The sequence below is a fragment of the Talpa europaea genome (assembly GCF_964194135.1).
Source record: "Talpa europaea genome assembly, chromosome: 9".
NCBI classification, from domain to species: domain Eukaryota; kingdom Metazoa; phylum Chordata; class Mammalia; order Eulipotyphla; family Talpidae; genus Talpa; species Talpa europaea.
This window is the reverse complement of record NC_140076.1, coordinates 33,047,648-33,155,183: the sequence shown is the minus strand read 5'-3', so window position 1 is coordinate 33,155,183 and position 107,536 is coordinate 33,047,648. Positions and strand designations below refer to the sequence as shown.

The window sequence follows — 107,536 nt, the reverse complement described above, 5'->3', positions numbered from 1 at the left end:
TCCAGGCACGAGTACCTTTCCCATCACACTCCCACCCTAGGGTCCTGGGCCGTGGCTAACAGGGCCGTCAGCCAAAACTTTGCTGGGCCCCTTCCCGGAAAAGTTTCCCGCCCTCCCAACTCCCTTTACCTCCCACGTTGGCCCTGGGCCTGCAGCCTGGTAAGCCTTGAAGGACAGAAAATTGAATTGGGAGTAGGGTGCACGGGGATCCAGTGTAGGGAGACAAGGAGAGTGAGGAGTGGACCCTCCCAGCATCATATTGCTCTCAGGAACTGAAAACGTTTCCAAGTAAACGAGCATTAACTACTAGCAGCTGAAGCAACACTGTTTGGTGCCAGGAGCTTCGGTGGTGGAAGGAAGTGGGGCTGGGCTTAGGTGGTACTTGGCATCTCCACTACCTCACAGGGCTCTTCCCTGTACCTACTCTGGCCTGTGAGCAGAGCAGCCACAGTTATCTCACCAGGATGCCCTCCTGCTGGAGAGGGGAAAAGATAAAGGAAACAAACTTGGGACCCCTTACTCAACCTAATTTGCCAGGGTCTAGAATGAATGGATGGCATATATGAAGTCTCCAGATCTTTCCCTGGCTTCTGCTGCATCCTGCTTGCAGCATTTCCATTACTTTCTTTACAACCCTGCAAGAGAATTGCTGTTGCCCGTATTCACAGGTAAGGAGACATCCTTCGAAAGAAGTGGCATTGAGTAAAATGGCCAGCTTTATCCTTTTCCATTGTCCAAGCTCTTCCCATGATTGAAATAGGCAGGTAACTTGAGCAGTTAAGTGCAAACCCTGGATTTGAACCCAGGACTGTTTATTTCCATTACATCAGTAACTCAAGAACTTAATGAGAATGGGAAGGGGAAATATTTTGCCTTCTTTGGCCTCAGATTCCAGTTCCCTCTGAGCTCAAACTTTGAGAGTTGGTATGATTCACAGGATTGGCCAGCAGCCATAAACAGAGAAGCATCTCATGTCTTCTCAGCATTGAGCCTAGATGCAAGGAGAGCTAGAAGAACAAGATAATTGCCAGCATGAATATCTCTGAACCAAAGAAACTCTCCTAGAACAATGAGAACTAGTACATACCGAGTGCCCACGAACTGCCAGGCACCATGTTAAATCCTTATCTTAAATCATTTCAATCCTGTGGGAAATACTCTCTGCTACCTGTGATTGCTGGTACCAACCACAGGACACACCACCTCCTGCTCCTTGCCCCCAACCTCAGAGAAATAGCTCTTTTGGGGAATGCCGGTGCCCACACATGTTCTGTGGCTGTCCAGGGCTGCAGACACAAGCTGCAATCACTTGACTGAAGTGTAATGTGGAGGAATCATTTTGAATGTCACTGGTGGCAAATGGAATCATCATGCTCTAGAAGCAAATCCTCTAACTTGCTAACTTTCAGAAAGGCTGTAAAGACAGAGCTGAGTTTGCAATGCAGTTTCCTGACTCTACTTGTGCTATTTGGCTCCTGCATGCTGCCCTTCAATTTCAGCTCCGGTTTAATGTTACTATAATGCATGCTGTCAAGTACAAGCTTCACACCTAGATCTAGGTTCAAGCCCCAGCTGGGTTCAAATGGAGATTAAAAATAGTAGCTACACTTCACAGAATGTCTGAATGTTACAATGCAAGGATAGGACTCTACACAGCATCTCACACATGGTAAATTCTTGACAAATGGCAGCTGTTGTTATTCTAGTATTATAAAATCATCACCAAGATGGAACAAAAGATCCAGGGAAACTTATTTAATAAAAAGGACAAGTAGCAGGAATTAAACCTCTGCACTGCCCCAGGTAAGTGTTTTCTAATTCAAAATAATAAGAAACAAGAGGGAAGGAGTAAACATAGACAGCCAGAGAGAACTAGGAGTGAAGGACAAGAAGACTATTGAAAGGTTTTGATGATGAAAACGGGGGATAAGGATAAGATAAGGAACAAGATAAAAGGAATTAAGTTGTTATACTTTATCAGAGAAGAAAGTAATTCTTTTTCTTGGAGTTGAGGCTCAAGACCTTTCCTTATTAACAACAACAGAAAAATTTTGATTTAAAAATTAGGACAGGGGCCTCCCCGGTGGCGCAGCGGTTGAGCACTGGGTTGCAAAGCTGCCCGCGGCCTCTGCGTCGCCGGTTCAATCCCTGGCTGCTCCCCAGCCACCGGAGGAGGGTCCCACATGGCGCGCAGACCTTTCCTGCCGCCCGCTGCTCCCCTCAGCAGTGTACTTCGGCCCTTCTGCCTGCTCTGCTCCCCGCTCTGGCTCCGGTGAATTCTCTCACCCTCCTGCGCTTCTGACTGTACCCAGTACATGTGTAAACAAAACAAACAAACAAATAAATAAATAAAAACATGCCTCTATTAAAAAAAAAATTAAAATAAAATAAAAATAAAATAAAAATTAGGACAGGGCCTCCCCGTGGCGCAGTGGTTGAGCGCTGGGTTGTGAAGCTGCCAGCAGCCTCTGCAGCACCGGTTCAACCCCTGGCTGCTCCCCGGCCACCGGAGGAGGGTCCCACATGGCGCGCAGACCTCTCCTGCCGCCCGCTGCTCCCCTCAGCAGTGTGCTTCAGTCCTTCTGCCTGCTCTGCTCCCCGCTCTGACTCTGGTGAATTCTCTCACCCTCCCGCGCTTCTGACTGTCCCCAGTGCATGTATAAATAAATAAATAAATCATTAAAAAAAATTTTGAAAAAAATAAATAAATAAAAATTAGGACAAACACAAAAAAAGACCTTATTAAGTAGTAGGATCCCAAGTACTGAGTTATGACAGCAGCTTGATATTCTAATAAAAGACAAGGTTTATCAAAGAACAAGCAAGGTATGAATGAAAAACCACAGGCTAACTCAATTACAAAAGTTTCCTGGGTTCCTACAACATCTCATACAAACTCTTTATTGTTGGACTTTTCTTGCTGTATATTTTTCATCTCTTTCACCCATTGGACTGTGAACCTTTCAGGTCAAAAACTTTATCTCATGTTCTGTAAGGTCCCTTTTAGCTCTTAAAAAAATCATTTTAGTAGTCAGGTTCATGATAAACCCCCAAATATGAACATGCCCTTATTCATTATATAGAAAAAGGAACTCTGCAGATGTAATTAAGGTTATGGATCTTAAAATAAGGAGATTATCCTGGATAATCCAGGTGAGCCTAACCAAAACTCTTATAAACAGAGAACTTTCTCTGGCTGGTAGTAGAAGAGATGAGGCAGGAAGAAATCAGATTTGAAACCTGAAGACTTGACTAGCTTGAAATATGAAGGGAAACCAGGCATCCTCTAGAAACTCAGGAAACCCTCTAGCTGCTGCAAGATTATAAGGACTTCCATGGCAGCATGGAACTGAATCTACCAATATCCCAAATGAACCTGACAGCAGATTCTGCCCTCAGAACCTCTAGCTAAGAAAGAGGCCAAGGCAGGAACACCTGACTCCAGCCTCTTGAGACCTGGAGTAGAGAAACCAGCAGAACCCATTCAGACTTGTGAGCTACAGAACTATGAGATGTTAAATCTGTGTCCTGTTAAGCCATTAACTTTGCAGTAATGAGTTAAGGCAACAATAGAAAATGAATATGAACATTAATGACTAAAACAGATACTTGGAACAAGAGCATTATCCCACACATTATTTCACTTAATCTGCACAATAAGCATGTTAGTATTACTGCTCCCTTATTTTAAGAAACTGATGATCACCAAGCATAAGTAACTTGCTTAACTGGTCAGCTAACCAGTACTTGAGCCAGAATCCAAACTCAGGTTTCCAGATGCCAACCTGTGAATATCTCGTACACTGCAGCTACCACGCTATGACTTGAGACTTCTACTTTCTTAAGCTAAATAAAAGATGGACCAAAAAAATAAAAGCTGCTTTCAAACTATGAAAATGTAAAAGCATTGAATATTCTATTTCTTCCAAAGGTAGCTAGTAAGTCATAGAACAAGTCAGAGTATAAACCAGTATAACAAAAAAAAAAAAAAGGTATCAAATGTGATCTGGTAAGTGGCAACAGGAGAAAGTCGCAAGAGTAGTTATCAATGAAATATTTTCTCCCACTCAGATGCTCTTTTAGCCACTTTTTTTTTTTTTAATAGAGGCATGTTTCTCTCTTTTATTTATTTATTTATTATATCTGCTTGTTTGCTTTGTTCATACATGCACTGGGCACAGTCAGAAGCGCGGGAGGGTGAGAGAATTCACCAGAGCCAGAGCGGGGAGCAGAGCAGGCAGAAGGACTGAAGTACACTGCTGAGGGGAGCAGCGGGCGGCAGGAGAGGTCTGCGCGCCATGCGGGACCCTCCTCCAGTGGCCAGGGAGCAGCCGGGGATCGAACCAGCGCCGCAGAGGCCGCGGGCAGCTTCGCAACCCAGCGCTCAACCGCTGCGCCACCGGGGAGGCCCACTTTTAGCCACTTTTAAGGCACATCATCATAATGAAATGCCCTGTTTTGCCAGCAAAGGTTAGGAATATCTGTGTGATTAGAGCTTTCAGTCTATGCATGACCAGAAAATTCAACTGATTTTCTATCTGAAATTTCTACTTTCTGTATTTCTTTCATTATTTCTAATAACTAAGCAAAAATAACTCCTCTCCCTCTTTGTTCTTTCCATTTCAAATATTTTGAATGGTTATCACACCCTGCCTGAAGTATCTTCCACCCTGCCTAAATCAGCCTTTCTCTTACACTGCTGTGTTTTCAGGTCTGAATTCCTTTTCCATATATTTCTGTTCTAGTGAAGTATCTAATCTGAATGTTCTGTACACAGAAGGTGCCATATTCCAAAAGGTGAATTATATACCTTTTACTATGATACATAATATACATAACTTGCAAAAAAAAAAAAAAACCCTGTAAATTTCTGTTTGGTAGTTGGTTAGGAAACTGTAGCACTTAGCGCCTCTCTGGCTGCAATGTAAATAAACAGTAGACTACAACAAATTTCTCCCAATTTTACTTAAAAGCTTATGGTCACAAATTCAGGAACTAAAGGTCATGTGCTCTGTACATTCTGCTGAAAACAGTGCTATGAATATTTACAATTTAAATGACAATAGACTAGATAGACTAATGGACATCTCTTTTTACAGTAAGTTTTGGATGTGAAAAAATTTTTTAAAACATTTCTCCAAGAAGTTTGGCTAAAATGCCATACCAGATTAAACTTCCTGCCAAATAGAATCAGACGCCACATTTCTTAAGGGCCAGAAATCTGGCCCAACAGTCTCTGTTCTTACCAAGAACTAAAGAGCTGTTTGTTTGCAGCAGTCTCCAGATAGATATTAATACTGAAACTTTCCAGTAGATTTTGTAACTCTATTGAGAAAAACTCTTAAAATTTGGCCAGAGAAGGCTGTGGGTCCTGACAGCAAATAAATCCTTCAGGGCCCTCGTTAGATGTTTAGTACTATACCTAAAACTCCTAATTCATATCAGTTGGTCTTTAAACAAACTCAATGCCACAGAGGAATTTACCCAGAGGTACAATCTGGAGGATTATTTTACCTAGACAAGTATAGCAGCAAGACTAATGATTTTAGTGAACGCAGAACCTACTAGGCTTCTTTGTTTTTAAAAAACGTATAATGAAGCCACAAGTAAACTGACTTCTTACTTCAGGCTGCTTCAGTATTAAGTTGAATAAGTTCAATATTAAGTTGAAAGACTATTCTGAGAAGCTGCAAATACTTTCAAAGAAAAAACAGTTAAGTTAAACTAAAGGAGAATTTTTAATATATTCTCTTTCATCATCAGGCAACGGAAGGTCACTGTAATAGACTGTATTTCTGTGATGAGGTTCCTATCATCAGAAATGCCCCTGTGAATATAAAATATTCAGCTTATTCATTCACTTAATGATAATAAGCCAAGATTTTGTGTTAGGGGTATCAAAATGGATTCATGAGACACAATTCCTGCCTTTAAGGAGCTGTTTGGTGAGAAATCACTACAAAGGACAATAGGCTTTATCTTGACAGCTTCCTGAAAGCTAAGGCAGCTTGTAAAGGATGAAAAGGAACTTGCCAAGTGGATGAGATGGACGGGTGGGGAAGCAGAGGAGCAGCAAGAAAGTGGTAAGGGTGGGCACAAATAACAGCATGTACAAGATGACCTTATTTAGATCTAAGAGTATTAGCTCATGTACTTGTTCCATATGAATCCCTTGAAAATTGAACATATCACAACCAAATGGAATTTTCTGTCATTATTCATAGTGTCTTATGAAACCAACTCCAATCTAGCTTTTATTCCTACTAATCTACTGCAACTGGTTTTGTAGTGATCACAGTGACTTTCATTTTGCCAAATTTAATCCAGCAGACACTTTTCAGACATCATCCTACTCGACCTCACGGTACCATAGGACACAGTTGACAATTTTCAATTTTTAGCTGTACTTTCACTTCAGGAAATTTCCCTCCCTCTCAAGTCCCTCTTTCTTATCCTCTTTGTCAGGTTCTCTTCCTCTACCTGATCTCCAAGAGGCTAAAGTTTCTCAAACCCCCCTTTCTCCTGTTCCATAAGGATATGATCCGTTCCTTTAGCTTTAAATACCACACAGACCTATTAACCTCTGTCTTCCAAACCATGCTTCCATAGAAATTAAACTACTATGGGCCTCCCTGGTGGTGTACACGGTTGATCGCAGCGCAGCGAAGCTGTCCACAGCCTCTGCAGCGCGGGTTCGATCCTGGCTAGCCAGTGAGAATCCCACATGGTGAAGCAGACCTTTCCTATCTTGCCCGCTGCTCCCCTCATCAGTGTATTTCATCAGTCTGCCTGTTGTGTTCCCTGCTCTGTTTCTGGTGAATCCTCTCACCCTCCCGTGCATCTGGCTTGTACCCTGGTTCTTGTATGAATAAATAAATCTGTGTGAGTATGTGTTTTATTTTTTAATTTTTATTTTTATATTCCCCATACAATTGCACCCCCCCCTTATTTTGACCCCATTCCCCCCTTTTTCTGTCCCCCCCCCCCCCACCGCATAGTGTGTCTCTGGTTTATAGTTGTTTGTTGATTTTGATTTTTCATTTCTTATAGTTATTCTTTTTCCTGGTCCCTTGTTTAGGTTTTCTAGATTCTTGCTATGAGTGAGACCATCCAGTATTTTTCTTTTTCTTTCTGGCTTTAAATAAATGAATCTTTAAAAAAAAAAAAAAGAAAGAAAGAAAGAAATTAAACTACTACATTTCATCACTAAGTATTTTTATATTTTATATATAAATACACCTATCTATGAATACATTTCTTTTCTGTTTTTGTTTTTTTAGGCTCACCCTAAAGACTATTTCAAATATTTCTTGCTATCCGTAAGAAGTGATGGCAGAATGATGCAATAAACCCAAACTACAGATAAATAAGGTAGCATATGTTGGGATTTTTTTTTTTTTCTTGAAGCCTTTTTCTTGTCAGAGTAAGAAGCCACTATGATTAGGAAGTAGGTTTGTGTTCTGAGTTTATTTTATAGAACTTGAGATCAACTTATACTGCCATAATCTACCATTTTGTCCAATCACCAAATCTGCTCGTTATAAACCATGCAAAGCTAAATGCTTAAGTGGATCTGATCCATAGCCTTGATTTGATTACCAAAGGCTCCAAACATCTAAACAAACAACCTGGTTTTAACTCTGAAGTAATCTCTTAGTTCAGGCTGAAGCAACATGTTAACATCAGAAAAGTAGGACCTGGATAATTCTTAAACAGTTCTTTTGGATTCTGAGTGGACTCACAGAATTATTACAGCAGAAGGGACCTAAGAGATCATGTCCTTAAGCCCCCATTTCTTAACAGAGACAGCTTTTTATTTGCCCAGGAGAAGCAAGACTCCTGGATCCTATTCAACTGCTCCTTCTGCTGAAACACACTGCCTCCCCAGTCAAGATTTAGTGATTAGGGCCTCCCCGGTGGCGCAGCAGCTGAGCGCTGGTCTGCAAAGCTGCCTGCAGCCTATGCAGCGCCGGTTTGATCCCCGGCGGCCAGCGAGGGTCCCACATGGCATGCAGACCTCTCCTGCTGCGCCCACTGCTCCCCTCAGCAGTGCATTTCGTCAGTCTGCCTGTTCTGCTCTCCGCTCTGGCTCTGGTGAATTCTCTTACCCTCCGGTGCTTCTGACTGTACCCAGTGCTTGTATAAATAAATAAATAAATCTTTAAAAAAAAAAAGATTTAATGATTATGTCAAAGTAACCAGCAGGTAACAGAGGTTGTAAATCCCTTGGTGTTTCCCTTATTTTCCATCATTTAGAAACCCCTGAATAAGAAATACATCCACAATAAAAACAAAGGAGATCAGGAAGAGCTATTTTAATTTTCAATTAAATATTCTTCCAAAAGTAATATTTTACCCAATCTTACTGAATTATAAGAAATATCATTAGTATTAGAAAAACTAAGAAAGAAAAATTAAATGTGGATAGGTAAACTTACATAAAAAGAAAATTATACAAAGGATCAAGAGCTTTACGCATTTAATTAAATTACTATGAAATTGTAATTTGAAAACTGTGCATCTCAATGCAACTTTATTTGTTCAATTGTTTTTAACAAGTTTTTTTTTTTTTTTTAATGACTCTAATACACTGGCTTTTTCCAGAAGGAAACCAATTTAAAAAATATTTTTATTTTAAAAATAGCCCTGGTATAGCTATAAACTCCCCCCTCCTCCTCCAGTGCTAATCGTATTTATTTTAATTTGGGAATAAAATACCATTTCTGATGGCATGAAATGCAAAAATTTTAAGTTTTTTTTTTTTTTAATTCCAGTACAGAACTTTTATAACTATTAATGGAAAATAGATTAAGGTCATTAAGTGTACAACACTAAATTCCTAGCCAGTTACTGGTATTCTGTTTCTTTCTCTAGTTCTCCCAAGGAAAACTTAAACTCAATCTTCAGCAGAATAATCCTTAAACATACTTTATAAGCAAAATGAGAGCTTTTGTTTATATAGTTTTTGGATTTGCTGTTCCTAATTTTATCTGAAACTCAATTTTACCCCAAGCCATAATTATCATATTAACTTTGTAATGCACAGTTGTATGCAATTCAGCAAAAGCAGTAGTATACCATCAGGCTCTATTCACCCAGTTTAGGAAAAACAGAATCTGGCACACCCATTTAAAAACAAATCTCATGCTATTACCAGTGTATACTTTCAGTCTAAGCTATGACAATGAAATATGTGGATATATAGATATCTATATATTTCATCTTGATTTTCAAAAGTAAGCAAAGGGAGTTCTTCACAGCTTAGCTTTGCCCGGCTGAAGCTGAAGATTCTGTAACTTCATAGCCAGACCCATGTTGCCAGTGATTTTCAATTTGCCTTGAAAAAAGGCCTGTGAATAAAAAGAAAGTTTATTACTTGGTGTTTTTTGTTTTGAGATTGTTGATATTTCTACACTATTCAGCATATTTATTTATCCAGGTCACTTAAACCTTCTTCTAAATATGCAACTTGACTTTCTGGGTTAGACTCAAAACCAACCAGATTCCTCAAAAGGACCTGCAAATGCCATGCTTTATATACAATAATCCAAAGGCACATTTTCCCAACTGTCTTCTCTTAGAAATTGAGTCTCCTTCACCTCAAAGATGGTACATTTTCTGTCTATCTATCTATCCAATCTATCTGCTTATTTAAATTGAGGTAACATTGGTTTACATCACTCCTTAGATATATGTCACCACACCATACCTACCATCAAAGCACCAGTCCTTTACCATAGACCACTGGGCACCTTCTACCCTGTTCGCACCATAAAGGTAGAACATTTTCTAAATATTAGGTAAAGTGGTTTCATACTAGATTGATTTTGCTTAAAAACATTACATGCAGGTAGAGAATGTAAACTGCTATTTTCAGTAGCCTGCTAGGAAAAAAAGCACAGGCATAACATACCTAGAAACTCTTGGAATCCAATATAATGTAAATGAAATGTCACCAATGTCCTACCTACAGGGAAGCCAGGCAGCCTGCTAAGACTGAGGTGCTTGTGTTCATCTCTGGCTCAGCAAGGGATATCAAACCAATCTGAAGTGCTAAGCCATGGTTTATTCCATTTAACAACTGCCTGAGATTAGACCACATGATGTTTGCTAAATTTATCATTAACAAAATCCTGGGAAAACTTAAGAGCAATAGCAAAATTGGGAATATAGCATGATTTCCCTGCTATGATCCCAGTCTTTTAACTCAATTCATAAAATAAGGGAAGACTCAGCAAAAAAGTAGTCATCGCTTTCTAAGCAAGTATATTAAAAAGTTAGCAGTTCTTTGCACCTCACCCATGGGAATGCAGAGAGGTCTGCTTTTCCTACACCTTCTGGTAAGGGTGACTAATTCCTTTTTCTTTTCTCCCGCCTCTGTCTGGACAAACTAAATATTTCCTCTCTATATGGCACACAGCCACCATCTGTCTGATGACTTAAAAGGTCAGGTGTCTCAGAACACAATATATTTAACATATGTCCTTTAAAAATATGGACAAGTAGTACCTAGAAGAGAAACCACCTTTTCCTTTTAAATTGAAAGAGAAAATGACTTTTTATTTAGTAGTTATTATGAGGAAAATACGAATCTTTAAGCATTAGAAAATCCAAACATAAGGTTCATTTTAATCTGGTTCCTAGGTGTTCTTCATGTGAGCTGAAGAGCACATTGCTTTGTTTCAATTGTAGCCAAACACCGAAATTATAATTTCCACTGCACTTAATGGTTTCCAGCCAAATTCTCCACCAAGCATAAGGGAAGGTCATTAGCACATTAATAGAAAGGTGTGTCATTTTTATCTTTAATTCCTTTGGTGCTAACAGGTGTTCAAGAAAAAGAAGCTGACACTTTGCTCCCCAAAATGGTAAACAGATAAACTGGGAGAACAAGGGCAGATGATAAATGAAGTGACCACCCTGCCAAAGGAAGTGCATGGAATGCTCAGTGGAATGAGGAGCAGTGGGTGGGAAGGAGGAGGGCAGCCAGCTCCTATACTGGTGGCCTCTGTTCCATCCAGATTTTTGGAGTGGGCTCAATGGGTGTAAATGTCAGTGCCAATGGTGTGTATTCAGCTGAAACATCATAGATGCTTGTCTCTCACTCATCAACATGTCAACTGAAATATGCCCGGTTGCTTAGAAAAAGTATTTAAAAAGAAGTAAAAGTGGGATTCAGATTGAGTTGTTTTATCCAATTACCAGGGAACCACAGGAACAAAACTAAAACAAATCAAGCTGAGGCAACAAAATAATAAGGTTACAGTGGAAAAAAGCATCTTAAGTTCTTTTTTTTAAAAATGTATTTATTTATGCATATAAGAACTGGGGTGTAAGCCAGAGGTGTGTGGCAGGAGGAGTGAGAGGATTCACCAGAGACAGAGTGAGGAACAGGACAGATCCACTGAAATACACTGCTGAAGGGAGCAGCTGGCGAGACAGGAGAGGTCTGCTGCGCCATGTGGGTAGCTCCCTGGCCAGCTGGGGATCAAACTCATGCCGCAGCGGCTGGCAATAGCTAGATAGTGTTGTCCTGAACCCCTGTGCCACCAGGGAGACCCTTAATTTCTTTTTTATTATCTCTGGCTAATGGAAAGCTCACTATATCAAGTCTGTTCAACACTGTGTGACTGAAGAATATAAAGATCCTTGACAATTCAAGTAGCAGGAAAACCTATACAAGGCATAAATACATTTTAAACAAACAAAATTGAATCCAAGAATTGTGAAAACCTAAATCCATGAGGCATCATGCTAAGTTTTGGAGACATGTGGTTTGTTCCTTTGAGATACTCACAATCTAAAGATGAAGAGAGAGGCACATTATCACTATTAATATAATCTGACTAGTGCTAAGCTAGCAGTCTTAAGTGGCCCAGAAGAGGGACTGGTTGCAGCTCCCCAACAATTGGAAGAAGGTCGTTGGAGATAACATCTGTGCTAATTTTGAAAGATAAGGTGTTTGTCAAAGAAGGACAGTCCAGGCAAAAAGAGCATGCACAGGGCCTTCCTGGTGGCGCAGGGGGTGAAGTCTCAGCACTATCAAGCTATCACCAGCCACTGCAGCAGGAGTTCGATCCCCAGCTAGGGAGCTGACCCGCATGGCACAGCAGACCTCTCCTGTCTCGCCCACTACTCCCCTCAGCAGTGTATTTCAGTAGATCTGCCTGTTCTGCTCCCCACTTTGTCTCTGTTGAATCCTCTCACTCCCTGCACCTCTGGCCTACACCCCAGTTCTTGTATGCATAAATAAAATAAATCTTCAAAAAAAAGGAGCCTGGGCCTCCCCAGTGGCGCAGCGGTTGAGCACTGGGCTGCGAAGCTGCGAGCGGCCTCTACAGCACCAGTTCAATCCCTGGCCACGGGGGGGGGGGGGGGGGGGGGGGGGAGGGTCCCACATGGCGCGCAGACCTCTCCTGCCGCCTGCAGCTCCCCTCAGCAGTGTACTTCGGTCCTTCTGCCTGCTCTGCTCCCCGCTCTGGCTCTGGTAAATTCTCTCACCCTCCTGCGCTTCTGACTGTACCCAGTGCTTGTATAAATAAATAAATAAATAAATAAATAAATAAATGAATCTTAAAAAAAAAAAAAAAAAAAGGAGCCTGGATAAACACAGAAAATGTAAAAGGGCATGCCTTGGTTTACCATGCTCCCTCCACATAGACTATTCCTGCTTTCCATTTGAGCACTGCTGCCTTAGGGTCACCATTAGGATTCAGATCAAGTGTCACTCTCTCTGTGAGGCTTTCTCTGAGCCCAGGTAGACAGAGCTGCTCCTTCCTCCACCCTCCCCTGACCAAAAGTGAGGCATGACACCTGGGATCCTTGGCTGCACTTAACTCTTTTGAAGACCTGTCTCAAACCAAATTGTGGATGCCCTCAACATGGGAACTATTTTCTGATTTTTCTGGGCATTTTCAGCACAAATAACTGTGTCTGGCACTCTGCAAACATTTGTGAAGCAAATGTTAAATGAACATATTGGGGGCCACCAGGTTTTGTGGATTTGACTTCTTTGCACTTTATGTAATGAGGCTTAGGCAGGAGGTGAAGGAGAAAATATAAGTTCCATCATACTTACTGACTGAGGATTCATTTTACCAGTCATCAAAGCCAGTAAGTCCGAGTCAGCCATTGTGACTGTGCAGTCAGCCTTCTTATCTGAAACAGAAATATATAGGAAAAGAAGAAAAGAGAATAGTTCAGTTTCATGTAGACATTTTAGTCCAGAGTCAGGGATTGCAATAGAATCACATCTAACACTCGAGCAGTCTGGGCAAATGGGTATTTCTCTGGCAGGCTGGTAAAGTGTGGCATAGATAACAAGCAACCATGTTAATAAGAGTACAGATTATGGGGCCCCCCCGTGGCGCAGTGGGTTGAACGCAGTGCTATGAAGCTGTCCACAGCCTCTGCAGCGGGTTTGATTCCTGGCTGGCCAGGGAGAGTCCCACATGGCGTGGCGGACCTCTCCTGTCATGCCTGCTGCTCCCCTCAGCAGTGCTTTCGGTCTGTCTGCCTATTCTGCTCCCTACTCTGTTCTCTCCCCACTCTACCCCCCATGCCTCTGGCCTATACTCCAGCTATTGTATAAATACAATAAATCTTAAAAAAAAAAAAAGGTACAGATTAACTTAATATTGGTATATTTGTGTAATGGGATACAATGCAGTTATTGGATATTGGGGATCTACATTTATTGACCTGATAAAAAGTTCACGTTATACATACTGTTCTGTTATATACTGTGAGCATGATCCCATTTTTGCTTACAAATGGATATTCAATCACATATGTATAGGCTAAACATCTATAAGCTTACACATCAACATATTAATGATAGTTATTGTGGTGCACAGACTCTAAAGGGACCCCCCACCCCAGGACCTCTGCCTCCTTGTGTTCATTTGTGCCTCTGTATAACGCCCTTCCCTTGAGTGTGGGCAGGCCCAGTGATTTGCTTTTAGCCAACAGAATGTGGCAAAAGTGATGGGATGACATGTAATTTTATTACATCATGTCATGCTAGCAGGCTGTGATAAGCTAGTTGCTATGTCATGAACTGCATATGGCAAGGACCACATGGCAAGATACCAATCTTTAGTTGCTGAGGGCACAATAGCCAGTAATAAACTAAATCTACCATCCTCATAGCTGCAAGGAAATGAATTCTGCCAGAAATCTTAGCAAGCTTGTACACATCCCCTTCCCCAGTCAAGACTGTAGATAAGAATCCAGCTTTCGCCAATACCCCTCTGTAGTTTATGCATCCCTATGTAGAGGACCCAGCTAAGCTGTCAGCAGTCATCCACAGAAACAGGTAATAAATGTGTGCATTGTTTTAAGCCACAAAATTTGTGGTAATGTGAAATGAATACAGTTATCTAGATCAGGAATTAAGAAACATTTTCTGTATAGGATCAGTGAATATTTTAGGTTTGCAACCACTGTTCTCAACCCTGTCCCTACAGCACAAAAGCAGCCATAGATAAAAAACAAAGGAGTGTAGCTATGTTCCAATAATACCATTTTCAAAATAGGCAGTGAACAGAGAGGGAAGAGAGGTTTGTGATACATTTATCTGACAAAGACCTTATATCTAGGATATTAAAAAAAAATTGTCACTCAATTTGAAAAGGTTAGGTAATCAAATACAAAAATGGGCAAAAAAACATAAAAAGACACTGTACAAAAGAGTATGCTGGAACCTTGATCTTGAACTTTCAGCCCCCAAAACTGTGAGAAATAAATTTCTGTTGTTTATAAGCTACCCAATATGTGATATTTTGTTATAGCAGCCAAACAGATTAAAATAGCCAAAGAGACTAAAATCTATTGGGTTGTCAGAAAAATCATTACACATTTTTTCTGTTTTTCATGACTTTTTGACAACCCAATGTTAAAGCATACCATGCCCATTTTATTAAATAACTAAAACAACACTGGAAATTAAATATTTATACTATATATTGTTATAATTCAGGGATAATCCTTAAAATACCGAGATTCAGTGGTTAGTCCCCCTTTGCTTCTAATAAAATTTTCTCTTACCACTGGAAAAATCATTTGGAAGCCCTGAAAATGAAGGAATTCAGTCAAGAAAATCCAGTTCTCTTGTAGATATATAACATCAAAGAAAGGTAGAGATAAAGCTAGCAAACTGAGACAGGTAGAGTCGATTCATAGTCAGACTTGATCCTAATGTTCCAAGAAAGGATTTCTGTCATTGAAAATAACTTTTGGAAGTAAAGTCTGCTGCTACTGATGTAATGTCACCATTTACTGAGCTCTTACTAGACTAGCTCTTACTAGCACTTCACATATATTGACTCATTTGATCTTTACAACAACCCTAGCAGGGTCAAAGAGGTCAAACAACTTGCCCAGGATCACACAGCTAGTAAGTGGCTGAGATAAGTCTGAAAAGACTTCTGCTGCCAAAGCCCATACTTTCAGCTCTTAAGTTCTATGGGTTCTCATGCTATAGGAAGGATCCAAACATTTAATGGTTCAGTTTTAACTGGGGTGTCACTAATTCATCAACTTCTGAAGAATCCCTGATGCTTTCTCAGTTTCCCAAGTTCTTCTGATGAGTCTTAAGCCTAATGTGTGCAAGCAAAACTAATGTTTATTACACAGATTATGCAGGAAGCAATGATTTATTGAGTACTTACTATGCTAGCTGCTTTACATATACATGCCTTAGATAGAAATTATTCTCACCATTTTTGAGATAAGATCACTGCACTCAAAAAATATAGACTCGTGGGCCTCCCCGGTGGCGCAGTGGCTGAGCACTGGGTTGCGAAGCTGCCCGCAGCCTCTGCAGTGCTGGTTCGATCCCCGGCTGCTCCCCGGCCACCGGAGGAGGGTCCCGAATGGCGCGCAGACCTCTCCTGCCGTGCCCGCTGCTCCCCTCAGCAGTGTACTTCGGCCCTTCTGCCTGCTCTGCTCCCCGCTCTGGCTCTGGTGAATTCTCTCACCCTCCCGCTCTTCTGACTGTACCCAGTGCTTGTATAAATAAATAAAAATAAATCTTAAAAAAAAAAATATATAGACTCGTATAGTAAGTGACAGAGCTGAGGTGTGAACCCAGACTGGCTGTGTCCAAAGGTTATGTCTTTCTACTGTACCTTGCGGGGTGGTAAACTTTGAAGCTTTCTATAGCATGTTCCCCACACAAAGGAGGGCTGAGAACTCAAGTAAGTGCTGAGATGGCAAAAATAAAGTAATGAAAGACAAATATGTCATGTTAGATTAATCAAAGTTGCCTTACTGGAGATATGCTATGTGAGCCGTTTCAAGGAAGGGAGGGGCAGAATCCATGGAAAAGGTACTAAAAGAGACGTAGGCAGGAAGAGATTATGGAAAAGGCATAAAATCTAAAATCTTTAACATAACTATCTGCATGATCATTACCAAATTTTTAGAATATAAGCAAATGAACTACACTTAAGTAAGTCTTACTTTACTAAAAGTAAGTAAAGTATTCAACACTTTATACACATGCCAAAAGAACCAGCAATTCTTTTTAGGATGCCATTTCATATTGGCACAGGTTATTATTGCTTTAATAGAGCTGGTCTCTAACAAATGGTTATTTGTTGGCTGATATAAAAGGAACTGACAATTTCCCATGGTGGCTTTTACTGAATAGGTCCATATTTCACCACTCCAGGCTGCCAACAAGTATCACTTTCATCAGAAATTACCCTTGCTGCAGGGTAAAATCCCATCAGGTCTAGGAAGGGGCACCTAATGTGAGGAGCGAGGTCTGTCAAGAGTCTATATACAGGGAACAAGGTTTTTCTGAAATTATGTAATAGTTTTCCACAAACATTTTATCTTTCAAGACAAACACCATAACAAAATAAGAGGAAAAAAATTTAATCACCTTATCATTTGCCTGGGCATATCAGAATATAATCTTGAAGTAGCTATTAACCTTAGTCACTGAAAAAATTGGCACTATTTCCCAAAATTTCTTTTTACTTCTAAAAGCTAGTCTAGATGAGGCATTCAATTTTTCTTTCCATATCACCTTAGAGTGACAGTTCCTAAAATGGAAACATGTTATTTTTCTGGCCACTCATTTTTTTGGGGGAAAATAACACAAATATATATAGTTCAGGAACACACAGCTTCCAGGTGCCATCAACTTCACCCCAAACACCCTTAGCAATGACCCTATAACAATTTCCATTTTCTCTCACTGCCGACACCCAGACTATCCTTTCTGCTCACTTAGATGGGAACATCTGTCCTCCAAATTGCTCTTTCTTGCCTCCGATTTCTTTGCTAAAGCACAACTGACATTCATTTTTCTCCTTAAAAAATGCTTTAATGGATTATATCTCAAATTACTTTCAAAGTCCTAGTATGGCATTCAGCCCTCCAAAAACTATTTCCCATCCATCATATTCTAATATGATTGCATTAGGTTTTTTCCAACAAGAGAATCACAGCATGCAATATAGTTACCACTTGCTGAATGCTTACTAATCATTTGTTTATTCTGCTGTGTTTTTAAGTTATTTATTTTTTTAAGATTTATTTATTTATTTACACAAGCACTGGGTACAGTCAGAAGCGCGGGAGGGTGAGAGAATTCACCAGAGCCAGAGTGGGGAGCAGAGCAGGCAGAAGGACCGAAGTACACTGCAGAGGGGAGCAGTGAGCGGCAGGAGAGCTCTACGCGCCATGCGGGACCCTCCTCGGTGGCCGGGGAGCAGCCGGGGATTTTGCAGAGGCTGCTGGCGGCACTGGGGAGGCCCTAAGTTATTTATTTTATTGAAGGTACTATACTAGCCTTCAATGGGAATGCAGCAGTGAAGCTAACAGGCAAAATACTCTGGTTTCATGCAGTTTATAAGTGTCTATTTGCAATGAGCAAATAAGTAAATTATTATATATGTTGGATGACAATAAGTACAATAAAGAAAAACAAGGCAGAAAGGACAATAAGGAATGGTAATGGGGGTTTGATTTTAAAAGTGTGTTTAGAGAAGGACTCACTGAAAAGGTGACATTTGGGCAAAGAACCAAAGGGAATGAGGGAATAAGCCATGAAAATATCTGAGGGAAGATAATTCCAGGCAGAAAAAACAGTAGAAAGCCCCTGAACTGAGAACACCCCATCACCAAGCAATAATAAAAAGGTCAGTACAACTGGCGCAAGTGAGAGAGAGTGCCAAAAGAACACTGGGGCCAGATCATGTGGAGCCAGTAAAAACTCTGATTTTTACTGAGTGCTCTGAAAGCCTTTGGATAGTTCTGAGCAGAGGAGGGTCACAATGTGACTTAAGTTTTAAAATGATCACTCTGGTTGGTAGAAAAGAACGTACAGGGAGCATGAAAAGAAACAGGGAGACCAGGCCAAAATCTCATGGTGGCCTAGACCAAGGAAATGGAGGAGGACCAGATTTGCTGAGAATGTAAGAAAAAGAGAAACCAATGAGGAACTGGTATGGTACAAAGGCAATTTACTGAGATGGGGAGACTGAGAAGAGTACTATCAGGAATTCAGTTTTATACAATATGTTATTTTAGGATACCTATTAAATATACAAGAAAACTTGTGAATTAAGCAGCTGCTTATATGGAGTTATGTGGTTGGGTCCACACTGAAGATATAAATCTAGGAGTCATCAGTGTAGAGACACTTTTAAAAGCATGAGATTAGATGAGAATCCCAAAGAGTGATGCAAATTAAATTGAACCCTGGAGTACTCCAACATCTAGAGACTTGGAGATGAGAAGAAAATGTGAAACATGGCCAAGAAGGAGCAGCCAGGAGGTCAGAGGAAAGCCTGGAAGTGTAATGTTATCAAGAGAACTGGGTAGTCACTGCTGACCTTGACAAAAATAGAGTTGGGATAGTGAAGAGGACAAAAGCTGTCTGGAGTGGGTACAAGAAAGACTGGTGTGAAAGAGGGAGGAGATAGTGAGTACAGACAGGTCTTTGAAAGCCACATAAACATACAATGAACCGGGGTACTTTACAGATTAAAAGGGAATTTTTCACCCTCACACTAACCCTATGAAACAGGTACCTTTTCTTATTCCCATTCACAGGTGAGAAACTGAGGTTGAGAGAGTTTAAATAATTTGTTCAATGTGAGAATCTCTGAGTGGCAAGGCCAAGACAAAATCAAGTTTGTCTAACTCCCAAAGCGAAAGATTGGTAACTGTGATGGAGGCTCCCAATCTTTGGGCGGTAGCAGCAGTGACCTGTTCCTGTTGACAAGGATTCACCATTCTTTAACAAAGTCCAATACCTCTGAAGCTAGTCCTTTTGGGGAGCTCCAAAGCAGACACCTGCTTTCCTTTGTGAACCTGACAGTGCTCCTATGAAGTCACTATGGCACTGACCTGAGTTAGGAAGCACCGATCCTTTGCCGTTCTTCACATCCACCACCCAAGAGGCTTCTTTACCCCCAGGGCCATCTTTCACTTTGAAGGCAAAAATACCACCAATTTTCTTCACAAACTCTTCCCCTTCCTGGAAAGAAAAATAACACCGGGAATTATATTAAGTTCATTTCTCTGGCTTTTTCCCCAAATTGAATGTTTAAATAGATACATGACATGAGCAGCTGGGCCAGCAGGCAGTCCTCAAGCTCCCTCAGGATCTTTTACCCAGAAAAGTCTGAAAAGCAACAACTCCTTCATCTGCCAAATCTTTGTTGAAAAATGGCTTTCTGGACACCACTGGAAAGGGAGGGTGGGGGGTGATAGGGCATCATTTTCTACCAAAATAGCCATAATTTGTCTCAATAAGTTCTGAGTCACTCTGGCCTCTATAAACGTAGAAAATCCCACTACTTCCCATCTTTTTTGGCAGGTAAATTCCTTTACTTTTATTGTTGGTTTCCCACAATCAGAACATAAGTGGTTCTGAGATCATAAGTCTTGATCAACTCATTTTCTGGATAAGTATAAATAAGTAATACACTCTCTACCACTTACTTTTGAATCCTGGGGAATGAAAAGGACTAATGCAGGAAAAAGTAGCCTCAGATCCGTATCTCTGTAGGTTGGTTTCCTTTCTTCCTCCTCCTTCTCCCTTTTATTCTCATTCTGATTCATCTTTTATTACTGAAATGTTTATTGACTGAAACAGTGACTAGCACCATAGGAGTTGGAGGGATAAATGATGACAATGTACTATGAGCACTATGATAATATCCCAAGAGAGGGGTACAACAGAAGCATCGAAGAGCAACTACAACAGCTAGAGGGTAAATAATAAAAGGATGACAACAATGTCAACATACTATTGTAATTTTATTGCAATTATTTTTTTTAAGAGAAGAAACATTTCACTGCTGAAAAATAGAAAATATCAATAAGCATTACGAATAAAATATAAATCATTTTTAATTCCATCATGCAGGAAAAAGTAATATTTTAGTATAAATCCCCTCAAGCCTTTCTTCCAACATCTACATTTTAAAGTTTTTAAAAAAAAATTTTTTTTTAAAGATTTATTTATTTATTTATTCAAGCACTGGGTACAGTCAGAAGCGTGGGAGGGTGAGAGAATTCACCAGAGCCAGAGGGGGGAGCAGAGCAGGCAGAAGGACCGAAGTACACTGCTGAGGGGAGCAGCGGGCAGCAGGAGAGGTCTGCGCGCCATGTGGGACCCTCCTCCGGTGTCTGGGGAGCAGCCGGGGATCGAACCGGCACTGCATAGGTTGCAGGCAGCTCAACCGCTGCGCCACCAGGGAGGCCCTTAAAAATTTTTTTAAAAAGATTTATTTATGCATACAAGAGCTGGGGTACAGGCCCAGATGCAGGGGGTGGGGTAAGAGGATTCACCAGAGACAGAGTGGGGAACATAACACACAGACTGAAATACACTGCTGAGGGGAGCAGCGGGCGAGACAGGAGAGGTCTGCTTCACCATGTGGGTTGCTCCCTGGCTGGCTGGGGATCAAACTCATGCTGCAGAGGCTGTGGATTGCTTCATAGTGCAGTGCTTAACCCCTTGCGCCACCAGGGAGGCCCTCTACATTTTTTAAATGAGATCATATTGTACAGAGTGTTTTGTAATCCACTTTTCTGATTAATATAACTATCCTCATTACTGTATCATTAAACATTATTCTACCTAATTTTCAATTTTCAATTGCTAAGTGTACTATATTTTATTTAACCAATCACTGTTGCTTGATATTTAAGTTAGTTCTAACTTCTGGTTCTTATAACAATACTATGAATAATACTCTTAAATTTAAATATGTTTACATGGCCTCCTTTATTTAAGGTTAAATTCCTAGAATTAAAGTTTGCTAATTAAGAATCCTGAATCTGAAATCAGCCTAGATTTGAATTCCTGCCTTGCCACATACACATAAAACCTCAAGCAAGTTACTAAACCTCTCTGAATCTCAGTTTTCTAACCTGTAAAATGGAAAAAGCAGTCACCCTCATACAGTTGCTTGAGAATTAAATTATGCAAATACCCACAAAGCACAGAATAACTGCTGGATAAATCTTAACATTTATTTTGTTGTTATTTTACCATATGATCTTTCTGCTACTAATGTGCCAAAACTATAGCTTTAGGGCCTACCTGGTGGCACAAGGGATTAAGCTGCACTACTGTGAAGCTATCTAAAACTATAGCTTTACGCATTTGGGTTGTTCAGGTTTTACCTATTGTAAATAGTGCTGCAATAAACATAGGTGTACAGGTGTTCTTTTGAATCAATGTTTTTGTGTCCTTTGGGTAGATCCCTAGTAGTGGAATTGCCAGGTCATATGGTATCTCCATTTTTAGCAGGTTGAGGAATCTCTACACAGCTTTCCATAGTGGTTGGACCAGTTTGCACTCCCACCAGCAATGCAGGACAGTTCCTTTTTCACCACATCCTCGCCAACATTTGTTGTTGCTTGTTTTTTTAATATGATGCCATTTTTACTGGTGTAAGGTGGTATCTCAATGTGGTTTTAATTTGCATTTCCCATAGATGACTGGATCAAGAAGATGTGGCACATATACACAATGGAATATTATTCAGCAATCAGAAAATATAAACTCATGCCATTTGCAGCAACATGGATGGAACTAGAAGGAATTATGCTCAGTGAAATAAGCCAGAAGGAAAAAAAAATATCGATGGTTTCACTTATAGCAGGAATATAGGGAAACCCAGTAAGACATCAGTGTAAAAAAATAACAACAGTACAAAACACAACAAAGCAAAAACCAGACAATTATAAATCAGAGACATACTGCAGGGGAGAAGGAGGGAGAGGGATCAGAGGGAGGGAAGGAGGGAGGAGTACAGGGGACTGAGATGATGGTGCACAGGTGCATTGGTGAAGGAAACTCTATGGGGACTACACCTGAGGGGGTGTGGGAAAGAAAATATTGTTTAAAAATGAACAATGAGGGCCTCCCTGGTGGCGTAGCAGTTGAGCGCTGGGTTGCGAAGCTGCCCGCGGCCTCTGCAGCACTGGTTCGATCCCTGGCTGCTCCCCGGCTGCTCCCCAGCCACCGGAGGAGGGTCCCACATGGCGCACAGACCTCTCCTGCCGCCCGCTGCTCCCCTCAGCAGTGTACTTCGGTCCTTCTGCCTGCTCTGCTCCCCGCTCTGGCTCTGGTGAATTCTCTCACCCTCCCGCGCTTCTGACTGTATCCCGGTTCTTGTGTAGATAAATAAATCTCTAAAAAATAAATAAATATTTAAAAAAAATAAAATAAAAAAAAATGAACAATGATATAAAAAATTTAAAAAATTAATATTAAAAAATAAATTAAAAAAACACTATAGCTTTATAATATACTTTTAGTTGTTGGTATAGTAAAATCCCATTATAATTCCTCTCTTCCAAATATTCTTGGCTATTCTTGGATTTCTTTTGGACACTTTTTCGTTTAGGGGTAGGTGTACATTATAATCATTTAGTTAGTTTCCCACTCCAAAATGCTGTTGAATTTAGATGGGGTCATTCCTGCCTTCCCAATTCCCTCCCCGTGCTAGGCCCTGGCAACCGGTAATCTATGTTCTGTCTTAAAGGATTTGCTTACTCTGGACATTTCATATAAAGAGGAATTAGACAATAGATGGTCTTTTGTGGTTGGCTTCTTTCCCTTAGCATAATGTTTTAAAAATTCATCCATATTGAAGCATGTGTCAGTAATTCACTCCTTTTTATAGCCAATAATATTCCATTGTATGGATATAGCATATTTTGCTCAATCATTTATCAGGGGATGGCTGTTTCCAATTTTTAGCTATTATGAATGCTATGGACATTTGTGTACAAGTTTTTGTATGGACACAGGCTCTAGTTTCTCTGAGGTATCTATTTAGAAGTGAAATTTGGGGGCCTCCCTAGTGGCGCAAGGGGTTAAGCACCGCACTACAAAGCAATCTGCACCTTCTGCAGCACGATTTTGATCCCCAGCCAGGGAGCAACCCACATGGCAAGGCAGACCTCTCCTGACTCACCCGCTGCTCCCCTCAGCAGTGTATTTCAGTCAGTCTGCCTGTTCTGTACCCCACTCAGTCTCTGGTGAATCCTCTCACCCCACCCCCTGCATCTCTGGCCTGTACCCCAGCTCTTGTATGCATAAATAAATAAACCTTAAAAAAAATAGAAGTGAAATTTTGGAGTATAAGGTGATATTAACTTTTTGAGAAACTGCTACACTGTTTTCTAAAGTGGATGTATCATATTAAAATCCTACCAATAACGACTGAAGATGTCACCTTCTCCACATCTTCATTAACAATTTTGACCATCTTTATTTTGGTCATCATAGTGGGTTAATCTTTTCCTTATGTGTAGGAAGCAAACCTGAATCTACCTGTAATCAGCCATGGATCTTAAGATGACAAAAGAATATTCTAATAATACTTAATGCTAGGCCTACTTATGTCAACAGTTATTTCTTACATGTCAGTGTCTTAGAATCAATTACCAATATTTTCTAATAATACCAAGAAACCAGAATGACTGTTGGGATTTGAAAGTGAAAGAAAAATTCTCTTATTTTGCCCTCCCTTGAAATAACTCACTCAAATTATCTTAAAGTTAACTTTGGATAAAATTATTAACATGAGCTTCCCTGGCAGCACAGGGGTTAAGTCTCAGCACTATCACACTATGTCCATTGTGGCCTGAATTCAATCCCCAGCCAGGGAGCTAACCCACAGGGCGCTGCAGACCTCTACTGTTTGGCCCGCTGCTCCCCTCAGCAGTGAATTTCAGTAGATCCACCTGTTCTGTTGCCCACTCTCACCCCCCACACCTCTGGCCTAAACCCTAGTTCTTATATATGCATAAATAAATAAAAATAAGCCTTTTTTTAAAAAGACAATACTGAGCACTTTGAATTCTATGACGATATATATGTGGCCAAGTTCTTTTAGCCTCCATGTCTTTGCTGACACCTTATCCTGGGACACTCACCACCTATTCTCCTTTCCCATACCTACCTCATCAACTCAAGTCTCAGCTTGCATGCTAAATCTCTGGAGAGGCTTTCCTATTTCCATTGGACTTTTTTTTTATATATATACAATAGCTGGGGTACAGGCCAGAGGCATAGGAGGATGAGAGGATTCACCAGAGACAGAGTGGGGAACAGAACAGAGTGGCCTGTCCTGGTAGACAGGGCGAAAGCACTGCTAAGGGGAGCTTCGGCTGAGACAGGAGAGGTCTGCCCCGCTATGTGGGACTCTCCCTGGCCGGCCGGGAATTGAATCTGTGCTGCAGAGGCTGCGGACAGCTTCACAGTGCTGTGCTCAACCCGCAGTGCCACCGGGAAGGACGCCATTGGACATTTTAACAGGCCTCTGCACTGCACATGTACCATGTTTCTTGCTAAAGCTGTCATTTTTTTTCTGGAAACATTTTTTCACGTCTCTCTTCCCATTATGTTCCCTGAGGGGCTGGAACAAATGGCCAGTAAGCAGTATATCAAGAACACAATCACAGACTGATCTAACTCTAAGTTCAATGTTCTTTCCATTTGACAATATCATACTGCAAAGTAGGTTGCATCAGCACTTCCAAACTTTAGCCTATGAAAGCAGGGAAGTTTCTGTCACCACAAAATGAATTTTTTTAAAAGTTCAAAGTATTCTCCACATTTCTTGAAATTTTTTAGGCCTCAATGTACTGTAGAGGCAATCTAGAAAGATGGATCAATAATACTGGCATGCTGGGCCACCCAAGAACCAGCAGCCCATGATTGCCTACTACTTCCTTGAACATCCATGCCTCTGTTTGCAGTGCCTCAAGAATAGATCGCTAGCAGTTGCCACAAAGTTAGAGCAGGAAAACACCAACATTTATCCTACTTGCATACTTGGAAAGAAATTCCCTCTACCTCAAGACAGAAATAAGATTAATATTGCAGTGCTGTTACTTTTGACAACTAAAGCTCTTACAAATCACATCCTTCAATAAAACATTTTTAATTGAAGTGAGAGAAGATAAGGAATAGAGGAGTTACAAAAGGAAAGAAAATACACAATAGTTGTGAAACTGGAGATCATTAATACTAAGAAATGTTCTAAGTGCCTCCTTCAGTAAAGAAGTACTTCTGTCTGAGTAGGCAAAAGGTCACGGAGTAGGTTCTGCTGTAAACTTAATAGGAACAAAAAATTAAGACAGATTCAAAGAAAGGCAATGGGGTATTGCTAACAAAAACAAAAGCAGAAATAAAATCTCTTGCCAGGCTTCCTTTGCTAATGCAGAAAATGCATGAATTGACAAAAGGTTCCAAGACTTTCACTTTCTAGTCCTACAAACATTTAGGAAATTGACAATCGTGGGAAGGCAAAAAGAAACAAGGGACAAGGTCCATGGGAGTGAGGTTATGGAGGGAGGAGAAAAGAATTAAAACGGGACCAAGAAGCATACATTTGCAAAGTTAAAGAAGACTGAAATTAAAAACAGTACTGCTTGGGGGACTTCACTGTTGGCACAGGTGGTTGAGCGCAGCGCTGTGCAGCTGTCTGCAGCCTCTGCAGCGCCGGTTCAATCCCAGCTGGCCAGCGAGGGTCCTACATGGGTGGCAGACCTCTCTTGTCTCACCCGCTGCTTCCCTCAGCAGTGTATTTCATCAGTCTGCCTGTTCTGTTCCCTGCTCTGTGTCTGGTAAATCCTCTCGCCATCCTGCGCATCTGGCCTGTACCCCAGTTCTCATATAAATAAATAAATTGATTAAAAAAAAAACAGTACTGCTTGCTTCATCTCATTAATGAAGTATTCAATGATTGATATATAGTCATACCTCACATTGGGGATACTCTGTGTTTGGTTTATTTATAATTGACAGAACAAAACTGAAAACAATGCAGCAATTCAGTAACAATTATCCTATGGGTTGCTCTGCAGGCAAATATTGATGGCATGAAAAAATAAATAAAACCTGAGTCCTTATAGAGTCTAAGTTCATTTTAGTGGACACTTTGTCCAATTGTCAAAGACATTTTTTAAACTAGGCAATATAGTACTGGAAAAAGGGTGAACAACAGTGGCTTTCATGAATTGTTAAGTTTGCAAATTAGTACCCTCTTTTTGGTAGACAGTTTGGCAATATGTATCAAAATGTAAAATGCACATATCCAATGATTCAACAATTTCCCTTTTAAACTATTTACTGTAAGATAAGCATGGCAAAATATACTTATAGATAAGTGCAAAAGGAAACTTATTACACCATTGTTTTACTTGCGAAATTTAAATATAACCTGAGGTTCACCATAAGAGAGTAGTTAAAGAGATTGTGATACATACATACAAATGAACGTGTATTTATATGGTCACTCAAAATGATGGTAAGGGTTTACATTTATCAGCAAGGAACATACTGTCAAGAGAAAACAGATTACAAGACAAAAGGCAGTCCCATGCTGGTGCACCCCCACAAGAGGTCAACAGGACAGCTCTGCAGATCTTAGGCCAGAGTGTGCCCATCCATAACTGACGGCACCCGCCCTCTCTACCTCAAGAAGGTGGCTGACCATTATGAAAGTCCTAGAAATGCACTGTCCTTTGACAAAACATATCAGTCACATTGGTTGTCTTCCCACCCACAATAAAGGAGTTATAAGATATGTACAATGTTTGCCTTTCATGTTGAAGCTCTAACATGAAAACACAAGGCTTAAGTGTTCTGAATCTTTTTCTTATTTCAGCCCACTTTGATCACTTTAATAGATATATAATTGGGGACTCCCTGGTGGCCTAAGGGCTAAGTCTCAGAGCTATCACTGCAAATGCCTGAGTTCAATCCCTGGCCAGGGGGCTAACACACATGGCACAGCAGACCTCTCCTGTCTCACCTGCTGCTCCCCTCAGCAGTGTATTTCAGTAGATCCACCTGTTCAGTAGATCCACTCTGTCTCTGGTGAATCTTCTTACCCCACTCCCCTGGCTTACACCCCAACTCTTGTACGCACAAATAAAATAAATCTTAAAAAAAAAAAGATATATAATTGGAATTGTGTGACTAGCTGTGACGGTGCCTTGCTGGCCTCAAAATTAAAATCAATGATGAAATCCCAAGATAACTTTAAGTTTGAAACAATGAATACCTAAGTCTACCTGAAGAGCTTTATTATGATTATTATCCATCAAGAATTATTGTACATAAGAGATTTGCACTTAAAGTATAGCTTTTTAAAACCCACATGTACTGAATGATCCTAGTTTCATCAAACTGCTATGTTCTATACACAGAGAGATGTATCACAACATCACTGTTAACAATTCAGTGAACTTCTAAGGAGTGGAATTTCAAGAGATTGAAAAATTCTTTTGAGGTTTCTACATAGTATGTTTTCTTAATTGGGCATCATGTGTACAATAAGAAAAAACATTAAAAACTACTTTGAAAAAAATCAAGCATAAAAGATTTCTTTTTAAAAATAGTTGTGATAATGGGTGCGTTTAAAGGCTTATCTTAAAAATTCTTCTGAATGATTTTAAGTAAATCACCTTAATTCAAAAGGAAATTACACTCCCAAAATTTAGAATACCTTTGCATATAACCTTCTCCATAATTATTATCTCCCTGACAAAGACAGGGCTGAGAAAAGAACAAGAGGGTTAAAGCCTTTCTCTGATGTTATAATTTTAACGGTATCTTACTACGGTTCTTTAAATAACTCAAATCTAGAGATTTATACATCTCTGAAAGGCAGTCTTACCAGATTTACAAAAAAGGTGTAAGAGAAACTCAGAAATTGAAAATATACTCAGTACTTAGTAAATTAATATAAATCTTCAACTGTACTACTTCATGATAATACCTAAAACTACATCCAAGGCTATAGTTTCCTCTAGCCCATGGGTCTTCCTGGTAACTTTTTATATAAATCTTATTTACCTCTTCAAGCTTCTTCTCAATCTCCTTAAAAATAAGATTTGCCTTAAATCCATCAACTGCGGAGCTGGTTGGAACAGCCTCAATTTGACGAGTTCTATATGAATGGAGGAAAATAATAAATTTCAATCAATGAAGCTACACAGATACTAGGTCTTTCAACATTACTTTAAAAAAAAAAAGAGATTTATTTATTTATGCATACAAGAGTTGGGGTACAGGCCAGAGATGCAGGGAGTGGGGTGAGAGGATTCACCAGAGACAGAGTAGGGCACAGAACAGGCAGACTGACTGAAATACACTGCTGAGGGGAGCAATGGTAGAGACAGGAGAGGTCTGCTGCACCATGTGGGTTGCTCCCTGGCCAGCCGGGGATCGAACACGTGCTGCAGAGGCTATGGATTGCTTCACAGTACTGTGCTTGCGCCACCAGGGAGGCCCTATATGGTAATTTTCAAAAACACTAAGAAGAGATGCCAAGAGTCTTATCCAAAGGAAGCCTTTATTAAACCCATAGAACAATTAAGTTTTTCTTCCTTTTTTTCCCCACCAAATAATAAATGCTACCTAAGTGCTAGGCAACTCTCTTGAAAATATGGTAAACCAAAGAACTTAGCCTTTATGAAGCTTATTTATGTTAGTGGAGAAGAGAGACAATGTCAAGCAAAAGTTAAAGAAGAAAGAAATAATATAGTTACTATTAAAAAAATAAATCAGATAAAAAAGATAAAGTAGATTTATTTGTGTCAGGTATTCTATTTTAGATAGCCTGAGCAAACAGGCTCACCTTGAAGGAGTTACAGAGAAAGAGAGTACAGGAAAACATCCTGTGGAACCCCACTATCAGAGATCTTGGAGGGAAAAAGTATAAGTCAGTGATGCAAGAGGAAAACCTGAAGGGCATGAGAGAGGAGAAAGAACCCAGGAGAGAAGAGTAAACTAGATCACACCTGCCAAAGGTCAATGACCTCTGGATTTGGTAACATGGAAAAGTACAGATGACTTTGATAAAAGCAATTTTAAGGAAGTGGTAGAAGGCAGGTGGCAGATTATAGTGAATTAAAGTGAATAAGAGAGGAAAACAGAGACGGTGGCTCTTTTGAGACATTACTTTTAGAAAAGAGTGAAATGAAATGGTTTCTTGGGCAGTGGGGTATTAAGGAGTGTTGTTTTTGTTTTAAGACTAACATATGAAACATGTTTGATGACAGCAATGAGACAGCAGAAAGGAGATAGAAGTCTTGAGAAGGTGACAGGAAGAGCTCTAGTGGCTTGTGGCTTCTATTTTTTCAACAAAGTGTAAGGCAAAGTAATCAGCTCAGAATTGAGGGTGGGTGGGGAAAATCTAAGTAACAGAAAAGTGAGCCCATTAGAGGAATTATATTAATATAACAAAGAATAGAAGGTAAGCTTCTGCCATGCTGACACATGTCGCATTCTCAGGGCAAAGAATACTATGCCATGCTTCAATGCCTTTGTCACTGCTGCTCTCTGTGTCTAGAACACCTTTGTTTCAGCAAACTCCATTTACCCTCACAGATCTAGTCAGGGAACTCCTTTTCTGTGATGCCCTTATTAATAAATGTTGGCTTCTCAAGAGCATACACCTTATCTTTTTTAAAAAATCTTTTTATTCTCTGTTTCCAGCACATAATATTCAGTAGTGACTAAATGGAATTGAAATTGCACAGATTCTCCTTACCCAAATCCTAAACTCTTCCTGTTCCACTCACAGTAGAATTATCTATAACATGCCATCTTCTCAGACAAAGTCTGAATTAGTGGCCTGAAATTAAGTGGCCACGACTAGACCCCCACATATCAATTTCCTTTTATTAATGGTCCAACTTTGCAGCTTTTATTCATTGTGCCCTTCTCTGAGTTTGCCACTTCCTATTGACAAAATGATAGCTGATACAGGCAGTCCCCTATAAGAGACCATATTTTGAAATACTAACAGAAATATGAATTTTGATCTTTTCCCCACCTAGCAATATGTAGTGCAATACTCTCATGATGACAGGCAGCAACATTAAGCTGAAGAGTCCAGTCAGTCCAAGATGTGAAAATAAACAACTGATACTCTACAGTGGACTATGTTGCTAATGTTTTCAACTTAAGATATAGTTTCAAATTAGGATGGGTTAATCAGGATGCAGCACTATCATAAGTCACGGAAGATCTATACTTTATGGGGTGGAGTCCAGACAAATGTTCCCATAGGTCAGAGATAGCTCTTCACCTTGCTTGCTTTGTAAAACTCATCGATCTAATGATTACCCAATTTTTCATCCAGATTAGAAAAATAGTTAACATGTAAAGTTTTTGTCAATATTTTCTAAAGTCCCTCATTCCTTACAATTTATTTGATGTGTCCTACTCTAGGGGCACTGACTCTAACAATTTAAACTTGGAAAAGAGATTACTCACATTACCAAAGAATGTTTCTTTTGACTTCTTTATATACAAAGTTCTTTTAGTACAAACCAAATTCTGATTTTTTTTCAATTTAGTTTATACACAAGTTTCCCATAATAAAACTAGTATATAAACTGTTGGAAGGGACTTTGAAGATTAACCAGTAGTATCTTCTATTATGTGTCTGAATTCCCTCTACACTTCTTGAAAGTTTTCATTCTAAAGTTTAGAATACAGGCATTGCTTTAACAGCGATCAGATTGTGGTCAGGTCTGAAGAGGGAATATGACTACCCCCACCTGAGAAGCCCCTGTATTGATTCCTCAGGGCCAAGATGGTGACATTTTGTCTAATGCTTAATGAGATATTTGTTCCTTCCAAGGATGCTGATAACATCAGCACCTGCTAAACGCCTGAGGTGGTTTTATATTGCAATAGTTTTATGATTGACCAACCCTACACTCCCTAGCCCCCAGGTACCCAAGGATGAAGAAACTCTCCCTACTCCTGCATGTTCCCATATTCCTTTCTTTCTTATATAATCTTTCTTGCAATTAAGAGGGCAGCCTTTTCTGAGGATTGACTCTGCTGTCTTCTTGACAAGTTGCCACTAGCTAATAAAACAGTTCCTTTGTGGAAACAATCTTAAGGTTCAGAATCTGGCTTTCTCAGCTCAAGGAATATGACCCGGTTTGGTCAATAACAAGACTAGAAGCACTGAGTAACAAACTACACAAGGGTTTTGGACTTAGACAGATGAGTCAAGTTAGAATCTTAATCAAAACCACTTAAGACTTTTTTTTTTAAAGATTTATTTATTTATTATTTATACAAGCACTGGGTACAGTCAGAAGCGCGGGAGGGTGAGAGAATTCACCAGAGCCAGAGCAGGGAGCAGAGCAGGCAGAAGGGCCGAAGCACACTGCTGAGGGGAGCAGCGGGCGGCAGGAGAGGTCTGCGTGCCATGCGGGACCCTCCTCCGGTGGCTGGGGAGCAGCCGGGGATCGAACCGGCGCTGCAGAGGCTGCAGGCAGCTTCACAACCCAGCGCTCAACCGCTGCACCACCGGGGAGGCCCAAGACTTTTTAGATAAACTGTTTTAACTCTAATCATCAATCTCCTCAGGATTAAGCAAAGAAGTGCAAGTAAAGTACCTAGTGTGTTACAGGACCTCAAAAAATGATTGTTAAAGAACTATTACAATGCAAAAATAAAGAGAACTAACCCATTAAAAAATAGCCAAGGGCCTCCCCAGTGGCGCAGTGGTTGAGCGCTGGGTTGTGAACGAAGCTGCCCGCAGTTCAATCCCTGGCCGCCAGGCGAGGGTCCCACATGGTGCACAGACCTCTCCTGCCGCCCGCTGCTCCCCTCTGCAGCGTACTTCAATCCTTCTGCCTATTCTGCTCCCTGCTCTAGCTCTGGTGAATTCTCTTACCCCCTCCCGCACTTCTGACTGTACCCATCGCTTGTATAAAGAAATAAATCTTAAAAAAAAAAATAGCCAAAAGTTCTAGGTATTTCTCCAAGAAAGATATACAAATGGCCAATAAACACATGAAACAATGCTTTATATCATTAGCCATTGAAGGAATGCAAATCAAAACCACAATGAGGTATCACTTCACAACCACTAGAAATAGCTAAAATTAAAAAGACAATAACAAGTGTTGACAAAGATACAGATAAATTAGAATCCACATGATTGAATATTATTTAGCCATGAAAAGGAACGAATGGCTATATTCATTCCTACAAATGGATGAACCTTGAAAACATTATGCTAAAAGAAAGCAGCAATCACAAAAGACCTCATGCAATATGGAATGTCCAGAAAAGATAAATCTATAGAGATAGAAAGTAGATTACAGGTTGCCAAAGACTGAAAGGAGGAGGGATTGGGGAGTGATTGCTAGTGAGTATGTGTTTCTTTTAAGAGGTGATGAAAATGTTCTAAGGTTGATTGTGATGGTGATAGCACAACTCTATGACATACTAAAAACCACTGAATGTACAATTAAAATGGGTGAACTGGGGATCAAAACAGGGGAAGAAAGAACACAAAGGAATATGGTAATGGATTGCAGATTATATGGTGACAGAACTTTGGGGACTACAATGATGTAGTATGTATTTTAATGATGTATTTTAAATAATAAATAAAAATAAGTCAGACAATCAAAAAATGGATGAATTGTGTGGCATGTGAATTATGTTTCAATAAAGCTATTAAAAATATTTTTTCAGGGTATCCCTGGTGCCTAGGGGTTAAGTCTTAGCACTATCACCATGACAGCCCACTGCAGTGGCCTAAATTCAATCCCTGGCCAGGGAGCTAATCCACATATGGTACAGCAGACCTCTCCTGTCTCTCCCGCTGCTCCCCTTTGCAGTGTATTTCAGTAAATCTGCCTGCTCTGCTCCCCACTCTGTCTCTGGTGAATCCTCTCACCACCCCTACCTTTGGCCTACACCCCAGTTCTTCAAAAAAATTAAATAAAATCTTTTTAAAAATAATCTTTTGAAGTTTAGGAAAAATACAGACAACTCCGCTTTAATCAAATCTTTATCTCTACATGTAATATTTTACCAGTACTCAGTTCCAACCGAGAAATAGTTGGACAGGGCAAAAAGTAAGGTTAATTTATAACCAGCAATTCCCCTTAACCTCAGAACAGGTACATGGTCCCATCATAGACAGAAATCCAGTCAAAGAGCTGAGCATTGAAAGTCAAAAAACCTCACAGGGATATGGTAGAAAACATGACCAGATCCCTTCCTTAGCCAACTTGTGGGCTTCAATGGGTTGGGTATGTTCCCCACTGTATACTAAAGGTTAAAGTTCCTTTTTTCCCAAACCCTTAGGTGATTATTAATCATTTAATAAATAAAACTTTTTTCCAACCACTTACCCAAAGATACAGGAAAGAAGAAAAATGCACAGGGAAATCAGAAACCAACAATGTACTGAGCAACTGTGATGTATGCTAGCTATGTTTCGCTTATTAGTCTTCTAATCCCTGAAGTGGATATTTTCACTCTTTTCTAACTGAGGAAAAGGTAAAGTTAACCTGTTGAAAGCAGGCAATGTGATGGAAAGTTGATGAAGTGCTCTTTTCATCGATTAACAATGTCTTTGTGATAATTCCAATCTATAAAAAAGGGATGCAGCACACAGGTGACATATAAGTAGCTTTACAATTTCATTCTAATCATTAGTTAGAAATGTTAGTCAGTACATTAGTCTAGAGGCAGATATAAATCACATAAGATTTTTGTACGTATTCCTTAAATATCTCCCTTAAATAAAATTAAATATTGTGTGTGTATGTATGTGTGTGTGCATCTCCACTGAGAATGCCTAGGAGTAATAACAGTGAGCATCCAGCTAGCAGCACATTTCGTTTCTAAATACCATTCTCCAGTAACAGCAGGTTGATCTACCTAGAGTGAAATATAGTCATATGATTTTTTGCTAATATATTCTATAGGATACCTTCCAAACGCCTAAGCATAGCATCTGAAGCATTTCCAAACTATGATCCAATCTACTGTCAGCTGCTTCGCCTGTTATCTACACACTACTGATCTATCCCTCTACCCAAACATTTGCAAGACAACATATCCTCTACTCCCAAACACAGCTACTCGCCAAGGCTCCTTATGTTTTCAAATCTCATTACCCGTGTACAGGCCTGGCATACCCTTCCTTTACCCTTCTATTGGGCAATCTTGGTCATCCAAGTTCAAATCTATTTCTTCACAATAATTTCTTTTTCTGGATTGCTACACATTTTGAAAAACTGTTTATCTGCTTTCCTCACATACTCAGAGGGTCATATTTAGAGGCCTAAGCATACAGCAGTTAGTCAATCAAAGCTGGCTAAAGGAGAAAAATAGCAGTAAGGACATTAGATCAGGGTCTCCCTGGTGGCACAAGAGGTTGTCTCAGTTCTATCAAGCTATCACCAGCCACTGAGGCATGGGTTCCATCCCTAACCAGGGAGTTAACCCACATGGTGAAGAAGACCTCTCTGGCTCACCCACTGCTCCCCTCAGCAGTGTATTTCAGTCAATCTGCCTGTTCTGTTCCCTACTCTGTCTCTGTCTCTGTCTCCTCTCAATCCCTCGCCCTCCCACACCTCTGGCCTACACCCAGCTCTTGTATGCATAAATAAATAAAATCAATCAATCAATCTTTTAAGAAAATAAATAAAAATAAGGACATCAGATCATGTGCAGTAGATACTTAAAATTACTTTGATTAAAACAAAACTACAGGGCCTCCCTGGTGGTGTGAGGGGTTAAGCACTGCACTATAAAGCAATCTGCAGCCTCTGCAGCACAAGTTGAATCCCCGGCTGGCCAGGGAGCAACCCACATGGCGAAGCAGACCTCTTCTGTCTCACCTGCTGCTCCCCTCAGCAGTGTATTTCAGTCAGTCTGCCTGTTTTGTTCCCCACTCTGTATCTGGTGAATCTTCTCACCGCCCCCACCCCCTGCCATCTCTGGCCTACCCCAGCTCTTGTATGCATAAATAATCTTAAAAATAAAAATAAAACCAAATGACAATCTTATTTTCAAATTACAATTTGTACCACAGTTATTTTCCCAACTGTGGCCTTTGTAGTGAGATATATTCTATCACTAAAAGGATCAATAACATCTTTCATATTTTCAGCCTACTTCTTTTATCAGTCATAAATATGTCACCTAAACTTTTTCATACTCCATATTCCCCGAAATACCAACACTGGTTAATGTGAATAATTTTATCTCACATTTCATCTCCTGAAAATAAAAGAACTATGATAACTCCATGTTTAAAGTAGAATTTCTTGCTGAAAAATCATAATCTTCTATTCTCAGCAAATTACAAAGCTATACTAATGTGCTCACTATGGCAATCCTTTATAGCTTGGCTTTTCCTCCAAATAAAACTGGATGTTATTTCAGAGAACATTATAGAAACAGTCAGATTGAGGAGGAAACTTAAAATTCACTATTTTTTAATTTGAGTTGATTTAATAAACATTTGTTCACTATGAGAGATATCCTCACAGGGGTGGGAGGAATAAGTCTTAAGTTTCAAGGATTTTATACAAAAAAGGGAATAAAAACAAGCTAAATACACTACAGCTAAACCAATTTAGAGAGGGACCCAAGAAGTACAGAGTTGTGGATATCTAAAAGGAAGAAATGGTTCCTGAGACTGGGCCTTAAAAGAAAGAATTTTTATAATAGAAATTATATTCCAAGAAGTGAAAGAAGACAGAGACTCAAGAGCTTGTAAAATATATCATGGATTCTGTAAATGTGTCTCATTATCTTTGTGGAACCAAAAGTATGAAAAAAATTAATAATTACTAAGAAGTTCAAGAGAAAAAAGAGTGCCAATTAGTGTTGAGAGCTACTACAGCAGGGTTAAAGAGAGTAAGGATGAGAAATAAAGACAAGGATATTTCATAATCTGAGCATTGGTGGCCTTATCTGACCTCAATGAAGTCAGAAAATAGACTAAGATACTTCAGTATGGAAAAACAAAAGTGGTTCGATATAAAAGACTCACTGTGAAAGAGAACAATTAAGGCAAGAAGAAAAACAGATCTTCAGAACAGGGAAAACCTAAACATGTTTGCTGACAGTGGGAATGGATCCAATGGAAAGGCAAAGATGGAAAGATTTTTCAAAAAAAGGAATGTGAAAGGATAATATCTGGAACAAAGCTATGAAAAGAAGTGATTAGAAATAATAGCATGCAAAGAGGAAAGAAAGCTGGGTCTAGAAAGAGGGACTATTATTCCTCTGGGAAAGCAGAGCATTTCTCTGAGAAAAGAGAAAGGAAGTTGAGGTATTCTGTAAGGTTTAGGAAAGAAAGTGCTCAGAGATTTGAGAGGCACACAGACACTTATTTGATAGAAAGGCAGAAAATCAACAAGGGAAATAAAAAGGATTGAAGCAGCAGTGACAGCTTAGCTGGTTTCAGAAACATAAATTTACAGAAATCCATTCTGCGGATTCGGTGACTTTTTCCAAACAAACTCAGAAGCCTGGGAGGCTATGAGAAGAAAGTAAACCGTGGGAAAGGAAAGCAAAAAGTGACTTGCCTAAATTAAAATTACTCAGTTTGGCAGGGGTTGAGACCAGTACCCAGCCAGCTTGGGTTTTTAATTCACCATTCTCTTTTGACCATGCTGCCTCCCTTTTGAACAAAATTTTCCTAAGGCTGGTTAAATTTAAAAGCTAATGGTGAGTTTAAAAGTGTTAAAGTCATGCCATTAAAACAACTGTAATGAGATACTTATTCTTTGAATAATAAGACAATAAAATTAGGGCTTTTTTTCTGCCATCATTAGTTGTAAAAAGTCAGAACCATTCGCTGCCAGAAAAAAATAGGATGCCCCTTACCTGGCGGCTTCAGGAAAACCCATCTTGTACAGCGTGACAACTACAGCTCCTCCAAGGCCTATATTATGCTGAAGAGCAACCTTTGCACCAGGAACCTGCCTTTTTCCGGCTTCCCCTCTCAGCTGCCAGCAGAGTTCAGCACACTGAGCCAGACCTAACAAATCAAACACAGAGCAGCCAGATACATTGGTTTATAAAGTGGCCGCATCAGCTTTCACAAGACAGCAAAAGGCTAACTTTTAATTGTGATTTTTAATAAAAACACTTAATTAAGCCCACATATTAAAACCTAAATAATAAATTTTCTTAAATGCACTGATGGTTTTTGCACGTATTTTCCCCCTAAATAATCTCAGTATTTAGACATTATCCAGGCCTAAGAAATTCTCTGCACTCTTTAAAAAATTTATCCAAGCTGTCATTTTCTGACCATGTTGAAAGAGAAAACACTGAATATACTGTTCTGTGGTCTGCATTATAAAAATAATTACTAATTTTATCATATATAATGTATCAAAAGAGAAATGTAGGATTTGGGAATTCATAAAAATTCCCCAAAAAGGAGGAATTTTCCCATTATTTTTCCCAAATAGATCCCAAGAAAGATCAACTGTATTTCAGAGTTATTCACAGGTATTCACAAAAATAATCTCTAGAATCACAAAAATAACATTTTGTCCCCTGGTAATAAAATCAAAGTTTTTTAGAGCTGGATAAGAACTTAAGGATGCAAATACTGTTCTCAGTTCTCCAGAACTCCCATCCCTCCTGACCAGTTCATCCAGTTCCTCAGAACCAGTTCCAAACTGATAATCAGTGCCTGAGATGTGGGATAAGAACAGGAAGGAAAGAGGATGACAGAACTCTCCAGGTTCTATCTAAAAGAAGGCCAGGGGGCCTCCCCGGTGGCGCAGCGGTTGAGCGCTGGGTTGCGAAGCTGCCCGCGGCCTCTGCGGCTCCGGCGCCGGTTCGATCCCCGGCTGCTCCCCGGCCACCAGAGGAGGATCCCACATGGTGCGCAGACCTCTCCTGCAGTGCCCGCTGCTCCCCTCAGCAGTGTACTTCAGTCCTTCTGCCTGCTCTGCTCCCCCCGCTGCTCCCCTCAGCAGTGTACTTCAGTCCTTCTGCCTGCTCTGCTCCCCGCTCTGGCTCTGGTGAATTCTCTCACCCTCCCACGCTTCTGACTGTACCCAGTGCATGTATAAACAAAACAAACAAACAAAATAAATAAATAAATAAATAAACAAAAGAAGGCCAGATGAGGATTTACAGAATTCAAACAAAAAGGCAGATGACTTTATAATGGGGTAGTCTAACAAAAATGGGCTGAAGAGAGTATTAGGCCCATCAGAGATTTCAGAGGACATCTCTGGGTCAAACCCAGAAAAACTGATACCAGAGGAATGACAAAGACCAGGGAGGAGGTCCTGCGAAAAGTTTCGTAATTTTCCCCTCTGGGGAAATGAAAAAGTCCATAGGATCTGAAGAGCCCTATTTATTTTGGCAAACAAACTACTCTAGTGTTGGGTGTGACAATGAGAAAGGCTATGAAATGGTGCACAGTTTCACAAAGTCCTGTGTTTTTCTAATATTAAGGAGGAAGGACAAACTGAATGATTCTACTAATCCAAACTTTGAGGCAATTGATTTACTAGATATTGGTATCTGCCATAACAAAAAGCTCAAATGTTTAACAAACTTGTAAGACACCAAAAAAAATGTATTTGAACTGGTCTTACATATACATGGGTGGAAAATATTGATAGTTTTCTTCCCAGAAGCATAATTAACACATAGTTTACAAATAACTGAGAAAAAATTCAACCTCACCTTGATCAAATCAAACAGAACGATACAATTTTTAACCAATCAAACGAACAAGGATGTTTAAAAATGGGACTAATCAACGCTGGGGAAACTACAGCAAGAGAGCCATCTCCATTCAATATTGGCAAAAGTTCTAACCAATACAACCTTTTTGGAAAGCAATGTGTAAAATTAGTAAGAGGCCTTGGAAGTCATTCTATGGAAATAAGCATAGACAACTTAATACACACAGCTATCAGTTCAGGACATTGTTATAATAGGGAAAGCCTACATAATCCAGATGTAAAATAAATAGTTATGAAAACTATGAGCTATCCATGTAACAAGTATTATGTTCCTATTTTAAAATAATTTTTAAAAGTTTTACAGAAGATGTTTAAAAAGAGGTTTGTTGTAAAGCATTATAGGAAAGACTTATGATATAATCATAGTAAAAAATGCAAGGAGCCAGTGAGATGTTCATCGACCCATCCACCCAAAAAATATTTATTGAATTCCTATTATACACCAGACACTGCATAAAGGCTCAGAAGATCCAGCAAGAAATAAGAGAGGCATGATCTTTTTGCTCAGGAATAGTCTGAGATATAGAGATGTGGGTATTTACAACACAGTCTGATAATGTCATCAGAGGCATTACCACAAACATATAGAAGAGGATACCTAGCATAGTTTGCCAGGCCAAGGAATCATTCCCATATGAACAAAGAACTATCTAAATTGAATCCTACAAATAGAGAGCTAGTCAGACAAAAAGGAGGAAAAAATGCTTCAAGGAGATGAGCATATATGCAGAGAAGGAACATGGGGTGCTATGTTAAATCAGCCAAAGCAGATTTCAGAGCAAAGACTTGCCAGGAAAAGGTCATAAATGATAATGGGGAAAATAAAGAACTGTATTAACAGATGATATGAATTGCCTATACAAAATTTTTATTTACTTTTTATATCCTAAAAGGAGAGGTTTATTTTTAGAAAGGAAAGGAGAAGATGTTTGCATATAGTTTTATATGGTTTTTCTAAGTGGAAAATTTATTTTTTTTTAATTTTCTTTTAAAGATTTATTTATTTATGCATGCAAGAACTGGGGTGTAAGCCAAAGGTGCGTGGGGTGAGAGGATTCACCAGATAGAGTGGGGAGCAGAACAGGCAGATGTACTGAAATACACTGCTGAGGTAAGCAGGGGGCGAGACAGGCGAGGTCTGCTTCCCTGTGTGGGTTGCTCCCTGACCAGGGGATCAAACTCATACTGCAGTGGCTATCAATAGCTTGACAGCAATGTCTTTAACCCCTGTTCCACCAGGGAGGCCCAATTAGAAAATTTAAAAGGAATTCATGTTTTTAAACTGACAATGAACAAAAGAATATCCTGTTCGAATGCTTAAATCTTGTTCTTTTATTATGAATATTGTTATGGCAGCTTGAAGCTTTTTTTTTTTTTTCCACCCCAGATCTGAGCAAGTTAATAAGAAACCAACATTTTGGAACATAAACTTTAAAGCTAATTCTCCAATACTGATTTCCCACTAAGGTAGCAATATCTTACAATTAAACTAAAACCATTTACAGAAAAGAACCTTACATCCTCATCACCCCATTTTAATTCAGCATGTTTTGGAAGCATTGATTTGACCATTTTCTGATTCTTTCAGAATTTCTATTGCAGTCTGTTATCCAAGAAACTAGGGTAAAAATATTTAAACTACTCAGAACTGTCATTCTGATACATTTTCCAGGAGTCGGAATTCTTTCTTGGGATACAATTAATGGCCAAATGTCAGACTTAAAGTATATTCAAATGTTTGTATGCAGCAAGTAAACATTTACTTTTCAATAATTCCTCATCCTTAGTCAGAACACCAATCAAGTCATTAAGATTTATAAGTTTTTCCCTCAACATACTACACCACCACTACTAAATACTATCCCTCAAAGACTGATGGCTAGGGGAAATTTTTACCAATACCATGGACTCTCTTTGAAGTATTTAAAAAGTATTTAAAAAGTACATAAATTCCATCTTTGGGGAGGTTTTAAGTCAGCTTTATAATTTCCAGGGAAAAGAACTAGATGACTTGCCAAGATTGGCAAAATTGTTACGTAAGATTTTTTAAATTATTTCTTCTAAATCCAGTGTCAACAAGGTCACAGAAAAAGTAACACTCTCATATTCCATTGTTGAGAATAAACATTAGCAAAACATTAGCAAAATCTTTTTTGAAGAAAATTTTACCAATTTTTATGTATGTACCACTCTTTGACATGGTGCGTCCACTCTTTGGAATTTATCCTATGGGTATACTTGCAAAAATATGCAAAGACTCGAGGAAGCTTACTGGAGCATTGTTTACAATACCAAACTTAATACATTTTATATGTCTCCCAATAAGTAAGAAACTAGGGAAATGTCTTGCAATGCGAATATTAAAACATGAGATACTAAAAAGAATTACAAATTACTTGCAAGCGATAATATGAAAACACATTCAAGATGTAAGTAAAAAATGCAGTCTGTTTTTTCTCCTACCTGTAATTTTTGAAATCACATTTTAATGATTTGTCATTCATTCATTTACACTCATTTGGGGAGTACAACTTCACCCCTCAACATGTGCACATGCTTCACTTGCCCTCTACCGAAGCTCCACTGCCAATATACTATTTATGTGACTTTTTTATTCTATTTTTTCTGAATGTGATACACACATAAGAACATATACAGAGAGAGAAAGATTCTATAAACACACATTTACATATGTATTTGTACAATATAACAATTTTTTGAAAAATACAAAGGTATTCAAAGGGATTGACTGTGAGGAATAGAACTAAGAATAAGGATAAAGAGAAGGACTTCTTAAATGTTAAAATTTGCCATCCAGCTATAATATTAAAAAGCTTATCTTTTTCTTTAAAGATTTATTTATTTATGCATACAAGAACTGGGGTATAAGCAAGAGGTGTCGGGGGTGGGTGGATTCACCAGAGACAGAGTGGGGAGCAGAACAGGCAGATGTACTGAAATACACTGCTGAGGGGAGCAGCGGGCAAGTCAGGAGAGCTCTGCTGAGCTATGTGGGTAGCTCCCTGGCTGGCTGGGGATTGAACTCGTGCTATAGTGGCTGCAGATAGCTTCATAGGTTGCGTCTTAACCCCTTGCACCTCCAAGGAGGTCCTAAAAAGCATATCTTTGGAAAACTATTTGGCAGTGTCTTATAAAGTTAAACATGCGGAGCCTCCCTGGTAGCTCAAGTGGTTAAGTCTCAGCACTATGAAGCTATCCGCAGCCATTGCCAGGGAGCTAACCCACATTGCCCAGCAGACATCTCCTGTCTCACCTGTTGCTCTCCTCAGCAGTGTATTTCAGTCTATCCACCTATTCTGCTCCCCACTCTGTCTCTGGTGAATCCTCTCACACACACACCCCCCTCTGGCCTACACCCCAGCTCTTGTATGCATAAATAAATCTTTAAAAAAATAAATTAAATTAAACATGCATCTGCCCTATGATCCAGCAATTCTACTCTGAGTTATTTAACTCAAGAAAATGAAAAAAGTATGTCTATAAACAGACTTGTACAAAAAGTTAATAGCAGCCTTATCTGTAACAGCCCCAAAGAAAAAGAACTCAAATGTCTATCAACAGAAGGATGAATAAACAAAGTGGTATATATAAACAATAGGATACTACTTAGCGATAAAAAAGAATGAATTATTGATATGGGAATAATCTGGAAGAAACTTACATTCTACTGAGTTAAAGAAGCCATACACAAAGGAGTACATATATATACTATGTGGTTCCATTTCTATGAAGTTCTAGAATCAGCAAAACTAGTCTAATGTGGTTGATTAGCCTGGTTGTAGGGGGAGGAGTTAGAAAATGGGAGAAAGGGAAGCCATAATCTATGATTATGGAAATGTCCTGTATCTTGTTTTAACTGGTAGCTACATGATGTACACAACAATCAAAACCAATCATTTAAAATTTATAATTCAATGCTTTTTATATGTACAGATATGTTTAACCATCACTATAATCAATTCAGAAAGTACTCATTACAACAAAAAGAAATCCAGCATACTCTTCAGCTATTCCTCTCCTATCTCCTTCAGTCCTATGCAAATACTAATATACTTGCTGTCTCTATAAATTTGCCTATTTTGGACATTCCATATGAATGAGATCATGTAACATGTGATCTTTTCTGACTACCTTCTTTAACATAGCAAAATATTTTCAAGGTTTAAGGTTTATGTTGTAGCATGGGCCAGCACTTCATTTCTTTTATGGTGGAAAATATTCCATTATATGAATATAGCGCATTTTGTTTATCCAGTCATCAGGAGATGGCAGACATCTAGGCTATTTCCACCTTTTGGTTATTATAAATAATGCGGCTAATATAAACAATTGGGATTTTGTGAGAACTGTACATTTTATTTATATGCCAATTTTAAGAAAAAAATAGGGATATGAAAAATCATACTATTACTATAAAGCATGATTTCTGAGTCTTTTAGTGGAAAGCAGAACAAAAGTATCTCAGAATGGCAAACAAATCAATTAAAATAAAAATATGCTCTTTCAAGGAGGAATAAAGTGTCATTAAAAAACAATTAAGTGAAAGCTCACATTCATCTCCTGGTGAAACAGAAGTTTCCTATATGAGAGTGAGCAAGCAGTCTGAAAGGAGAAATTAAATCACCATCTCAAATACTAACTGTAATTCTTTAATGCTTCAATGACCATACCACACAAATATTTATTATCACCCCAACTTCTCTATGTCCCATTAGCAATAACAACATTCAAGTATGACCTAATTCTTTTGAGGGATAAAGGAAACAGTTTAGTCTATTTACCAAAGACAGAAATATAGTTTAAAAGTAATGTCTGTGTGGCACTGGGCACAATATTTACACAGGGACACTGTTGCCTTGGGACCAATCATACTAAAAGGAAAATTATTTTCTTTATAAATTAAGACCGTTCTTTTCCTAAAATGGTTATAAATTGTTTCTCACACTATGATATAAACAAGGACTTTATTATTACCACCAGTTAACTGGCTACATTAATGGTTTCCTTTGTAGAAATGGTAGGAGGAAAATACTAACATTTATTGTGTTCCTACTTTGTTTTGAGGATTCTGCTATATACTTTACATATACATATTTCCTTATTGAACCCACAAAACAACCACATAAGGAAGATTTTATTCCCATTTTACGGTGTTCTAGTTTGTCAGGAATATGTCAGCTCTTTTCAAACACCATTATGAACATCTCATTCCCATTTTTTCCTTTAACTTTTTTTTTAAAGATTTATTTATTTATGCATACAAGAGCTGGGGTGCAGGATCTCCCTGGTGCGCAGGTGGTTGAGCACAGCGTTGTGAAGCTGTCAGCAGCCTCTGCAGTGCCGGTTCGATCTCCACCAGCCGCGGAGGTACCCACATGGCGCAGCAGACCTCTCCTGTCTCTCCTGCTGCTCCCCGCAGCAGTGTATTTTGGCCAATTTGCCTGTTCTGTTCCCCGCTCTGTTTCTGGTGCATCCTCTCACCCTCTCCCACATCTGGCCTGTACTCTGGTTCTTGTATAAATAAATCTTAAAAAAAAAAAACAAAAAACAAGAGCTGGGGTGTAGGCCAGAGGTGCAGGGTGTAGAGTGAGAGGATTCACCAGAGACAGAATGGGGAGCAGAACAGGCAGACTGACTGACTGAAATACACTGCTGAGGGGAGCAATGTGGGTGAGACAGGAGAGGTCTGCTGTGCCATATGGGTTGCCTCCCTGGCCAGGAATTGAACTCATGCTGCAACAGCTGCGGATTGCTTCATTGTGCTGATGCTTAACCCCTTGCACCATAAAGGAAGTCCTTTTCCTTTAACTTTTTTAGTTGATTTGTTCTTTGCCCAATTGTTATTGGCAACTCACGCAGCTATGTTGTTAAAATAGTTGTTGCTGATTGTTCTCAACAAATGACTCTGGGGACAAACTTTCCACGAGTAAGTTCTCAGTTACACAAAGACAAGACTTTCATACTAGGGAACTGTCAGATAGGTCAAAAAAAAGCATACCTCAGAGATATTGTGGGTTTGGTTTCAGACCACCACAATAAAGTAAACATCACAATAAAGTGAATCATAAATTTTCTGATTTCTCAATACATTTAAAAGTTATGTTTACACTATAATTCTGATCTTTTGTAATACCAATGTATATAAATTTATTTAAAAATATTTCATTACTGAAAAGTGCTAACTATCCTCTGAGCCTTCAGCAAATTGCAATCTCTTCACTAGTATATTAATTTGTAAAAAAAAAAAAACCAAACACATATGCAAAGCACAACAAAGAAAAGTACAATGAAACAAGGTATGCTTGCAATGACACTTCTCTTGATTATGACTGTTTCAACTCTTTTCTACTCCTCCAATGCTAGCTAGACTGCTTATTTTCACCATGTTTAGCAGACTGTTGGTTTTCAAAGCTACCATGGAACTGGGGAAAAGGCAGTGGTATTAGAGCAAGTCAAAATGCCACAAAGCTTACTGTTCTTACGGAAATTTAGCTGTTTGTTTGTTTTTAATAAATATTCCCCCCAGATAGTTGTAAGCCTTTGGTTAATTTTCAAAGTTCTGAAAAAAATTTTCCGGCACTCTTGGTATTTTTATAAAGAGTATTTTCAGATGTTGTTATTTTGCCACTCCCAATGAAGTCATTCTAATTCCCCTCATTTTTAGGTTTCTTTATTAGATTATTTAGAGCATTTTAGTAGTAGTATTTTGTGGGGATTATAATATATTTAGAAATACATGTATTATAACACACAAATAAGAAAAGGAGATGAATGAATGGAAAAATACACTGTTGCAAAAATATCTCACATTATATGTGAAGTGGTATAGCATTATTTGAAGGTAGAATGTGATAAACTAAAGATGCATGTGGCAAATCTTAGAGCAACTACCAGAGAATGAGAAAAAGAAAAATTCAAGAAGAGAAAAAGTAAAATGCTAAACAATACCCAATTAACAAAATGATAGCATGGAAAAGAGAGAAAAAAAAAGTAAAAAATAAGACAAAACAAATTGCAAGGTTTCACATTATAATGCAACTATCTATGTACATATTTGTCTCTCTTACTCTCATGTAATCTACTTTTCTGTGTTAGATCATAAGCTTACTAAATTTGAGTGATAAAGTAAAATAAATAAAGTTAATTGCTATAATGAAAAAATTATTAATGATAATATTTGTATTTTGGAATTTAAGAATTTATAAAATTTTAATCAATAAGACAATTAGGAAAGAATAAAACTTACCTATCTTTATAAAAATAAATCACAGAATTTTAGTATTAAGTTACTTAAGAAATTCTTTGTACAATTTCATTTTAAAATTAAGGAAACTAAGTGTCAGAGTGATTAATTAACTTCTAGTTCAGTTCTACCAAGATAAAATGCCAAAAACATACAACTATGTGCTGAATTCAAATGATTCTTTTTTTTTAAATGTTTCTTTCTTTTTTTTTTGCATAGATGAACTAGGGTGTAGTAGGCCAGAGGTGTAGGGATAAGAGGATTCACCAAAGAGAATGGGGAGCAGAACAGGCAGATGCACTAAAATACACTGCTAAAGGGACTATCAGGACAGGAGAGGTGTGCTGCACCTGGCCAGGATAGAACTCAGGCCATAGTGGTGACAAAGCTGAGACTTAATCCCTAGGCCACCAGGGAGGCCCTCAAATGATTCTTGTCTAACAGGTCTAACAAGTTCTACATTTGAAAACATGTTGCTAATTAAGCAGTACACCTGTTTGAAAATAACCAAACGTTTAGAAATACATTGTTGGATTTAATTATTAAATTCTCATCAACTAATCAAAATTGAAGTGTACTGTACTTAAGGAAAATAAAATATACCATGGCTAAACATTTTTTTATTTTAATATATTTTATTTTATATAATTCTTAAATCATTTTTCATTTTTGCACAATGTATGCATTTTCATTTTGGTTATATTCCCCATATAATTCTCACCCCCCCTTATCTGACCCACCTAAACATTCATTTTATATTTTTTTTTTAGCATGGGGAAATTTTTTTTTTAATTTTTTTATTTTAACATTTATCAATTTTTTTACTTTTTTTAGACAATATTTGCTTCCCCCCACCCCCTCAGATTGAGTCCCCATTGAATCTCCTTCCCCAAGGCACTCATGCACCATCACCACAGTCCCCTGTGCTCCTCCCTCCCTCCCTCTCACCCCTCTCCCTCTTCCTCCCCTGCAGGATGTCTCTGGTTTACAATTGTCTGTTTTTGCTTTCTTGTGGTTTGTACTGTAATTATTATTTTTTCACACTGATGTCCTATTTGGTTCCCCTCTATTCCTGTTATAAGTGAAACCATCCGAAATTTTTCTTTTCTTTCTGGCTTATTTCACTGAGCATTATTCCTTCTAGCTCCATCCACGTTGCTATGAATGGCATGAGTTTATCTTTTTTGATTGCTGAATAATATTCCATTGTGTATGTATACCACATCTTCTTGATCCAGTCATGTATTTTTGGGCATTTGGGTTGTTTCCAGGTTTTGCCTATTATAAATAGTGCTGCAATAAACATAGGGGTACAGGTGCTCTTTTGAATCATGGTTTTTGTGTCCTTTGGGTAGATCCCTAGTAGTGGAATTGCTGGATCATATGGTAGCTCCATTTTTAGTAGATTGAGGACCCTCCAGATAGCTTTCCACAGTGGTTGGATCAGTTTGCACTCCCACCAGCAATGTAGGAGAGTTCCTTTTTCACTGCATCCTCACCAGTATTTGTTGTTGCTTGTTTCTTTGATATGTGCCATTCTTACTGGTGTAAGGTGGTATCTCAGTGTGGTTTTGATTTGCATTTCCCTGATGATAAGGGATGTTGAACATTTTTTCATATGCCTGTTGGCCATTTGCATTTCCTCTTTGGAGAAATGTCTTTTGAGTTCTTCTGCCCATTTCTTTGACTGGATTGTTAATTTTGTTTTTGTTGAGCCCTGTGAGTTCTTTGTATCTTTGTGATCAGTCCCTTATCAGTTGAATGGAGTGCAAAGTTTTTTTCCCAATCAGTGGGGTGTCTCTCTGTTTTGGTTAATGTCTCTTTGGCTGTACAGAAGCTTTTCAGTTTGATGTAACCCCAGGTGTTTATCTTTGTCTTCGCTATCACTGCTTTGGGTGATGAGTCTTTAAAGATGTTTTTGAGATGTATGTCTTGCAATGTTTTACCTATATTTTCTTCTATATATTTTATGGTTTCAGGTCTTATGTCCAGTTCTTTTATCCATTTTGAGTTTATTTTTGTGCATGGTGAGATGTAGTGGTCTAGTTTCATTTTTTTGCATGTGGAGGTCCAGTTTTCCCTGCACCATTTATTGAACAAACTGCCCGTGTTCCATAGCATATTCTTTGCTCCTTTGTCAAAGATTAGTTGTTCATATAATTGTGGCTTTACTTCTGGCTCTCTATTCAGTTCCATTGGTCTGTGTGCCTGTTTTGGTTCCAGTACCAAACTGTTTTAATTATTATGGCTTTGTAGTATAGCTTGAAGTTTGGAAGTGTGATACCTCCTTTCTCCTTTGTTTTCATCAGTAGGGCTTTGGCAATTCGTGGTTTTTTGTGGTTCCATATGAATTTCATCAGTATTTGTTCTATTTCTTTGAAGAATGTCATTGGAATTTTTATTGGAATAGCATTGAATCTGTATATTGCTTTTGGGAGGATGGCCATTTTAATAATGTTGATTCTTCCAATCCATGAGGAGGGGATATCTTTCCATTTCTTTGTGTCTTCTTCAATTTCTTTTAACAGTGTTTTATAACTTTTTTTGTATAGGTCTTTCACCTCTTTTGTTAGGTTTATTCCCAAGTATTTGAATTTTTTGGTTTCAATTATAAAAGGGATGGTTTTCTTGATTTCTTCTTCTTCCGACTGACTGTGTATAGGAAGGCTACTGATTTTTGTGTGTGGATTTTGTATCCTGCTCCTTTACTGAACTGGTTGATTTTTTTTAAAATATTTATTTATTTGTGCACACAAGAGCTGGGGTACAGGCTAAAGATGTGGGGGGTGAGAGGATTCACCAGAGACAGAGTGGGAAGCAGAACAGGCAGACTGACTGAAATACACTGCTGGGGGGAGCAGCCGGGCGAGACAGGAGAGGTCTGCCTCGCCATGTGGGTTTCTCCCTGGCAGAGACTGCGGATTGCTTCATACTGTGGTGCTTAACCCCTTGCGCCACCAGGGAGGCTCATGGTTGATTATATTGAGTAGTTTTTTTTTGTGGAGTTTTTAGGGTTCTCTATGTATATTATCATATCACCTGCAAATAGTGATAGTTTTACTTCTTCTTTCCCTATCTGTACTCCTTGTATGTCTTTCTCTTGTCTTATTGCCCTGGCTAGGACCTCCAGTATTATATTGAAGAGCAGTGGTGAGAGAGGACATACTTATCTTGTTCCTGATCTTAAAGGAAAGGCCTCCAGCTTTTTGCCATTGAGAATAATGTTGGCAGTGGGTTTGTTGTATATGTCTTTTATCATGTTAAGGTATGTTCTTCTATCCCAAGAATTTCAAGGGCCTTCATCATAAATGGATATTGGACTTTGTCGAATGCTTTCTCAGCATCTATTGATATGATCATATGGTTTTTATTTTTCTTTTTGTTGATGTGTTGGATTACACTTACTGATTTTCGTATGCTGAACCATTCTTGTGCCCTTGGGATGAATCCCACTTGATCGTGGTGTACTATCCCTTTGATGCATTGTTGGATTCTATTGGCAAGGATTTTGTTGAGGATTTTTGCATCAGTGTTCATTAGGGAGATTGGCCTGTAATTTTCTTTTTTTGTGCTGTCTTTGTTTGGTTTTGGTATTAGAGTAATGTTGGCTTTGTAGAACATATTTGGTAGTATTCCTTCTTTTTCAATTTTTTGAAAGAGTTTGTGTAACATAGGCACTAATTCACTGCTGAATATTTGGTAGAATTCATTTGTGAAGCCATCTGGGCCTGGGCTTTTGTTTATGGGGAGTGCTTCGATTATTGCCTCAATTTCGCTGCTTGTAATTGGTCTGTTTAGTTGCTCTATTCCTTCTTTGTCCAGCTTTGGATGATTATATCATTCTAGGAATTTGTCCATCTCTTCTAGGTTGCTGAATTTGTTTGCATATAAGTGTTCATAGTAATCTCCGATTATCCTTTTGATTTCTACTGAGTCTGTAGTGATTTCTTCTCTTTCATTTGTAAACCTATTTATATGTGTTTTCTCCCATTTTTTCTTTGTGAGCCTGGCTAGAGGTTTGTCTATTTTGTTTATTTTTTCAAAGAACCAACTTTTGGTTTCATTGATCTTTTGGATTGTTTTTTTTAATTTCCAATTTGTTTATTTCTGCTTCGATTTTTATTATTTCCTTTCTTCTACTGCATTTAGGGGTTTTTTTGGTTGTTTTTTCTAGCTCTTTGAGATGTGAGATTAGGTTGTTTCTTTGAGTTCTTTCTTGTTTGTTGATGTGAGCCTGTATTGCTATATATTTTCCTCTTATTACTGCTTTTGCTGCATCCCATACATTCTGGAAAGTGGTGTCCTCCTTGTCGTTCAACTCAAAGTGTTTTTTAATTTCTTCTTTGATCCTCTCATTAGTCCAGTGGTCTTCCAGTACTGTGGATTTCAAGCTCCATAAAGTGGGAGGGTTCCTTGTTTTCTTTTCAAGATTTATTTCTAGCTTGATGACTTTATGATTGGAGAAGATAGTTGGAATGATTTTGATGTTCATGTATCTGTTGATGTTTGTCTTGTGGCCCAGTATGTGATCGATTCTGGAAAATGATCCATGTGCACTTGAGAAAAATGTGTACTCAGATTTTTTGGGGTGCAGTGTCCTATAGATGTCTGTTAAGCCCATGAGTTCTATGTCTTTATTTAGGGCTCTAGTGTCTTTATTTTTTGTCTCATTGATCTGTCCATTGGTGAGAATGGGGTATTGAAGTCTCCCACTATATATGTATTTTCTTTAATGTCTGCTTTCAGAGCTGATAATAATTGTCTAATATATTTTGGTGCCCCTTCATTTGGTGAGTATATGTTGATAAGTGTTATATCTTCCTGATATATTGCCCCCTTGATCATAATGTAGCGTCCGTCTATGTTTCTTTTTACCTTTTTTAATTTGAAGTCTATTTCATCTGATATAAGCATGGCTGTCCCTGCCTTCTTTTTTGGTCCATTTGCTTGTAGGATTGTTTTCCAACCTTTTACTTTCAATCTGTTTATCTTTTGTGGTTAAATGTGTTTCCTGAGACAGCAGAAGGTGGCATTTTGTTTTTTAATCCAGCCTGCTACTGTGTCTTTTTATTGATGAGTTTAATCCATTTACATTTAGAGTTAATAGATATATTGGCATCTGTGTTTGTCATTTTGTTTGTCTTTTTTGTGATTTTATTCCTTGCTTTATTCTGTTCTTCTTGTTCATTCCTCTGTTGGTTTTGGCTTTAGGACTTCTTGTAGAATTTTTTGGAGTGGGGGTTTAGTTGCAATGAATTTCTGGAGTTTCTGTTTGTCTGAGAAGGTCCATATTTTTTCTTCATAGAGGAAGGAGAACTTTGCAGGGTAAAGTATTCCTGGTTGCATTTGCTGTCCTGAAGTTTGCTGAATTATGTTACTTACTCCATTCTCTTCTTGACCATAATGTTTCTTCGGAGAAGTCTGAAGTTAACCTGTTTGGTTTTCCCTTCTAAGTTATCTGTTTCTTCCCCCTTGCCAGTTTCATTATATTTTCCTTGTCTTGGACTCTTGCAAGCTTTACTATTAGGTGTCTTGCTGTAGTTTTCTTTTCATTGTGGTAATTGGGAGTTCTTCTCGCTTCTTGTATGTCTATATTCATCTCCTATTTCATGCTTGGGAAGTTTTCTTCAATTATGTCCTTGAATAATTTCTCAGTTCCTTTGTCTTTCTCCTCACCTTCTGGAATGCCTATAACTCTTACATTTCCTCTCTTCATGGAGTCTGATAATTGTCTAAGAGTCTCCTCATACTGCTTCATTTGCACTTCTCTCTCCTTTTCTCTTTTGGCTCTTTATATTTCTGTATCTTTGATAGTACTGATCTGTTCTTCCATTTCATCGATTCTGTTTTCATTGCTTTTCCCAGAGCTCTTTATCTCCTCTAGTAATCTCTAGCATTTCTTTTCTTTCCTTTCTTAAGGTCTCAATTTCATTTTTCAGTTCAGTGATTATTTGTCTCAAATCATTTTTTTCCTTTTTTCTTTCTGCTTTTTAATCATGATGATCATTAATTCTCTATCTGATAGGCTGAGAAGTTCTTCCATGTCATTGTTGAGGTCTGGTGACCGTACTTCTTTTTGTGGTGTGTTCTCCTGTGGGCTTGCTTGGTTATTTATATTTTTTCTTCTCCCTGTTGTTTGCTTTCTAATTAGTTCTAGGCATTGGGACATTGTGCCACAGGTGTTGGCAGGCATCTCTTTGGAGTGCTCCTTAGGGGTGCCGGAAACTGTTTACCAGACTGAGACCAGCACTGGTAGACCAAAACTCCACCAGGGTGTTGATGATGTGTTGCTGGGTGCTGTCCCTTACAGTTAGTTTCCTCTCTCTGTATTTACTCAGTTCCAACAGGGAATCAGCTAGTTGGTGATTTTGTTATGGTCAGGAGGTGGCGCCAGAGATCCGAACTTGCTGACCCATGCTTTTTCTCAGTGGTTCTCTGAGAAACAGAGGGCAGGTGCGGGGGAGCACCTCCACGCCCAACTCCCCCCAACCCCGTGGGTCCAGGGAAACAGAGTGGGAGTGGCATGGAGAGCCTCAATGGCATCAGGTGCTGTGTCTGCCCTGTACCCCACCATCGTGGGGATCCCATGCCCTGAATTTCGTGCCCCGGGTCTCAGTTCCGAAGCCCTTAGATCCAGGATGCAGGCTGTCCAGCTAAACATTTAAAGCACCGTCTACCAAGTACAGAGAATACAATATTTCATTCAAATCAATGACTAAAAATAAAAGACAAATCAATGTCTAATCATTCACACTTATGGCAAAAATTATAACAAAATCCATATGTAGTCTTACCTGTAGCTCCCAGTGGGTGTCCCTTTGAAATCAATCCACCACTAGGATTTATGACCCACTTTCCTCCGTAAGTATTGTCTCCTCTATCAACCAGTTTTCCACCTTGTCCTTTAGAAGGAAAAATAATATCCTCAATTATTAAAAGTAACAAACTGGGACAAATTATATTGGCTTTTTAAAACTTCCACTATAGCCAAGAATTTCTTGGAATAAACATTTTTTAACAGCTCAAATAAAGATCAAATTGATATAAGCACTTCCAAAATTTAGGTACACATATTGAGTATTAAAGGCTTATATTTTCAGAACATTTCCTGCCTGGAGCAGTTTCTACTGGTTCCTAAGAACTCTCTGGGTGAAGAAATTACATTTTACACAAAATAAGAAGATGATACTTAGTCAAAGACCTGAAGGGAATGAGGAAGCAAATCATATGGATATATGGAACAAAGATGCTGGGCTAGGAACAACCCTAGAGTATCTGAAGAAGGAGGGCAATATAATCACAGAAATGTAAAAGAGTCGGAGGAACAGAGGTCAAAGAGATGGGAGTAAGGAGTAAAGAGGACAGATCACAGTGAGATGAGCAGAGGAATGACACTGATTGCTATATTCTTTATCATTAAAGCTATAGCATAGAGAATAGACTGAAAGGAGACGAGGCAGAAGCTGGGAGACCAGTTATGAGACTACTACAATAATGTAAATGAGAACTGATGGTGCTCTGGACAAGGATAGTGGTAATAAACAGTGGTAATATAAAATCTATCTTGGGTATATTTTGAAGGTACACAGTCAATACGATGCAGAGATGGATCAATGAGGATTGTGAGAGAAAGAAAGGGGAAAAAAAACAGAATGATTCTACATGTTCCAGTGTGAACAAGTGAAAGATGGGGAAGACTAAAGGAGGAGGAAGTTTGGGAAATATCAGGAGTTTAATTTGGATTTAGGTTTGCGAAACTATGGAGATAAAATTATATCAGTGAAATTTACAAAGTTTATCTGCATCTTAACTAAGATAATACCTTCTGGACAGAGTCCCAGTGCTTCATAAGTAATGAGTTCATTGGAAGAAAAGCAATCATGAAGTTCTATTACATCAATATCAGTTGGTTTTAGGCCAGATTTCATATAGCACCTCCTGGCAGCTTCTTTACTCATATCAAATCCAACCTAAAGCCAAAACCATAAATAAATTAAGGGCATCAAAACTGCGACTTTTGGGGCCTCCCTGGTGGCACAAGAGGTTAAGATGCAGTAATGTGAAGCTATCATGCAGCTAGATGCAGAGTGGGTTCGGTCCCCAGCCAGGGAGGTGACCCACATGGTGCAGCAGACCTCTCCTGACTCGCCCACTGCTCCCCTCAGCAGTGTATTTCCATCAATCAGCCTGTTCTGTTCCCCACTCTGTCTCTGGTGAATCCTCTCACCCCTGTCCTGCACCTCTGGCCTGTACCCCAGTTCTTGTATGCATAAATAAATAAATCTTAAAAAAAAACTGTGACTTTTATTTAAGGATTGTAAGAGATTAATATGTATAACAAAATAGCTGAGAATTGACCGCAGATATTGACATCTCAGTTAATTCTATATTACAAAAAGCCCAAATGAAAGAATACACAGATTTATCAACTGATTATTAGATTCAGATAGTTTAAAAAATGAGGGGATGTATATGTGTGTATATATGTATATATATATAATCACCTTTTATTTATTTTTTTATTTTTTTAGTTTTAAACTTAATATTTTATTATAAGCTGTAAGGGATAGATAAACTGAAGACTACCTGTAATTCTTGATGTTATATCCATTTTGAATATTAATGGTTAGGAAGATTGAACTAATATTGATAAGACATCTATTTTTTTTTAAATAATAAATTTTATTTTTATATTCCCCCATACAATTGCAAACGCCCCATTCTAACCCCAATCCCTCCCCTCCCGCCCCTCACCCCCCAAAAAGTGTCTCTGGTTCATAGTTTTTTGTTGATTTTGATTTTCACTTTCTTATATTCATTTTCTTGGTCCCTTATTTAAGTTTTCTAGATTCCTGCTATGAGTGAGACCATCCGGTATTTTTCTTTTTCTTTTTGGCTTATTTAGCTGAGCATGATCCCTTCCAACGCCATCCATTTGCTGCAAATTGCATGTGTTTATCTTTTTTGAATGCTGAGTAATATTCCATGGTGTATATGTACCACATCTTCTTGATCCAGTCATCTATTTTTGGGCATTTGGGCTGTTTCCAAAGCTTAGCTATTGTAAATAGTGCTGCTATAAACATAGGGGTGCAGGTGTTCTTTGGAATTGATGTTTCTGTGTCCTTTGGGTAAATACCTAGGAGTGGAATTGCTGGATCATATGGAAGCTCTATGTTTAGTAGGTCCAGAAATCTCCACACAGCTCTCCATAGTGGTTGGACCAGTTTGCACTCCCACCAACAGTGCAGAAGAGTTCCTTTTTCTCCACACCCTCGCCAACATTTGTTGTTGCTAGTTTTTTTAATATGTGCCATTCTCACTGGTGTGAGATGGTATCTCATGGTAGTTTTTTGATTTGCATTTCCCTGATTACAAGTGATGTTGAACATTTTTTCATATGTCTGTTGGCCATTTGCATTTCCTCTTCAGAGAAGTTTCTTTTTAGCTCTTCTGCCCATTTTTTGACTGGATTATTTTCTTTGTTGTTGCTGAGTCTCATCAGCTCTTTGCAGATTTTTGTGATCAGTCCTTTATCATTAGTGTTGGGTGCAAAAATGTTCTCCCAGTTGGTGGGGTTTCTCTTTGTTTTTGTTATTGTCTCTTTTGCTGTGCAGAAGCTCTTTAATTTGATGTAGACCCAGCTGTTTATCTTTGCCTTCACTATCACTGCTTTGGGTGATGTGTCTGTAAAGATGTCTTTGATGTGCAAATCCCGTAGTGTTTCGCCTATATTTCCTTCTATGTATTTTATGGTTTCAGGTCTTATGTCTAGTTCTTTAATCCATTTTGAGTTGATTTTTGTGTATGGTGTGAGGTAGTGGTCAAGCTTCATTCTTTTGCATGTAGCGACCCAGTTTTCCCAGCACCATTTATTGAACAAACTTTCTTTGCTCCAATGCATAGTCTTTGCTCCTTTGTCAAACATTAGTTGACCATAAATCTGTGGGTTTATTTCTGGATTTTCTATTCGATTCCATTGGTCTGTATGTCTGTTCTTGTTCCAATACCATGCAGTTTTGATGATTATGGCTTTGTAGTATAGTTTGAAGTCTGGGAGTGTGATGCCTCCATTTCCTTCTTTTTTTTTCAGTAGAGCTTTGGCTATTCGGGGTTTTTGGTGATTCCATATGAATTTCATCAATAATTGTTCTATTTCTTTGAAGAATGACATTGAAATTTTGATTGAAATAGCATTGAATCTGTATATTGCTTTTGGTAGGATGGCCATTTTAATAATGTTTATTCTTCAATCCATGAGCAGGGGATGTCTTTCCATTTCTTTGTGTCTTCTTCTATTTCTTTTAACAGTGTTTTATAGTTTTCTTTGTATAGGTCCTTTACCTCTTTTGTTAGATTTATTCCCAAATATTTGATTTTTTTTGTTTCGATAATAAAAGGGATGGTTTTTTTGATTTCTTCTTCTTCAGATTTATTGTTTGTGTATAGGAAGGCTACTGACTTTTGCGTGTTGATTTTGTATCCTGCCACTTTACTGAATTGATTGATGAGTTGAATTAGTTTTTCTGTGGAGATTTTGGGGTTCTCTATGTATATTATCATATCATCTGCAAATAATAATAGTTTGACTTCTTCTTTTCCTATTTGGATTCCTTGGATGTCTTTCTCTTGTCTTATTGCTCTGGCTAGGACTTCCAGTATTATATTGAAAAGCAGTGGTGAGAGTGGACATCCTTGTCTTGTTCCAGATCTTAATGGAATTGCTTTCAGCTTTTCACCATTGAGAATGATACTGGCTGTTGGCTTGTCATAGATGGCCTTTATGATGTTGAGGTATGTTCCTTGTATCCCAAGAATTTCAAGGGCTTTTATCATGAATGGGTGTTGCACTTTGTCGAAAGCTTTCTCAGCATCTATTGATATCATCATATGGTTTTTATATTTCTTTTTGTTGATGTGTTGGATAACGTTGATTGATTTTCGGATGTTGAACCATCCTTGTGTCCCTGGAATGAATCCTACTTGGTCGTGGTGAATTATCTTATGGATACATTGTTGTATTCTGATAGCTAAAATTTTATTGAGGATTTTTGCATCAGTGTTCATTAGGGAGATTGGCCCGTAGTTTTCCTTTTTTGTGTTGTCCTTATTCGGTTTTGGCATTAGTGTAATATTGGCTTCATAGAACGTGTTTGGTATTGTCCCTTCCTTCTCAATTTTTTGGAAGAGTTTGTGAAGGATAGGCACTAATTCGTCTCTGAATGTTTGGTAGAATTCATTTGTAAATCCATCAGGTCCTGGGCTTTTGTTTTTGGGGAGGTTTTTGATTACCATTTCAATTTCGCTAATTGTAATTGGTCTGTATAGGTGTTCTATTTCTTCTTTATCTAGCTTTGGGTGATTGTAGAGTTGTAAGAATTTGTCCATCTCCTCTAGATTGTTGAACTTGTTTCCATATAACTGTTCATAGTAGTTACTGATTATTCTTTTTTTTTTTTTTAAATAGAGGCATGTTTTTATTTATTTATTTATTTGTTTGTTTGTTTGTTTTGTTTACACATGCACTGGGTACAGTCAGAAGCGCAGGAGGGTGAGAGAATTCACCGGAGCCAGAGCGGGGAGCAGAGCAGGCAGAAGGACCGAAGTACACTGCTGAGGGGAGCAGCGGGCGGCAGGAGAGGTCTGCGCGCCATGTGGGACCCTCCTCCTGTGGCTGGGGAGCAGCCGGGGATCGAACCGGCGCCACAGAGGCGCGGGCAGCTTCGCAACCCAGCGCTCAACCGCTGCGCCACCGGGGAGGCCCTGATTATTCTTTTGATTTCTGCTGTGTCCGTTGTGATTTCTCCTCTTTCATTTATGATCCTGTGTATTTGTGCTTTCTCCCTTTTTTCCTTTGTGAGCCTGGCTAGGGGTTTGTCTATTTTATTTATTTTTTCAAAGAACCAGCTCTTGGTTTCATTGATCTTTTGGATTGTTTTTTTAGTTTCAATTTCATTTATTTCTGCTTTGGTTTTATTATTTCTTTTCTTCTACTGGTTTTGGGGTTTTTTTGTTGTTCTTTTTCTAGATCTTTGAGCTTCGAGATTAGGTTGTTTCTTTGAGTTCTTTCTTGTTTCTTGATGTGAGCTTCTATTGCTATATATTTTCCTCTTATTACTGCTTTTGCTGCATCCCATACATTTAGGATATTGGTGTCCTCCTTGTCATTCAATTCAAAGAATTTTTTAATTTCTTCTTTGATCTCCTCGTTAGTCCAGTGGTCTTCCAGTAGTGTGGTTTTTAATCTCCATGAGGTAGGATAGTTCCTTGCCTTCTTTTTATGGTTTATTTCTAGTTTGATGCCTTCGTGGTCAGAAAAGATGGTTGGTATGATTTCAATCTTGGTGTATCTGTTGATGTTTGTCTTGTGTCCCAGTATGTGATCGATCCTGGAGAATGATCCGTGTGCGCTTGAGAAAAATGTGTACTCCATTTTTTTTGGGTTTAGTGTTCTATAGATGTCTGTTAAGCCCAAATGCTCTAGGTCCTTATTTAGAGCTTTAGTGTCTTTACTTATTTTTTGTCTTGTTGATCTATCCATTGTTGATAGTGGTGTGTTGAAGTCTCCCACTACGTATGTGTTTTCTCTGATGTCTGTTTTCAAAGATGACAATAGTTGTCTGATATATTTTGGTGCTCCTTCGTTTGGTGAATATATGTTAATGAGTGATATTTCTTCTTGAAGTATTGTCCCCTTGATCATAATGTAGTGACCGTTGGGGTCTCTTTATCTTTTTGAGTTTGAAACCTGTTTTATCTGATATAAGTATAGCTGTTCCTGCTTTCTTTTTTGGTCCGTTTGCTTGTAGGATTGTTTTCCATCCTTTAATTTTGAGTCTATTTTTATCTTTTGTAGCTAAATGTGTTTCCTGGAGACAGCAAAAGGTTGGGTTTTGTTTCTTAATCCAGGCTGCAACTCTCTGTCTTTTTATTGAAGAGTTTAGTCCATTTACATTTAGAGTTAATATTGATATGTTAGCATCTGTATTTGCCATTGTGTTTGTCTTTTCTTTGATTTTATTTATTTATTCTTTTAATAACTTTTTTTTTTTTTTGGTCTTCTTTCGTTGTTATTCGTCCCTCTGAGGTTCTGGCTTTAGGATTCCTTGTAGTATTTTTGGAGTGGGGGTTTAGTCGTAATGAAATTCCGGAGTTTCTCTTTGTCTGGGAAGGTCCTTATTCTTTCTTCATGGAGGAAAGAGAGCTTTGCGGGATAGAGTATTCTTGGTTGGCATCTGTTTTCTTAGAGTCTGTTAACTATGTCCCTCCACTCTCTCCTTGCCCGTAGTGTTTCTTCAGAGAAGTCTGATGTCAGCCTGATTGGTTTTCCTTTGAATGTTATCTGTTTCTTCCCTCTTGTCAGCTTCATTATTTTTTCCTTGTCCTGGATTGTTGGGAGCTTTACTATTATGTGTCTTGCTGTGTTATTCCTTTCGTCGTGGAAGTTTGGTGTTCTTCTTGCTTCTTGTATATCAATTTTCAGCTCCTTCTTCGCATTTGGGAAGTTCTCTTCAATTATCTCCTGGAATATTTTCTCTGTTCCTACATCTCTCTCCTCTCCTTCTGGGATTCCTATAACTCTTATATTTCCTTTCCTCATGGAGTCAGATAGTTCCCTAAGTCTTTCTTTGTTCTTTTTCCTTCGTACTTCTCTTTCCTTTTCTGTTTTGGTTCTTTTTATTTCTGTGTCTTCAAGAGTATTTATTCGTTCTTCCATTTCATCTATTCTGCTTTCATTGCTTTTCCCAGAATTCTTTAGTTCCTCCATTAATTCTTTGATCTCCTGCATTTCTTTTACTTCCCTCTTTAGGGACTCAATTTCATTCTTCTGACCATTGTTTTCCCTCTTTAGGGACTCAATTTCCTTCTTCTGATCATTGTTTTCCTTTATGACTTCTATCACTTTTTTAATCATGGCAATTTTAAATTCTCTTTCTGGAAGGCTCAGAAGTTCTTCCAAGTTGCTGTCGTTGCAATCTGGGGAGTGGTTTTCTTTTTGTGGTGTGCTTCTTTCCTGAGGAGTTGTTAGGTTGCGTGTGGTTCTTCTGCTCCCTACTGTCTGTTTTCTAATTTGTCGTATGCATTGGGACACTGTGTTGCTCGGACTGGCTGGCATCTTGGGTGAACTTCTCCGCTCCCCTCTGGCTCCTCCAGGAGCCATCTCTGGCTTCTGGAGGAGCTTTCCGCTGGTTTTAGGCAGTTTTTACTGAAGAAATGTCCCTGTTCTAAAATGGCGAAGCGGGATGCAGTCCCTGCGCCTCCGGTTTCAGGCACACTCTTCTGCGCACCCAGTCTGCCCCGGACGTGGGTGCCTGCTCCCTCTGTGGGCTCAGACTGCTGGTCGGAAGGGGCCTGGCGTGGGCTAACTTCCCAGCTGGCCACTGGGTCCTCCAGAAGCCTTCTGCCCTTTTCAAGCAGTCTTAAGAAATTTCCTGTTCTATGGGGTGTTAGTGACTTTTTTTTTCTGGTCGCTAGGTGGCGCCAGAGATCTCTCCTATTGTCCTTGGGGGGCTGTTTTTCGCCTCCCCCCACCCCGTGGGACAGGGAACAGAGTGGGAATGGTAGGGTAAACCTCAACAGCTTTGGGGTGCTGTGTCTGCCTTGTGCCCCACCGTCGTGGAGAACCCACGCCCCGAATTTCGTGCCCCGGGTCTCAGTTCAAAGCCCTCAGTTCCAGGAGGCGGGCTGTAGCCCAGTTCAGTGGCGCGGGAATGGCGCCTTTTGCACCCAGCTCCCGTGCCTGGGCGCCTGGTTCCTGCTCACTCAGTGAGGGACTTTCAGTGCCTGGCGCCTGGTTCCTGCTCACTCAGTGAGGGACTTTCACCTCAGTGAGGAGGGCCTCCGCGCATCTCCCCGCAAGCCTAGGTCGCATGCGCGGGGACCTGGGCAGCCGCGATCCCGGTCTGCATTTGCTTTTCAAGCACGCCGAGCGCGCCGCTTTTCCGCGCAAGCTTACCGGCAGCCCGGGCTGTGTGCGGGTCTCCCGGGGTCTTTGTTCTTCTCTAATGGCGCCCGGAGCTGTTCGCTCACCTCCGCGGCGAATCCTGCAGGGTTCTCCACAGCTCCCGTTCACAGGGTGTGGTGGCTGCAATAGTTCCTTTCCACTCCCAGTCCCGCTTGCTGCGTAGTTTGTTCTTGTTGGCCGTTTTGGTTTGTTGTTTTCCTCCTCTCTGCCGGTCAGAGAGTGCCGACTCTGTGGGCGGGGGAGGGGAGCAGGGTTCTGCGCTTTCTTCCCTTCTGGTCCTCTTTTATGGCCACTTTCTTCTTCGGGTAGTTTGCTGGAGTCGTCCGTTTATCTTCCGTGTCCCAGTTCTCACTGGGACCTGCCGCTTTTCCTCCCTATTAACTTTTTTTAATGGGAGATCTTACTCGCAGCGTCTCCTCGCCGCCATGTTGCTCCGCCCCCACCTTTTAGATTATATAGGATTTTAAACCGTTTTTCTTTTTTTTTTTTTAGATTTTATTTATTTATTTATGCATAGAAGAACTGGGGTGATGGGCCTCCCTGGTGGCATAGGGGTTAAAGTCTCAGTGCTATCAAGCTATTGCCAGCCACTGCAGCATGAGTTTGATCCCCAGCCAGGGAGCTAGCCCACATGGCACAGCAGACCATTCCTATCTTGCCTGCTGCTCCCCTCAGCAGTGTATTTCAGTAGATCTGCTTGTTCTGCTCCCCACTTTGTCTCTGGGGAATCCTCTCACCCTCCACACCTCTGGTCTATACCCAGTGTTGTTTTTTTTTTTTTTAAAGATTTATTTATTTATTTATACAAGCACTGGGTACAGTCAGAAGCGCAGGAGGGTGAGAGAATTCACCAGAGCCACAGTGGGGAACAGAACAGGCAGACTGACGAAATACACTGCTGAGGGGAGTAGCGGGCACGGCAGGAGAGGTCTGTTGCGCCATGTGAGACCCTCTCCGGTGGCCGGGGATCAAACCGGCGCTGCAGAGGCTGCAGGCAGCTTCGCAGCCCAGCACTCAACCGTTGTGCCACCAGGGGAGGCCCTATGCCCAGTTCTTGTATGCGTAAAAAAAAAAAAAAATTAAAAAAAAGAACTGGGGTGTAGGCCAGAGGTGTGTGGCGGATGAGAGGATTCACCAGAGACAGAATGTGGGGCAGAGAAGGAGGATTTTTACTGAGATACACTGCTAAGGGGAGTAGCGGCAAGACAGGAAAGGTCTGATGCATCCTGTGGGTTAAGTTCCCTAGCCAGGAATCAAAGTCAGGACGTGGGCCATTGTGGTGATAGCACTGAGACTTAACCCCTAGTCCACCAGGGAGGTCCAAACCATTTTTCCAAAATTCACATTCTTAATACCTCTTTGGTCTTAATAATAACAAACAAGCTCAACTTTTCTCGAAGTTGAACAAAATTATAGTATAATGGAAAATGTACTATAATTCAAAAACTTGAGAATAAGCTCCATCTCTGCTATATCCTAGCTTTCTATAGGGATATTTTCAAATTCAAAGCATTGTTGTAAAACAATTTTGCAAACTATAATTTTTCATATGATTTTTTATGTATCCTTGTATATGTACACATGCATACATATTTTTATAGATGTAATAGTCAACTAACTCTAGGTCTGCATTTTCATCTTTTTTATTTTCTCTATTTTGTCTCAATCTTCAATCAGGATTTTCTTTTTAAGTACAAGAAAGTTCCCTGAAAACATCTTTGTAACTCTGTAAAATTATAGTTCTTGGCATATTTAGTTAACTCAAAGTAAAAATAAATAGCACATCTAGTTAGTTAAAAGTTATATGCCCAACACTATCATAAGTAGCACATGTTCTCATCAGGTATTTTCCCTTAAAGTGAGTTATAAAATTAAATTTTCTAGACCAATTTTTTCAAGTAAATTATTTTCAGATCTGAAGACAACATGATGTCACTTTGAAATTTTAAACAGAAGTTCCACAATTTGTTAACAGAACAGGCTCTCAGGACATACCATTTTAATAATGCTGTTTCCTTTAAATGAACTTGGAAAATCAGTCACCATCTCTTGTGCCACAATTTCCACAGCTTTGGATTGTAAATCATTGTTCCGTACAAATGCTTCACTAGCCAAAACTGCTGCTGCAGCACCATCTGAAGTGGGGCTAAGAGGAGGTAAAAATCATTATTTACACCTGGTCCACATCAATCCTAGGATTCAGAGCAAGAATTTTTTCTGGAAAAAAGACTACGCACACTTGCTATTCATTGGATTATCCTCTATGGGCTATCTATAGTTAAATATTACAGACGTTTCCTATTTGGGCACTGAACTTCTATCAAGAACTTAAATGCTGTCAGTCACTGCTTGATTTCTAAGTAAAAATCTCTCCCAAAAAAGTTCTTATTGCAGGGGCCTCCCTGGTGGCGCAGCGGGTAGAGCGCAGAGCTGTGAAGCTGTCCGCAGCCTCTGCAGTGCAGGTTCAACTCTCGGCCGGCCAGGGAGATTTCCACATGGCACGGCAGACCTCTCCTGTCTTGCCTGCTGCTCCCCTCAGCAGTGTACTTCGGTCCGTCTGCTTGTTCTGCTCCCCGCTCTGTCTCTGGTGAATTCTCTCACCCTCCTGCACCTCTGACCTGTACCCCAGTTCTTGTAGAAATACATAAATCTTTAAAAAAAAAATTCTTATTGCAAAGAATCCCAGATTTGCCTCTGCAGATACATAAGTCATCTTCTGGTGACTTCTGAAGAGTCCACAAGGTTATTCCTACTATAGGTCTAATTAGGTCCAACTCTGCTATTGATAGGGAGCTAGGAAGGAAGGGAAGGACACCATACCTAGTATAGGAATCTGCACAAACACACACAGCGCAGCTGTGCACAAATACTGTATGATTAATGATCTGTCCTCTTTGAATTAAAACTTTTTTTTTGAACTGAGATTCCTTTGCCGATGATGGCAAGCAGAGAAAACCAGGATGTAACTGGGTCAAGATAACCAAGGAGGGAACAACTAACTCTGAGGGCTAAACATGATGAACACCAGGGACACCAACCATGATGGGTTGTTGTGATGGGCCATTCACATATGGTGAAGAATCTTTGTTTAGTTCACTAGAAAGAAGGTCAGCTTGAGATAAGATGTCAGAATGTCTTTCTTTTTTGAGAGTAACATATCCACCATTCTCTCAGACTGCTGCCATTATGACAATAAAGCACACCTTATAGATTCAATTTCTGTCTCTGCTCATTGAGTTTTGGCAGCAACAAACAGACCAACCCTAGGATTTCCAGCTATACTCTCTCCCAAATAACTCAATCTTGGAATCTTTTGGAAACTAGGAAAGGATAGAATAGAGGACACTACAAAGTTCATGATTTGGTTAGACTCTTGAGAGGTCTTCAAAATAGATTTTTTCCTTAGAGCAAGTTGTAAAAGGTAGCAAACAGAAGAAACCTTCTATGAGTTCAGCTGGACTTTATAAATGTCCAGAACCTCATATTGCAATAGATAAAAGCTGATCATACTTGTTCACTTGAATCCTATCTAGCCAGTATCTTCAGGGAATAGCCACATGTTAACTAGAGACAGAAAGGAGATACGTAGTAATAACTCATTCTTCTAGGAGATAGTTTGTCAGGCAATTTTCAAAATGCAACTATTATTACAATTACAGTATTACTTATTTCCTTTTTCCTTTACTCTTAGCTATAATAAAAGAGTAAAACTTCCTCACAATAAACAAAATGCTCAAGAGAAAAATCTTTGGACTCTATTATCTCCTAAGTCACATGTAAATAAATAAATGCAATTAAAACAACGTAGGCTGAAGTCACAAGAAAAGGAAGTAAAATATGTAGTTTTCCAAGAGAAGAGACTGTCTTTAGGCAGAAGTAAGAAGTAAAGGAACTCACTCCAGAGTGAGGACTATGGAGGTAAAGTTCTATAAAAGCAGATACAGATAATATATATCCAGATGTTTCTATTAAATATTAAAATGGGGCCTCCCCAGTGGTGCAGCGGTTGAGCACTGGGCTGCAAAGCTGCCTGCAGCCTCTGCAGCGCCAGTTTGATCCCTGGCCACAGGCAAGGGTCCCACATGGCACGCAGACCTCTCCTGCTGCCTGCTGCTCCCCTCAGCAGTGTCCTCCGTCTGTCTGCTTGTTCAGCTCCCCGCTCTGACTCTGGTGAATTCTCTCACCCTCCCGTGCTTCTGACTGTATCCAGTGCTTGCATAAAATAAATAAATAAATTTAAAAAATATATATTAAAATGTGTTTTTCTTACCAACATTGTAAGATAGTCAAAAAATCATAAACTTGTCGTGATGTCTTCACTTCATCTAAAGTGTATTCCTTTTGGAACTGGGAATACCTAAATACAAATTAAGTAAATGTAAATATTCTTTCCACAGCCAAGAGACAGACTTGCATGAGCAATTTCAACCTATAATAAATGTCTTTTAAAATGAATTTTTTACAAAAGCCTAACTTCAAAATATCACATGTTATATAATTTTTAAAAAGCCTAATTTTTGTCCTGGGTTTCTGTCATGGAAACCCTTGGAGTTCCCTAAGAGATAGAAGTGTCCCTGTTATGCTAACAAGGTGACTCCTGGTAGACTCCTTGTGTGGGGAGGGGAAGGTGAGAGGCAGGGCTGGTCACCAGAATGACCAACAATGTGAATATAGGGCTAGGACTTCTGAGTCAATTTGACCTCTGGAGAGAAGAGGGTGCCTGAGATTGTGTTCAACCCTGTGGTCAATGATTTAATCAGACATGCCTATATCATGAAGCTTCATAAAAACTGGATACTGAAGCCTGATGGAGATTCCTGGTTGGTGAGTACCTTGATACATTAAAGAGGATAATTTGCTCTGGGGAGAGAAAATGGAGGAAGTACTACAACCAGAACCCTACCAGACCTGATCCTATATGCCTTTTCATTTAACTCTGAGTTGTAACCTTTGGAATAACACTGAAGTTGCAAGTACAAAACTTTCCTGAATTCTGCAAGTCATTCTAGAGATTTATCAAACCTGAAAGGGTCACAGGAATCTCCAAATTGACAGTCAGTTGATCAGAAGTGCAGATGTCCTAGACCCTACTTGCTGCTGGCTTCTGAAGTGAGTGCACTGTGGCAAAGGACTGAGTCCTTAAATTCCTGGGATCTGCATTAACTCTGGTGGTTAGTGACAGAAACAACTCCCCCGCCAAAAAGTAGAAAATCAGTCAAGTTTACTTTAGCACAAGGCTTTCATATGAAAAAAAAATTCTAGTTATATCTCTGAAGTCTTGCATTTGCTAGTTTAAAGTTGTACACACACAGCAGAGTAATCCAGTTTTTCACTATTTCATATTTCAGGAATACTTACGGGTTATTAACAGAATGTTTATGATTTTTCCATCCAATTTTTGCAAAGTGTTCAGGTTTTGTTCCTATAGAGAAAGTAAACATTCATTATTGGGTGTTTTTTCCCCTGGTGTTAATCAACAAATATTGCAATCATATTCAGCATCCTGCTAAAAATTCTGACATTTTCCCTGAGTATAGAGATCAGCATTGAAAACTTCAACCCTGATCCCTCACACAATATTTCCTTATAATTAAACGTGGGCATATTTAACAAATTGAATTAACTAATAAGAATATACTATAAAAATAGCTCAAATTAGCCTATTCTATCCAGTATAACTTGGGTTCCATTTTTTTTAATTTTTTCATTAATTTATTTTTTTACTATAAATTTTATTTTTATATTCCCCATACAATTGCCACCCCCTTATTTTAACCCCAATACCTCCCCTCCCCGCCCCCCACCCCCCATAGAGTGTCTCTGTTTCATAGTTGTTTGTTGATTTTGATTTTTACTTTCTTATACTTATTCTTTTTCCTGGTCCCTTATTTAAGTTTTCTAGATTCCTGCTATGAGTGAGACCATCCGGTATTTTTCTTTTTCTTTCTGGCTTATTTTGCTGAGCATGATTCCTTCCAGTGCCATCCATGTTGCTGCAAATTGCATGTGTTTATCTTTTTTGAATGCTGAGTAATATTCCATGGTGTATATGTAGCACATCTTCTTGATCCAGTCATCTATTTTTGGGCATTTGGGTTGTTTCCAAAGCTCAGCTATTGTAAACAGTGCTGCTATAAACATAGAGGTGCAGGTGCTCTTTGGAATTGATGTTTCTGTGTCCTTTGGGTAAATACCTAGGAGTGGAATTGCTGGATCATATGGAAGCTCTGTTTAGTAGGTCAAGAAATCTCCACCCAGCTCTCCATAGTGGTTGGACCAGTTAGCACTCCCACCAACAGTGCAGGAGAGTTCCTTTTTCTCCACATCCTCGCCAACATATGTTGTTGCTAGTTTTTTTTTTTTTTTTAAAGATTTATTTATTATTTATTTATACAAGCACTGGGTACAGTCAGAAGCGCGGGAGGGTGAGAGAATTCACCAGAGCCAGAGCAGGGAGCAGAACAGGCAGAAGGACCGAAGTACACTGCTGAGGGGAGCAGCGGGCGGCAGGAGAGGTCTGCGCGCCATGTGGGACCCTCCTCCGGTGGCCGGGGAGCAGCCGGGGATTGAACCAGCGCTGCAGAGGCTGCAGGCAGCTTCGCAACCCAGCGCTCAACCGCTGCACCACCGGGGAGGCCCTAGTTTTTTTTAATATGTGCCATTCTCACTGGTGTAAGATGGTATCTCATGGTAGTTTTGATTTGCATTTCCCTGATTACAAGTGATGTTGAACATTTTTTCATATGCCTGTTGGCCATTTGCATTTCCTCTTCAGAGAAGTTTCTTTTTAGCTCTTCTGCCCATTTTTTGACTGGATTATTTTCTTTGTTTTTGTTGAGTCTCATCAGCTCTTTGCAGATTTTTGTGATCAGTCCATTATCATTAGTGTTGGTTGCAAAAATTTTCTCCCAGTCGGTGGGGTTTCTCTGTTTTTGTTATTGTGTATTTTGCTGTGCAGAAGCTCTTTAATTTGATGTAGTCCCAGCTGTTTATCTTTGCCTTCACTCTCACTGCTTTGGGTGATGTGTCTGTAAAGATATCTTTGATGTGCATATCATGTAGTGTTTTGCCTATATTTCCTTCTATGTATATGTATTTTATGGTTTCAGGTCTTATGTCTAGTTCTTTAATCCATTTTGAGTTTGTTTTTGTGTATGGTGTGAGGTAGTAGTCAAGCTTCATTCTTTTGCATGTAGCAACCCAGTTTTCCCAGCACCATTTATTGAACAAACTTTCTTTGCTCCAATGCATATTGTTTGCTCCTTTGTCAAAGAATAGTTGACCATAAATCTGTGGGTTTATTTCTGGATTTTCTATTCGATTCCATTGGTCTGTGTGTCTGCTCTTGTTCCAATACCATGCAGTTTTGATGATTATGGCTTTGTAGTCTAGTTTGAAGTCTGGGAGTGTGATGCCTCCATTCCCTTCTTTTTTTTTTTCAGGAGAGCTTTGGCTATTCGGGGTTTTTGGTGATTCCATATGAATTTCATCAATAATTGTTCTATTTCTTTGAAGAATGACATTGAAATTTTGATTGGAATAGCATTGAATCTGTATATTGCTTTTGGTAGGATGGCCATTTTAATAATGTTTATTCTTCCACTCCATGAGCAGGGGATGCCTTTCCATTTCTTTGTGTCTTCTATTTCTTTTAACAGTGTTTTATAGTTTTCTTTGTATAGGTCCTTTACCTCTTTTCTTAGATTTATTCCCAAGTATTTGATTTTTTTTTTGTTTTGATAATGAAAGGGATGGTGTTTTTGATTTCTTCTTCTTCAGATTTATTGTTTGTGTATAGGAAGGCTACTGACTTTTGCGTGTTGATTTTGTATCCTGCCACTTTACTGAACTGATTGATGAGTTGAATTAGTTTTTCGGTGGAGTTTTTGGGGTTCTCTATGTATATTATCATATCATCTGCAAATAGTAATAGTTTGACTTCCTCTTTTCCTATTAGGATTCCTTGTATGTCTTTCTCTTGTCTTATTGCTCTGGCTAGGACTTCCAGTATTATATTGAAAAGCAGTGGTGAGAGTGGACATCCTTGTCTTGTTCCAGATCTTAATGGAATTGCTTTCAGCTTTTCACTATTGAGAATGATACTGGCTTTTGGCTTGTTATATATGGCCTTTATGATGTTGAGGTATGTTCCTTGTATCCCAAGAATTTCAAGGGCTTTTATCATGAATGGGTGTAACACTTTGTCAAAAGCTTTCTCAGCATCTATTGATATCATCATATGGTTTTTATATTTCTTTTTGTTGATGTGTTGGATAACGTTGATTGATTTTCGGATGTTGAACCATCCTTGTGTCCCTGGAATGAATCCTACTTGGTCGTGGTGAATTATCTTATGGCTACATTGTTGGATTTTGATAGCTAAAATTTTATTGAGGATTTTTGCATCAGTGTTCATTAGGGAGATTGGCCTGTAGTTTTCTTTTTTTGTGTTGTCCTTGTTTGGTTTTGGTATTACTGTAATGTTGGCTTCATAGAACGTGTTTGGTATTATCCCTTCCTTCTCAATTTTTTGGAAGAGTTTGTGAAGGATAGGCACTAATTCGTCTCTGAATGTTTGGTAGAATTCATTTGTAAATCCATCAGGTCCTGGGCTTTTGTTTTTGGGGAGGTTTTTGATTACCATTTCAATTTTGCTGCTTGTAATTGGTCTGTTTAGGTGTTCTATTTCTTCTTTATCTAGCTTTGGGTGATTGTAGAGTTGTAGGAATTTGTCCATCTCCTCTAGATTGTTGAACTTGTTTCCATATAACTGTTCATAGTAGTTACTGATTATTCTTTTGATTTCTGCTGTGTCTGTTGTGAATTCTCCTCTTTCATTTATGATCCTATTTATTTGTGCTTTCTCCATTTTTTCCCTTGTGAGCCTGGCTAGAGGTTTGTCTATTTTATTTATTTTTTCGAAGAACCAGCTCTTGGTTTCATTGACCTTTTGGATTGTTTTTTTAGTTTCGATTTCATTTATTTCTGCTTTGGTTTTTATTATTCCTTTTCTTCTACTGGTTTTGGGGTTTTTTTTTGTTGTTTTTTTTCTAGCTCTTTGAGCTTCAAGATTAGGTTGTGTCTTTGAGTTCTTTCTTGTTTCTTGATGGGAGCCTCTTGCTATATATTTTCCTCTTACTGCTTTTGCTGCATCCCATACATTTAGGGAATTGGTGTCCTCCTTGTCATTCAATTCAAAGAATTTTTTTAATTTCTTCTTTGATCTCCTCATTAATCCAGTGGTCTTCCAGTAGTGTGGTTTTCAATCTCCATGAGGTAGGAGAGTTCCTTGCCTTCTTTTTATGGTTTATTTCTAGTATGATGTCTTCATGGCCAGAAAAGATGGTTGGTATGATTTCAATCTTGGTGTATCTGTTGATGTTTGTCTTGTGTCCCAGTATGTGATCGATCCTGGAGAATGATCCGTGTGCGCTTGAGAAAAATGTGTACTCAGATTTTTTTGGGTTAAGTGTTCTATAGATGTCTGTTAAGCCCAAGCGCTCCAGATCCTTATTTAGAGCTTTAGTGTCTTTACTTATTTTTTGTCTCGTTGATCTATCCATTGTTGATAGTGGTGTGTTGAAGTCTCCCACTACGTATGTGTTTTCTCTGATGTCTGTTTTCAAAGATGACAATAGTTGTCTGATATATTTTGGTGCTCCTTCGTTTGGTGAATATATGTTAATGAGTGATATTTCTTCTTGAAGTATTGTCCCCTTGATCATAATGTAGTGACCGTTGGGGTCTATTTATCTTTTTGAGTTTGAAACCTGTTTTATCTGATATAAGTATAGCTGTTCCTGCTTTCTTTTTTGGTCCGTTTGCTTGTAGGATTGTTTTCCATCCTTTAATTTTGAGTCTATTTTTATCTTTTGTAGCTAAATGTGTTTCCTGGAGACAGCAAAAGGTTGGGTTTTGTTTCTTAATCCAGCCTGCGACTCTGTGTCTTTTTATTGAAGAGTTTAGTCCATTTACATTTAGAGTTAATATTGATATATATGTTAGCATCTGTATTTGCCATTGTGTTTGCCTTTCCTTTGATTTTATTTATTTATTCTTTTAATAACTTCTTTTTTTTTTTTGGCCTTCTTTCGTTGTTATTCGCCCCTCTGAGATTCTGGCTTTAGGACTCCTTGTAGTATTTTTTGGTGTGGGGGTTTAGTCGTAATGAAATTCCAGAGTTTCTGTTTGTCTGGGAAGGTCCTTATTCTTTCTTCATAGAGGAAGGAGAGCTTTGCGGGATAAAGTATTCTTGGTTGGCATCTGTTTTCTTGGAGTCTGTTGACTATGTCCCTCCACTCTCTCCTTGCCCGTAGTGTTTCTTCGGAGAAGTCTGATGTCAGTCTGATTGGTTTTCCTTTGAATGTTATCGGTTTCTTCCCTCTTGTCAGCTTCATTATTTTTTCCTTGTCTTGGATTCTTGGGAGCTTTACTATTATGTGTCTTGCTGTATTTTTCCTTTCGTCATGAAAGTTTGGTGTTCTTGCTTCTTGTATATCAATTTTCAGCTCCTTCTTCACGGTTGGGAAGTTCTCTTCAATTATTTCCTTGAATATTTTCTCTGTTCCTACATCTCTCTCCTCTCCTTCTGGGATTCCTATAACTTTTTTTTTTTTTTTTAAGATTTATTTATTTATTTATACAAGCCCTGGATACAGTCAGAAGTGTGGGAGGGTGAGAGAATTCACCAGGGTCAGAGTGGAGAGCAGAGCAGACAGACTGACGAAGTACACTGCTGAGGGGAGCAGCGGATGGCAGGAGAGTTCTGCGCGCCATGTGAGACCCTCGCCCAGCGGCCAGGGAGCGAACCGGCATTGCAGAGGCTGCGGGCGGTTTCGCAACCCAGCGCTCAACCACTCAACCACTGAGCCACCAGGGAGGCCCTCCTATAACTCTTACATTTCCTTTCCTCATGAAGTCAGATAGTTCCCGAAGTCTTTCTTTGGTCTTTTTCCTTCGTACTTCTCTTTCCTTTTCTGTTTTGGTTCTTTTTATTTCTGTGTCTTCAAGAGTACTTATTCGTTCTTCCATTTCATCTATTCTACTTTCATTGTTTTTCCCAGAGTTCTTTAGCGCCTCCATTAATTCTTTTATCTCCTGCATTTCTTTTACTTCCCTCTTTAGGGACTCAATTTCATTCTTCTGATCTTTGATTATTTTCCCCTTATCATTGTTTTCCTTTATGACTTCTGTCAGTTTTTTAATCACGGCAATTTTAAATTCTCTTTCTGGAAGGCTCAGAAGTTCTTCCAAGTTACTGTCGTAGCAATCTGGTGGGTGGTTTTCTTTTTGTGGTGTGCTTTTCCCCTGAGGAGTTGCTGGGTTGCATGTGGTTTTTCTACTCCCTACTGCCTATTTTCTAATTTGCATATGCCTTGGGACACTGTGCTGCTGGTACTGGCTGGCATCTTGGGCGAACTTCCCAGCTCACCTCTGGCTCCTCTGGGAGCCTTCTGCCGGTTCTATTTTAAACAACAAAAAATATAGTCTGGCACCCCAGTGGTTTTAAAGCAAAAAAAAACACTGCTGGTTATTCTCAAGGAATCCGCCAAAACATTCCACACCCCTGGATTAAGTGAATTTTACAACTCACACCCCTCTAGGGCCTGATCTCTTTCCTTATTATAAGGCAGAAAGGTCTTCAGAAGAGTTTTATATGTGCTGCAGGGTGATGCACTGGCTGCCACTGTGGAGGAGTGAATCTGCTCCACTGCCAATGGCAGACAGGCTCTGTTCCAACTGTCCTCTTCATCCTTATCTAGAAGACAGTCTAGCCCCCATCAGGTCTTTAAAAAAAAACAGTTGCTGATATTCCAGGTAATATCCCATGCTTTAGAAGTTTGGGGAGTAGACGTTAGGTACTCCTGGGGATACCGGATGGCCTCCTCTGAATTAATGCTGTTGGTCATGTCCACTTTCCACATGCATACAATCTTGGTTTTCAGAAACTCTTTAAAGGAAAATGGATCTGCCTCTTCAAGACCTTCCAGTTTAACATCATCAGGAATAACAAGGCTCTAAGGCCTGGACATCAGAGTGGCACCCTGGAGGTGAGTATAGCAAAATCACTGGAGCTGCACCAAACCAGCCCAGTAGAGAGCGCTCCATGGCCACAGCTCAGCCCCAGTCCCTGACAAGACACCTCTAGGTCCCAGACACTCCAAGCTTCTCATTGCTGCTCTGCTAAATACTTTCTTTACAACAAAATTCTCCGAAACTGTTTCTTCAAGCTTCATTCAAAAATCATTTTATATCCTGATATCCTCCACAGTCCCTTATTTATTAATAACTATTGTTTCTTAATATGTGTATATACTACCAATAAATCTTAAAGTTTTATTAAAATACCGTATTTTTCCATGTGCTCTTTTCCAGCTTTCCCAAATACCTGAGGCGCAAACGGGTGAGCAGACAATCCACTGCTATTGGCCACGACCTCAACATGCTTATCTAATGGATTGGTCCTATCTGTAAACTAAAAGAGGAGGAAAAAATAAAACTTATTAAGTAACTGACATGGTGAGTCTGAATTATTACAGTGTTATAAAGACATCTGCTTATTCTAAGTGTATAGAAAACCCAAAATGGAAAATGTGAATAAAATCAGTCAAGAAATGATTTAAAGGGAAACACAAAGGGTAAGGGTGGGGAAATTCAATAACCTAATAGGTGTTAATTTGTATAAGAAATATTTATCAGGAGTCCACCCAATCAAAAAATGGGCAAGCAGCACTCCAACTGCCCACCTGTGACTATGCAAGTGCTTCCTTTCACCAACTCTCTCCCTCTGCAGGGCAGTAGCTTCCTGCCTGCCTGTGACCTGTACCATGCCGGGACTTTTCTTCCCTGACCTCCCTCAGCATAGGTCGCTCTCCTCAAGGCTGCCCCCCTGCAACCATGCAGGCCTCTCTCAGCAAACCTGTCCATTTTGGGGCAACTCTTCCTGCCCACTCGTGTCTATGCAAGTGTCCCTTTCCCTAATAAACCTGCCTTTTAAATATTAAAAAAAAAAAAAGGGCAAAAGAACTAAACTGCACTTTTCTAAAGAAACATTCAGGATCTCCCTGGTGGCACAAGGGGTTAACTCCCAGCACTATGAAGCAAATTCACAGCCATTGCAGCACAAGTTCGATCCCTGGCCAGGGAGCTGACCCATAAAGTGCAGCAGACCTCTCCTGTTTCACCCGCTGCTCCCCTCAGCAGTGTATTTCAGCCAATATGCCTGTTCTGCTCCCCACTCTGTCTCTGGTAAATCCTCTCACCACCCCCTACCTCTGGCCTACACCCCAGCTCTTGTATGCATAAATAAATAAAAAAATCTTTAAAAAAAGAGACATTCAAATGGCCTACATGCACATGAAAAAAAATGCTCAACATTAATTTTTAAAGAGAAAAGCAAATCAAAACCACAATGATATATCTCTTCACCATTGTGAGAATGATCTATATAAAAAAGATGGAAATCACAAATGTTGGGGAGTATGTGGAGAAAGGGAACATTCATTTGCTGTTGATGGGAATATAATTTGGTACAGCTTCTATGGAAGTGGTATGGAGACACTATATAAAATAATGGAAATACCATTATGATACAGTAATACATTTCTAGGTATTTACCTAAAGAATATAAAAACATTAATATGAAAAGATTTATTCATTCCTATGTTCACAGCAGCATTATCCACAATAGCCAAGCCATGGAACCAAACGAAGTGTCCATCACCAGACAACTAATAAAAAAATTGTGGTATACACTCAACGGATACTACTCTACCATTGAAAATGATGAAACAGTGCTTTTCAAAACAAAATGTATGAAATTTAAGGTGATTATGCTAAGTGAAATAAGTCAGAAAGTGAAGGTTAGATACCAGATGGTTTCACTTATTTGTGGAATATAAATAACCAAAGAACACAAAGTAGCAAAGGACAGTAAAAATAACTCTTAGACTCCATGAAAAATATATTGCTTACAAGAAAATAAGGGAGGGAGGACAGGATCAGGGAAGCAAGGAGACAAGACATTGGCATGAGAGTTTGGTGGAGGGTGAGTGATACTTGAATACCTAATGTTAGATAAATATGTAAACAACTGACAAATTAATAAAATTTGGGAGGCGTGGAGAATCCTGTCTGTGCGAGTAACTACTCCAGGTAGTTAGGTATGATGAACAACTTGACAATCAAAAGAATAAAGGCAGATGGGTCTTATGGAATCGCTACATGCACAAATGTTAGGGGAACCAAATAAGACATCAGTGTAAAAAAATAGTAACAATATAAAACATAACAAAACAAACACAGACAATTATAAATCAGAGACATCCTGCAGGGGAGGAGGAGGGAGAGAGATGGGTGGGAGGGAGGGAGGAGCACAGGGGACTGTGGTGATGGTGCACAGGTGCACTGGTGAAGGAAATTCTATGGGGACTACACCTGAGGGGGAGGAAAGGAAATACTGTTTAAGAATAAATAATGTTGTAAAAAAAAAATAATAAAATAAAAATAAATAGATAAATAAATTGCTAAGAGGGAAAAAATGCACAAATGTTAAAAATAAATATAAATAGTTATATATTTGGATATCCATAGTTGGGAATTTTTTTCTGTCAAGAGAAATTTTTAAAACAGAGAGAAAATGTTCATATTCATTTTATGAAAATGTTCATAAAACATAGAGAATACAAACATTTTCTCTATGTTTTATCTAAGTTACAAAGGGATACTAATTAAAACAATGAAATACAACTGACTCAAACAATTTGGGTGGCCATTCTCTGAATCAGAAGTCCCATAATTTATTAAATTTGTTGAATGGAACTAATTTTTAAATGAGTAAATGATCTTCAAATTAAACAGCTGAGCCAACCTCAAATTCAATCATGGGAACCTCTCTAAACATTAGTTTCATCATTCACAAAATAAACTAAATTCTCTCTATGATGAACTCCAAAATAACAGTAAATGAGACTCACACTCATTGAAATAGATCCTTTCTCCATCTTCTCAAACCCAAGAGCCAAGACACAATCTGCCATACCTTAAAAGAAAATGCAATTATTTTGAAAAATTAAATTTCCAAACACTAGACAAAATACTATGAAATACTTCAAAGTAAATAAGTATGTCAATTTATATAAAATGGAAAAGCAAACTATAAGCCTAAAAATTTTTTAATAAATGAAAATTTATAGAAATTATTTTTCATGCTTCCCAATAAGGAAAAAAATCAAGAAAATGTTTAAGTATTCCTTTGATTCTCAATATATTTTTTAAAGATTTATTTATTTATGCATACAAGAACTGCAGTACAGGCTAGAGGTGTGGGGGGTGAGAGGATTCACCAGAGACAGAGTGGAGAGCAGAACAGGCAGATCTACTGAAATACACTACTGAGGGGAACAGCGGGTGGGTCAGGAGAGGTCTGCTGCGCCATGTGGGTAGCTCCCTGGCTGGGGATCGAACTTGTGCTGCAGTGGCTGCAGATAGCTTTATAGGTTGTGTCTTAACCCCTTGCACCACCAGGGAGGCCCGATTCTCAATATATTAATAAAACTTTTGATTAACATAGAAATATGCTTTGATGAAAGAAAAATATAAATAGCTAATTTTTTTTTTTTAAATAGAGGCATGTTTTATTTATTTATTTGTTTGTTTTGTTTTGTTTATACATGCACTGGGTACAGTCAGAAGCGCCGGAGGGTGAGAGAATTCACCAGAGCCAGAGCAGGGAGCAGAGCAGGCAGAAGGACCGAAGTACACTGCTGAGGGGAGCAGCGGGCGGCAGGAGAGGTCTGCACGCCATGTGGGACCCTCCTCCGGTGGCCGGGGAGCAGCTGGGGATCGAACCGGTGCCGCAGAGGCGTGGGCAGCTTCGCAACCCAGCGCTCAACCGCTGCGCCACCGGGGAGGCCCATAAATAGCTAATTTTTTAATACTAAAACATTAAGTAAAAGGTTTCTTTGTTTTTTTAAGCAAATATTTTATTAAAAAAAGATTCTAATCAAAATCACAACAGAATTATTTTAGGAGGGAGAGGGCACCTTTGTGATGTTTTTTGTTAAAGTTCAAGTGAACAGCAAAACAAAACAGATTTGTCAAAATTTTTCTTTTACAAAAGGAGGGACAGTAACATTATCAAACAGTAAGACATTATAAAATTCCAACAATTAGGGGCCTCCCTGATGGCAGCGCAATGAACCTATCCATTTGTTTAAGTTACAGCACAATGAACCTATCTGCAGCCACTATAGCAAAGCACGAGTTCGATCCCTGGCCAGCCAGGGAGCTGACCCACAGCAGTGTATTTCAGTCAATCTGCCTGTTCTGGTCCCCACTCTGTCTCTGGTGAATCCTCTCTCTCTCTCTCTCTCTCTCTCTCTCTCTCTCTGTCTGTCTCCCTGTGTCTCTCTCTGTCTCTCTCTCTCTCTCTCTCTCTCTGTCTCTCTCTCTCTCTCACACACACACACACACACACACACACCCGCACCTCTGGCCTGTACCTCAGGTCTTATATGCATATATAAATAAATCTTAAAAAAAAAAATTCCAGGAGGGGGCGGAGCAACATGGCGGCGAGGAGACACTGCGAGTAAGATCTCCCATTAAAAAAAGTTAATAGGGAGGAAAAGCGGCAGGTCCCAGTGAGAACTGGGACACGGAAGATAAACGGACGACTCCAGCAAACTGCCCGAAGAAGAAAGTTGCCATAAAAGAGGACCAGAAGGGAGGGAAGCGCAGAACCCTGCTCCCCTCCCCCGCCCACAGAGTCGGCACTCTCCGACCCGCAGAGAGGAGGAAAACAACAAACCAAAACTGCCAACAAGAACAACGGACGCAGCAAGTGGGAATGTGAGTGGAAAGGAACTATTTCAGCCACCACACCCCGTGAACGGGAGCTGTGGAGAACCCTGCAGGATCCGCCGCGGAGGTGAGCTCCAGGCGCCATTAAAGAGAGCCCCCCCCCCAGGAGGAGACCAGCACCAGCACACAGCCCCGGGCCGCCCATAAGCTTGCGCGGAAAGCGGGTGCTGAAAAAGCAGACGCGGATCGGGATTGCGCGGAAAAGCAAACGCGGATCCGGATCGGATCGCAGCTGCCCAGGTCCCCGCAACTGCGACCTAGGCTTGCGGGGAGACGCGCGGAGGCCCTCCCTGAGTGAGCAGGAACAAGGCGCCCAGGCAGGGGAGCGGGATTCAAAAGGCGCCATTCCCGCGCCACTGATCTGGGCTACAGCCCGCGTCCTGGAACTGAGGGCTTTGGAACTGAGACCCGGGGCACGAAATTAGGGGCGTGGGTTCCCCACGACGGTGGGGCACAAGGCAGACACAGCACCCCAAAGCCTTTGAGGTTTACCCTACCATCCCCGCTCTGCTCCCTGTCCCACGGGGTGGAAAATCAGCTCCCCAAGGGCTCTAGGAGAGATCTCTGGCGCCACCTAGCCACTTGAAGCCAACAGAGGCTCCTGAAGGAGCTAGTGGCCAGCTGGGGAGTTAGCCCACACCAGGCCCCTTCCGAACAAGTAGTCTGAGCCCACAGGGAGAGCGAGCACCCACAGCCGGGGCAGACCAGACGCGCAGAAGAGTGTGCCTGAGACCAGACGCGCAGGGAGTGTGTCCCACATCACCATTTTAGAACAGGGACATTTCTTCAGTAAAGACTACCTGCAGAAGGCTTCCTCAGGAGCCAGAGGTGAGCGGGGGAAGTTCGCCCACGCCAGACCCCCTCTGGCCTGCAGTCCAAGCCCAGAGGGGAAGCAGGAACCCACCGCCGGGGCAGACCAGGCGCACAGGGGAGTGTGTCCCCACATCGGCATTTTAGAACAGGGACCTTTCTCCAGTAAAGACTGCTTGAAACTGACAGATGACTCCTGGAGGAACCAGAGGGGAGCAGAGAAGCCCACCCAAGATGCCGGCCAGTCCCAACAACACAGTGTCCCAACGCATACGGCAAATTAGAAAACAGACAGTAGGGAGGAGAAGAACCACACGCAACCTAGCAACTACCCAGAGAAAAAGCACACCACAAAAAGAAAACCAGCCCCCAGATTGCAACGACAATAACTTGGAAGAATTTCTGAGCCTTCCAGAAAGAGAATTTAAAATTGCCGTGATTAAAAAACTGACAGAAGTCATAAAGGAAAACAATGATAAGGGAAAAATAATCAACAATCAGAAGAATGCAATTGAGTCCCTAGAGAGGGAAAACAATGGTCAGAAGAAAGAAATTGAGTCCCTAAAGAGGGAAGTAAAAGAAATGCAGGAGATCAAAGAATTAATGGAAGAACTAAAGAATTCTGGGAAAAGCAATGAAAGCAGAATAGATGAAATGGAAGAACGAATAAGTAATCTTGAAGACACAGAAATAAAAAGAACCAAAACAGAAAAGGAAAGAGAAGTACGAAGGAAAAAGAATGAAGAAAGACTTCGGGAACTATCTGACTCCATGAGGAAAGGAAATATAAGAGTTATAGGAATACCAGAAGGAGAGGAGAGAGATGTAGGAACAGAGAAAATATTCAAAGAGATAATTGAAGAGAACTTCCCAAATGTGAAGAAGGAGCTGAAAATTGATATACAAGAAGCAAGAAGAACACCAAATTTCCACGACGAAAGGAAAAATACAGCAAGACACATAATAGTAAAGCTCCCAAGAATCCAGGACAAGGAAAAAATAATGAAGCTGGCAAGAGGGAAGAAACAGATAACATTCAAAGGAAAACCAATCAGGCTGACATCAGACTTCTCCGAAGAAACACTAGGGGCAAGGAGAGAGTGGAGGGACATAGTCAACAGACTCCAAGAAAACAGATGCCAACCAAGAATACTCTATCCCGCAAAGCTCTCAATCCTCTTTGAAGAAAGAATATGGACCTTCCCAGACAAACAGAAACTCCGGAATTTCATTGCAACTAAACCCCCACTCCAAAAAATACTACAAGGAGTTCTAAAGCCAGAACCTCAGAGGGACGAATAACAATGAAAGAAGGCCAAAAAAAAAAAAAAAGTTATTAAATAAATAAATAAAATCAAAGGAAAGACAAACACAATGGCAAATACAGATGTGAACATATCAATATTAACTCTAAATGTAAATGGACTAAACTCTTCAATAAAAAGACACAGAGTTGCAGCCTGGATTAAGAAACAAAACCCAACCTTTTGCTGTCTCCAGGAAACACATTTAGCTACAAAAGATAAAAATAGGCTCAAAGTTAAAGGATGGAAAACAATCCTACAAGCAAATGGACCAAAAAAGAAAGCAGGAACAGCTATACTTATATCAGATAAAACAGGTTTCAAACTCAAAAAGATAAAAAGAGACCCCAATGGTCACTATATTATGATCAAGGGGACAATACTTCAAGAAGAAATAACACTCATTAACATATACTCACCAAACGAAGGAGCACCAAAATATATCAGACAACTGTTGTCCTCTCTGAAAACAGACATCAGAGAAAACACATACGTAGTGGGAGACTTCAACACACCACTATCAACAATGGATAGATCAACAAGACAAAAAATAAGTAAAGAAACCAAAGCTCTAAATAAGGACCTAGAGCAATTGGGCTTAACAGACATCTATAGAACACTAAACCCCAAAAAAACGGAGTACACATTTTTCTCAAGCGCACACGGATCATTCTCCAGGATCGATCACATACTGGGGCACAAGACAAACATCAACAGATACACCAAGATTGAAATCATATCAACCATCTTTTCTGACCATGAAGGCATCAAACTAGAAATAAACGATAAAAAGAAGGCAAGGAACTTTCCTACCTCATGGAGATTAAAAACCACACTACTGGAAGACCATTGGACTAATGAGGCGATCAAAGAAGAAATTAAAAAATTTTTTGAATTGAACGACAAGGAGGACACCAATATCCTAAATGTATGGGATGCAGCAAAAGCAGTAATAAGAGGAAAATACATAGCAATAGAAGCTCACATCAAGAAACAAGAAAGAACGCAAAGAAACAACTTAATCTCGAAGCTCAAAGATCTAGAAAAAGAACAACAAAAAAACCCCAAAACCAGTAGAAGAAAAGAAATAATAAAAACCAAAGCAGAAATAAATGAAATTGAAACTAAAAAAACAATCCAAAAGATCAATGAAACCAAGAGCTGGTTCTTTGAAAAAATAAATAAAATAGACAAACCCCTAGCCAGGCTCACAAAGGAAAAAAGGGAGAAAGCACAAATAAACAGGATCATCAATGAAAGAGGAGAAATCACAACGGACACAGCAGAAATCAAAAGAATAATCAGTAACTACTATGAACAGTTATATGGAAACAAGTTTAACAATCTAGAGGAGATGGACAAATTCCTACAACTCTACAATCACCCAAAGCTAGATAAAGAAGAAATAGAACACCTAAACAGACCAATTACAATTAGCGAAATTGAAATGGTAATCAATAACCTCCCCAAAAACAAAAGCCCAGGACCTGATGGATTTACAAATGAATTCTACCAAACATTCAGAGACGAATTAGTGCCTATCCTTCACAAACTCTTCCAAAAAATTGAGAAGGAAGGGACAATACCAAACACGTTTTATGAAGCCAACATTACACTAATACCAAAACCGAACAAGGACAACACAAAAAAGGAAAACTACAGGCCAATCTCCCTAATGAACACTGATGCAAAAATCCTCAATAAAATTTTAGCTATCAAAATCCAACAATGTAGCCATAAGATAATTCACCACGACCAAGTAGGATTCATTCCAGGGACACAAGGATGGTTCAACATCCGAAAATCAATCAATGTTATCCAACACATCAACAAAAAGAAATATAAAAACCATATGATGATATCAATAGATGCTGAGAAAGCTTTTGACAAAGTGCAACACCCATTCATGATAAAAGCCCTTGAAATTCTTGGGATACAAGGAACATACCTCAACATCATAAAGGCCATCTATGACAAGCCAACAGCCAGTATCATTCTCAATGGTGAAAAGCTGAAAGCAATTCCATTAAGATCTGGAACAAGACAAGGATGTCCACTCTCACCACTGCTTTTCAATATAATACTGGAAATCCTATCCAGGGCAATAAGACAAGAGAAAGACATCCAAGGAATCCAAATAGGAAAAGAAGAAGTCAAACTATCACTATTTGCAGACGATATGATATTATACATAGAGAACCCCAAAAACTCCACAGAAAAGCTAATTCAACTCATCAATCAGTTCAGTAAAGTGGCAGGATACAAAATCAACACGCGAAAGTCAGTAGCCTTCCTATACACAAACAATAAATCTGAAGAAGAAGAAATCAAAAAACCATCCCTTTTGTTATTGAAACAAAAAAAATCAAATATTTGGGAATAAATCTAACAAAAGAGGTAAAGGACCTATACAAAGAAAACTATAAAACACTGTTAAAAGAAATAGAAGAAGACACAAAGAAATGGAGAGACATCCCCTGCTCATGGATTGGAAGAATAAACATTATTAAAATGGCCATCCTTCCAAAAGCAATATACAGATTCAATGCTCTTCCAATCAAAATTTCAATGTCATTCTTCAAAGAAATAGAACAATTATTGATGAAATTCATATGGAATCACAAAAAACCCCGAATAGCCAAAGCTCTCCTGAAAAAAAAAAGAAAGGAATGGAGGCATCACACTCCCAGACTTCAAACTATACTACAAAGCCATAATCATCAAAACTGCATGGTATTGGAACAAGAACAGACATACAGACCAATGGAATCGAATAGAAAATCCAGAAATAAACCCACAGATTTATGGTCAACTAATGTTTGACAAAGGAGCAAAGAATATGCATTGGAGCAAAGAAAGTTTGTTCAATAAATGGTGCTGGGAAAACTGGGTCGCTACATGCAAAAGAATGAAGCTTGACTATACCTCACACCATACACAAAAATCAACTCAAAATGGATTAAAGAACTAGACATAAGACCTGAAACCATAAAATACATAGAAGGAAATATAGGCGAAACACTACGGGATTTGCACATCAAAGACATCTTTACAGACACATCACCCAAAGCAGTGAGAGTGAAGGCAAAGATAAACAGCTGGGACTACATCAAAATAAAGAGCTTCTGCACAGCAAAAGAGACAATAACAAAAGCAATGAGAAACCCCACCAACTGGGAGAACATTTTTGCACACAACACTAATGATAAAGGACTGATCACAAAAATCTGCAAAGAGCTGATGAGACTCAACAACAACAAAGAAAATAATCCAGTCAAAAAATGGGCAGAAGAGCTAAAAAGAAACTTCACTGAAGAGGAAATGCAAATGGCCAACAGGCATATGAAAAAATGTTCAACATCACTTGTCATCAGGGAAATGCAAATCAAAACTACCATGAGATACCATCTTACACCAGTGAGAATGGCACATATTAAAAAAACTAGCAACAACAAATGTTGGCGAGGGTGTGGAGAAAAAGGAACTCTTCTGCACTGTTGGTGGGAATGCAAACTGGTCCAACCACTGTGGAAAGCTGTGTGGAGATTTCTGGACCTACTAACATAGAGCTTCCATATGATCCAGCAATTCCACTCCTAGGTATTTACCCAAAGGACACAGAAACATCAATTCCAAAGAACACCTGCACCCCTATGTTTATAGCAGCACTGTTTGCAATAGCTAAGCTTTGGAAACAACCCAAATGCCCAAAAATAGATGACTGGATCAAGAAGATGTGGTACATATATACCATGGAATATTACTCAGCATTCAAAAAAGATAAACACATGCAATTTGCAGCAACATGGATGGCGCTGGAAGGGATCATGCTCAGCGAAATAAGCCAAAAAGAAAAAGAAAAATACCGGATGGTCTCACTCATAGCAGGAATCTAGAAAACTTAAATAAGGGACCAGGAAAATGAATAACTATAAGAAAGTGAAAATCAAAATCAACAAAAAACTATGAACCAGAGACACTTTTAGGGGGGCGGGGTGGGAGGGGAGGGATTGGGGTCAGAATGGGGGGAGTGCAATTGTATGGGGAATATGACAATAAAATTTATTATCTAAAAAAAAAAAAACAAAAAACAGTATGTCTGGAATAAAACCAGACACACAGATCAATGGAATAGATTTGAGAGGCCAGAAATGGACCCACATGTATATGGACAGTTTATCAATTACAAAGGAGCCAAGAGTATACACTTGAAAAAAGGAAGTCTCTTTAACAAATGGTGTTGGGAAAATTGGACATTCACATGTGAAAGAATGACACCGACTACCATGTCATACTTTACACAAAAAATTAACTCAAAAGGGATTAAAGACTTGGATATAAGACACAAAACTATAAAATACATAGGAAAAAAAAAACACAGGCAAAATACTCTATGACACTGGTTTCAGAAATGTCTTTGTGAATTTGTCTTTATCAACAAACAAAACAAAAGAGGATTTAAACAAATGGGACTATATCAATCTAAAAAAGCTCTGCAGATGAGCCAGAAGAGCAGCTGGAGAAGGAAATGCCATATGATGCCAGTGGTTTGTTTACCTAATTGTACTTCAACTCATTTTACTTTATTTTTCAAGTGGTATTTATGATTTTCTTCTGATGATAAGAGTAGTGTATTTTCATTGAGAACATAAAGAAAAAAATTTGTTACCTTCATTTTCAACATTTAGAAATTTAGTAATTTTATATTTGAGTGCATGCATATTTTAGATTTGAAATTATAATAATTTCATGTATAGAATTTTTTACCTATTATATTTCATTTCATAAAATGTTGTAATTACTTAATTGTATTAAAATGATCCTTTGTGAGACATACTTTATTGTTATTTTAATATTTCTGCCTTTGTCAATATGATAATCAGTATACCATTGTTTAAAATTTAGGTTGTTTCTTTTTCTTGAAAATGTAAATAGAATTTCAGTGAATCAACACAGATATCTACATCAGTCTGTATTTCTGAAAACATATAGGAATTTAACTTATAGTTTAACTATTTTGAATAAAGCCTTTTGAAAATAAAAAAAATAGGGCCTCCCCGGTGGCGCAGCAGTTGAGCGCTGGGTTGCGAAACTGCGCGCGGCCTCTGCGGCGCCGGTTCGATCCCCGGCTGCTCCCCGGCCACCAGAGGAGGGTCCCACATGGCGCGCAGACCTCTCCTGCCGCCCGCTGCTCCCCTCAGCAGTGTACTTCGGTCCTTCTGCCTGCTCTGCTCCCCGCTCTGGCTCTGGTGAATTCTCTCACCCTCCCGCGCTTCTGACTGTACCCAGTGCATGTATAAACAAAAACAAACAAACAAACCAGCAAACAAATAAATAAAGCATGCCTCTATAAAAAAAAAAAAACAAAAAAAACAAAAAAAAAAAAAAAAAGAAAATAAAAAAAATAATAATAAAATAAAAAAATAAAAAAGCTCTGCATAGCAGAAGAAATTAACACAAAGACATCCTACTGAATGGGAGAAAATACTTTCACATCATATATCTGCAAAGCGTGGATATCCAAGATCTATAAAGAACTCGTACAACTCAACAAAAAGAAAACAAATAACCCAAACAAAAAATGAACAGAAGAACAAAACACTTCTCCAAAGAAGACATACAGAGGGCTAACAGGTACATGAAAAAGTGCTCATCATCACTTATTATTAGGGAAGTGTAAATCAGAACCACAATTAGATATCACCTCTCACTTGTGAGAATGGCCCATATCAAAAAGTCCAGAAACAAGGACAGTTGGCAAGGATTTGGAGAAAAAGGAACCCTCTTATACTTTTGGTGGCAATGTAGATTGGTTCATGCCTTATGGAAAACAGTGTGGAGGCTTCTCAAAATATTAAAAATAGATCTACCATCTGATCCAGTAATTCCACTCCTAGGTATCTACCTGAAGAATGCAAAAAGACTACTTCGGAGGGATATATGCACCCCCGTGATCTTTGCAGCAATACTGACAATAACAAAGTTATGGAAGCAACCCAAGTGCCAATGACAGATGCGTAGATTAAGAGAATGTTTCATCTATATGCAACGGAACACTAGTCAGTGATTTAAAAAAAAAGATGAACTTTTGCCATTTTTAACAACATGAATGGAACTGGAGGGGAACATTTTAAGTAAAATAAATCAGGAGGGAAAGACAAATATCACGTGATTTTGCTTATATGTGCAAGATAGTGAAACAAATAAAATGTCGGTCAAAACCAAACCTATAACAAACCCTAGAAATCTGTCTGTAGAATTAAGCCCACCAGAGGGGGTGGGAGAGGGTGGCTAGCAAAGTGTGGTGGGCTCCAATGGACTATGGTGGAAGACAACAGATAGCTTGGTGGTGGGAGTGGACAGTGACAGATATGAGAAGGTGTGACCCCATACTTCTGAATCACATGCAGTTGTATAAAACTATGTTACCTCGATAAAATAATAAAAAAATGATTTTATACAAAAAAAAAAAATTCCAACAATTAAAACACTAAGTAGTTCAGTGATAAGCAACAATTAATCAGTAGAACAGAAAAGAAGGCCTAATAAAAGATCCTACACTATTTGGATGAATACAGACTATGATATATAACCAATAGAACTGAAAACATAATGGCCACAGAAATCATTATACACAAATGTTTTATATAAGCATGATTTAAAAAATGGAAACAACCTAAAGTCCATTAGCTGATTAAATAAACAAAATGTAGTATAGCCTTGCAAGTGTTATTTGGCCATAAAAATGAATCAAGTACAAATATGTGCTACAACATGGATGAACTATGAAAACATTATGCTAAGTGAAAGAAGCCACAGGAGGACATATATTCCATTTTCATAACAGATAAATCCATAGATACAGAAATTAGATTAGAGGTTTCCAGGGACTAAGGAAAAGGGGAAGAAAAGTGACTACTAATGGATACAGAGTTTCATTTCAGGGTAATAAAATCTTCTAAAATTAGACAGCAGGGCCTCCCTGGTTGTGCAGGGAGTTGGGATACAGCACTATGAAGCTGTCCACAGCCACTGCAGCATGAGTTTGATGCCCAGCCAGGGAGCTACCCATATGGCAAAGCAGACCTCTCCTGCCTCGCTCACCCGCTGCTCCCCTCAGCAGTATGTTTCAGTCAATCTGCCAGTTCTATTCCCCACTCTGTCTCTGGTGAATCCTCTTACCCCTCAAACCTCTGGCCTGTACCCCAGTTCTTGTATACATAAATAAATATTTTTTAAAAATTACTTTAAAATTAGATAACAGTGGGAGTTGTATAACTGTGAATATACTAGAACACACTGAATTGTACACTGAAAGTGTGAATTTTATGGTACATAAATTATTTTGGAAAAAAAATTTTTAAATAAATATTATAAAACAATCCCTCTGATAGTCATATGGAGAAATTGTGAAAGGGGGACAATAAACCCACAGCTATTTAAGTACACGACATAAATAAGCATTCCTTACCACCCTGAATCAGCTGTCGAGCCATAAACAAAGCAGTAGAACCAGAAGCACAGTTATTGTTGACATTCATTATAGGAATTCCAGTCAGTCCCAAACTGTGATAGATAGCCCTCTGCCCAGAGGTAGAGCCACCTGCATAGAAAAAGAAACAACATCATGCAATCATTAAAATGCTGTAAAAAGACTGGGAACATTATTTTTTTTTTTTTAAAGATATATTTATTTTTGTGCAGAAGAACTGGGATGCAGGCCAGAGATGCAGGGGGTGAGAGGATTCACCATAGACAGAGTGAGGAGCAGAACAGGTGGATTTATTGAAATATGCTGCTGATGGGAGCAGTGGGTGAGACAGGAAAGGTCTGCTGCACCACATGTGAGTTAGCTCCCTGGCTGAGGATCAAACTCAGGCTGCAGCGGTGATGGTCCTGAGACTTAATTCCTAAGCCAGATTGGGAACATTCTAAATGTCCATTTAAGGAGGTAGATTAAAGAAATTATGATATGGGCCTCCCTGGTGGCGCAACGGTTGAGCGCTGGGTTGCGAAGCTGCCCGCGGCCTCTGCGGCGCCGGTTCGATCCCCGGCTGCTCCCCGGCCACTGGAGGAGAGTCCCACATGGCACGCAGACCTCTCCTGCCGCCCGCTGCTCCCCTCAGCAGTGTACTTCGGTCCTTCTGCCTGCTCTGCTCCCCGCTCTGGCTCTGGTGAATTCTCTCACCCTCCCGCGCTTCTGACTGTACCCAGTGCATGTATAAACAAAAAACAAACAAATAAAATAAATAAACATGCCTCTATTAAAAAAAAAAATTAAAAAAGAAATTATGATATACCTATTCAATAGAACACTATGCTATCATTTAAAAAGATCAAGGAAGCTCATTATGATGTAATTTAGAACAATTACTTAACAATAAAAAAGCTACAAAATAGTGTGCATAAAGCAAAGTTACCTCAAAAAAAAAAAGTGTATATTATGTGTATAACAAAAGAGGAAAAAGAGAACTTATACATTTGCATATACTTGTTTACATATGCATAAATTACCTCTGGAAAGATACACTAGTGAAATTGGTGTCTAAGGGAAGGAATCTATGAGACAATGAGATAGGGGGAAAAAAGATAAGCTTTCCAGTACATACTCATCCACCTTTCGTATTTCGGAAACATAACAATATCTAATTTATTCCAGAAAAATAAAGAACACTTACTTGAAAAATGTTAATTATGACTTAAAAGAAGACAACTTAATGACATGGAAAATACTGAATATAGTAAAATGAGAACAGAAAGTTAACAAAAAGAATGGGGCCTCCCTGGTGGCGCAGGGGTTAAAGACAGCGCTGTCAAGCTATTGCCAACCACTACAGCACTAGTTAGATCCCTGGCTGGCCAGGGAGCAACCTACATGACACAGCAGACTCTCCTGTCTTGCCCACTGCTCCCCTTAGCAGTGTATTTCAGTAGATCTGCCTGATCTGTTCCCCACTCTCTCTGGTGAATCCTCTCACACACACCCACCTCTGGCTTACACCCCAGCTCTAATATGCATAAATAAATAAATCTTTAAAAAAATAAATAAAATTTAAAAAAATTTTAAAAGTATGTATGACTGTTTTCTTTAAAAGAACACTGGAGCCTCCCTGGTGGCACAGCAGTTGAGCGCTGGGTTGCGAAGCTGCCCGCAGCCTCTGCAGCGCCAGCTGGATCCCCAGTCCCCGGCGAGGGTCCCACATGGTGCGACCGACCTCTCCTGCCACGCCCGCTGCTCCCCTCAGCAGTGTATTTTGTCAGTCTGCCTGCTCTGCTCTCCACTCTGGCTCTGGTGAGTTCTCTCACCCTCCCGCGCTTCTGACTGTACCCAGTGCTTATATAAATAAATAAATGTATCTTAAAAAAAAAAAAAAAAGAACAATGTACATGCATGTGTAATCACATGCATTTATACTCACTGAAGGATATATATATATATATATACACACACACACACTTATTTATATATATCAAAAATTAATGGTAATCATCTCCGGATAGTGGGATTAAAGGTCACTTATTTTTTCTTGTGTTTTTCTGTGTGTTTTCTTTTTTATATAATTAGCATACATTATTTTTCTAATCAGGCTTGTTTAATGAAAACATTTATTATACAGAAAAGTCAATAAGAACAAATTTTAAGACAACAAAGAGATAATATTAATTACCTTTACATGGTAGAGCTATGGGTATTTTTTTCTTTTTTAAGATAAAAATGTTTTTTAATTTATCACCTGTTTTGGCAATAGAATAATGGCAAAAATACATATTAAACTAGACTGACCTATAAGGGACATGTAGGAATGATGAGAATAAAGAATAAGACTCTGAATTCTAATTGTGAGCTTTAAAATTCATAAATGTTTCTGTATTGTTATGTAGCTGGTGTAGATTTGGACAAATAATTTTTAGATTACATAGTTTATCACTTACCATAAACATAACCAATACACGCCTGTTCCACTGCTGAATAAGGGATCTGTGCATCAGCTAAAGCCTTCTGGCCTGTAAGAACAAAAAGGCTTTATCAAATAATGCTTTCAGTTTTGCTTCAGGTGAGTAAAACTTAAGCTTAGAATTTTCCCAAAGTAAATCTACCTCCCTCTATATAAAGTCTATGTTCAATTCAAATGATAAATCCCTCATAAAATCAGATATCTCCTTTCAGAAGTAATCACTTCTTTCCCTAAGCTACTACATCCATCACTTTTCACATCTCCTTTTTGATACTTAACTATTTTTGTCTTAACCATATACCTAACTGTAAATGTGATAAATCCAACTAAAAGCTCCTTAATGCTAAGATCCTTGTCTTATACATCTCAGTGATTCCACTGTACATCTACAGGGCAAAATTAATAGAATATCATGGGGGAAGGTGACTCATAGTTATCATCAAGAGATGATTCTATGAAATAAAGAATGGAGGGTTTTTTTTAAAGACTTATTTACTTAGGCGTATAAGAACTGGGGTGTAAGCCAGAGGTGCGGGGGTGAGAGGATTCACCAGAGAGAGTGGGGAGCAGAACAGGCAGATCTCCTGAAATACACTGCTCAGGGCAGCAGCGGGCGAGGCAGGAGAGGTCTGCTGTGCCTTATGGGTCAGCAACCTGGCCTGCAGGGAACTCAGTGCTGCAGTGGCTGGTGATAGCTTGATAGCACTGTCATTAACCCCTGTGCTACCAGGGAGGCCCAAGAATGGAGTTTTCTTTTTTTTTTTTTCTTTTTAAAGATTTATTTATTTATGCAAGAACGGGGGTACAGGCCAGATGCGCGGGACGGTGAGAGGATTCACCAGAGACAGAGTGGGGAACTTAACAAGCAGACTGACAAAATACACTGCTGAGGGGAGCAGCAGGTGAGACAGGAGAGGTCTGCTTTGCCATGTGGGATTCTCACTGGCCAGCCAGGATCAAACCAGTGCTGCAGAGGCTGGGGACAGCTTCACAGTGCGGCGCTCAACTGCCTGCGCCACCAGGGAGACTCCAAGAATGGAGTTTTAATGATGCTATCCAAAGTGCATAAATGGTCAATGGAGGAGCTAAGAAGAATTATGAAAATAAACTGGGAAGAGATGCACAGAGGTTAGAGAGGTGTGAACTAAACCCTTACCTACCACAGTGAGAAGCAAACAGACGTCTAAAATTGAAAAATCAAAAACTGGAATAAGCATGGTGGAATAAACATTTAGAAATATGGAGATAACTACCAGAAGAACTAAAGCCAAATCTGCACTTCTCTAAAGAAATTTAGGGCCTCCCTGGTGGAGCAAGGGGTTAAGTCTCAGCACTATGAAGCTATCAGCAGCCACTGCAGCATGAGTTCAATGCCCAGACAGGGAACTGACCCACATGGCACAGCAGATCTCTTCTGTCTCACACGCTGCTTCCCCTCAGCAGTGTATTTCAGTGGATCTGCCTGTTCTTCTCCCCATTCTGTCTCTGGTGAATCCTCTCACCCCCGCATCTCTGGCCTACATTCCAGTTCTTGTATGAATAAATAAATAAAATGAATCTTTTAAAAAAAAATCAAATTATCATTTTTAATGACCCTACTTTTCTCTCCCATAGAGCCCTTTGCTGTTTTAACAAACAGTTGGGTAGCACAAAAACAAATAGGCAGTTTACTGTCTGCTCTCACTATTTAGCTAAGAAGACCCAAGCTCTTTTCCCTTCCTCCTGTTTAGTGAGTCACTAGGGAATTGTCTTCCAGGTTCTTCTTCCTTCCACAATCAAAACAGACCACACAATAAACTATAATGTTTAAAGTTCTAAACATTCTATATTACCTGCTTCTTTTGCCATGTCGGGATAGTCTCTTGAATTCGCTGCTCCAGGATTGAAGAACTAGAAATATAGAGAAAGATAGTCAAACAGAAATAAGTATAGATTTTTTTCACAACAGAACATCACAGAAATTAATTTACTATTCATTTAAACAAAAACATATTGAGCACGTATCATATTTCTGGACTCTGCTAATAAATACAAAATCTTTGTCCACAGGGACCTTTGATCTAAAGGAAGACAGACAATTAAACTATCATGTCAAAGGCACAAATTACACTATCATGGGAGAGAAATTCGCAATCTTAGAGTGAGAACTGAAGAGGCTTTTCAGAGGAACTGACGTTAAATTATATCTTTTTTTTTTTTAAAGATTTATTTATTATACAAGCATTGGGTACAGTCAGAAGCACGGGAGGGTGAGAGAATTCACCAGAGCCAGAGCGGGGAACAGAACAGGCAGAGAGATGAAATACACTGCTGAGGGGAACAACGGGCACGGCAGGAGAGGTCTGTCGCGCCATGTGGGACCCTCGCTGGCGGCTGGGGATCGAACAGGCGAACAGGCAATGCAGAGTCTGCGGGCAGCTTAGCAGCCCGGCGCTCAACTGCTGCACCACGAGGGGAGGCCCTAATTTAAATCCTTAAAGATGAACAGAAGTGAAAGAAAATGCTCAACCCAAGTATTGCAAAAAATTTTATATCTCAGAGATTGAAGCACAAGATAGGAAGTGATACTGATAGACACAGACAATAACTTAGGACCAAATGATGATAACTACTAATACTTATTGGACACTTACTATGTTATGCACTGTGCTAAGCTCATTTAACCCTCACAAAAACCCTAACAGGTAGGTACTATTAAATATTTTACAGATAAGAAAACTAGGGTACAAATTGAACAAACAAAACAAAAAAAAACCCTTAGACTCTGAGGACAGAATGATAGTTACCAGAGGTGAAGTAGGAGGGAGGGAATAGGAAGAGGTGGCCAGTTGGTTAGTGGCAGATAACTGGATATTTGTAGTGGGCATGGTGCCATAGATACAGTGGCTGATGTGAGATACACCTGAAACCTACACAGTGTTGTAAACTAATGTTATCTCAGCAAAAAGTTAAAAAGAAAAAAAAAGAAAAAAAAACCTGATGTATAACAAGGAACCCCAGAGGCTGAATCAACAGACCATGGCTGGGGGACTAGGGGGTGATCTCAATGACAATACTGAGTAATCAAGCAGATATGAAGTGCCTGGAGGGCAGACTCACAACCCCTGATCTTCTACATTCTTCCATTTTCCTTAATCTCCTTCCCCTTTCCTTTTTCTCCTCCCCCTTACAACTGATGCTGTATATCGATAAAAAGGCCAGGCTCTTGCTCTTCAGCAGCATCCTGCATTATGTAGCCTGCTCCAGGACGCCCGTTTATCAGTGTGGTGTTGCCCAATGCAACAGACTAGGATAAGAAAACTTGCATTTTAGACCATTCTCAATATAATGTGGTAAAATGAATGAAGGGAGCCAAAGCTGGAGGCACTGAGACTAAGTGTCATGACTCTGAAAGAGTATAAGTGAGAGCTGACTAACACAGCAGCAAAGAGAATAGAAAGTAGACTTAAGAAACATAAAAAAAGTAAATCTACCAAAACTGGTGATCCCATTAGTTAAGGTGGACTAGTTTGCTGGTCAGTGGTCAATGTAAAGAGAAATGGCTTTTAAGATATTATGACTGCAAACCACAAGATACATATAAAGCAATCTGGAGAGTAACCTGCCTCCACTGAAACAAATATACAAAGTTTTATTTACATTTAACTTCTTAAATTACAATTTCTCTGGCCTAACAGCTGTTGAGCAACATGTCATTCCTAATTTCTTCTGGCGTCAGGGCAGTAAAATAACATTTTATCCCAACAGAACCAAGCCCAAGGCCCTTAGTCTTGTATCGCCATACAGTGCAAGGGCCAACTTGGCTGTGACCTTATAATCTTTAACATGGGGGAGAGAGTATATACAACCCAGTATATACACACATATACTATTAGTGGGGAAGGATGTCCTGAGCTAATTCCATGCAATAACCTTTCGTGTGTGCCTGCAGTAGAGTATTGATAAGTCCTTTTAAGCGCGCGGGTGAGGACCCACAGTCAGGCAACCCGTTTTATATCGGGGCTGCCCTATAACAATATAACTACAGCAAAAATTTCATGAATACTTATCTTTATCTTTCATGATAAAATATATTTTATTCTATTTCAATTATTTTAATGCTAGAGGAAATATTCCACAACTCCCCAATGGGTCACAAATTCCAGTCTGAAACACTGTACAGTCATCTGACTTAAATGTGACACTTCATTGCTCAATTGTTCAAAATACATCTGTTGAATTGAATCAAAACAAAACATTTAACATGTGTTCCTAGCTTTGATTCATCTCAATTTTTCATAATTCCTGAATTAGGGAATCCTTCATAAATCCCTAATTAGGTACCCCAAAATTGCCTATTCTCCCCCTACTTGCCCTTCAGTTCACTAGTTATAATCAGAGCACTTACAGAAAAAACTTACTATGATGAGAGAACTATGCTGGGCTCCCACAAGCAATACCCATTAAGGATTAAATTATCATCCAATAGTACAATGACTGCACTTTCCCATTTCTTACTGAAATTAAGGCAATTTTTTAAAGATTAGTCAAGCAAATAAATACATGCAAAATTATTCAAAATTAAAATATTTATATGGAAAATACCAAAAGTCCATAACATTTGAATAAATGCATGTTGACACAAGCAACTGTTATATTAATGAGAATCCATAAAATTATGGGTGAATCTCACAAACATGTTGAACATAAAACCAGAACTAATCTATGGTATTGCTAGGGGGAAAGGATGTCCTCAGCTAATTCCACTCCAGACCAAAGCCATCAAGACATTGGGAAAGACAAATCCCATCACCACCAAAGGAAAGGTTGCTGTGACCTGAGGGTGGAGTTAAGCAGCCAGGTTTGGTATAAAACCAGACACGTGGGTCTTGGGGGGGTCTCTCCTCTTGGCTTCGTGGCTTGTGGCTTACGGCCAGCTCTCAAAGTGCCATTTTGGGATTCCAGGTCAGCAGAACGTGTAGGATGCATTTCAGACTTTATCTCCCTCTTTTCTCCCTGAGTTGTACTTTTCCTCATTTCCCCTTCCCTTGTAAATAAACCTTTTATTCACCTTTTGTGTGTGCCTGCAGTTAAGTATTAATAAGTCCCTTTAAGCATGTGGGTAAGGACCCATAGTCAGGCAACCCATTTTATATTGGGGTTGCCCTCTAACAGTATTAAGGATGAGAAGTCAGGATAGTAGTAACCCATTGCAGACAAGAGATCAGTGACTGGACAAGGGCACAAGTAGACTGCTGAGGCTAGTAATGCCCTGTTTATATTTGGTTTTTAGTTTTCACCTGAAACAGGGATACAGAAACAAAAAAGTACTACAAGATTTTTAATAAAAAGCAGCAGTCTTATTTCATTCATCTTACTTGCTCCCAAAACAAATCACTTTTTCTTTCATATCACAATCACAATCAATTCTTTAATCACAACCAACTCTTGCTTCTAAGTAGTCTTATACTGTTATGTCTTTATCAATTTAAGAAATTACCTCTAATAAAGAGCAATGTAGTTAAGTCACAATATTTTTTACTAAGTCAATGTTCAGTGTTTACTTGATTAAGGAAATATTTCTTACTACTGGGCTAAATTGTGTTCTATGATAAATTTCCTTTCTTGTACAATTTTGGGTATTTTTTTCTGGAGTTATCTCAGTTTTAAAGTTTTAACCTTTTTCATAAATAAGAGATACAGAAAACCATATTTCTAAATATTATACTTTGTATACCTTTAGGCCTCAATATTAGCCCATAAAGACTTAAACACTAACGTGGTTTTAACAGCACAAGGTCACATTCCAAGGATGACCCTAGCCTGTAACAGTGCCTGCCAAAGAAAACACATGACTGCCCAAAAGAACTGAACAAAAGACTGAAGAACTCATTTGTTCCAGCCAATACCTAAAGATAAGGCCTCTGTCTCTAGTGTCTATGGAAGGCAGCAGCCTAACTGTGGATAAAGCACTCATTTTAATGGGTACCACTACTTAATTAAATTCATTAATTCATTGGGTCTATCATATAGTGTTATTCTGTCATTTCTTTTTTATTTATTACTTTTTAGAAAAGATTACTCCTTGCATACTATTTAATTATCCAATAGTATAGTTCATATAGGAAAGATAAATGCATGAATCTTTCCATTTTCCTGTTTTCAAGACAGTGACTAGATTCTCTATAATGCTCCAAAGGTGATAGCTACTTGGTTTTTAAGAAATTATCATGAACTCATATTTGAACATGGGCTAAACATGTCATTAAGAATGATAAAATAGGGCCTCCCTGTGGCACAAGGGGTTAGGACACAACCTATGAAGCAATCCACAGCCTCTGCAGCACGAGTTCAATCCCCGACCAGCCAGGGAGCTACCCACCTGGTGCAGCACACCTCTCCTGTCTTGCCCGCTGCTTTCCTCAGCAGTGTATTTCAATCCGTCTGTTCTGTTCCCCACTCTGTCTCTAGTGAATCCTCTCACCCCCCACACCTCTGGCCTGTATCCCAATCGCCCGCTGCCCCACTCAGCAGTGTGTTTTAGTCAGTCTGCCTGTTCTGTTCCCTACTCTGTCTCTGGTGAACCCTCTCACCTCTGGCCTATATCCCAGTTCTTGTATGCATGAATAAATAAATCTTTTTAAAAAATGATAAAATATACTAGACTTATCTTGTATATTTCCTGCCCAAACGGAATTCACAGTTTTTCCAGGCACCTACTTATTTTAGAAAAGATATTTCAAGACCATAATATGGATATTTTTAGGCCTCTTCAAGTAGATAGTTACAAACTTTTTTAAAGATTAAATACCTCATAGATTCATACTAACACTTCAAACTTAAATTCAAAATTATAAGATTTAACCTACCCACTTCTATATTACATCTGTATCTCTTTTCTTCCCAAGAATCTTAGTTCTCAGGAACTAAGGATGACTAAAGTAGAATATCTCATACTTATTCATGTATTTTACACCACAGTACACATGTAATAATCTCAGTATAACAATACTAATGCTAATGTTCAGTAACATTACGGAGAACCGTTTTTTTTAATTTGAATAACTGTCTTATTTTTTCATTTGCTTTTTTTTTTTCCCTATCTACAACACCAAAACATCTACATCTCTTAAATCCATATGCTACATGGTCAAAAAAATTTTCCCTACAGAACTTTCTTCTTGGAACCATCCACAGACCTATTCCAAACTGGACAGGTGTCCTCTCTAAACCTATGCACAGCTGCCATTCTGGGACTTCCCTCAATGTTCTCCTATGCTGGATTCACTCTAAGATCCACCATTTGGGTGGACATTTTCACTAGTTATGTTTAAAAGAAGGAATATGCAAAAGGTAAACTTTTCAGAGCTTGAATTTCAATTTTGAATTATCTTACTAGGAAATAAACTTTTAGGAAATACTTTACTAATATTATATATTTAAAAAGTGCTAAGACAGGGCCTCCCTGGTGCTGCAAGGGGTTAAGATGCAATCTACGAAGCTGTCTGTAGCCTCTGCAGCACGAGTTTGATCCCGGCTGGCCAGGGAGCTACCCACATGGCGCAGCAGACCTCTCCTGACTTGCCTGCTGCTCCCCTCAGCAGTGTACTTCGGTCAATCTGCCTGTTCTGTTCCCCATCCTGTCTCTGGTGAATACTCTCATCACCCCCACCTCTGGTCTGAACCCCAGCTCTTGTATGCATAAATAAATCTTTTTTAAAAAAGTTGATAAGACTGATCTTAAAAGTTCTCATTAAAAAAAAAAATGTGGGCCTCCCATGGTGGCGCAGTGGTTGAGCGCTGGGCTGAGAAGTTTCCCACAGGCTCTGCAGCGCCGGTTCAATCCCCGGCCACCGGCGAGGGTCCCACATGGCCCGCAGACCTCTCCTGCCGCCCGCTGCTCCCCTCAGCAGTGCACTTCATCATTCTGCCTGTTCTGCTCTCTGCTCTCATCCTCCCGCGCTTCTGACTGTACCCCGTGCTTGTATAAATAAATAAATCAATAAATCTTAAAAAAAGAAAAAAGAAAAAAAGAAAATAAAAAAAAAGAAAAAAATGTGTAACTACCTGTGGTTAACTAATGTTAACTAGTTATCTAATGTTAGCTAGACTTATGATGGTTATCACTTTACAATATATACAAATATCAAATCAATATGTTGTATACCTGAAACTAATATGTCATAGATCAATTATATCCCAATAAAAAAAATTTACTCAGAAAATCTGAAAGCATTCTTATTCACTTCTGAAGTTGCCACTGAAAAATTCAATGCTATTTTGCATCCAGATTCTTTCTATACCACTAACTTTTTTCTCTGTGCAAAAGTTTTTAGAATTCCTTTTTCCTTGGGTTCTGAAATTTCAAAACAATACATTTTAATGTAAGTTTTCTTTTTATTCATTGGACTGGCCTTTTCAAACAGAAGTTGTCTTTCAGTTAAGAAACTGTCTTGTTTTAGTCAATTGGGTGGGATTGGAAAGCACCAATAGAGATAAATTCCTATTTTCAATCTGCCATGTTTAACAAAATGTCCCAACACATTGTATTCATTTACTTGCTTATCCTCTTCCTCATATTTTGTATTCCTTAAAAACATTACTTATCTCCCACCTTTGTATTCCTGATATATAACACCTAGTATATAATATTCCTGGTATATAATACCTGGTTTATTGAATATATGCTTAAATGATGAATTAACTACAACAATAATGTACGGTAGAGAGAGCATGAAAAAAAAAAAAAACATGAGATTTCAAGTATGCAATTCCAAAATTTAGGAACTATATTAAGACAGATGACTTAGCTGCTCAGCTTCAAAGACAAGAAAATGGGTATAATCCATTACACAGTGAGGATTAAATAAGATAAAGTATTTGTCAAACTGCATGTTTGCACAGGGTGACAAAGTCCATTTTAAGGGCTGTGGGTTGAAAGTGCCATTTTTCTTTTAATGAAAGAGAACTTGTCCTAGGAACTCTCTTTCACAAGGCAGACCCATTTAGTATTGCCCGACTAACATTTATTGAGACTTCGGGCATTTTCAAGTTGCTAGAGCTACAGCAATGAATTAGGGCATGTTACTTACCTTAGAAGAACTTACATGGTATGGAAAAGAATAGACATGCACAGTTTCAGAGCACAGAAAGTACTAAGACAGAGGTAAGCATAGGGGACTCTATGGGAAAGTCAGGAAGATCACAGGCTTCTTGGAGAAGGTAAGATCCCAACTCATGTTTTAAAAATCAAAGGAACTGGTGGCGCAAGGTGGTAAGCACTGTACTATGAAGCAATCCGCAGCCTCTGCAGCACAAGTTCAATCCCCGGCCAGCCAGGGAGCAACCCACATGGCAAGGCAGACCTCTCCTGTCTCCTGTCTCCCCTCAGCAGTGTATTTCAGTCCGTCTGCCTGCTCTGCTCCCGGCTTTGTCTCTGGTGAATCCTCTCACCGCCCGCACCTGCATCTCTGGCCTGTACTCCAGCTCTTGTATGCATAAATAAATCTTTTAAAATAAAAAATAAAATAAAAATCAAAGAAACTAACCAAGTGAAGACATGATACAAAGAATGAGAACAACAGAAGTTTAACAACCGAGAAACTTGACAGTTTGACATTACCAAAGCATGGAGATGGTGAGTCAAGAAATGGACTATGGGCACCCATGGGTGGCCTCCTGGAGTTAAAGGTTAGAGGATTCAGGACCCCTGCCACGTGCTAATGTGTCTCCTCCCCGTCCACACTGTCCCTGAAAAGGGGTCCCACAGTGTACTCCTGGGCGTGCAGGGCTGGTGACTGTCAAACCGGCTTTCCTCCGGGTGTGAGGGTCTTTCCTCAGACGGAACCCACTCCGAAGCACGGAGCTGGAGACTTAGGGTTATCTCGGAGTGCCCTTCACTAACTGTGACCCAGAGAGAAAAGGGAAGGAGGGGGGGTTAAGAAGTGGTCACAGGAACAACGTTGAGACCTTTCGATGCCGCAGACACTCTCTATCAATCCACTGGAGTCTCCACTCTGAGGCAACACAGCCAAAGAAGCCGAGTCTGGGCGGCTGGGCGGCTGGGCGATCCCCGGCGCTCTCCGGGCAGGAAGGACAGACCGACAAACGACGACAGACTCTGACCCACCCTCCGTTTCCCGGTCACCTCGGGCTCCCCCGACCTCACCCGAACAGAGAGAAGCACGGAGGCCACCTCCGCGGGTCACTGCTGTTTACCTTGGTCATCCCAACCCCCACCACGAACACCCGGCGCCCGGCCTGACGGGGTTGCAGCGTGGCGTGAAGAGGCATGGCTCAGACCGTGCTGGGCAGCGCGGGCGCAGGGGACACGGGCGCAGAGGACACGGGCGCAGCGGACACGGGCGCAGCGGACACTGACGCGGAGCGACGCGCGGCGGGGCTAGGCGGGCGGCGGCGAGCAGCCGGGCCCTCTAGTGCTAGGGGGCGGGGCGAGCGCGGGCGCCTGCGCGTGCGCAGAGGCCGGCGGCGCGCGTTCCTCGGCGGGCGGGAGGCCTGTGTTACGCAACCTCTGGCAGTGGGTCCCGGGGCGAATGTTCTCTCCTGGTTTGGAGGCCAAGTGCTGCTGAAGCAAAGTTTAAAACCTGGTTACAGCCTCTTGAGTTTCGGGTCTCAACTGTGACAGAGAGTGGGCTTGAGGCTGAGCGCAGGGGTAGGCTAGAAACCCGACTCAAAGGGTTAGTCAGGGAAATGCTTAGAGTTGGAGAATGGTTCTCTATCCTGTTAGTGGTGGTAGGAGAGTCAGTGCGTGTGTTAAAACTCAGGACTGGGGCCTCCCTGGTGGTGCAAGGGGTCAAGCACCGCACTATGAAGCAATCCACAGCCTCTGCAGCACGAGTTCGATCCCCAGTCAGGGAGCAACCCTCATGGTGAGGCAGACCTCCCCTGACTCCCCCGCTGCTCCCCTCCTCAGTGTACTTCAGTCAATCTGCCTGTTCTGTTCCCCACTCTGTCTCTGGTGAGTCCTCTTATTCCCCCCCTCCCCGCATCTCTGGCCTGTACCCCAGCTCTTGTAAACATACATAAATCTTTAAAAACAAAAAACTCGGGACTGTACACCTATATGGGAAGGGGATTAATGTATACACGCGTACAACAAATGCGGAAACAAAATTCAGTCACTAGCCGTGACTGAAACTATCAGAAACTCGTTCAGAAACTCGTTCCCTTGCCTTGTTCTGTGAGAACTCAAATACATTACAGAAAGTGTTAGCACCTGTGAAAAATAGGCATACGTGAGCCATTTTAAAATCGGATGGGAGTTGTCATTGTGGAAAAACTGCCAATTGTCTGATTGGACTGAGCCAAACAGCAAATATTTATCCCCGTCGCTGTTTGAAAGCCCAGTAGGAAAGGGATTTTGAAACTTCTGAGTCCAAAGATTGATAATTATGGAATTTTGCCAGAGGACAGAATCAGTAACCAGTTACGTACAGTGTGAGTTTGTCAGCACTATTTACACACTTACTCATTTAACTTTTACCCTAAAACCTCCAACTTTTATCTCCTTCTCAGGCCACATTGTAGTTTTCTATCTGAAAACATGCTGAATTTTGATTCTTTGATCTCAAATAAACACTTGATTGCCTCTCATTTTGGCTCTTTTTGGTTAACTTACTAGATGAAATATGTGTGTGTATATATATATACACACGTATATCTGTGTGTGTGTGTGTGTGTGTGTATTTAATGCTTTTCTTTGCAAAGTCTGAATTAGGGAAAGTGCTTACTTGCAAAAATGTATTTGTACCTCCAAAATCAGTACTCAAAGAGCCCTTGAGATGGCAAAATATTTGAGTTGCCCAACACAGTGTTTCTAAGTGAATTCAAACGAATTCAAACAAGACCATATTCTGTCTACTTTCTTATTTCAGCTCTCGACTGTTACATGAGTGTCCTCTTCTACACTTAATGTTAAATGTAGAGTTGTTTCTTGAAACTCTGGCTGTCAAGGACAGTGATGTGATTGGTGGACAATTACCAACTCAACAGAACCAGCAGTCACGGCAAATTATTATGTAACAAATACTAATGGTTTCAACATCCAAGTCCAAAGAGGGGGCCTCCCTGGTGGCAAACCGAATTAAGCACCACACTATGAAGCAATCCAAAGCCTCAGCAGCACTTCAATCCCTGGGCAGCCAGAGAGTAACCCACATGGCGCAGCAGACCCCTCCTGCTGCCTGCTGCTCCCCTCAGCAGTGTACTTTGTCAGTCTGCCTGTTCTGCTCTCCACTCTGGCTCTGGTGAATTCTCTCACCCTCCCGCACTTCTGAGTGTACCCAGTGCTTGTCTAAATAAATAAATAAATCTTTAAAAAAAAATAAAATAGGGCCTCCCCTGGTGGCTCAGTGGTTTAGCGCTGGGCTGCAAACCTGCCCGCAGCCTCTGCAGCATCAGTTCGATCCCCAGTCACCTGCAAGGGTCCCACATGGCTCGACAGACCTCTCCTGCTGTGCCCGCTGCTCCCCTCAACAGTGTATTTCGTCACTCTGCCTGTTCTGTTCCCCGCTCTGGCTCTGGAGAATTCTCTCACCCTCCTGTGCTTCTGACTGTACCCAGTGCTTGTATAAACAAATAAATCTTTAAAAAATATATTAAAATAAAATAAAACATTATTTTAAGTGCATATATTATGGAGCAGTGAAGTTTTTCTTCTAATTTTATACCTATTGGTGTCATTTGAATGTTTTGACCTTGTGTATTTAGTACTTTTATTTTTATTCTTACTATATAAAATTTTCACTTCCTTGATTCTTACACAGTTCCTGTTCGTAAGAGCTCCTATTCCCTCATGCTCCCTTTAAAACCCGTCTGCATGAAGCTTGACCACTACCTCACACCATATACAAAAATCAACTCAAAATGGATTAAAGAACTAGACATAAGACCTGAAACCATAAAATGCATAGAAGGAAATATAGGCGAAACACTACGTGATTTGCATATCAAAGACATCTTTACAGACACATCACCCAAAGCAGTGATAGTGAAGGCAAAGATCAACAGCTGGGACTACATCAAATTAAAGAGCTTCTGCACAGCAAAAGAGACAATAACAAAAACAAAGAGAAACCCCACCAACTGGGAGAAAATTTTTGCACACAACACTAATGATAAAGGACTGATCACAAAAATCTGCAAAGAGCTGATGAGACTCAACAACAACAAAGAAAATAATCCAGTCAAAAAATGGACAGAGGAACTAAAAAGAAACTTCTCTGAAGAGGAAATGCGAATGGCCAACAGGCATATGAAAAAATGTTCAACATCACTTGCCATCAGGGAAATGCAAATCAAAACTACCATGAGATACCATCTTACACCAGTGAGAATGGCACATATTAAAAAAACTAGCAACAACAAATGTTGGCAAGGGTGTGGAGAAAAAGGAACTCTTCTGCACTGTTGGTGGGAGTGCAAACTGGTCCAACCACTGTGGAAAGCTGTGTGGAGATTTCTGGACCTACTAAACATAGAGCTTCCACAGGATCCAGCAATTCCACTCCTAGGTATTTACCCAAAGAACACAGAAACATCAATTCCAAAGAACACCTGCACCCCTATGTTTATAGCAGCACTGTTTACAATAGCTAAGCTTTGGAAACAACCCAAATGCCCAAAAATAGATGACTGGATCAAGAAGATGTGGTACATATATACCATGGAATATTACTCAGCATTCAAAAAAGATAAACACATGCAATTTGCAGCAACATGGATGACGCTGGAAGGGATCATGCTCAGTGAAATAAGCCAAAAAGAAAAAGAAAAATACCGGGTGGTCTCACTCATAGCAGGGATCTAGAAAACTTAAATAAGGGACCAGGAAAATGAATAACTATAAGAAAGTGAAAATCAAAATCAACAAAAACTATGAACCAGAGACACTTTTTGGGGGGTGGGGGGCGGGAGGGGAGGGATTGGGGTCAGAATGGGGGGATTGCAATTGTATGGGGAATATAAAAATAAAATTTATTAATTAAAAAAAAAACCCGTCTGCGCAAGTGAAACTTGAATTCAGTTCAACGTACTCTACTCTTTTGCAATAATACTGATATGCAGATCTCTGTTTAGTTAGGATGGGTTCTGTCCTAGCAAACCCACCTTGAGTTGAAAAACTGTTAACACAGGACATTACCCAGTATTCAATGTTTACCCTCCTGATTCAGTGGCTGGCAGGGAGCCAGGGCTGATGAGGCTGCCCAGTATCATCAGCATATATCATATCCTAGCTTGGAAAGGATCAAAACTCAATATTCAAAGTATGTTTCCTACTGAATGTTCCTCACCTTCCTATCATCATCAAGTAAGAAAACCTTAAGTGGAAACTTGTAAGTCCAGTATCATCGAATTACCAATTAAAATCTGTCCTCACCACCTTAGCATCTGCCTTTATCTTTGACAGTAGTCACTAATAATATTTTTTATCTTACAGATTAAGACACTGACGTTTAGGGTCGTAGACAACTTTGCCCCAAATCACACTAGCGGGGCTTTCTCCTCTACCGGTCTCTCTAAGGCTCAGAGAGCAGTGTCGGCCTGCCACCCACAGGTGGAGCAGTTGGCGAAGACCTCGGGGTCGAATTGCGAACATTCATCCGGAGAGGCAGTGGAGGGTCCCAGCCTCACCTTCCTGGCTGCGCCCCGATGCTGCGCACCCTGAACCGCACCCAGCGCCTGCTGCGCCTCTGGGAGCCCCTTCCAGCCCATGGCTGCGCGTCGCACTCGACGAAAGCGGACCGCGAGATCCAAGTGCGCGCCCTGACGGGTCCCGACCAAGGTAAGTGAGCTGTGCTAGGAGCGCCCTGGAGGCAACTGGGACGACCCCGGGCGGGGCTTGGGAGGCGAACCCCGCGCCTACCGCTGCAGCCAGGACCACAGCTCTGGGCAACACGCCACTTCACGCAGAAGTCTGAGATCAGTAGGAGGAAGGTCTGTCTGATGATTAGATCCCAAATCCCCAAACTTCCCTAAGGCCCAAGTCCATCTTACTGGCTGCCCCACTCTTTTTGTGGCGAGACTGTCTATCAGTTCCCAAATTCCTCATCTGGTGGCCTGGGACTGTGTGAGTTAGGGAGAGGAGTCTCGGAGCTTCTAAAGGCCCCATTTCCCTGCTAGGCCAAGGATCCTGGCAGGGTTCCAGGAGCCCTTACGCTAGAGTTATTTGGCTCCTGGGTGCAAGGCAGGTGAAGGGAAAAAGGAACCACGGGAGAGCTGCTATGGTTGAAGGCCCCCTGTCCCAAGGCCAACTTTTGCGCTCAGGGTAAGGTTCACGCTGGTCTCTAACAAAACATCTCGATTGTTTGTTCTGGATTTCCAGCGCACTGGATGACATTTATCACTCCTCAGTTAGCTGCATATTTACTATCAGGGCAAGTCTTTATTTTCTCCCCAGTCCCACCCCCTCTTCTCTTCATCTGATGTAACCTTGTTGGTGTCCGAGTCTTAATTTACACAGATGGCACTGTACTGTACATCTCATATTTCTTCCTTTGTTTCTTGATGATAAATTTGAAGAACTACTTTGCCATATAAATCTAGTACCTTGCTTCCTGTTCTCATATACTTTTTTTTTTTTTTAATGCATACAGAACAGGTGGATCTACTGAAATACACTGCTGAGGGGAGCAGCGGGCAAGACAGGAGAGGTCTGCTGCGCCATGTGGGTTAGCTCTCTGGCTGGGGATCGAACTCATGTTGGCAAGAGCTGGCAAGAGCTTGATAGCACTGAGACTTTAACCCCTGAGCCACCAGGGAGGCCCGCATACTGTTTAGTACATAACCCCCACTTTGATGGACATGAGGGGCTGCTGTTACCTCATGACATCATTTGGTGAGAATTTCTCTGGCCATGTGGGGTTGCCGGGCTTTAGAGCCCTTACTCTCATGCTTAGTTCACTGCCAAACTGGCAACAGGGCTTCCTTGAGAGTTATAATTATTCTTCCCACTGTACAGATTAAGAAACTGTACAGTTTGAACCAGGTCTGATTTCAAAAAATGTTAACTATTAGATTGTCATGCCTCCTTTGGTAATTCAGTAACTCAAAAAAGACTTGTATTTCTCTCTCTCTCTTTTTCTTTCTCTCTGTATCTCACACGTCATAGATCTTACAATTTACTTCTAAGTAGTTGAATGCATTATAAAAAGGAGTCCTGAGTTCTCTCCCCAACCGGGGAAGTAACCCATATATATGGCACAGCAGACCTCTCCTCTCTCACCCGCTGCTCCCCTTAGTAGTGTAATTCAGTTAATCCTCCTATTCTGCTTACCCCTCTGTCTCTGGTGAATCCTCTCATCATCCCCAGCCCCACCCCACCCCAGTCCCAGGCACCTCTGGCCTACACCCTAGTTCTTCTACTCACAAAAAAAGTCTCTGCCTCCACCCAAAAGTTTGTAGAAGATGGGAAGGAGATAATCAAGAAGGAGTGGAAGAGGCAAAAGAAAGATATTCACAACAGGAAAAATACCCAGCCCAAAATTATTTGGGGTCCTTCGATGTTCATGTTAGAAGCCACAGCCACAGATTCTGCCTCTCACTTAGGTTGATGGCACCTAAGTATATCTGTTGTCTTTGAAAACAGAATGGGCTGGCTAACCAGCCCATTGACTTTTGGTCGAGTATGGCTTTATGGTAACTCCTTAGTTATGGTAACTCATTCAAAGTTTATCACAGCCTGTACTTTCCATCTTACCTCTTCTACCCATGGGTTCATTTCAAGCTGTCCTACCTCTGTGTTTTTTCTTAAAAAGATTTATTTATTTATACAAGAACTGGGGTATAGGCCAGATGTGTGGGAGGGTGAGAAGATTCACCAGAGACAAAGCAGGGGACAGAACAGGCAGACTGACGAAATACACTGCTGAGGGGAGCAGGAGAGGTCTGCTGTGATGGTAACTCCTTAGTTACGGTAACTCATTCAAAGTTTATCACAGCCTGTACTTTCCATCTTACCTCTTCTACCCATGGGTTCATTTCAAGCTGTCCTACCTCTGTGTTTTTTCTTAAAAAGATTTATTTATTTATACAAGAACTGGGGTATAGGCCAGATGTGTGGGAGGGTGAGAAGATTCACCAGAGACAAAGCAGGGGACAGAACAGGCAGACTGACGAAATACACTGCTGAGGGGAGCAGGAGAGGTCTGCTGTGATGGTAACTCCTTAGTTACGGTAACTCATTCAAAGTTTATCACAGCCTGTACTTTCCATCTTACCTCTTCTACCCATGGGTTCATTTCAAGCTGTCCTACCTCTGTGTTTTTTCTTAAAAAGATTTATTTATTTATACAAGAACTGGGGTATAGGC

At 39.8% G+C, this 107,536-nt stretch overlaps 1 protein-coding gene across 1 annotated transcript; it reads right to left on the bottom strand.

The window, feature by feature from the left end:
- Positions 1 to 9,254: 9,254 nt before the first annotated feature.
- On the bottom strand, positions 9,255 to 92,110 carry SCP2 (sterol carrier protein 2; the record flags this gene model as incomplete). The annotated part of the gene is made up of 15 exons (XM_084242917.1): positions 92,061 to 92,110; positions 90,206 to 90,277; positions 87,744 to 87,875; positions 76,271 to 76,335; positions 73,644 to 73,770; positions 66,654 to 66,717; positions 65,566 to 65,652; positions 63,291 to 63,441; positions 54,153 to 54,300; positions 53,125 to 53,232; positions 37,175 to 37,328; positions 28,355 to 28,448; positions 19,369 to 19,498; positions 13,079 to 13,158; positions 9,255 to 9,350 (listed from the first exon to the last, which is right to left on the bottom strand). The coding sequence occupies exons 1-15, from the start codon at positions 92,074 to 92,076 to the stop codon at positions 9,255 to 9,257; spliced, it is 1,524 nt and encodes a 507-aa protein (XP_084099043.1). The 5' UTR covers positions 92,077 to 92,110.
- Positions 92,111 to 107,536: the final 15,426 nt, after the last annotated feature.